Source organism: Pelophylax lessonae, assembly GCF_965119305.1.
Source record: "Pelophylax lessonae genome assembly, chromosome: 9".
Classification (NCBI taxonomy): domain Eukaryota; kingdom Metazoa; phylum Chordata; class Amphibia; order Anura; family Ranidae; genus Pelophylax; species Pelophylax lessonae.
This window is the reverse complement of record NC_138776.1, coordinates 1337840-1481630: the sequence shown is the minus strand read 5'-3', so window position 1 is coordinate 1481630 and position 143791 is coordinate 1337840. Positions and strand designations below refer to the sequence as shown.

The 143791-nt window shown below is 48.2% G+C and overlaps 2 protein-coding genes across 2 annotated transcripts; one reads left to right on the top strand and one right to left on the bottom strand.

Moving 5' to 3' along the window:
- Positions 1-39115: 39115 nt before the first annotated feature.
- Positions 39116-120442, top strand: GPR162 (G protein-coupled receptor 162). Its single transcript, XM_082267378.1, has 4 exons — positions 39116-40099; positions 87878-88067; positions 99440-99624; positions 119440-120442. The coding sequence occupies exons 1-4, from the start codon at positions 39260-39262 to the stop codon at positions 119962-119964; spliced, it is 1740 nt and encodes a 579-aa protein (XP_082123504.1). The 5' UTR covers positions 39116-39259; the 3' UTR covers positions 119965-120442.
- Positions 90196-95448, bottom strand: LOC309564846 (uncharacterized protein; the record flags this gene model as incomplete). Its single annotated transcript, XM_082269531.1, has 2 exons — positions 90196-90281; positions 94839-95448. 2 exons carry the CDS (start codon positions 95446-95448, stop codon positions 90196-90198), a joined length of 696 nt encoding a protein of 231 aa, XP_082125657.1.
- Positions 120443-143791: the final 23349 nt, after the last annotated feature.

Here is a 143791-nt window from a genome sequence, read left to right as displayed (position 1 = left end):
CCTGTCACCCTACTATAACCCTACATTACCCCTCTGTCACCCTACTATAACCCTACATTACCCCTCTGTCACCCTACTATAACCCTACATTACCCCTCTGTCACCCTACTATAACCCTACATTACCCCCCTGTCACCCTACTATAACCCTACATTACCCCTCTGTCACCCTACTATAACCCTATATTACCCCTCTGACACCCTACAATAACCCTACATTACCCCTCTGACACCCTACAATAACCCTACATTACCCCTCTGACACCCTACTATAACCCTACATTACCCCTCTGACACCCTACTATAACTCTACATTACCCCTCTGACACCCTACTATAACCCTACATTACCCCTCTGACACCCTACTATAACCCTACATTACCCCTCTGACACGCTACTATAACCCTACATTACCCCTCTGGCACCCTACTATAACCCTACATTACCCCTCTGACACCCTACTATAACCCTAAATTACCCCTCTGACACCCTACTATAACCCGACATGACCCCTCTGTCACCCTCCTATAACCCTACATTACCCCTCTGTCACCCTACTATAACCCTACATTACCCCTCTGACACCCTACTATAACCCTACATTAACCCTCTGTCACCCTACTATAACCCTACATTACCCCTCTGTCACCCTACAATAACCCTACATTACTCCTCTGACACCCTACAATAACCCTACATTACCCCTCTGACACCCTACTATAACCCTACATTACCCCTCTGACACCCTACTATAACTCTACATTACCCCTCTGACACCCTACTATAACCCTACATTACCCCTCTGACACCCTACTATAACCCTACATTACCCCTCTGACACGCTACTATAACCCTACATTACCCTTCTGTCACCCTACTATAGCCTTACATTACCCCTCTGTCACCCTACTATAACCCTACATTACCCCTCTGTCACCCAACTATAACCCTACATTACCCCTCTGTCACCCTACTATAACCCTACATTACCCCTCTGTCACCCTACTATAACCCTACATTACCCCTCTGACACCCTACTATAACCTTACATGACCCCTCTGTCACCCTACTATAACCCTACATTACCCCTCTGTCACCCTACTATAACCCTACATTACCCCTCTGACACCCTACTATAACCCTACATTACCCCTCTGTCACCCTAATATAACCCTACATTACCCCTCTGTTACCCTAATATAACCCTACATTACCTTTCTGACACCCTAATCTAACCCTACATTACCCCTCTGTCATCCTACTATAACCCTACATTACCCCCTCTGTCACCCTACTATAACCCTACATTACCCCTCTGTCACCCTAATATAACCCTACATTACCCCTCTGACACCCTACTATAACCCTACATTACCCCTCTGTCACCCCACTATAACCCTACATTACCCCTCTGTCACCCTAATATAACCCTACATTACCCCTCTGTCACCCTACTATAACCCTACATTACCCCTCTGTCACCCTAATATAACCCTACATTACCCCTCTGTCACCCTACTATAACCCTACATTACCCCTCTGTCACCCTAATATAACCCTACATTACCCCTCTGTCACCCTAATATAACCCTACATTACCCCTCTGTCACCCTACTATAACCCTACATTACCCCTCTGTCACCCTACTATATCCTGACATTACCCCTCTGTCACCCTACTATAACCCTACATTACCCCTCTGTCACCTTACTATAACCCTGCATTACCCCTCTGACACCCTACTATAACCCTACATTACCCCTCTGTCACCCTGCTATAACCCTACATTACCCCTCTGTCACCCTACTATAACCCTACATTACCCCTCTGTCACCCTACTATAACCCTACATTACCCCTCCGTCACCCTACTATAACCCTAAATCACCCTTCTGTCACCCTACTATAACCCTACATTACCCCTCTGTCACCCTACTATATCCTGACATTACCCCTCTGTCACCCTACTATAACCCTACAGTACACCTCTGTCACCTTACTATAACCCTGCATTACCCCTCTGACACCCTACTATAACCCTACATTATCCCTCTGTCACCCTGCTATAACCCTACATTACCCCTCTGACACTCTACTATAACCCTAAATTACCATTCTGTCACCCTACTATAACCCTACATTACCCCTCCGTCACCCTACTATAACCCTACATTACCCCTCTGTCACCCTACTATAACCCAACATTACCCCTCTGTCACCCTACTATAACCCTACATTACCCCCTCGGTCACCCTACTATAACCCTACATTACCCCTCTGTCACCCTACTATAACCCTACATTACCCCTCTGTCACCCTACTATAACCCTACATTACCCCTCTGTCACCCTACTATAACCCTACATTACCCCTCTGTCACCCTACTATAACCCTACATTACCCCTCTGTCACCCTACTATAACCCAACATTACCCCTCTGTCACCCTATTATAACCCTACATTACCCCTCTGTCACCCTACTATAACCCTACATTACCCCTCTGTCACCCTACTATAACCCTACATTACCCCCTCGGTCACCCTACTATAACCCTACATTACCCCTCTGTCACCCTACTATAACCCTACATTACCCCTCTGTCACCCTACTATAACTAGGGATGATCGAACTTTTCAAAAGTTCGGTTTGGCCAGAACATCCGAACTTCCCGAAAGTTCGGCCCGGATTTCAGAACCCCATTGAAATCAATGGGACCCAAACTTCGGTAATCAAAAAACACAATTTTGAAGCCCTAAAACCCAATAAATGCCCCTAAAAAGTGCCTAGGGTTCTGGGTCATGCCCCAGGGACTATTAATCACACAAAAAAAAGTTCTTAAAAACTGTCATTTTTGATAGAGAGCCAATTATTGAAAAAATGATTGAAAAAAAAAATGAGATTTCTTTGGATTTAGTGTCTGCGGTGTCTAAAAAGTGTCCCTGTGAAGTTTCAGCTCTGTAGCATGTCCAGAACCAGAAAAAAAAGATTGTTTGTCTTAGAATTGCAGTAGAGCAGGGATAGTGGCTCCGCTATTTTCACACCCGGCCGTTTTTGTTGCAGGCGTTTTTTTGGGCATTTTTTGGGCGTCTTTGGAGTCAGGCATGACATCTGAACTTCTGTATAGGGGTATATATACACACACACATATATGTATTTATACACATACACATATATAGGTGTTATAGGAGCGAAGCCATATGCGCGCAAATAATTTCATTAGCGCAGGCATAGGGTTCTGCTACTTTCACACCTATATATGTGTATATATACATATGTGTGTGTGTATATATACCCCTACACAGAAGTTCAGATGTCATGCCTGCCTCCAAACACATCCACAAAAAAGCCCAATAAACGCCTGCAACAAAAACGGCCGGGTGTGAAAGTAGCGAAGCCACTACCCTGCTCTACTGCAATTCTAATACAAACAATCTTTTCTCTATAGCGGTCACCCTGACATGGAAGGGTTTTGTCACCCTGCCATAACAGTCAGAGTCAGTTAACCCTACACTACACTACGGTCACCCTGACACTTAACACTTTCCCTACAGAAACTAGATTATTAAATCTAACTATAGTGTAAAATAGTACCCTAACTACACTAGATATCCCTTTCCTCACACTAATAATTGATCAATGACACTTTTGAAGCAGAAGTAACAGAACTGCTTCCACTCTCTTCCATGTCCCTGTATTACAATGGTAGAGATTTGGCGGGGCTATCTTATATATTGGGGGGCGTATTAACTACTGATTGGCCTCTGGACCCCCTAGTCACTCCATTCACATTCCTAGCATCCTCCTGCCCCCTCAATTGGCTTTTACTGATGGTTCTGGTCCAATCACTGGCTTTTAAAGCCCATTTCCTGTCCCATTGCATTTTGGTCGGTTCTGGTTGCCGAATTCCGAACTTTTTCAGCAAAAAGTTCGGAATTCGGCCGAATATCGAACAGTCAATGTTCGGGTTGAACCGATGGTTGACCCGAACCGTTCGATCATCCCTAACTATAACCCTACATTACCCCTCTGACACCCTACTATAACCCTACATTACCCCTCTGTCACCCTACTATAACCCTACATTACCCCTCTGACACCCTACTATAACCCTACATTACCCCTCTGACACCCTACTATAACCCTACATTACCCCTCTGACACCCTACTATAACCCTACATTACCCCTCTGACACCCTACTATAACCCTACATTACCCCCCTGACACCCTACTATAACCCTACATTACCCCTCTGTCACCCTACCAGGGCTGGCCTTAGGTGTTCAGGTGCCCTGTGCGAGGTAATCCTGTGGTGCCCCCCCCCAGCACTTTTTTTGCACTTCATTTGACTTTTTCTTTTTTATGATCACTAATATCTTAGACCCCTTACATTAGAGACCCCTCCTTACATCAGAGACCCCCCCACGGAGCCCCCCTTACATCAGAACGCCCCACAGAGGCCCCCTTACATCAGAGACCCTCACAGAGGCCCCCCTTACATCAGAGACCCCCCCCATGGAGCCCCCCTTACATCAGAGACCCTCTTACATCAGAGACCCCCCTCACGGAGCCACCCCTTACATTAGAGACCCCCCCCACAGAGCCCCCCTTACATCAGAGACCCTCACAGAGGCCCCTTACATCAGAGACCCCCAAACAGAGCCCCCTTACATCAGAGACCCCCCACACAGAGCTCCCCTTACAGAGACCCCCCAAACAGAGCTCCCCTTACATCAGAGACCCCCCACACAGAGCTCCCCTTACATCAGAGACCCCACACAGAGCCCCCCCCATAGAGCCCCTCTTACATCAGAGACCCCCACACAAAGCTCCCCTTACATCAGAGCCCCCCCCCCCCACAGTGCCCCCTTACATCAGAGCCCCCATTACATCAGAGACCCCCCTTACATCAGAGCCCCCCAACACAGAGCTCCCCTTACATCAGAGACCCCCACAGAGCCCCCTTATATAAGAGACCCCCCACACAGAGCCCCCTTTAAATCAGAGACCCCCCCTTACATCAGAGACCCCCACACAGAGCTCCCCTTACATCAGAGACCCCCCCACAGAGCCCCCTTACATCAGAGCCCCCCCTTACATCAGAGACCCCACACACACAGCCCCCCTTACATCAGAGACCCCCACACAGAGCCCCCCTTACATCAGAGACCCCCCACACAGAGCCCCCCTTACATCAGAGACCCCACACACAAAGCGCCCCTTACATCAGAGACCCCCCAAACAGAGCCCCCTTACATCAGAGACCCCCCCACACAGAGCTCCCCTTACAGAGACCCCCCAAACAGAGCTCCCCTTACATCAGAGACCCCCCAAACAGAGCTCCCCTTACATCAGAGACCCCCCACACAGAGCTCCCCTTACATCAGAGACCCCACACAGAGCCCCCCCAATAGAGCCCCTCTTACATCGGAGACCCCCACACAAAGCTCCCCTTACATCAGAGCCCCCCCCACAGTGCCCCCTTACATAAGAGCCCCCATTACATCAGAGACCCCCCTTACATCAGAGCCCCCCAACACAGAGCTCCCCTTACATCAGAGACCCCCACAGAGCCCCCTTATATAAGAGACCCCCCCCACAGAGCCCCCTTACATCAGAGCCCCCCCTTACATCAGAGACCCCACACACACAGCCCCCCTTACATCAGAGACCCCCACACAGAGCCCCCCTTACATCAGAGACCCCCCACACAGAGCCCCCCTTACATCAGAGACCCCACACACAAAGCGCCCCTTACAACAGAGACCCCCCAAACAGAGCCCCCTTACATCAGAGACCCCCCCACACAGAGCTCCCCTTACAGAGACCCCCCAAACAGAGCTCCCCTTACATCAGAGACCCCCCAAACAGAGCTCCCCTTACATCAGAGACCCCCCACACAGAGCTCCCCTTACATCAGAGACCCCACACAGAGCCCCCCCAATAGAGCCCCTCTTACATCGGAGACCCCCACACAAAGCTCCCCTTACATCAGAGCCCCCCCCACAGTGCCCCCTTACATAAGAGCCCCCATTACATCAGAGACCCCCCTTACATCAGAGCCCCCCAACACAGAGCTCCCCTTACATCAGAGACCCCCACAGAGCCCCCTTATATAAGAGACCCCCCACACAGAGCCCCCTTTAAATCAGAGACCCCCCTTACATCAGAGACCCCCACACAGAGCTCCCCTTACATCAGAGACCCCCCACAGAGCCCCCTTACATCAGAGCCCCCCCTTACATCAGAGACCCCCCACACACAGCCCCCCTTACATCAGAGACCCCCACACAGAGCCCCCCTTACATCAGAGACCCCCCACACAGAGCCCCCTTTACATCAGAGACTCCCACACAGAGCCCCCCTTACATCAGAGACCCCACACAAAAAGCCCCCCTTACATCAGAGACCTCACACACAAAGCCCCCCTTACATCAGAGACCCCCCACACAGAGCCCCCTTACATCAGAGACCCCCCACACAGAGCCCCCCTTACATCAGAGACCCCCACACAGAGCCCCCTTTACATCAGAGACCCCCCACACAGAGCTCCCCTTACATCAGAGACCCCCCACAGAGCCCCCTTACATCAGAGCCCCACACAGAGCCCCCCTTACATCAGGGACCCAACACACAAAGCCCCCCTTACATCAGAGACCCCCACACAGAGCCCCCTTACATCAGAGACCCCCACACAAAGCCCCCCTTACATAAGAGATCCCCACAAAGCCCCCCTTACATCAGAGACTTCCCCCCCACACAGAGCCCCCTTACATCAGAGACCCCCCACACAAAGCCCCCCTTACATTAGAGACCCCCCCACACAAAGCCCCCCTTACATTAGAGACCCCCACACAGAGCCCCCCTTAGATCAGAGACCCCCCCACACAGAGCCCCCCTTACATCAGAGACCCCCCACACAGAGCACCCTTACATCAGAGCCCCCCCCCACACAGAGCCCCCTTAAATCAGAGCCCCCCCACACAGAGCCCCCCATAGAGCCCCCCCAAACAGAGCCCCCCTTACATCAGAGACCCCCCATACAAAGCCCCCCTTACATCAGAGACCCCCCCACACAGAGCCCCCCCTTACATAAGAGACCCCCCCCACACAGAGCCCCCCCTTACATTTGATGCAGGAGAGAGCTTACTTACCTCAGTATGGAGGCTCACCACGAGGAGAAGGGGCGGGAGAAGGAGATGAAGGGGTGGGAGGAGGATCTGACGATCTCTCCTCTGGCATCCCTGCAGAGAGGAGGGGATCTGTCAGTGGCGGCGGATCGGAGGCTGAGCTGTGTGAGACATACACAGCTCAGCCCTGCAGCTATAGAAGACACAGGCACAGCCGCACAGCGGGAGGTAAGCGGCGGCCATGGCCTGCGTTAACCCTCTCCAGGCCACGGTCGCAGCTTACCTCCCGCTGTGCGCCTAAGATTGTGCGAGCTGCGATGGCCGCACTGCGCCCCTGTTGCCCATGGCACCCTGTGCGGCCGCACAGCTTGCACACCCCAAAGGCCGGCCCTGCACCCTACTATAACCCTACATTACCCCTCTGTCACCCTACTATAACCCTACATTACCCCCTCGGTCACCCTACTATAACCCTACATTACCACTCTGGCACCCTACTATAGCCCTACATTACCCCTCTGACACCCTACTATAACCTTACATGACCCCTCTGTCACCCTACTATAACCCTACATTACCCCTCTGTCACCCTACTATAACCCTACATTACCCCTCTGTCACCCTACTATAACCCTACATTACCCCTCTGTCACCCTACCATAACCCTACATTACCCCTCTGACACCCTACTATAACCCTACATTACCCCTCTGACACCCTACTATAACCCTACATTACCCCTCTGACACCCTACTATAACCCTACATTACCCCTCTGTCACCCTACTATAACCCTACATTACCCCTCTGACACCCTACTATAACCCTACATTACCCCTCTGACACCCTACTATAACCCTACATTACCCCTCTGACACCCTACTATAACCCTAAATTACCCCTCTGTCACCCTACTATAACCCTACATTACCCCTCTGTCACCCTACTATAACCCTATATTACCCCTCTGTCACCCTACTATAACCCTACATTACCCCTCTGACACCCTACTATAACCCTACATTACCCCTCTGTCACCCTACTATAACCCTACATTACCCCTCTGACACCCTACTATAACCCTACATTACCCCTCTGTCACCCTACTATAACCCTACATTACCCCTCTGACACCCTACTATAACCTTACATGACCCCTCTGTCACCCTACTATAACCCTACATTACCCCCTCGGTCACCCTACTATAACCCTACATTACCACTCTGGCACCCTACTATAACCCTACTTTACCCCTCTGACACCCTACTATAGCCCTAAATTACCCCTCTGTCACCCTACTATAACCCTACTTTACCCCTCTGACACCCTACTATAACCCTACATTACCCCTCTGTCACCCTACTATAACCCTACATTACCCCTCTGTCACCCTACTATAACCCTACATTACCCCTCTGACACCCTACTATAACCCTACATTACCCCTCTGACACCCTACTATAACCCTACATTACCCCTCTGTCACCCTACTATAACCCTACATTACCCCTCTGCCACCCTACTATAACCCTACATTACCCCTCTGACACCCTACTATAACCCTACATTACCCCTCTGACACCCTACTATAACCCTACATTACCCCTCTGCCACCCTACTATAACCCTAAATTACCCCTCTGTCACCCTACTATAACCCTACATTACCCCTCTGTCACCCTACTATAACCCTACATTACCCCTCTGCCACCCTACTATATCCCTATATTACCCCTCTGCCACCCTACTATAACCCTACATTACCCCTCTGACACCCTACTATAACCTTACATGACCCCTCTGTCACCCTACTATAACCCTACATTACCCCCTCGGTCACCCTACTATAACCCTACATTACCACTCTGGCACCCTACTATAACCCTACTTTACCCCTCTAACACCCTACTATAACCCTACATTACCACTCTGGCACCCTACTATAACCCTACTTTACCCCTCTGACACCCTACTATAACCCTACATTACCCCTCTGTCACCCTACTATAACCTTACATTACCCCTCTGTCACCCTACTATAACCCTACATTACCCCTCTGTCACCCTACTATAACCCTACATTACCCCTCTGTCACCCTACTATAACCCTACATTACCCCTCTGTCACCCTACTATAACCCTACATTACCCCTCTGACACCCTACTATAACCCTACATTACCCCTCTGACACCCTACTATAACCCTACATTACCCCTCTGTCACCCTACTATAACCCTACATTACCCCTCTGACACCCTACTATAACCCTACATTACCCCTCTGCCACCCTACTATAACCCTAAATTACCCCTCTGTCACCCTACTATAACCCTACATTACCCCTCTGTCACCCTACTATAACCCTATATTACCCCTCTGTCACCCTACTATAACCCTACATTACCCCTCTGACACCCTACTATAACCCTACATTACCCCTCTGTCACCCTACTATAACCCTACATTACCCCTCTGACACCCTACTATAACCCTACATTACCCCTCTGTCACCCTACTATAACCCTATATTACCCCTCTGTCACCCTACTATAACCCTACATTACCCCTCTGACACCCTACTATAACCTTACATGACCCCTCTGTCACCCTACTATAACCCTACATTACCCCTCTGACACCCTACTATAACCTTACATGACCCCTCTGTCACCCTACTATAACCCTACATTACCCCCTCGGTCACCCTACTATAACCCTACATTATCACTCTGGCACCCTACTATAACCCTACTTTACCCCTCTGACACCCTACTATAGCCCTAAATTACCCCTCTGTCACCCTACTATAACCCTACTTTACCCCTCTGACACCCTACTATAACCCTACATTACCCCTCTGTCACCTTACTATAACCCTACATTACCCCTCTGTCACCCTACTATAACCCTACATTACCCCTCTGTCACCCTACTATAACCCTACATTACCCCTCTGACACCCTACTATAACCCTACATTACCCCTCTGACACCCTACTATAACCCTATATTACCCCTCTGACACCCTACTATAACCCTACATTACCCCTCTGTCACCCTACTATAACCCTACATTACCCCTCTGACACCCTACTATAACCCTACATTACCCCTCTGACACCCTACTATAACCCTACATTACCCCTCTGTCACCCTACTATAACCCTACATTACCCCTCTGACACCCTACTATAACCCTACATTACCCCTCTGTCACCCTACTATAACCCTACATTACCCCTCTGTCACCCTACTATAACCCTACATGACCCCTCTGTCACCCTACTATAACCCTACATTACCCCTCTGTCACCCTATTATAACCCTACATTACCCCTCTGCCACCCTACTATAACCCTACATTACCCCTCTGTCACCCTATTATAACCCTACATTACCCCTCTGACACCCTACTATAACCCTACATTACCCCTCTGCCACCCTACTATAACCCTACATTACCCCTCTGTCACCCTACTATAACCCTACATTACACCTCTGTCACCCTACTATAACCCTACATTACCCCTCTGTCACCCTTCTATAACCCTACATTACCCCTCTGTCACCCTACTATAACCCTACATTACCCCCTCGGTCACCCTACTATAACCCTACATTACCCCTCTGACACCCTATTATATCCCTACATTACCCCTCTGCCACCCTACTATAACCCTACATTACCCCTCTGTCACCCTACTATAACCCTACATTACCCCTCTGTCACCCTATTATAACCCTACATTACCCCATCCGTCACCCTACTATAACCTTACATTACCCCTCTGTCACCCTACTATAACCCTACATTACCCCTCTGCCACCCTACTATAACCCTACATTACCCCTCTGACACCCTATTATAACCCTACATTACCCCTCTGCCACCCTACTATAACCCTACATTACCCCTCTGACACCCTACTATAACCCTACATTACCCCTCTGCCACCCTACTATAACCCTACATTACCCCTCTGACACCCTATTATAACCCTACATTACCCCTCTGCCACCCTACTATAACCCTACATTACCCCTCTGCCACCCTACTATAACCCTACATTACCCCTCTGTCACCCTACTATAACCCTACATTACCCCTCTGTCACCCTACTATAACCCTACATTACCCCTCTGTCACCCTACTATAACCCTACATTACCCCCTCTGTCACCCTATTATAACCCTACATTACCCCTCTGTCACCCTACTATAACCCTACATTACCCCTCTGTCACCCTATTATAACCCTACATTACCCCTCTGCCACCCTACTATAACCCTACATTACCCCTCTGTCACCCTATTATAACCCTACATTACCCCTCTGCCACCCTACTATAACCCTACATTACCCCTCTGACACCCTATTATAACCCTACATTACCCCTCTGCCACCCTACTATAACCCTACATTACCCCTCTGTCACCCTACTATAACCCTACATTACCCCATCCGTCACCCTACTATAACTCTACATTACCCCCTCTGTCACCCTATTATAACCCTACATTACCCCTCTGTCACCCTACTATAACCCTACATTACCCCTCTGTCACCCTATTATAACCCTACATTACCCCTCTGCCACCCTATTATAACCCTACATTACCCCTCTGTCACCCTACTATAACCCTACATTACCCCTCTGTCACCCTACTATAACCCAACATTACCCCTCTGACACCCTATTATAACCCTACATTACCCCTCTGCCACCCTACTATAACCCTACATTACCCCTCTGACACCCTATTATAACCCTACATTACCCCTCTGCCACCCTACTATAACCCTACATTACCCCTCTGTCACCCTACTATAACCCTACATTACCCCTCCGTCACCCTACTATAACCCTACATTACCCCTCTGTCACCCTACTATAACCCTACATTACCCCTCTGTCATCCTACTATAACCCTACATTACCCCTCTGTCACCCTACTATAACCCTACATTACCCCATCCGTCACCCTACTATAACTCTACATTACCCCCTCTGTCACCCTATTATAACCCTACATTACCCCTCTGTCACCCTACTATAACCCTACATTACCCCTCTGTCACCCTATTATAACCCTACATTACCCCTCTGCCACCCTATTATAACCCTACATTACCCCTCTGTCACCCTACTATAACCCTACATTACCCCTCTGTCACCCTACTATAACCCTACATTACCCCTCTGACACCCTATTATAACCCTACATTACCCCTCTGCCACCCTACTATAACCCTACATTACCCCTCTGTCACCCTACTATAACCCTACATTACCCCTCTGTCACCCTACTATAACCCTACATTACCCCTCTGTCACCCTATTATAACCCTACATTACCCCATCCGTCACCCTACTATAACCTTACATTACCCCTCTGTCACCCTACTATAACCCTACATTACCCCTCTGCCACCCTACTATAACCCTACATTACCCCTCTGACACCCTATTATAACCCTACATTACCCCTCTGCCACCCTACTATAACCCTACATTACCCCTCTGACACCCTATTATAACCCTACATTACCCCTCTGCCACCCTACTATAACCCTACATTACCCCTCTGCCACCCTACTATAACCCTACATTACCCCTCTGTCACCCTACTATAACCCTACATTACCCCTCTGTCACCCTACTATAACCCTACATTACCCCTCTGTCACCCTACTATAACCCTACATTACCCCCTCTGTCACCCTATTATAACCCTACATTACCCCTCTGTCACCCTACTATAACCCTACATTACCCCTCTGTCACCCTATTATAACCCTACATTACCCCTCTGCCACCCTACTATAACCCTACATTACCCCTCTGTCACCCTATTATAACCCTACATTACCCCTCTGCCACCCTACTATAACCCTACATTACCCCTCTGACACCCTATTATAACCCTACATTACCCCTCTGCCACCCTACTATAACCCTACATTACCCCTCTGTCACCCTACTATAACCCTACATTACCCCATCCGTCACCCTACTATAACTCTACATTACTCCCTCTGTCACCCTATTATAACCCTACATTACCCCTCTGTCACCCTACTATAACCCTACATTACCCCTCTGTCACCCTATTATAACCCTACATTACCCCTCTGCCACCCTATTATAACCCTACATTACCCCTCTGTCACCCTACTATAACCCTACATTACCCCTCTGTCACCCTACTATAACCCAACATTACCCCTCTGACACCCTATTATAACCCTACATTACCCCTCTGCCACCCTACTATAACCCTACATTACCCCTCTGACACCCTATTATAACCCTACATTACCCCTCTGCCACCCTACTATAACCCTACATTACCCCTCTGTCACCCTACTATAACCCTACATTACCCCTCCGTCACCCTACTATAACCCTACATTACCCCTCTGTCACCCTACTATAACCCTACATTACCCCTCTGTCACCCTACTATAACCCTACATTACCCCTCTGTCACCCTACTATAACTCTACATTACTCCCTCTGTCACCCTATTATAACCCTACATTACCCCTCTGTCACCCTACTATAACCCTACATTACCCCTCTGTCACCCTATTATAACCCTACATTACCCCTCTGCCACCCTATTATAACCCTACATTACCCCTCTGTCATCCTACTATAACCCTACATTACCCCTCTGTCACCCTACTATAACCCTACATTACCCCATCCGTCACCCTACTATAACTCTACATTACCCCCTCTGTCACCCTATTATAACCCTACATTACCCCTCTGTCACCCTACTATAACCCTACATTACCCCTCTGTCACCCTATTATAACCCTACATTACCCCTCTGTCACCCTACTATAACCCTACATTACCCCTCTGTCACCCTACTATAACCCAACATTACCCCTCTGACACCCTATTATAACCCTACATTACCCCTCTGCCACCCTACTATAACCCTACATTACCCCTCTGACACCCTATTATAACCCTACATTACCCCTCTGCCACCCTACTATAACCCTACATTACCCCTCTGTCACCCTACTATAACCCTACATTACCCCTCCGTCACCCTACTATAACCCTACATTACCCCTCTGTCACCCTACTATAACCCTACATTACCCCTCTGTCATCCTACTATAACCCTACATTACCCCCTCTGTCACCCTATTATAACCCTACATTACCCCTCTGTCACCCTACTATAACCCTACATTACCCCTCTGTCACCCTATTATAACCCTACATTACCCCTCTGCCACCCTATTATAACCCTACATTACCCCTCTGTCACCCTACTATAACCCTACATTACCCCTCTGTCACCCTACTATAACCCAACATTACCCCTCTGACACCCTATTATAACCCTACATTACCCCTCTGCCACCCTACTATAACCCTACATTACCCCTCTGACACCCTATTATAACCCTACATTACCCCTCTGCCACCCTACTATAACCCTACATTACCCCTCTGTCACCCTACTATAACCCTACATTACCCCTCTGTCACCCTACTATAACCCTACATTACCCCTCCGTCACCCTACTATAACCCTACATTACCCCTCTGTCACCCTACTATAACCCTACATTACCCCTCTGTCACCCTACTATAACCCTACATTACCCCTCTGACACCCTACTATAACCCTACATTACCCCTCTGTCATCCTACTATAACCCTACATTACCCCTCTGTCATCCTACTATAACCCTACATTACCCCTCTGTCATCCTACTATAACCCTACATTACCCCTCTGCCACCCTACTATAACCCTACATTACCCCTCTGTCACCCTACTATAACCCTACATTACCCCTCCGTCACCCTACTATAACCCTACATTACCCCTCTGTCACCCTACTATAACCCTACATTACCCCTCTGTCATCCTACTATAACCCTACATTACCCCCTCTGTCACCCTATTATAACCCTACATTACCCCTCTGTCACCCTACTATAACCCTACATTACCCCTCTGTCACCCTATTATAACCCTACATTACCCCTCTGCCACCCTATTATAACCCTACATTACCCCTCTGTCACCCTACTATAACCCTACATTACCCCTCTGTCACCCTACTATAACCCAACATTACCCCTCTGACACCCTATTATAACCCTACATTACCCCTCTGCCACCCTACTATAACCCTACATTACCCCTCTGACACCCTATTATAACCCTACATTACCCCTCTGCCACCCTACTATAACCCTACATTACCCCTCTGTCACCCTACTATAACCCTACATTACCCCTCTGTCACCCTACTATAACCCTACATTACCCCTCCGTCACCCTACTATAACCCTACATTACCCCTCTGTCATCCTACTATAACCCTTCATAAATAGTGGATAATTGATGAAATTTCGCCCCAAGGTCGGCTGTTTTTCGTGTATTTGAGATCTTGGAGGAATAAATTTGCTGTCACACAGAAATGTCCTGGAAATAACGGCCCCTTCCATAACCTCATTATTTCTAATTTAAGTCATTGAGTCCCAAAGCGCGTGGCTTGGTGTTTTTAGACAAGTGACATATGGCTTTACATTCCTGCATGGAACCGGCTTGTTGGAGAATCGTCTCACTCCGGTATGGAAACATCTGCTTCTGAGGGCCACAGCGGCCAATCTGGCGGGGAAAGGATCACGAGCAGACATTGATTCTCTCATAGAATAGATTGTGTTCTATCGGTGACATCAATGTTTGTCATTATTCTGCTTCTGAGGCTTCAGTATCTCCGTGTCTCTACAGGATTCCAAAGGGGGAACTTGAAAGGTATACTGGACCCAACCGAACCACTGGGGTCCAATGGTAACCTCAGTGGCAGATTGCTTAGCCAACCAACCCCAACCACTGGGGTCCACTCAATGCGCCTCCACCCTTGCACACTTGTATGTTACAACCCAAAGAAAGATGATGGCAGAAGAACTGTTTTATTCTGAGTATTTGGTTTGTTTTTTCAAAAAGGGGTAAAATAAGATGCTGCAATAATTAATTAATTGGAGGTATGGGGGTCACAAAACATGGGGTGCAACAGCCTGGACTGAACCATGTGGCCTAGTACATACTTGCATGGGCATCAAGCCTTTCTTCAGAGCTGAACATTGCATGCAAAAATTGAGAGCCTGGCCTGTGAATCGCATTTCTTCTGGGGCAAAGCATTGTGAGTGCTGCTGGTGTGATTGGAATACAGCCAAAAAGCAGGCACTGAATGTCCTTTTCCATGGTGGTCAGAAATCCGCCTAAAGATAAACCCCCAACCTTTCAAGGTGGGAAAAAACGGCTCCTAAACCGATCGACCAGCCATAAGGTTCAGGCACGCAGGGTGTCTTTCACCTTAGCTGTAACCGAACTGGTGGACCGGCACCTTCCCCTTGGAACCCCCCCTCCTTTTGCAGCACAGGCTTTGGACTGACCATGGCAGAGTTGAGGGACATCTTCTTGTGCATTGGCATACCTCAAAATTACAACCATCACAGGGGGGATTGACATCTTCCCCATGAAACGCTCCTTGTTTTGCAGCATGGACTTGGGGCTGGCCATGGCAGAGTTGAGGGACATCTTCTTGTGCATTGGCATGCATCAAAACCTACAATCATCACATGGTGGACCGGCACCTTCCCCTTGGAACCCTCCTCCTTTTGCAGCACAGGCTTGTGAATGGCCATGGCAGAGTTGAGGGACATCTTCTTGCACATTGGTATACCTCAAATTTACAACCATCACAGGGGGGATTGACATCTTCCCCATGAAATGCTCCTTGTTTTGCAGCATGGACTTGGGACTGGTCATGGCAGAGTAAAAAACCATGGCAATGGCTCTCAAATCCACATCAGGCCACAGAGAGGAGCGCGGCTCCTAAACCAATCGACCAACCCTAAGGTTCAGGCACACAGAGTGTCTTTCACCATCCCCTATTAGCTGTAGCCGAACATTGGTGTGCCTCAAACCTACAACCATCACAGGGTGGACCGGCGCCTTCCCCTTGGAACTCTCCTCTTTTTGCAGCACAGGCTTGGGACTGGCCATGGCAGAGTAAAAAACCATGGCAATGGCTCTCAAATCCACATCAGGCCACAGAGAAGCACGTGGCTCATAAATCAATCGACCAGCCCCAAGGTTCAGGCACACAGAGTGTCTTTCTCCTTCCCCTATTAGCTGTAACCGAACATTGGTGTGCCTCAAACCTACAACCATCACAGGGTGGACCAGCGCCTTCCCCTTGGAACCCCCCTCTTTTTGCAGAACAGGCTTGGGTCTGGCCATGGCAGAGTTGAGGGACATCTTCTTGTACATTGGCATACCCCAAATTTACAACCATCACAGGGGGGACTGACATCTTCCCCATGAAACGCTCCTCGTTTCACAGCACAGACTTAGGACTGGCCATGGCAGAAGTTAAAAACCATGGCAATGGCTCTCAAATCCACATCAGGACACAGAGACGAGCGCGGCTCATAAATCAATCGACCAGCCCTAAGGTTCAGGCACACAGAGTGTCTTTCACCATCCCCTATTAGCTGTAACCGAACATTGGTGTGCCTCAAACCTACAACCATCACAGGGTGGACCGGCGCCTTCCCCTTGGAACCCTCCTCCTTTTGCAGCACAGGCTTGGGACTGGCCATGGCAGAGTTGAGGGACATCTTCTTGTACATTGGCGGGCCTCAAACTTACAACCATCACAGGAGGGACTGACATCTTCCTCATGAAACGCTCCTCGTTTCACATCAGGGGTTTGTGACTGGCCATGGTGAAGTTGAGGGACATCTCCTTGTACATTGGATACCATATATAGTCAGCACACCGACAAGCTTGTTGCAAAGTGTAAAGCTCTTCTTTTTTGCATGATCACATGGAAAGATAATGTTTTAGGACCCTGCAGGGAACCTTCATTACATGCCTGATGAAGAGTCCCTTCATGGTCCCGAAATGTTGTCTTTCTAGGTCAGGGGTCTCCAAACTTTCTAAAAAAAGAGTCAGTTTACTGTCCTTCAGACTTCAAAGGGGCCGGACTGTGGCCACTGACGGAAGAAAATGCCCCAGTATCAGTGGGAATAGACAACGGGGTGGATTTACTAAAGGCAATTAAACTATCCTTTAGTAAAAAGGAGTACAACCCCCCCCCCCCCCATATATTAATTACTCCAAACTGTTTTACGGTATCAGTTACTGTACGTGCGGCATCAGGGCGGCCTATTTACCCAAGATAGTGCAAAACCCACACTCTTAGAGTAAATTACAACCAAACTATCCACTTTACAAGTGCAGCTGCCCCAAAGCTTAGAAAATGAGGGGGAGCCCTGCTGACTTCCCTCATCCAATCATGTGCAAGCAGAAATGCTGTTTTTTACATTTTCCCTGCCTGTGATTGGGTGATCTTTGCAAAGTGAAGATTCATGATATTTGTTAAGCTCTGGAATAAATGCATTTGCAAAGTGCGCATTCTATAGGCTTGGGGGTCAGTGTGAGTAAAAAAGTCACATATCACCTCTGGTAAACAGGAGGAAGAATGGTGCCCCATCATTGGTGTCAGTGGGTGGAATAGTGTCCCATCATTGGTGTCAGTAGGAGGAATAGTGCCCCATCATTGGTGTCAGTGGGGGGGAATAGTGCCCCATCATTGGTGTCAGTGGGGGGGAATAGTGCCCCATCATTGGTGTCATTTGGAGGAATAGTGACCCATCATTGGTGTCAGTGGGAGGAATAGTGTCCCATCATTGGTGTCAGTGGGAGGAATAGTGCCCCATCATTGGTGTCAGTGGGGGGGGGATAGTGCCCCATCATTGGTGTCAGTGGGAGGAATAGTGTTCCATCATTGGTATCAGTGGGAGGAATAGTGCCCCATCATTGGTGTCAGTGGGAGGAGTAGTGCCCCATCATTGGTATCAGTGGGAGGAATAGTGCCCCATCATTGGTGTCAGTGGGAGGAATAGTCCCCCATCATTGGTATCAGTGGGAGGAATAGTGCCCCATCATTGGTGTCAGTGGGAGGAATAGTCCCCCATCATTGGTATCAGTGGGAGGAATAGTCCCCCATCACTGGTGTCAGTAGGAGGAATAGTGCCCCATCATTGGTGTCAGTGGGAGGAATAGTGCCCCATTATTGGTGTCAGTGGGAGGAATAGTGTCCCATCATTGGTGTCAGTGGGAGGAATAGTGCCCCATCATTGGTATCAGTGGGAAAGATAGTGCCCCATCATTGGTGTCAGTGGGAGGAATAGTGCCCCATCACTGGTGTCAGTGAGAGGAATAGTGCCCCATCATTGGTGTCAGTGAGAGGAATAGTGTCCCATCATTGGTGTCAGTGGGGAGAATAGTGCCCCATCACTGGTGTCAGTGAGAGGAATAGTGTCTCATCATTGGTGTCAGTGGAAATAGTGTCCCATCATTGGTGTCAGTGGAAGGAATAGTGCCCCATCACTGGTGTCAGTGGGAGGAATAGTACCCCATCATTGGTATCAGTGGGAGGAATAGTACCCCATCATTGGTATCAGTAGGAGGAATAGTGTCCCATCATTGGTGTCAGTGGGAGGAATAGTGTCCTATCATTGGTGTCAGTGGAAGGAATAGTGTCCCATCATTGGTGTCAGTGGGAGGAATAGTGCCCCATCATTGGTGTCAGTGGAAGAATAGTGTTATCTAAGTGTAGCAGAAATACGCATTTCTGCCTATGTTTCTGCAAATGCATGAAAAACGCACTAAATAGTGCAGCCAGCTTGCGGTGGAATTATTACTTAATGGCACCTCCAATGCGGGTATTAGTAATGCATTTTCTGTGCACCATAATGTGCGGATCGCACGCAAAAATGTACAATGCAAAACGCACTTGCCTGATGTTGAAAATCAGATACGTGAGCTTCTTTAGCGTATCTTTGAAACGGAGGAAGGTCCATTCAAAGGAATGGTGCTGCTGCAGAAACGCCCTAAAAAAACACCCCAACAAATGCAAAGCAATGGCATTCCAGGGGAAAGCTGGGCCGGGGAGGGGGGGAGGGGCGATTGCCCTCCAGGCTGCTCTGATGCCCTGTAAAAAGGCTGCTTGCTCCGCACCGCTCCCACCACTGCAGACAGGCATGACTCCCGCCGGCTGCCGCTACACTGAGTTATACTTGCAGAGCTGCACCAGAGCGGTGTGGGTGAGCTGTGTGCCCTCCTGCACCCAGTACAGTCACTTCCCTGTAAGGCGCAGATATCCCCGCCCAAAAAGGAGCTTCCTAGTCCCGGCCTCTGGATGACATCATTCCTAGTCCCGGCCTCTGGATGACATCATTCTTAGTCCCGGCCTCTGGATGACATCATTCCTAGTCCTGGCCTCTGGATGACATCATTCCTAGTCCCAGCCTCTGGATGACATCATTCTTAGTCCCGGCCTCTGGATGACATCATTCCTAGTCCCAGCCTCTGGATGACATCATTCTTAGTCCCGGCCTCTGGATGACATCATTCCTAGTCCCGGCCTCTGGATGACATCATTCCTAGTCCCGGCCTCTGGATGACATCATTCCTAGTCCCGGCCTCTGGATGACATCATTCCTAGTCCCGGCCTCTGGATGACATCATTCCTAGTCCCAGCCTCTGGATGACATCATTCCTAGTCCCGGCCTCTGGATGACACCATTCCTAGTCCCGGCTTCTGGATGACATCATTCCTAGTCCCGGCCTCTGGATGACATCATTCTTAGTCCCGGCCTCTGGATGACACCATTCCTAGTCCCGGCCTCTGGATGACATCATTCCTAGTCCCAGCCTCTGGATGACATAATTCCTAGTCTCAGCCTCTGGATGACATCATTCCTAGTCCCGGCCTCTGGATGACATCATTCCTAGTCCCGGCCTCTGGATGACATCATTCCTAGTCCCGGCCTCTGGATGACATCATTCCTAGTCCCAGCCTCTGGATGACATCATTCCTAGTCCCAGCCTCTGGATGACATCATTCCTAGTCCCGGCCTCTGGATGACATCATTCTTAGTCCCGGCCTCTGGATGACATCATTCCTAGTCCCGGCCTCTGGATGACATCATTCTTAGTCCCGGCCTCTGGATGACATCATTCCTAGTCCCAGCCTCTGGATGACATCATTCTTAGTCCCGGCCTCTGGATGACATCATTCCTAGTCCCGGCCTCTGGATGACATCATTCCTAGTCCCGGCCTCTGGATGACATCATTCCTAGTCCCGGCCTCTGGATGACATCATTCCTAGTCCTGGCCTCTGGATGACATCATTCCTAGTCCCGGCCTCTGGATGACATCATTCCTAGTCCCGGCCTCTGGATGACATCATTCCTAGTCCCGGCCTCTGGATGACATCATTCCTAGTCCCAGCCTCTGGATGACATCATTCCTAGTCCCAGCCTCTGGATGACATCATTCCTAGTCCCGGCCTCTGGATGACATCATTCCTAGTCCCGGCCTCTGGATGACATCATTCCTAGTCCCGGCCTCTGGATGACATCATTCCTAGTCCCAGCCTCTGGATGACATCATTCCTAGTCCCAGCCTCTGGATGACATCATTCCTAGTCCCGACTTCTGGATGACATCATTCCTAGCCCCAGCCTCTGGATGACATCATTCCTAGTCCCGGCCTCTGGATGACATCATTCTTAGTCCCGGCCTCTGGATGACATCATTCCTAGTCCCAGCCTCTGGATGACATCATTCCTAGTCCCGGCTTCTGGATGACATCATTCCTAGTCCCGGCCTCTGGATGACATCATTCCTAGTCCCGGCCTCTGGATGACATCATTCCTAGTCCCGGCCTGGCGTGATGTCATCCAAGGAGGGAGGCGGGAAGAAAGTACAGAGGAGAGTGCTGCTGCTCAGTCCTGTGAGGAGTCAGTGAAGTTCTGTGCTGTAGTAGAAGGGAGTTTGCAGAGGCTGATAAGCTGTCCTTACCCAAGGCATTGCTGTGTCCGTGTCTTAGCTGTGTGAACTGACTGAAGGGATTAACTCTTTGGGGGGGGGGGGTTCATTTACAATACTATTTGTAATATGCAGCATGGAGGGGGTTAATGTACTGCCATTAGTGACCAGTGGCAGTTAAGTAACCCCTTTGTGCTGCATTAGTGGCAGTGGCACCAGTGTCAGGGGTAATTAACCCCTGTATGGTGCAGAATGAAATGGTTTATAAACGCTGACACTGGTGCCACTAATGCAGCACAAAGGGGTTAATCACTGCCACTGGTCACTAATGTATCATTGGTGTATTTAATTTTTGTGCTGCCCTGCAAGACTAAAATGAGGAATTCCCCCCCCCCCCCATCTAAATTTGTCCCACCCCAGCGGCAGTATACTGTTCTTGTCTCAGGGTCTGATGAGGATGTTCACTGTGAATGGCTGGGGCTTCCCCATCAGACCCTGAGACATGAGGGCAGAGGATGGGGTCAGTGGGACATGGGAACGGGGTCAGCAGGGCAGAGGATGTGGCGGCACTGATAGGCACTAATAGGCAGCACTGATAAGGCTAAGCTGATGGGCACTGGTGAGGCTGCATTGATTGGCACTGGTGAGGCTGCATTGATGGGCACTGATGAGGACTGCATTGATGGGCATGGGTGAGGTTGTGCTGATGGGCACTGATGAGGCTGCATTGATGGGCACTGGTGAGGCTCTATTGATGGGCACTGATGAGGCTGCATTGATGGGCACTGGTGAGGCTCTATTGATGGGCACTGATGAGGCTGCATTGATGGTTACTGTGAGGATGTATTGATGGGCACTCATGAGGCTGCATTGATGGGCACTGTTCAGGCTGCATTGATGGACACTGGTGAGGCTGCATTGATGGGCACTGGTGAGGCTGCATTGATGGGCACTGGTGAGGCTGTATTGATGGGCACTGATGAGGCTGCATTGATGGGCACTGATCAGGCTGTATTGATTGGCACTGATCAGGCTGCATTGATTTGCACTTGTGATGCTGCATTGATGGGCACTGGTGAGGCTGCATTGATGGGCACTGATTAGGCTGTATTGATTGGCACTGATCAGGCTGCACTGAAGGACATTGGCGAGGCTGCATTGATGGGCACTGATGAGGCTGCATTGATATGCACTGATCAGGGTGTATTGATCAGCACTGATCAGACTGCATTGGTGGGCACTGATCAGGCTGCACTGATGGGCACTGGTGAGGCTGAATTAATGGGCACTGGTGAGGCTGCATTGATGGACACTGGTGAGGCTGCATTGATGGGCACTGGAGAGGCTGTATTGATGGGCACTGGTGAGGCTGTATTGATGGGCACTGGTGAGGCTGCATTGATGGGCACTGGTGAGGCTGCACTGATGGGCACTGATGAGGCTGCACTGATGGGCACTGATCAGGCTGCACTGATGGGCACTGGTGAGGCTGCATTGATGGGCATTGGTGAGGCTGCATTGATGGGCTTTGATGAGGCTGCATTGATTGGCACTGATCAGGCTGCACTGAAGGGCACTGGTGAGGCTACATTGATTGGCACTGGTGAGGCTGCATTGATGGGCACTGGTGAGGCTGTATTGATGGGCACTGATGAGGCTGCATTGATGGGCACTGGCAATGCTGCATTGATGGACACTGGTGAGGCTGCATTGATGGGCACTGGTGAGGCTGTATTGATGGGCACTGGTTAGGCTGTATTGATGGGCACTGATGAGGCTGCATTGATGGGCACTGGCAATGCTGCATTGATGGACACTGGTGAGGCTGCATTGATGGGCACTGGTGAGGCTGCATTGATGGACACTGGTGAGGCTGCATTGATGGGCACTGGTGAGGCTGCATTGATGGACACTGGTGAGGCTGCATTGATGGGCACTGGTGAGGCTGCATTGATGGACACTGATGAGGCTGCATTCATGGGCACTGGTGAGGCTGCATTGATGGGCACTGATGAGGCTGCATTGATGGGCACTGATCAGGCTGCATTGATGGGCACTGGCGATGCTGCATTGATGGACACTGGTGAGGCCGCATTGATGGGCACTGGTGAGGCAGCATTGATGGGCACTGATGAGGCTGCATTGATGGACACTGATGAGGCTGGATTGATGGGCACTGATCAGGCTGCATTGATTTGCACTTGTGATGCTGCATTGATGGGCACTGGTGAGGCTGCATTGATGGGCACTGATTAGGCTGTATTGATTGGCACTGATCAGGCTGCACTGAAGGACATTGGCGAGGCTGCATTGATGGGCACTGATGAGGCTGCATTGATATGCACTGATCAGGGTGTATTGATCAGCACTGATCAGACTGCATTGGTGGGCACTGATCAGGCTGCACTGATGGGCACTGGTGAGGCTGAATTAATGGGCACTGGTGAGGCTGCATTGATGGACACTGGTGAGGCTGCATTGATGGGCACTGGAGAGGCTGTATTGATGGGCACTGGTGAGGCTGTATTGATGGGCACTGGTGAGGCTGCATTGATGGGCACTGGTGAGGCTGCACTGATGGGCACTGATGAGGCTGCACTGATGGGCACTGATCAGGCTGCACTGATGGGCACTGGTGAGGCTGCATTGATGGGCATTGGTGAGGCTGCATTGATGGGCTTTGATGAGGCTGCATTGATTGGCACTGATCAGGCTGCACTGAAGGGCACTGGTGAGGCTACATTGATTGGCACTGGTGAGGCTGCATTGATGGGCACTGGTGAGGCTGTATTGATGGGCACTGATGAGGCTGCATTGATGGGCACTGGCAATGCTGCATTGATGGACACTGGTGAGGCTGCATTGATGGGCACTGGTGAGGCTGTATTGATGGGCACTGGTTAGGCTGTATTGATGGGCACTGATGAGGCTGCATTGATGGGCACTGGCAATGCTGCATTGATGGACACTGGTGAGGCTGCATTGATGGGCACTGGTGAGGCTGCATTGATGGACACTGGTGAGGCTGCATTGATGGGCACTGGTGAGGCTGCATTGATGGACACTGGTGAGGCTGCATTGATGGGCACTGGTGAGGCTGCATTGATGGACACTGATGAGGCTGCATTCATGGGCACTGGTGAGGCTGCATTGATGGGCACTGATGAGGCTGCATTGATGGGCACTGATCAGGCTGCATTGATGGGCACTGGCGATGCTGCATTGATGGACACTGGTGAGGCCGCATTGATGGGCACTGGTGAGGCAGCATTGATGGGCACTGATGAGGCTGCATTGATGGACACTGATGAGGCTGGATTGATGGGCACTGGTGAGGCTGCATTGATGGGCACTGGTGAGGCTGCATTGATGGGCACTGGTGAGGCTGCATTGATTGGCACTGATGAGGCTGCATTGATGGGCACTGGTGAGGCTGCATTAATGGACACTGATCAGGCTGCATTGATGGGCACTGGCGATGCTGCATTGATGGGCACTGGTGAGGCTGCATTGATGGGCACTGGTGAGGCTGCATTGATGGGCTTTGTTGAGGCTGCATTGATTGGCACTGATGTGGCTGCATTGATAGGCACTGGTGAGGCTACACTGATGGGCATTGGTGAGGCTGCATTGATGGGCACTGATGAGGCTGTATTGATGGGCACTGGTGAGGCTGCATTGATGAATTATTTTTGTTAAACCTCCTTTGTTGCTATTATCATTAAATGATGTCACCACATTGTATCATATTTGTCTCACATTATAACATCAATATCAGTTATAGAAGCAGGTGGGGGTGGACGGTGAGCTGATTCGGGGGTTCAATGGGCCACTTACCAGGACCTCCCCCCCCCCCCCCGGCCTAAGGCTGCCAGCCCTCCCCTGATGGCGTCACTCCAGTGTGATCCAAGCCCCGACTCTCATGCAGACAAATCGGCGGTAATTATTTCATAGAGCCGCACACTTCATTATTCTATAGCTGAGTCTCTGGCAGAAGTCCGGTTCTTTCCGGTTCTCGTCTTTCACATAAACCGGCTTCTAATTGATGCATTTTTGGCGCGCTGACAGAACCGCTCTCTCAGAATTCAAAGGAATCGGATCCCCGGAATTGTGCGGATGCCTGAGAATCAGCAACATTGATTGAAAAATCAGCGAGTTTCTTTTTTCTCAGCACACCTTCGACGCGTTTTGCAGTTGTGCACAAAATGTACAAAGCTGGGTGCCAGCAGCCTTTAAACAAATGTAATGGGAGAGGCAAAGCGCAGCAGTTTCTCGGTAAAGATGTCAACAGAACGGCGCCAAATGGAGCTGTAACAGGTTTACTGATCCAAAAGCCACTAATTATTCTTATCAGAACGCATTATGGAAAACAGGTGTTCCAACGCACTCCGAGAATCGCTCTCTCCTGTGATTGAGCCAGATTGATTTGTTTCTACAGTTTACAAATTACTGTGGGAGGAAACTTCCTCCATCCAACTCATTTAAAGCCAAACTCCAACCATGTATACTGCATACAGTGCCTTGAAAAAGTATTCACACCCCTTGGAATTTCCCACATTTTCTCATGTTACAACCAAAAATGTAAATGTATTTTATTGGGATTTTATGTGATAGACGACACAAAGTGGCCATAATTGTGAAGTGGAAGGAAAATGATAAATGATACAAATAAATCTGTGAAAAGTGTGGCTGCATTTGTATTCACCCCCCTTTACTCTGATACCCCTAACTAAAATCTAATGGAACCAATTGCCTTCAGAAGTCACCTAATTAGTAAATAGAGTCCACCTGTGTGTAATGTAATCTCAGTATAAATACAGCTGTTCTGTGAAGTCCTCAGAGGTTTGTTAGAGAACCTTAGTGAACAAACAGCATCATGAAGGCCAAGGAACACAGCAGACAGGTCAGGGATAAAGTTGTGGAGAAGTGTAAAGCAGGGTTAGGTTATAAAAAATCTCCCAAGCTTTAAAACATCTCACGGAGCGCTGATCAATCCATCATGGGAAAATGGAAAGAGTAACCTAACCACTGCCTTGCTAAAGAAGCTGAGGGTAAAGGTGATGGACTGGCCAAGCATGTCTCCAGACCTAAACCCTATTGAGCGTCTGTGGGGGATCCTCAAACAGAAGGTGGAGGAGGGGAAGAGGATTCCAGTGACAACCTGTGAAGCTCTGGTGACCTCCATGCCCAAGAGGGTTAAGGCAGTGCTGGAAAATAATGGCGGCCACACAAAATATTGACACTTTGGGTCCAATTTGGAGATTGTCACTTAGGGGTGTACTGACTTTTGTTGCCAGTGGTTTAGACATTAATGGCTGTGTGTTGAGTTATTTTGAGGGGACAGTAAATTTACACTGTTATACAAGCTGTACACTCACTACTTTACATTGTAGCAAAGTCTCATTTCTTCACCAGAGCTTCACGGGTTTAGGTCTGGAGACGCTTGGCCAGTCCATCACCTTTACCCTCAGCTTCTTTAGTAAGGCAGTGGTCGTCTTGGAGGTGTTTGGGGTCGTTATGTTGGAATACTGCCCTGCCCCCCAGTCTCTGAAGGGAGGGGATCATGCTCTGCTTCAGTATGTCACAGTACATGTTGGCATTCATGGTTCCCTCAATGAACTGTAGCTCCCCAGTGCCGGCAGCACTCATGCAGCCCCAGACCATGACACTCCCACCACCATGCCTGACTGTAGGCAAGACACACTTGTCTTTGTACTCAGGGCTGGCCCTACCATGGGTCCTGGTGGGACCATGGGACCCAGGCGGCACTTAGAGAGGGGCGGCCCCCGGCCGCCTCGTGTCTCTTCTTCGGCTATTGCTAAAAAAAAAAAAAAAAGTCAGCGGCCGGCCTGACATGCACACTGCGCATGCGCCGCCGCTGCTCGGGAAAGCCCGTAAATGTTCGGCTATTTCCGGGTATAGCCAAACATGTATGGGCTTTCCCGAGCGGCGCATGCGCAGTGACGTGTTGGCGCCGGGCGGCACCATTTTTAAATCCTAAGGCGCCTTTAGAAACAGGTAAGTGAGACTGCTCCATAGCCACACTACCTGCCATTATGCGGGGCTGCAGGCATACTACAGAAGATGCAGTGCTGCGGGCATGGCATCTCCTGTAGTATGCCCGCAGCCCCGCATTCTCTTGTACCATGCCCACAGCCCCGCATTCTCATGCACCATGCCCGCAGCCCTGCATTCTCCTGTACCAGGCCGCAGCCCCGCATTCTCCTGTACCATGTCCGCAGCCCCGCATTCTCCTGTACCATGCCCGCAGCCCTGCATTCTCCTGTACCATGCCCGCAGCCCCGCATTCTCCTGTACCATGCCCGCAGCCCCGCATTCTCCTGTACCATGCCTGCAGCCCCGCATTCTCCTGTACCATGCCCGCAGCCCCACATTCTCCTGTACCATGGCATGTCACTGGTACCCCCAAAAGTGTCAACAATGTTAGTCAGGGGTCCGATCGCAATGACGCAGTCCCGCAAAAAAAAACGCAGATCGCCGCCATTACTAGTAAAACAAAAACAATAAAAATGACATAAATCTTTCCCGTAGTTAGTAAATGCATTAACTTTTGAGCAAACCAATCCAAATACGCTTATTGCGATTTTTTTTACCAAAAATATGTAGCAGAAAACAAATTGGCCTAAAATGTTAAAAAATTTAAAAATATTGATATTTTTTCAAAATTGACGCTCTTCAAATATCGTGCCTGGGGGGTCCCCTGAATGTGCCTGTAAAGTAGTGCATCTCTACGATGTATGTAGCCTGCTGCAGCAATACTGACATTTCTAAAGCAAAAACTGTCATATACAAATATACATACAAATTTCAAATCGCATGTACTTGTCATACGGGTGCAGAAAAATTGGGCCTTGTTTGTTCATGGTGCCTGAACGCCGTAATCCCTCGCAGTTACTCTTGCTGGGTGCAGGAATGGGACCTGCTGGTAAGAATTCCATGCAAATTTGAAATCGCATGAGCTATACAGGTGCCAAAAATTGGCCATTTGGTGTTGTGGTGCCTTAACACCGTAACCCCTCACAGTTAGCAGGACACAGGGACAGGGCTTGCTGTTAAAAATGAGATACGACATTTCAATTGTATGCACCTGTCATACAAGTGCAGAAAAATTAGGCCTTGGGGGTTGCTAGTGACCTAAACCAAAAACATCGTTGGAAGCTAGCAAAATCAAGGTAGAGGAATAGGATAGGCAGCATATGCAGTCTTAAAGGGATGGCAGACCGCTAGCAAATTCAATCTGTTACATCAGCATCAGGGGCCTGATAGCTCTTGTTGATCCAGGACTGGTTAATTTTGATAAAAGTCAGCTGGTCTACAGAGTCTGTGGACAGACGCAATCTTTTGTCCGTCACAAAACCTTCAGCAGCACTGGACGTCCGTTTGGAAAGCACGCTGGAAGCAGGACACGCCAGTAGCTCCATTCCATATTGAGCAAGTTCTGGCCAGTGGTCCATCCTCAAGACCCAGTAAGCCAGTGGATGCGCAGCTGGAAAGGTCTCCAAGTCTGCTCTTGCGCCTAGATAATCATGCACCATATGATGGAGACGCTCCTGATGGTTGCTTAAACCTAACAGTCCTGAGTGCTGCTGAGGACAAAAGAACTGTTTAAAGGCATCGGTCAGCCGGCCGCCTTCTCCACCGCTCCTCCTTTGGCTGAACGATGCCTCAGAAACACATCCAGAGAATGTTGTCCTCCCAGTGTCTGGAAAGTACACAATTTTAAATTTTTTTTCAAGGCCTCCTCAAGATGTTTCATCCTCTGCTCCCTCTGCAAAGGCAGGATGAGCTCTGCAACTTTACCCTTGTAACGTGGATCAAGAAGGGTTGACAACCAGTAATTATCCCTCTCCTTGATAGCACGAATCCTCTGGTCCTTTCGCAGGCTTTGTAGAATCAGGGAGCCCATGCAACGTAAGTTGTAGGAGGCATGAGCTTCTGAGTCCTCTGGGTCACTAAGGATGACATTGTCAGCAGGTGCAACCTCTCCCCAACCACATACAACTCCTGGGGTTTCTGGGGAATCAAAACCATGCCTTGTAGACTGATGTATGCTATCCTCTTCCTCTACATCCATGCTGCCGAAATCCTCCTCCTCCTCCTCCTCTTCCTCCTCAGTGTTTTGTGGGCCTGCAGGAATGATATCTGCATAAAGGGGGCCATGTGAAGAAAGTAAGTCCTTTCCTTTCCTGCCGCTGTTCTGCCTCAAGTGCCCTCTCCATGATTCCACACAGTGTGTGCTCCAGCAGGTAGACTAGCTGGGTAGTGTCCCGGCTCACCATCCGAGTGGCCTCTTCAAATGGTGACAGGACGATGCATGCATCCTTAATCAAAAACGGAAAAAAAAGACAAGCTCCCCTGCTCTCTGCTGCGTGTGCAGCCACTGCAGCATTGTCAACGTTGAGTTCAACCTGGTGGGCATGTCACAAATGAGGCGGTTGGTGGGCAGGTTGAATTCTCCTTGAATGACAGATAAGCAAGCACTGGCATTGAACGAACGGCGGAAATGCCACAGACTTTTCTGGCCTGCCTCAGGAGATCTTGGAAGCCTGGGAACATGTGTCAAGTATCCCTGTCGGAGGGCAGAGAGAAGGTTGGTGCCACTGTCGCATACAACCATTCCTGGCTCAAGCTGTCGTGGCGTCAACCATCTCTGAGCCTGCCCCTACAGAGCTGACAGAATCTCTGCACCGGTGTGACTCCTATCCCCTAGACAGACCAACTGAAGCACAGCATGGCATCTTTTAGCCTGACTGCTTGCGTAGCCCCTTAAATGCTTAGGGAGCACTGCTGCTGCAGAGGAGAATTGCGCAGAAGAGGACATGGAGGAAGAGGAGGAGGAGGAGGTGGAGTAGCCAGATGTGGCAGAACCAGCACCAGCTTTTTGGAGGGATGGTGGCAAACAAGCTCCAGCACCTAACCCTGTCCTGCATCCTTCCCAGCTGCCAGTAGAGTTACCCAGTGCGCCGTGAAAGAAATGTAACGTCCCTGTCCATGCCTGCTGGACCAAGAGTCAGCAGTAATGTGCACCTTCCTGCTGACCGCTTTGTCCAACAAGGCCAAAACACTACCTTCCACATGACGGTAGAGAGCCAGAATGGCCTTACGCAAAAAGTAATGCCTTTTTGGGACCTGCCACTGTGGTGCAGTACATTCCCCAAATTCGCGAAAGGGAGCCGAATCTACCAGCTAAAAAGGCAGCAACTGTAATGCTAGCAATTTGGCCAAGCTAGCATTAAGACGCTGAGCATGTGGATGGCTGGAAAAGTATTTCTTTCTACGGTTCAGCAACTGGGGTAGTGAAATTTGCCTGCTGCTCAAATAAAGCGGTGGTGTACTGCAAGCAGATTGGGTGTAAGTCTCTGTGCCACTCATTGCTATACCATCATCCCTCTCAATGCTGGTATTTGAGAAGGCATGAAGTATAGTAGAGTTAGAGATTGCAGATGAGGAGGAGCAAGGTGATGTATGCTTGTTTTGATCTGGTGCCTCTTTCAGGTGCTGTTGCCAACGGACTGCATGGCAGGTCGTCATATGCCTTGTCAAGCATGTGGTGCCCAAGCAGCTGGTGTTCTGGCCGTGCTTGATCCGCTTTAGACAGATGCTGCAAACAGCAACGCTGCGGTCTACTGCACAGGTGCTGAAAGAAGCCCACACGAATTAACTTTTTGGAGTCCGCTGGGATTTTGCAGCACCCTGAACCTATGGATCTCTGTGCTGTGATGCAATAGGTTGGCTACTGCTATGGTGGCCCCTGGAGCACATCCTGCCTCGTTGCAGTTGTGCGTCCTCCTCATCCTCCCCCTCCTCCTCCTCTATCCTGTCAGGCACCCAAGTACAATCAGTGACCTCATCATCCCCTCCCTCCTCGTCACTGGAGCAAACTAGGCAATATGCTTCAGCTGTGGCAACAGGACTGCTGGTCTGTTTTCCGTCATTGTCACCCCCTCTCTCTAGGCTCACGTTATTCCCTTCATCAACCTGGGAAACAACATCACAGCTTTCAAATTGCTGTGCATCCTCCAGGAGCATGTCACTGACACTATGATCGAATAGTTCAGGTGACTCCTCCATGCATGATGGTGGGGCAACTGAAGGAGTAGCTGTGGAGAAGGAGCCTGTGGAACGGGCCGCTTTGGCAGCTGCGGTGGAAGGCAAACTACTGGGAGCGTGGGTGTCAGAGGAAGAGGAGGATGAGGATGGCTTACTGATCCACTCCACCAACTCTTCCACATCTTGTGGATGAATAGCACGGGCAGCACCGGAAATAAAGGACGGGAGTGCCCCGCCTGCAGAGGATGCACTGTGACCACCACTTTTCACAATCGACACAGAGGCTGCTTGCCCTCTTTTCATGGCCTGTGAGCGTCGGCCTCTCCTTGATGGCCTTTCGGACATGATGTGGATACAGATCAATATAGGGTATACGCAACTGACCAATAGATACTCAATGACCTGATATGATGTAATTGATAGCCCTATAGATGAGGTGTGGTGGTTATAGATGTACGCAAATGACCGATTATCAATACTCTCGCTGATATCTGATGTAATCTATAATCCTATAGATGGATGATCTGTGATCCCTATAGAAAGATCCAACACTGAGCAAAGGTTACTGTGGCTGATATCTGCAGTGATCTCTATTCCTACAGGTCTATGAATATTATAGAATGTTGCAGAAACTGACTGATGAACAATACTGTGACTGGTATCTGATGTAAAGAAAGAAAGCTCTCCCTACCTCACACAGTAACCTGTCCCTCCCTACACTGCTAGGAATGTCTCCCTGCACTGTCTGACTCCAAAAATAAACTACTAAGCTGCTTTCTCAGTGATGTCACCGCTCTCTAGTGATTGGATAGGCTGCATTCTCAGTGATGTCACCGCTCTCTAGTGATTGGACAGGCTGCATTCTCAGTGATGTCACCGCTCTCTAGTGATTGGACAGGCTGCATTCTCAGTGATGTCATCGCTCTCTAGTGATTGGACGGGCTGCATTCTCAGTGATGTCATCGCTCTCTAGTGATTGGACAGGCTGCATTCTCAGTGATGTCATCGCTCTCTAGTGATTAGACGGGCTGCATTCTCAGTGATGTCACCGCTCTCTAGTGATTGGATAGGCTGCATTCTCAGTGATGTCACCGCTCTCTAGTGATTGGATAGGCTGCATTCTCAGTGATGTCACCGCTCTCTTGTGATTGGATAGGCTGCATTCTCAGTAATGTCACCGCTCTCTAGTGATTGGACAGGCTGCATTCTCAGTGATGTCACCGCTCTCTAGTGATTGGACAGGCTGCATTCTCAGTGATGTCATTGCTCTCTAGTGATTAGACGGGCTGCATTCTCAGTGATGTCATCGCTCTCTAGTGATTGGATAGGCTGCATTCTCAGTGATGTCATCGCTCTCTAGTGATTGGATAGGCTGCATTCTCAGTAATGTCACCGCTCTCTAGTGAATGGATAGGCTGCATACTCAGTGATGTCATCGGCCTCTAGTGAATGGATAGGTTGCATTCTCAGTGATGTCACCGCTCTGTAGTGAATGGATAGGCTGCATTCTCAGTGATGTCACCGCTCTCTTGTGATTTGATAGGCTGCATTCTCAGTGATGTCATCGCTCTCTAGTGATTGGATAGGCTGCATTCTCAGTGATGTCACTGCTCTGTAGTGAATGGATAGGCTGCATTCTCAGTGATGTCACCGCTCTCTTGTGATTGGATAGGCTGCATTCTCAGTGATGTCATCGCTCTCTAGTGATTGGATAGGCTGCATTCTCAGTGATGTCATCGCTCTCTAGTGATTGGATAGGCTGCAATCTCAGTGATGTCACCGCTCTCTAGTGATTGGATAGGCTGTATTTCCAGTGATGTCACTGCTCTCTAGTGAATAGATAGGCTGCATTCTCAGTGATGTCACCGCTCTCTTGTGATTGGATAGGCTGCATTCTCAGTGATGTCACCGCTCTCTTGTGATTGGATAGGCTGCATTCTCAGTGATGTCATCGCTTTCTAGTGAATGGATAGGCTGCATTCTCAGTGATGTCACCGCTCTCTTGTGATTGGATAGGCTGCATTCTCAGTGATGTCATCGCTTTCTAGTGAATGGATAGGCTCCATTCTCAGTGATGTCACCGCTCTCTAGTGATTGGATAGGCTGCATTCTCAATGATGTCACTGCTCTCTAGTGAATGGATAGGCTGCATTCTCAGTGATGTCACCGCTCTCTTGTGATTGGATAGGCTGCATTCTCAGTGATGTCACCGCTCTCTTGTGATTGGATAGGCTGCATTCTCAGTGATGTCATCGCTTTCTAGTGAATGGATAGGCTGCATTCTCAGTGATGTCACCGCTCTCTTGTGATTGGATAGGCTGCATTCTCAGTGATGTCATCGCTTTCTAGTGAATGGATAGGCTCCATTCTCAGTGATGTCACCGCTCTCTAGTGATTGGATAGGCTGCATTCTCAGTGATGTCACCGCTCTCTTGTGATTGGATAGGCTGCATTCTCAGTGATGTCACCGCCCTCTAGTGATTGGATAGGCTGCATTCTCAGTGATGTCACCGCCCTCTAGTGAATGGATAGGCTGAATTCTCAGTGATGTCACTGCTCTCCAGTGATTGGATAGGCTGCATTCTAAGTGATGTCATCCCTCTCTAGTGAATTGATAGGCTACATTCTCTGTGATGTCACTGCTCTCTCGTGAATAGATAGGCTGCATTCTCAGTGATGTCACCGCTCTCTAGTGAATAGATAGGCTGCATTCTCAGTGATGTCATCGCTCTCTAGTGAATGGATAGGCTGAATTCTCAGTGATGTCACTGCTCTCCAGTGATTGGATAGGCTGCATTCTAAGTGATTTCACTGCTCTCTAGTGAATGGATAGGCTCCATTCTCAGTGATGTCATCGCTCTCCCGTGAATAGATAGGCTGCATTCTCAATGATGTCACCGCTCTCTAGTGAATGGATAGGCTGCATTCTCAGTGATGTCACCGCTCTCTTGTGATTGGATAGGCTGCATTCTCAGTGATGTCACCACCCTCTAGTGATTGGATAGGCTGCATTCTCAGTGATGTCACCGCCCTCTAGTGAATGGATAGGCTGAATTCTCAGTGATGTCACTGCTCTCCAGTGATTGGATAGGCTGCATTCTAAGGGATTTCACTGCTCTCTAGTGAATGGATAGGCTCCATTCTCAGTGATGTCATCCCTCTCTAGTGAATTGATAGGCTCCATTCTCTGTGATGTCACTGCTCTCTCGTGAATAGATAGGCTGCATTCTCAGTGATGTCATCGCTCTCTAGTGAATGGATAGGCTGTATTCTCAGTGATGTCACCACTCTCTAGTGATTGGAGAGCCTGTATTCTCAGTGATGTCACCACTCTCTAGTGATTGGATAGGCTGCATTCTCAGTGTTGTCGCTGGTCTCTACATAGAATGCAGCCTATCCAATCACTAGAGAGCGGTGACATCACTGAGAATACAGCCTATCCATTCACTAGAGAGCGATGACATCACTGAGAATGCAGCCTATCTATTCACGAGAGAGCAGTGACATCACAGAGAATGGAGCCTGTCACCGCTCTCTAGTGATTGGATAGGCTGCATTCTCAGTGATGTCACCGCTCTCTAGTGAATGGATAGTCTGTATTCTCAGTGATGTCACTGCTCTCTAGTGATTGGATAGGCTGCATTCTCAGTGATGTCACTGCTCTCTAGTGATTGGATAGGCTGCATTCCTAGTGATGTCACTGCTCTCTAGTGAATGGATAGGCTGCATTCCTAGTGATGTCACCGCTCTCTAGTGAATGGATAGGCTGCATTCTCAGTGTTGTCGCTGGTCTCTACATAGTTGACAGTATGCCAACTTTAATGTAGGCTGTTGGCTGGCACAGGTGATGCTCCCATCCTGGGTGGAGGCATGCTGGATTCTGAGAGAACAATACTCTGTAAGGTGAGGGTGAGATGTGTTTGGCTATATAACTTCTGTTTCCAAGGATTCAAATAAATAAAAAAGTCTGGAGGTTTCTGGTTTATCGACCCATAGAATAAAGAATTAAGATAGAAAACAACGATAAATCAACTCTGTTACGATATTAAAACAAAGAAATTGCTAGCAGGAACACTTTATTGGCGGCCTGTACAACACCTGTAGGTTTTTATTTTGTAAGAATTGTAGATCAAAGAATATGGAGGGAAAGGTAATGTAAGGCTTTAATAAAACAATAAGCCAAGTTTTGGTAATAAGGGACACTTGACAGCTCCAAATATGCCCATAAGGATAAAACCGGTAAGGAATTGTGGCTGCGTCCTCTGAATTTTGTCCCATAATCCTCTGTTGTTATGAAGAAGGAACCATTGTTGTTCTGCCATTGGCCTATCCCCTCCATTTTTTCTTTGGGCCTGCTATTCTAACAGTGCTGAGTAATGCTTGAGGGACTAACTGGCAACATTTGATATATTTTTCTTTCTCTTTCCCCATAGGAGTTGATCACCTGGGATATCACGTCAGCCCTCAGAAGTGGTATGAGCTCTCTAACTGAGAGTGACTGCAATTATCACAAGACTTTACGCAACTCCCTCGACGGGGCCAAGAATCAGGAGAGAAAAAGCAGACACACAGCGACTACAACAAACCTCACAGACCTCATAGGAGACTGCATGCACAAGGAGACCTCCAGCAGAAGAAAACAAACTACTGATATACCCTTCCCAAAGAGAGACGGCGATGAGACAGCATGGAGGACTGAGGCCCTGAGACATGGCGAGTGTAGAGCCGGAAGAAAAGACATCCAACAGTTAAACAAACCAAAACCTTGAAAATTGTAGAGCGAAGAGTTTTGCACTAAAAGAGGTCCTAAGCACCTGCAACCTAATGATGGATTCTGAACTTAACTTTGGATTAACATTCAACCGTCAGAGACAGTGAGAGGGGAAAGATTGGGAGATACCAGACTGGATGGTGGATAACAGTAGAACCACGGGAAGGCATGTAATATAAATCAGTGGATGGATATAGAAGTCCATGAGTGCAGATAGCAGTGTTAGTAGCTGTGTCCTGCAATACGGAGGAATGGTCCTTTGAGGAGGTATATAAGAGGTTTGAAAAGTGTAAGGAGAAGCCTCTTATAAAAATCTGAAAGGAGTATTACTCTCATTCAACTTATAAGGAATGTGGGGAATGTTCCTCATCAAGAAGTGCAGTGTAATAGTTTCATGACAACAGACCCCCCAGACAAGGTGTAGGGAGATTGTAGATATTAATATCCTCAGTCAAGGCGTAGGAAGATTGTAGGTTGGAATATCCTCAGTCAAGGTGTAGGGAGATTGTAGGTTGTGGTATCCTCAGTCAAGGTGTAAGGAGATTGTAGGTATTGGTATCCTCATTCAAGGTGTAAGGAGATTGTAGGTATTGGCATCTTCAGTCAAGGTATAGAGAGATTGTAGGTTTTGGTATTCTCAGTCAAGGTGTAAGGAGATTGTAGGTTGTGGTATCCTTGGTCAAGGTGTAGGGAGATTGTAGGTATTGGCATCCTCAGTCAAGGTGTAGGAAGATTGTAGGTATTGGCATCCTCAGTCAAGGTGTAGGAAGATTGTAGCTCGTGGTATCCTTGGTCAAGGTGTAGGAAGATTGTAGGTATTGGCATCCTTAGTCAAGGTGTAGGGAGATTGAAGGTTGTAATATCCTCAGTCAAGGTGTAGGGAGATTGTAGGTATTGGCATCCTCAGTCAAGGTGTAGGAAGATTGTAGCTTGTGGTATCCTCAGTCAAGGTGTAAGGAGATTGTAGGTATTGGCATCCTCAGTCAAGGTGTAAGGAGATTGTAGGTATTGGCATCCTCAGTCAAGGTGTAGGAAGATTGTAGGTATTGGCATCCTCAGTCAAGGTGTAAGGAGATTGTAGGTATTGGCATCCTCAGTCAAGGTGTAGGAAGATTGTAGCTCGTGGTATCCTCGGTCAAGGTGTAGGAAGATTGTAGGTATTGGCTTCCTCAGTCAAGGTGTAGGGAGATTGTAGGTTGTAATATCCTCAGTCAAGGTGTAGGGAGATTGTAGGTTGTAATATCCTCAGTCAAGGTGTAGGGAGATTGAAGGTTGTAATATCCTCAGTCAAGGTGTAGGGAGATTGTAGGTTGTAATATCCTCAGTCAAGGTGTAGGGAGATTGAAGGTTGTAATATCCTCAGTCAAGGTGTAGGAAGATTGTAGGTATTGGCATCCTCAGTCAAGGTGTAGGAAGATTGTAGGTATTGGCATCCTCAGTCAAGGTGTAGGGAGATTGTAGGTATTGGCATCCTCAGTCAAGGTGTAGGAAGATTGTAGGTATTGGCATCCTCAGTCAAGGTGTAGGGAGATTGTAGGTATTGGCATCCTCAGTCAAGGTGTAGGAAGATTGTAGGTTGTGGTAACCTAGACAAGACAAGAAAGAAAAACCCTTGGTCAAGGGAGGGAGATTGTAGGAAGCAGTATCCTCAGTCAAGCTGTAGTTAGTAGTAACTGTGGATAAGGTGGAGGGAGTTATATCCCTAACTATCTAAAGATAGTAAAGACTGTAGTAATCCTAATATAGTATCCATAGACAGTATCATCAATCAGGGTATAGGAAGAGTGTAGGAAGTAGCGTTTAGTCAAGGCGTAGGAAGATTGTAGGTTGTAATATCCTCAGTCAAGGCGTAGGAAGTAATACCCTCAAACAAAGCATCAGGAGCACTCTAATGCAAGCTATGGTACTTTAGCCATAGTGTAGAGAGAAGTACCTTCAGATAGCAAGCCTCGTGTGCCGTAGGTTGAGCTTCACTTCAAGTACACACTACATGGAATAAGAGGCAGCCAAAGAAGAATGACGCGGGGCTGAGAGAGGGCTGAGCAAAGTGAAGAGGTTTACAAGAGCTTCTAAAGCAGTAGAAAGGAAGAGTATGGGTATCCATGGGAACGTAGGATGTGGGTGCTAATAAGCAGAGAAAAGCTAAAGTCAGGGACAATTTGGGTGGTGGACCATATGAAAATTTTTGGTGTTGGCATCTAAAAGCAGTACTTTTTGCAAAAACTGTCTCTCAGGAGGTCTAAGAGAAGGAGAGAGCTTTAACATCAGCCAGACGCAAACTCATGCACCTGAAGGTCTGAAAGTAGACCAGAAGACCCAACATTAGGAATAAAGGAACAAAAGTCAAGTAGTAAAACGAATGAAAGAAAATCAACATTACGGAGTCACATCCAGAAGATGCCACGGGCCCCTGATCAGGATGAGGCCGACGAGCTATATCAGAACAACTCTGTGTCCTGGCTGGCATGTGGCGCCCTCTCGCTACTTGCCAATGCCTGGAGTATCCTGAGCCTGGCCAGTCGAGGAGGAAGTGGCCAGCGCCCCCGCCCTCTTGAATTGCTCCTTTGCTTGCTGGCAGGAACTCATTTACTCATGGCAGCTGTACCTCTCTCTCTGTTTTCGGTGGTGCAGCTGAGACGAAGACATTCACCAGGCTATGAGTGGAATGAGGGTCTGTGCAAAGTGTTTGTGTCCACGTATTACACGCTAGCCCTGTCCACGTGTCTAACTGTGGCTTGCCTATCTTACCACCGGATGTGGATGGTGCGGTGGCCCGTCAGCTACAGGCTGGGGGGTGCACGAAGACAAGCCCTTCAAGGGGCACTAGGGATTTGGGCGGCTTCCTTTGTAATTTCCACCTTGCCATCCATTGGGTGGCATGACAATGCCCGCAGATTCTACACCCGTGGTTGCCACTTCTTGGCCAGTCGGATCGGCCTGGGATTCGGGCTGTGCTTCCAGCTGCTGTTGCTGGGAGGGGTGGGCACTGGCTTGGGCTGTTTAGGGGTGACTTTATACCATGCTTGCTGCTGCCCTGCCTCGGGGCAGAGAGGAGGGACAAGCGAAGGTGGGGCAGAGGGAATGCTGGAAGTCCCAGCCATCGTGGTGCAAGATGCTCAGGGAAAAAGACGCTCATCTTTGGATGGGTCGGAATCGCCAAGGACCGCAGCGCAGGTCACTGGTCTGGTCGGGGGGATTGTGCTGCTGTACGATGCTCTGACTGGTCTACCCATACTGGTGAGAAAGAGGGGATGGGGGTGGGGATGCTTCATGATGTTATATCTGTGTGTGCTTTTTATATTTCAGATTCTACTCTTCAACTCTTTTTCTATTCTGTCTATCAGGATTATTTAAATTCAGCTCAACATGAGAGAAATACATGGTCACCATCGCTAACCTCTTCTAAAAGGGAGGTGGGAGGAATAGTGTCCAATCATTGGTGTCAGTGGGGGGGAATAGTATTCCATTATTGGTGTCAGTGGGAGGAATAGTGTCCCATCATTGGTGTCAGTGGGAGGAATAGTGCCCCATCATTGGTGTCAGTGGGAGGAATAGTGTCCCATCATTGGTATCAGTGGGAGGAATAGTGTCCCATCATTGGTGTCAGTGGGAGGAATAGTGTCCCATCATTGGTGTCAGTGGGAGGAATAGTGTCCCATCATTGGTGTCAGTGGGAGGAATAGTGTCCCATCATTGGTGTCAGTGGGAGGAATAGTGCCCCATCATTGGTATCAGTGGGAGGAATAGTGTCCCATCATTGGTGTCAGTGGGAGGAATAGTGTCCCATCATTGGTGTCAGTGGGAGGAATAGTGTCCCATCATTGGTGTCAGTGGGAGGAATAGTGTCCCATCATTGGTGTCAGTGGGAGGAATAGTGTCCCATCATTGGTATCAGTGGGAGGAATAGTGTCCCATCATTGGTGTCAGTGGGAGGAATAGTGTCTCATCATTGGTATCAGTGGGAGGAATAGTGCCCCATCATTGGTGTCAGTGGGAGGAATAGTGCCCCATCATTGGTGTCAGTGGGAGGAATAGTGTCCCATCATTGGTGTCAGTGGGAGGAATAGTACCCCATCATTGGTGTCAGTGGGAGGAATAGTGTCCCCCGATTGGTGTCAGTGGGAGGAATAGTGTCCCATCATTGGTGTCAGTGGGAGGAATAGTGTCCCATCATTGGTGTCAGTGGGAAGAATAGTACCCCATTATTGGCGTCAGTGGGAGGAATAGTGCCCCGTCATTGTTGTCAGTGGGAGGAATAGTGCCCCATCATTGGTGTCAGTGGGAGGAATAGTGTCCTATCATTGGTGTCAGTGGAAGGAATAGTGCCCCATCATTGGTATCAGGGGGAGGAATAGTGTCCCATCATTGGTGTCAGTGGGAGGAATAATTCCCCATCATTGGTGTCAGTGGGAGGAAATATATCCCATCATGAAGTCAGTGGAAGGAATAGTGCCCCATCATTGATGTGAATGAGAGGAATTGTGACCCAAGGGCCATAGAAAGGCAAGCAAAGAATAGCATTGCATCCAGCCCGTAGGACGCAGTGTGGAGACCATTGCTACAGAGCCAGAATTAGTCTTTCCCCAAACTGTGTCAAGTAAATCGGATATAACCGAGGGTTAGGGTTAGGGTTTAGGGTTAGGGTTAACCCTAACCCAAAAAATAATGTTGCTCTTCTTAAAGGCACTTGAGTTCCGTTCTGTATTTAAGAACATTGTTCAGGTGTGGTTGGCCGGTTTGATAACTGCCCATGACGATTTCTTCACACGGCCTTATTAAAGTATCTGTGTTGCTCCAGTAGAAACCAATCAGGAATTCTCTGCCTGCACATTCACATGGCTCACCAATTGGTGTTCCCAGTACCCAATTACAAAAAAAACTCTCTGGGCAGCCTACGCTGTAAACATTTCATAGTTTTGTCATTTCGATCGATGTGCCCATTTACTGAGTGTACTTTGATGCTTTTGAATTACTGCTAAGAGTTTGAAAGAAGATGAAATCTTCACTTGGGGCTTTAATTGTTTAGCATCACATGTTCTCCGTGTGGCTTCATCTAAAACTTTTATTTATGTTTTCTCAGTTTGTAAGATAATGGATCACTGATTGTTACTTTAGGCTATTTGTACACCGGCCCATGTGTGTCCAATCACAGGCGTCCAGCTAAAGTCTATGGCAGTCTATGGCAGTCTATGGCAGGATGAGATGCTCTGCGGATGGATGGACCTGAATGTTGTACTGAGAAGTAAAATAGAATATCTGCATTCTAAGCATCTAAGGCGTGCGCACAGGGTGTGCCAGGTGTGACTGGGTACACCCTAATCCCCCATAGTTGCCAATTGTCTGTAATGACATGCACATCATCGGGACAAATCTCCTCCCCCTACCTCCTCCATCAACATTTTCAGGTGCTCCTGGCCCTCAGGAGGACCTGCAGGAACATCCCCAAGATGGACCCTGCCTCCTTCTTGCTTTTTTCTAGTACTGCCATTAAGTTTGAGTGGGTCCAACTAGCGCTGTCCACGTGTCTAACTGTGGCTTGCCTATCTTACCACCGGATGTGGATGGTGCGGTGGCCCGTCAGCTACAGGCTGGGGGGTGCACAAAGACAAGCCCTTCAAGGCTTGCACTGTCCACCTTGCCATCCATTGGGTGGCATGACAATGCCCGCAGATTCTACACCCGTGGTTGCCACTTCTTGGCCAGTCGGATCGGCCTGGGATTCAGGCTGTGCTTCCAGCTGCTGTTGCTGGGAGGGGTGGGCACTGGCCTGGGCTGTTTAGGGGTGACTTTGTTTTGTTTTCAGTGGGTGGGATGGGAATGCACCTGACCTCGGAGATCACAGCTGGCCCGCCTTCTTCTTGTGTGGTGTCACGTGTGCAGAGGGGAAGTCAGAGGGAGTGTGTGCTAAAATTATATGCAGTATATATATATATATATATATACACATATGTGTTTAAGCTTTGGGGTGCACACCCTAGTGCAATAATCTGTGCTCACCTATGCCGGGCATACAGTACGTCCCTGAACATATATGGTGGTAAACGTGAGTACCACTTGGTACAGCATTCAGCCCCATCTGGCCACATCGTATTTCAGCCTTCCATAGACTTTGACAAGGGTGGACACGGCTTCTGTTCCTCCCAGGTGCACCGAAACACCTGATTTGGAAGCATGTGGGCTGAACGCCTAGTGTGCAGGTAGCCTTATATCTCTTGGTGACACCAGTATATAAACCCCACAGTCATTAGAAGGCCACACACCTCCCATGGATTGTTTTTTGTGTTTTGAGGGCTCCAGAGCTTGCTAAAACTCACCAGTGTCCAGCCAGTGCCGAACCAGTGCCCAGCCAGTGTCCAGCCAGTGCCCAACCAGTGCACAACCAGTGCCCAACCAGTGCACAACCAGTGCCCAGCCAGTGTCCAGCCAGTGTCCAGCCAGTGCCCAACCAGTGTACAACCAGTGCCCAGCCAGTGCCCAACCACTGCCCAACCAGTGCTCAACCACTGCCAGCCAGTGCCCAACCAGTGTACAACCAGTGCCCAGCCAGTGCCCAACCAGTGCACAACCAGTGCCCAGCCAGTGCCCAACCAGTGCACAACCAGTGCCCAGCCAGTGCCCAACCAGTGCCCAGCCAGTATCCAGCCAGTGCCCAACCAGTGTACAACCAGTGCCCAACCACTGCCCAACCAGTGCTCAACCAGTGCCCAACCAGTGTACAACCAGTGCCCAACCACTGCCCAACCACTGCCCAACCACTGCCCAGCCAGTGCACAACCAGTGCACAACCATTGCCCAGCCAGTGCTCAGCCAAAACTGAAATACTTAAAACTTTTTTCTTAATCCACATAATTTACTGTACAGTTATCACCATTTGGAAAAGCCCTTAAAAGACCCGTTCATACCGATGTGTTGCGATAATTTTCAATAAATATATATTTTTACCGCAATGAACGGGTGTCAGCCATTTTCAGTAGCACCCTAACACACCTAGCCAGCAACTAGGGGGGTAGGATGGGGTGGTAGCCATGTCCTCCATGTTTCACTACTTGTTGGACGCCATGTAAGGGTCACATAGGAGGCCTACCCTTGGATGGGTTGTTCTGGGCTATGCTAGGCACTTTGGATAGGGTCACTGACTTACACATGGGGTACCTTTACTTAAACAGACAACTGAACTCTAGTCAACTCCCTTGATGTTAATATACACCACCACGGTCACTGTTGCATTAGAAGAGAAATGCACTGACAATGCCCTCTCCACCTGTCCGGCGTATCTCTGCTACCCCACTCCCAGTAATGGTATGGGGTCCTAGAGCAGACTCCATGCATGTACTACATTAACTCTTCCTCTCTGGAAATGTGTACAGGCTGGGGACCTCTGTGGTGCTGATCTGCTCCCGTTGCTATGGGAGATGGACCTGCCCACTGAGAGAGTGCCGGCAACAACTCCTCCTGCTAGAAGCCATCCCATTAATCACATTTACACGCTTACAACAGGCTGCTCGAGAAACCTTTGTTACCCTTGGTAACCATTTGTATCTTCACACTGTATTAACTCTTGCACTGTTGTCCTTATACTCCACTGTGCTTAGCTGACCCGCGCTGTAAACTATATGTGTCAGTTACTTGCCAACCTACCAACCTACCACCCCTTGTTCTGCATTGTGTCCCTATTGGAGGAGGTCATCTTGGTAGAGGAAGAAAACTTTGCTTTGTAAGAGCTGCCCCCTGTTGACTGGTGGGGGTAATGATCATGTAGTTTGAGCAATTAGGGCAGCTCCTTCTAGTGGCTGAGATATGACTATGCCAAAATGCAGGTTCCTGTTGAAGGGCTATTTTGCTTATCAGGAAGTTAAAGGAGTTCAGAAGTCAAGTAACTAACTTCCACACAGCTTCAGTGCTGTCAGGGATATATTTACTTAGCAAGGATTCACACTGGCAGCTCCAGACCTCTGCCTCCAGGGCAGTGCTGTATTTTGGCCTAGGCCAACAAGGCCCAGGCCTAGGGCGGCACTTTGCAGGGGGGCAGCAAAAAAGTCGCCCCCCTCCACCTGAGACTTTATTGGCCACTGGTTGTTAGAGCTGCCTCTCTCACCCCCCCTCTCTCTCACCCCCCTCTCTCTCTCTCTCACTCACCCCCTCTCTCTCTCACACCCCTCCTGTCTCTCTCCCTCTCTCTCACCTCCCTCTCTCATCCCCCCCTCTCTCTCTCTCACCCCCCCTCTCTCTCTCTCACCCCCTCTCTCTTTCTCTCTAATCCCCCCTCTCTCTCTCATCCCCCCTCCTGTCTCTCTCCCTCTCTCTTGCCTCCCTCTCTCACCCCCCCCCTCTCTCTCTCTCACCCCCCCTCTCTCTCTCTCACCCCCTCTCTCTTTCTCTCTAATCCCCCCTCTCTCTCTCATCCCCCCTCTCTCTCTCTCTCTTATCCCCCTCTCTCATCCCCCCCTCTATCATCCCCTCTCTCTCTCTCATCCCCCCTCTTTCTCTCATCCCTCCTCTCTCACCCCCTCTCTCGCTCTCTCTCCCATCCCTCCCTCTCTCTATCATCCCCCTCTCTCTCTCATTCCCCCTCTCTCTCTCATCCTCTCTCTCTCATCCCCTCTCTCACTCTTTGACCCCCTCCCTCTCTTTCAACCCCCCTCTCTCTCCCCCTCACCCCTATCACCCCTCCCTCTCTCTCCCTCCCTCACCCACCCCCTCTCACCCACCCCCTCTCAACCCCCCTCTTGTGAGATCTCAGGGGTTCATGCTGGGACTTGTAGTCCTTCAATTTTGGAAGGAGTCACATACGTTAAAAAATGAGTGGGGCAAATTTACAAAGGAGGGGGGTGCCCAATTTTAGTTTTGCCTAGGGCAGCACAAAACCAAAATACACCACTGCTCCAGGGTCCAGCTGCAATACCTGAACCCTTGAGATGGCAAGGCACAATGTGTATGGTCCATTTCAGAAGAAGGGGAATCCACGCATCCTATGCCACAGCCTGTGAAAGATCCACTCCTTTCCTTGTCGGGGAGCATCCCCATTCTCTAGAAGGGCAGCCACTAGGACATCTCAGTGCCCACATGATGGTGGCTGCCCTCTCCACTTGTCTGTAACACAGTACGTAGTGTTGATATATTATGTCCACACCAAAAATGGCCTCCACAATCTATTTGGCACTCGGAGACCACAGCAGAAGACACATTAGTTACATAGTTCTATGCTGGGCTTCCCTAGAACAGTTCCTATGCAAATTGTGGAGACGTGGGGACATTTAGTGGCACCAGGGAGCATTGCATTCTCTCGAGGAAATACAATTATTATTATGCAGGATTTATATGGCGCCAACTGTTTGAACAACGCTTTACAAAATTAAGGCAGACAGTGCAGTTACAATGCAATCCAGTGTAAGAGGAATTGGAGGGCCCTGCTCAGTAGAGCTCACAATCTAACAGGGAGGGACAAGCGATAGAAAAAGTCATAACTGTGGAAGATAAGCTGATGGAGAAAGTAAAAGTTCTTTTGTTAGGTGGGTTTTTATGGACCACCTAAAGGTGGATAGAGTAGGAGATTGTCAGACAGATTGTGGTAAGGAGTTCCTGAGGATGGGAGAGGCTCTGGAGTAGTCCTGGAGGCAAACACAGGGGTAGGTAATGAGAGAGGTAGGGAGCAGGAGGTATTGGGAGGAGCGAATAGAACGGTGTGGATGGTATTTTGAGACAAAGTGATGTAGTTAGAAGCAGGGTTGGGGATGGCTTTGTAGGTTGCTGTCACTTTTTTAAATTCTACTCGGTGGGTGAGCGGAAGCCAGTGCAGGGGTTGGCAGAGAGGGGGTAGGACACTGAATGGAGGCCAGAGGAGTGATTGGCAGAGAGGGGTGGAGGACACTGAATGGAGGCCAGAGGAGTGATTGGCAAAGAGGGGTGGAGGGCACTGAATGGAGGCCAGTGGAGGGATTGGCAGAGAGGTGTGGAGGACAATGAATGGAGCCCAGTGGAGGGATTGGCAGAGAGGGGTGGAGGACACAGAATGGAGGACAGTGGAGGGATTGGCAGGGAGGGGTGGAGGACACAGAATGGAGGACAGTGGAGGGATTGGTAGAGAGGGTTGGAGGACACTGAATGGAGACCAGTGGAGGGATTGGCGGGGAGGGGTGGAGGACACAGAATGGAGGACAGTGGAGGGATTGGCAGGGAGGGGTGGAGGACACAGAATGGAGGACAGTGGAGGGATTGGTAGAGAGGGTTGGAGGACACTGAATGGAGACCAGTGGAGGGATTGGCGGGGAGGGGTGGAGGACACAGAATGGAGGCCAATGGAGGGATGGGCAAAGAGGGGTGGAGGACACTGAATGGAGACCAGTGGAGGGATGGGCAAAGAGGGGTGGAGTACACTGAATGGAGACCAGTGGAGGGATGGGCAAAGAGGGGTGGAGGACACTGAATGGAGACCACTGCAGGGGTTGGCAGAGAGGGGTGGAGGAAACTGAATGGAGGACAATGGATGGATTGGCAGAGAGGGGTAAAAGACACTGAATGGAAGCCAGTGGAGGGATTGGCAGAGATGAGTGGAGGACAGTTAATGGACGCCAGTGGAGGGATTGGCAGAGATGAGTGGAGGACAGTTAATGGACGCCAGTGGAGGGATTGGCAAAAATAGGTAGAGGACACTGAATAGAAGCCAGTGCAGGGGTTGGCAGAGAGGGGTGGAGGACACTTAAAGGATGCCAGTGGAGGGATTGGCAAAAAGGGGTGGAGGACACTGAATGGAAGCCTGTGTAGGGGTTGGCAGAGAGGAGTGGGTGACAATGAATGGAAACCAGTGGAGGGATTGGCAGAGAGGGTGGAGGACACTGAATAGAGCCCAGTGCAGGAGTTGACAGAAAGGGGTGGGGGACACTGAATGGAGGGATTGGCAGTGAGGGATGGAGGACACTGAATGGAGATCAGTGGAGGGATTGGCAGAGAGGGGTGGAGGACACTGAATGGAGACCAGTGGAAGGATTGCCAGGGAGGGGTGGAGAACGACACTTAATGGACACCAGTGGAGGGATTGGCAAAAAGGAGTACAGGACACTGTATGGAAGCCAGTGCAGGGGTTGGGGAACACTGAATGGAGACCAGTGGAAGGATTGGCTTAGAGGGGTGGAGGACACTTAAAGAGGTCAGTGCAGGAGTTGACAGAGAGGGGTGGGGGACACTGAATGGAGGTCAGTGGAGGGATTGGCAGAGAGGAGTGGAGGACACTGAATGGAGACCAGTGGAGGGTTCGGCAGAGAGGGGTGGAGGACACTGAATGGAGACCAGTGGAGAGATAGGTAGAGAGGGGTGGAGGACACTGAATGGAGACCAGTGAAGGGATTGGCAGAGAGGGGTGGAGGACACAGAATAGAGGCCAGTGGAGGGATTGACAGAGAGGGGTGGCAGACACTGAATGGTTTGTAAGGTGGATGAGTCTGGCAGCAGCATTTATGATGGACTTAAGGGAGGATAACGTATGTAAAGATAGGCCAATGAGGAGGGAGTTGCAAAAAAGTGAGTGATAACAAGGGAGTAAATTTTGTGGCATCATTGGTTAAGCAGGAGTGCATTTGGATATTTACAATGGGGTCCAAACACCTTGTTACAATCATTAAGTGTTAGGAGAGGTGGAGGAATCACAATATCCTTCCATTAATGAAGCAAAAGCAGGCAGATCCTTGCACTGCAGCTAAACAGGTACAACTTCCCCTCCAGTAAGGAGAACAGCGAGTAGCATCTCACTCTGGATCTCCTAAGGCTGTCAGTCAGGGGTAGCAATGACTTAGACCTCACCCGGCAGATATAAGCTATAAGACTCAAGGCACCAGAAGCCCTGCGCTTTTTCTAAGATAGATTTTTCGGGATACTTGGCACAATTAACATTTCTAGATGTTCCCTATAACACAGCAAATCTATACTTATTGAGTTCCTGTTGTCCATTTTAATTGTCTCAGCACAGGTTTTGTAGTGGAATTGTCTCCCCATGTGAACATTCTGTTACATTGTATTCCGCAGTCTACCTTCTCCTCGTGTTTATCCCCCGTAACTCCCACTCATCTTTTACACCGGCTGCCTTTTTGTGCTTTATCTCTCGTCTTCCCACTCTTTTCTTCTCCGCTGACTTCCCACCTTCACTCTTCTAATGTGCCTCCAACCTGACTGTGCTCCTGAATACACCGAAACATGCCACCCCCGGGGATCAAAACTATTAGGAAGAAATGTGGCAATCGGGCAGTATTAACGCCAGAGTTAGAGGTTTTACCCTTCCCCACTCCAGCCAAACTTAAATTAAAATAAAAAAAAAATGTTTGGCTATGGCAGGGAGCGTGAAGCCTAAAACATGTAGCACAACCCCTAAGGAGCCGCAAGTAGATTGGGTTCCCCCACCCTGCACTGCCAGGCAAACAGAATTTTCACAGTCACTCCAGAGTCATAGAACAGCCCCTGACTTTGTTTTTGTTTTATTGAGGGTAATAAACATACGGGATGTCCACTTGACTTTGAACAAACTTCAGGGACAACTTCTTCTATATACACTCCTATATTCACTCAACTTCTTCCCCCAGCAAACTCTCCCTTGCAGAACCCAGCTCCCTGTTGTGGTTTTGTAGCAAAGACCCATTACAGGCAGGAACCCCCGAGCCCCTATACTATGTCACCAGCCCAACCGGTTGACCCTCAGGAGATCTCCCAGACATGCTGACCTGCTCCTGCTGTCCCCTCACTTGCTCCTATGCCTCCAGAACAGGATTCCTCTGTGTGTTGCAGAGTGTTCCTCCAGTACCCAAGCCCCAGGCCCCCAGTCACCCCTCCCCCCAGACTAGGGAGCGCCCTCAAGGGCCACAGACAGCCTCCTTAGCACTCCATCTTTCACCCAACTGCCCCTGTTGGCATGACTCATGGCTTTTTATAAAGTGGCCTGCCCCCTTCCAGCTGGGGATTGGCTGGGGCCTCCATTAATATTCCAAACAGCCCCTTATAGACTCCATCCACAGCATCTGGAAGCTTCTCCAAGGTTCCAGAAAACAAGAAGAGGCACCATAGATGCTGCTTGCTGAGTCATTCAGCTTTCCTGAGTCACTCAACCCTGACCCAGATTCAGCCTAGGCCTGGCTCTCAGCCAAGCCAATTTTCCTACACTAAAAGCTAAGTATACCTAAGTGCACCTAGACACTAACTAGAGGATGCTCCACATACCTCCCAACTGCCCTTCAATTGACATGACTGTGCCTCTCAGACCAAATCTCTCTGTCCTTTATTCCTTCTCAGATTTCCCTCTTTTTGGTCGGATCATGGATGTGTAGACCTGTAAGGGGGCTTGCCAATGACTGTGTATTGGCGCCAAGAGCACAAATCCCTTCTCCACTTCTTCCTATCAGAACAACCCTCCTGCTTGAGGCTTTAACCCTCCGCCATCTTGTGGCCTTCTCCATGCCAGTGGCCTTCTCGCTACATTCCCGGCCAATAGCCACACAAAAAGATAGAATTGTTCCTCTTTACTGATGTTACTGTAAGATGGTGTTAACCAGTGCGGGACAAGGTCATCTGGAGCCCAGGGCAAACATGCCAAACTGCTCCCCCCCCCCCCACCTTAAAGATGTATGATCCTAGGTATTAATTCCCCCTCCTTCAACTACAACTCCACCCCCCTTCTGAAATCCCCCCTCTCCTCTCAGCACAAATCTTTGCCCCCTCATCCCCCAAATCCCCCCAGCTCAACTGCCCCCCCCCCCCCCACCCAAAGATACATGAGCATTATGTGTCTGCAAATATCTCCCCACAAAATCATTGAGCACTAATCTGCATGTTTATTCCCTAGGTATAATTCCCCCTCCTTCCAGTACAAATCCACCCCTGCTGAATTCCCCCCTCTCAGCACAAATCTTTGCCCCACCCCCCAAATCCCCCCCTGCTCTCAACTCCCCCCCCCCCCCCCCCAAAAAAAAATTCACCCCTCTTAGCACAAATCCTCAATCAGTAAAATTTCCCCTCCACAATATTCCCCCTTTCAACACAAATCCCCTCCCCCAATCTCCTTGTAGCACCCCCACCTCAAATGATACCATAGTGCCCTTGACAAGCTCTACTTGTCCCAGCCCTGGTGTTAACTATTACATTACATAGGCATACTATCCAGAGTCTCCTAACAGCATTTAGTCAATCTCATATAGTGGACGATCCGCAGCAGTCACATGTGAAAGCAGTACACAGTACAGGTTTAGTAGGCCATCTTCCCCGACTCTCTCCTTTCCAAGGTCATTAGAGGGCTTTGACTTGCCTTAGGCTGTCTGTATCCAGCTCACTGCTCCTCACAGGTAGTCTCCCGAGATGGGATCACCATACCCCCCTCTGGCTGGGGTATAAACTCCTCCCAGATCCTTCAGGGGAGGGCCTCACTCCTGGGAACATGTGGCCTGGCCTAAAAGGCTCTAGCCTCCTCCACCATAAAAGACAGCATGCTACTTGCCGACCGCCCTTTAGCAGTTTTACTGTTACAGGGCGGCCGCGCTGAGCAGGATCACATATATGTATGTGATCCTGCACTTCCGGGTAGCGGGCACGAGTGCACGCCGCCGGCGGTTCGCTCACACCATGAGCCGATCAACGGGTCCCACGGACTTGGCGATCATTCGGTACACAGACAGAATGCCAAACAAGGCAGATCACCATTCGGTCAGTAGGTAAGGCATTGAGCCTGTGTTCGCTTCTCGGCCTTTTGGCTAAGATCAAGTGTAGTATCTGTTCTTATCAGTTGGTATGGGCCTTAGCTAGTACCAGTATGACCGAAACCCGGAGCGCTCTGAGTATTGAGGTATGGGGAGTAGGTCATCTGGGAAAGCATGTGGGGCCCGCCGCCTTCTGATTTGAATGGGTTGAACTGTCCTAACCAGTTTGAAGGGGGCGGGAAGCCGGTTCGGGGGGGCCGGTGGAACTGCTCCTGGATGTAATGGACTGAGGAACAGGATGGCGAGGGGGGGGCTTTCTCTCCTGGGTTGATCTGGCTTGTAGAGGGCCTGTCCCCAGTTGTAGGTAAGCTCTCCCCAAGCTGTCCAGGTTCTGATGTCTGCTGGTGGGGGATAGGCTACATTTGGTCTGGCCGGGGGCTGAGATTGAAAAAGCCCGTAGTGTAAGTGCCCCTGGGGTGGCAGCCCAGGGGTGCCTTAATTTCTCACTGGTGAGGGGCAGCTCGCTGTGAGTTCTTTTGGCACCTTGGTCACTGCACTATGCACACCTTTTTCACACCGGCCTCTTGGGACAGGCCTTTTGGCTTGCACCAGAGGAATTTTTTATTCCGGCTGGAAGGCCTGCCTTGGTTCCTCACATGGCACCATAGCACTTTCCCCACTTCCCTTTCCCCACTTTTATGTTTTGTCTGTCCTTTTATTTGGAGTTTGTCACCTGCACTTTCACCTTTTTTCTTTATTTGCACAGACTGGAGTGTGTGGGTCCTCGGGCCCAGCCTTAAGTCTTGGGAGGGGGTGGATATGGCCTTTTGGCTTAGTTCGCCCTCTCCCATGGGGTCTCCCTTCGGGGGAGCCCTACTTAGTACTCGGTGGGGGCTGTTCGGCAGTCCCCCTGAAGAACGGGGTCGGTCTGGTTTCGGCCAGACAGACCATGAGTACCTTATGTCCCTGTCAGGAGCCTTGCGCCCCGGGGGATTGAGGTTTCGGGTCCTACCTCTTCGGAGGGAAGACCATTCGATTTCGCACACCCTGTGCTTTTTTGTGTTCTCACCTTGTGTGTGTGCACTTTTTTATGCACCGGGTGGAGTCTTTTGAGTGTGTTGCACACGCTACGGGCTTTAAAAAAAAAAAAAAAAAAAAAAATTGATCCTGTGTTCGCTTCTCGGCCTTTTGGCTAAGATCAAGTGTAGTATCTGTTCTTATCAGTGTTGGAATGGAACCGGAAGGTTAGTATCGGTGGTGGCCGAAGTTAACCGGGGCGCTCTGGGCGTAACTGGAGGACCGGAGTAGGCCAAACCAGAGAAAGCCGGATGGTTCCAATGCCTTCCTGATTTGAATGGGTCCGCCCCTACCAGTTTGAAGGGAGCGAGAAAACCAGCTTGTCCGACTGGTTAGTACTGCTCCTGGATGTGATTGGTAAGGAATGGCGGATGGTGGTGGAGGGACCTTTCCTCCTGGGTTGAATCTGGCCTTGCAAAAGGCTTGTCCCCAGTTGAAGGTAGGTTCTCCCTAAGCTGTCTAAAGTTCTGATGCCTCCTGGTAGGTAAGGGCTACACTTGGTCTGGCCTTTGGGCCGGGGTAGAGAAAGCCCGTAGTGTATGTGCCCCTGGGGTGGCAGCCCAGGGGTGCCTTAATTCTCACTGGTGAGGGGCAGCTCGCCTTGAGTTTTTCGGCACCATGGTCACTGCACCTACGCACACTTTTTTAAGCACCTGCCTCTTGGGCAAGGCCTTTTGGCTTCGACCAGAGGAATTTTTATTCCGGCCGGAAGGCCTGCCTTTGTTTTTCACTTAGGCACTAATTCACCTCTCCACTTCCCCTCCCCCACCTTTTTGTTTGTGTGTGCTTTTTCTTTGTAGTTTGTCACTTTCTATCACCTTCTTTTCACCTGCACGACTTGTAGGGTGTGGGTCCTCGGGAACCTGCCTTGAGTCTTGGGAGGGGGTGGATATGGCCTTTTGGCTTGGTCCGTCCTCTCCCATGGGGTCTCCCTTCAGGGGAGCCCCACTTAGTACTCGGTGTGGGCTGTTTCGGCAGTCCCCCTGAAGAATGGGGTCAGTCTGGTTTCGGCCAGACAGACCATGAGTACCTTAAATCCCTGTCAGGAGTCTTGCGCCCCAGGGGATCGAGGTTCGGGTCCTACCTCTTCGGAGGGAAGACCATTTGTTCGCACACCCTGTGCACTTTTTGTGTTCCTCACGTTTGCGTGTGTGCACTTTTTTATGCACCAGGTGAAGTCTTTTGAGTGTGTTTCACACGCTATGGGCTTTAAAAGAACAATTGATCCTGTGTTCCTGCAAAGCCACCGATCCATGCCTTCCCCTAGTAAAAGCACCTCCCTCACAGTAAGAAAACACCATCTAGGCACACGGTCAACCCGTTTGAGTGCCCCTTCCCAGCCAGTGTTATTAGTAAATTGACAGTGGATATTTTTAGCACTGATCACCGTATTTGTGTCACTGGTCCCCAAAAAAGTGTCAGTTAGTGCCAGATTGTCCACTATAAGTTGCTTATCAACGCCATTACTAGGGGAAAAAAAATATAATAAAAAATTCCATACATCTATCCCATAGTTTGTAGACGCGATAACTTTTGCGCAAAACCAATGAACATTCGACTATTGAGATTATTTTTAACCAAAAATATGTAACAGAATACAGATTGGAATAAATTGATGAAAAAATTTGATTTTTTACATTTTTTTTATTTGATGTTTTATAGCAGAAAGTAAAAAAGTGTTTTTCTTTTTCAAAATATTTTTGTTTTTAGCGCAAAAAGTAAAAATCGCACAGGTGATCAAATACCACCAAAAGAAATCTCTGTTTGTGGGGGAAAAAAAGGACGTCAATTGAATTTGGGTACAGCGTCACACAACCGTGCAATTGTCAGTTAAAATAACGCAGTGCCGTGCCGCAAAAAATGACCTGGTCATTAAGGGGGGTAAATTTTCCAGTCCAGAACTGGTTATTAGGCACTTGGTGTCAGTGGGTGACTTTAAAAACCTAAGGGCATCTTAAAGTGATTGTAAAGGTTCATTTTTTATTTTATTTTAAATAACAAACATGTTATACTTACCGGGTCTGTGTGAGGGTTGTGCACAGAGCAGCCCGGATCCTCCTTTTCTGGGGTTCCCCCGGTGTCCCTCCTGGCTCCTCCTCTTCTTTGGGAGCCCCCACGGAGAGCAACTTTCCATGGGGGCACCTGTGCGTGCTCGCTCCCGAGTTCTGCTGCTGCGTCCATTGACACAGACAGCAGGACTCAGCCCCACCCCCAGCTCCCGTGTCACTGGATATGATTGACAGCAGGAGGAGCCAATGGCTCTTGCTTCTATCAATCTATCCAATGAGGACCCGAGACAGCGGCTGGAGCTGCTGGGCTCATGCTCGTCGCTGGAACGATCGGGTTCAGGTAAGCAAAAGGGGGGAAGGGCAGGTGAAGCAGAAAAGGTTCGGCCGTCTTTTGTCTGAGGGCTGTCTTGTCCGCTGAAAAGTGCAAAAGACTGCACACGAATTTTGTCGGCCAACAACAGCCGACTGCAGAAGTGATGTCATGTGATGGATAACTTTCCCTGTGTTTTTTCTTCTCTGAGCATGCCCAGTCTTGCAAATCTGCTGATTGTCGGCTGAATTCTGTACTGACTGGTGAACAATCGGCCATTCTGGTGTCGGCCAACAAAAATTTTAATGCCTGCACGACAGATTCTGTTCGGCCGAAAATGCGCTGTCGGCTGTCAGAAGCATCATAATAACAAGCATACAATCGGCCGATCGGTCGTCGGCCGAATATTTACGGCCGACAATCGGTACGTGTGTACGAGGCATAAGGCTACATTCACATGTGGGCGTAGCGGATCGGGGGCAGAATCACCGCGAATCTCCGGAATTCATTGCAAATTGCGGGGCGCCTGTGCGTTGCCCGTGATTTGCAATGGCACCCCAGACGCTGTGCGATGTTGCCGTGATTTCCGCCTGCCGAATCGCGGTAACATTGCGCAAACAAAATCGCGGGACGCATGACGCCCCAAAGGAGCTCTTGTACTTTTTTTGGGCGTCATGCGCCCCGCGATTTTGTTTGCGTGATGTTACCGCGATTCGGCAGGCGGAAATCGCGGCAACATCGCACAGCGTCTGGGGTGCCATTGCAAATCACGGGCAACGCACAGGCGCCCCGTAATTTGCAATGATTTCCGGATCGCGGGCAGAATCGCAGTGATTCTGCCCCCGATCCACTACGCCCACATGTGAATGTAGCCTAATGCACAGAATGCAAACCATAACTTTACAACTCCTTTCATTTGCTTTTTGCAATATCTCAACATCAGCATTGCTTTAGCGCTGGTTCACATTACCGCGACGCTACTTGCAGGGGCGACCTCCGAGATCGCGGTGCGAGCAGCGCGCCGCGACCTCGGAGCGGCCGCCACGGACTTCATATCATTGAAGTCTATGGCGGTCGCCTCCTGGTCGCCCCAAAGAAGCTCCGGACCCTTTTTCTAGGTCGGAGCGACTTGTGTCGCTCCTATTAGAACGGGTCCGCAGCTTCCCTATGGGAGGCGACCTGCGGCGACCTGTGAGGGGACCAGGTCGCCTCACAGGTCGCCCCAGTGTGAACCGGGGCTTACCTGTCCAAAAAATTGATGTAAAAATAAGATCAAAACAAACAAATAAGTGAAAATAAATATTTATAGAACAAAAAAATAAAAATAAATAAATATGTTGATTGGGAGAGTGAAGTTCCACTTTAACCCCATTAATACCAGAGCGCCATCCGGAGCTGGGGGGGTTTAAACCTCCCCGGAATAAAACAATCACAGAGTTCAATGAATTGATACATTTATTATTCACTTCAAGACCGCGCCTATTTCTTAGAAACCCCAAGCATTAGATAGATAGATAGATAGATAGATAGATAGATAGATAGATAGATAGATAGATAGATAGATAGATAGATAGATAGATAGATAGATAGATAGATAGATAGATAGATAGATAGATAGATAGATAGATAGATAGATAGATAGATAGATAGATAGATAGATAGATAGATAGATAGATAGATAGATAGATAGATAGATAGATAGATAGATAGATAGATAGATAGATAGATAGATAGATAGATAGATAGATAGATTATTTTTTTTTTTTAGCAGAGATCCTAGAGAATAAAATGGAACTCGTTGCAAAACTTTATGTCACACCATATTTGCGCAGCGGTCTTACAAACACATTTTTATTTAAAAAAAAATATATATATATATATACCTTTTTTTAATTAAAAAATAAAAAAACAGTAAAGTTAGCCAAATTTTTTTCTATAATGTGAAAGATAATGTTACATAAATAGATAGATAGCCAGACTTGTATAAAGTACTCAAAATTTCTACTTGAGTAAAAGTACAAATGCTCGATCAAAAAGTGACTTGAGTAGAAGTGGAAGTGCTCGCAGAAAAAGTTACTTAAGTAGAAGTACTAAAGTATTCAACATTTTTTTTACTTAAGTATTGCAAGTAGTTTTTTCAAAAAATTTGCTACTTAAGTACTAAAAGTAAAAAGTACCAGTAGTTTTGAAAAAAAATTTCTACTCAAGTACTGAAAGTAGAAGTACAAGTACTGTGTTATGCAGTTATTAAAGAAAGAAGTCAAAAGTTTGAACATCATATTGTTTTTTATTATTTCAAATGATTTATTCAAATGATTAACCTGTGTTTGTTAGTAGTTTCTTGATGCACTTTAAGCGCTGTAGCACCATTTATTTGTTTGTTTCATATTTTCTTTTTATTGGAAAGATTTGGTATAGCAGCTTTTATTATACACAGCCTTTATTTTCCTATGCGCTGATTTACAAATGACATTATACACATCTTTTTGAACTTCATGAAACCTGCCATCTACTGTTCTGGCAGTGGTAATTTTTTTTAAAAGTAACGAGTAACTATGCAGCACAAAAAAAAAATACTTGAGTAGAAGTATCGAAATCATTGAAAAAATGTAGTGAAGTAAAAGTAGGAGAAAAAAATTCTACTCTAGGAAAGTACAGATACCGCATTTCGGTACTTAAGTACAGTACTTAAGTAGTTGTACTTCGTTACTATACATCTCTGTAGATAGCCAACATGTAAATGGATACCTAACATGTCACGCTTCAAAATTGCGCACGCTTGTGGAATGGCGACAAACATTGGTACTTAAAAAAACTCCATAGGTGTCACTTTAAAATTTCTACAGGTTACCAGTTTAGAGTTAGAGAGGAGGTCGGGGGATGGAATTATTGCTCTCACTCTAACGATGGCGGCGATACCTCACATGTGTGGTTTGAACACCGTTTACATATGTGGGCGTGACTTGTGTATGCGTTCGCTTCTGGGCGCTTTAAATTTATTTTTTTATTTTTTTTTACTTTTTTTTATATTTTTATTTTGTCCCTTTAAAAAAAAAAAAATGTGATCACTTTTATTCCTATTGCGAGGAATGTAAACATCCCTTGTAAAATAAATAAGCATGACAGGTCCTCTTTAATGTGAGATCTGGGGGTCAAAAAGACCTCACACCTCACATCTACACTAAAAAGCAAAAAAATAAAAAAAAATGTATTTTTTTTCATCATGGAAAAAAAAATAGGCCCTTTAAGGCCGTTGGGAGGAAGTGGTGTCGCTCCGGTCCTCCAAGGACATAGAGTGGAGTGGGGGACAGCTTGCCCTCACTCGACTTCCTGCCTAGGAAAGGACCGGATTATTTTCCCCACCACCGACGGCTCTGGGAAGCGGAGAAATTATCTGGAAAGCGGCGGGAGGGGGGGGGGGGGGGTTCACCTCTCTCGTCACCCATAAAAGTGATCCCACTGCAAATCCGCCACTGGGGCTGCTTTTATGTGAAAGAGGACCGCCCACCCTGTAAGAAAATACCGGGGTTATGGCTGCTATCTGCTATCTGCAGTCATAACACCGGTATGTAACGTCAAAGTACCGATGTAAAACTGCAGCGGGCAGTCAGGAAGTGGTTAAATCCTCTGCCATCTGGACATTTAGTAACAACGGACAAATTTCGGGTGGCTAAAGTTTATCTAAAACCATTTTGGATGCGGTAGAAAATGGTTAAAACTCCTAATGTTTCTTTTTTATTTTTGCTGTGTGCGTCCCTGCGGGGGAGGATTTTCTGCCCTTCCTCAGAGACACAACAGGAAGTGAGAAGAAATCTCTCTATAGCAGGGATATGCAAACTGTGGCCCTCCAGATGTTGCAAAACTACAAGTCCCATCATGCCTCTGGGTGTCATGCTTGTGGCTGTCAGAGTCTTGCTATGCCTCATGGGACTTGTAGTTCTGCAACATCTGGAGGGCCACAGTTTGCATATCCCTGGTATATAGTAAGGAGAAATCCTCTCCGACATTCACAGAGCGACCACACCCTCATCTTCTATATTCTACCAAAAATGGGGATTATATTGTGGTTGTAATCTATTATCAAATCAAATCTATTTTTGTGGTTATTATTATTCAGGATTTATATACAGCAGCAAAAATATGGATTTGATTAACAGTATACAGGAATGATATATAATGTTAGATACAATCAGGAATGCTCTACAAGTTGTGGTCCCGGCTCTAATCTATGGAAGTTCCATCACCGGGACATTTACAGAGAATCCGGAAATATTCACAGAGCCTCACTTCTTCCACATTTTATATTACAGCCGCATTCCAACATGGATTCCATTCATTATTTTCCTCAAAATTCTACAAACCCCTCCCCCATAATGACAACGTGAGAGAAGTTTGTTTGAAATCTTTGCAAATTTATTAAAAATAAACAAGGAAATAAATCCCATGTACATAAGTATTCACCCCCTTTTCCATGTACATAAGTATTCACCCCCTTTTCCATGTACATAAGTATTCACCCCCTTTGCTCAATACTTTGGTGAAGCTCCTTTGGCACCAATTCCAGCCTCCAGTATTTCTGAGTATGATGCTACAAGCTTGGCACTCCTATTTTTGGGCAGTTTCTCCCATTCTTCTTTGCAGGACCTCTCAAGCTCCATCAGGTTGGATGGGGGAGGGTCGGTGCTCAGCCATTTTCAGATCTCTCCAGAGATGTTCAATCGGGTTCAAGTCTGGGCTCTGGCTGGGCCACTCAAGGACATTCACAGAGTTGTCCCATAGCCACTCCTTTGTTATCTTGGCTGTGTGTTTAGGGTCGTTGAACCTTCGCCCCAGTCTGAGGTCCAGAGCGCTCTGGAGAAGGTTTTCATCAAGGATGTCTCTGTACATTGCTGCATTCATCTTTCCCTCCATCCTGACTAGTCTCCCAGTTCCTGCCACTGAAAAACATTCCCATAGCATGATGCTGCCACCACCATGCTTCACATTAGGGATGGTATTGGCCAGGTGATGGGCGGTGCCTGGTTTCCTCCAGACATGACGCTTCAATCTTTGTTTCATCAGAGCAGAGAATTTTGTTTCTCATGGTCTGAGAGTCCTTCAGGTGCCTTTTGGTAAACTCCAGGCGGGCTGTCATGTGACTTTTACTGAGGCGTGGCTTCCATCTGGCCACACCCATACAGGCCTGATTGGTGGAGGGCTGCAGAGATGGTTGTTCTTCTGGAAGGTTCTCCTCTCTCCACAGAGAAACGCAGGAGCTCTGTCAGAGTGACCATCAGGTTCTTTGTCCCCTCCCTTACTAAGGCCCCCCTCCCCCGATCGCTCAGTTTGGCCGGGCGGCCCGCTCAAGGTAGAGTCCTGTTGGTTCCAAACTTCTTCCATTTACAGATGATGGAGGCCACTGTGCTCATTGGGGCCTTCAATGCTGCAGAAATGTTTCTGTACCCTTCCCCCGATCTGTGCCTCAATACAATCCTGTCTCTGAGGTCTACAGACAATTCCTTGGACTTCATGGCTTGGTTTGTGCTCTGACATGCACCGTTACCTGTGGGACCTTATATAGACAGGTGTGTGCCTCTCCAAATCATGTCCAATCAACTGCATTTTCCACAAGGGGACTCCAATCAAGTTGTAGAAACATCTAAAGAATGATCAGTGGAAACAGGAGGCACCTGAGCTCAATTCTGAGTGTCATGGCAAAGGGGGTGAATACTTATGTACATGGGATTTTTTTCCTTTTTTATTTTTTAATAAATTTGCAAAGATTTTAAACAAATTTCTCTCACATTGTCATTATGGGGGAGGGGTTTGTAGAATTTTGAGGAAAATAAGAAATTTAATCCATTTAGGAATAAGGCTGTAATATAAAATGTGGAAGAAGTGAAGCGCTGTGAATACTTTTCGGGAAGGAACTGTATCATGTTGCATAAACAATTGCAGCTAACCCCCCCCTCCCCCGCTTTCAGAAAATATAGAATGTTTTGGGGTGTAAAGTGCATATTTATGTACAAAATTAGCATTTTCATATTTGTGCGCAAAATGGAAAAAAAAACGTTCCAGACAGCGAAGGGTTTATAGAGGATTCCAGCCATGGCGGCACATTTCACATCGCGGCGCAGCGAGCCTCCCGGGAACCTCATTTCTCACTAACAAATGATTGATGCGTTATCTCGCTGTGAGATCCAATAGGAAGCCTTCGCTACGGCTGGAGGCCATACAGTAATAGGGAATGGAATTAGGTCTGGCCACCAATCCTGTGCTTATATCTGGAAGGGGCACCGAAAAATATCTTCCAATAACAATTTTATATTTAATGAAAGAGTACGAATGTCTTAAAGAGTCACTCTACCCCAAGCTAGGCAATTGTGTAAAAATAAAAAATAAAAATGTAATCAATGAATATTAAAAAATAAATACAATTAGGTTCCCCCCCAAACTGCTAGTGCACCACTCATTTCTATACTTATTTCTTTATTTTTGATTATTTTTTTAATATTCATGTATTATTTATTATTTTTAATAAAGGCATCATGCATTAATTGATAAGGGTGATTATTTTGGTATCAATTACACTGCAAGGAATCGCATGTGATTTGAACAGGAATGATCTTGGTGCGATCAACTGCAGAGGAGGGATTTTGGGGTCTTATTGACCCCAGATCACTCCATAAAGAGGACCTGTCACTGCCTATTGCTGTCACAAGGATGTTTACATTCCTTGTGACAGAAATAAAAAAAAATAAAAAAATTAAGCAACACTATAAAAAATAAATAAATAAATAATGACAATAAATAAATAAATAAATATATAAATAAATAATGGAAATAAATAAATAAATATATATATAAAGTAGGTCCCCCCATGCTAGTGCACCACTCAGAAATGTCAGAGACTTAAAGAGTCACTCTACCCCAAGCTGACTTTTCCCAGAGATTCCAAATCTTTGCACCTGCCATGATCACAACAAAAATGTACTTATTGTTATATCTTTATTTTTAAATATTTTTTAATATTAACGTATTATTTATTATTTTTAATGAATGTATTATTTATTAATTATCCCTTCCTCCCCTGTGGAAAAATCCTCCCTCACCCTTCCTCACCTGTGGAATAATCCTCCCTTACCCTTCCTCACCTGTGGAATAATCCTCCCTCACCCTTCCTCACCTGTGGAATAATCCTCCCTTACTCTTCCTCACCTGTGGAATAATCCTCCCTTACCCTTCCTCACCCGTGGAATAATCCTCCCTTACTCTTCCTCACCTGTGGAATAATCCTCCCTTACCCTTCCTCACCTGTGGAATAATCCTCCCTTACCCGTCCTCACCTGTGGAATAATCCTCCCTTACCCTTCCTCACCTGTGGAATAATCCTCCCTTACCCTTCCTCACCTGTGGAATAATCCTCCCTTACCCTTCCTCACCTGTGGAATAATCCTCCCTTACCCGTCCTCACCTGTGGAATAATCCTCCCTTACCCTTCCTCACCTGTGGAATGATCCTCCCTTACCCGTCCTCACCTGTGGAATAATCCTCCCTTACTCTTCCTTACCTGTGGAATAATCCTCCCTTACCCGTCCTCACCGGTGGAATAATCCTCCCTTACTCTTCCTCACCTGTGGAATAATCCTCCCTTACCCGTCCTCACCTGTGGAATAATCCTCCCTTACTCTTCCTCACCTGTGGAATAATCCTCCCTTACCCGTCCTCACCTGTGGAATAATCCTCCCTTACCCTTCCTCACCTGTGGAATGATCCTCCCTTACCCGTCCTCACCTGTGGAAAAATCCTCCCTTACTCTTCCTTACCTGTGGAATAATCCTCCCTTACCCGTCCTCACCGGTGGAATAATCCTCCCTTACTCTTCCTCACCTGTGGAATAATCCTCCCTTACCCGTCCTCACCTGTGGAATAATCCTCCCTTACTCTTCCTCACCTGTGGAATAATCCTCCCTTACCCGTCCTCACCTGTGGAATAATCCTCCCTCACCCTTCCTCACCTGTGGAATAATCATCCCTCACCCTTCCTCACCTGTGGAATAACCCTCCCTTACCCTTCCTCACCTGTGGAATAACCCTCCCTTACCCTTCCTCACCTGTGGAATAACCGTCCCTTACCCTTCCTCACCTGTGGAATAATCCTCTCTTACCCTTCCTCACCTGTGGAATAATTCTCCCTTACCCTTCCTCACCTGTGGAATAATCCTCCCTTACCCTTCCTCACCTGTGGAATAATCATCCCTCACCCTTCCTCACCTGTGGAATAACCCTCCCTTACCCTTCCTCACCTGTGGAATAACCGTCCCTTACCCTTCCTCACCTGTGGAATAATCCTCCCTCACCCTTCCTCACCTGTGGAATAATCATCCCTCACCCTTCCTCACCTGTGGAATAACCCTCCCTTACCCTTCCTCACCTGTGGAATAACCGTCCCTTACCCTTCCTCACCTGTGGAATAATCCTCTCTTACCCTTCCTCACCTGTGGAATAATCCTCCCTTACTCTTCCTCACCTGTGGAATAATCCTCCCTTACCCGTCCTCACCTGTGGAATAATCCTCCCTTACCCTTCCTCACCTGTGGAATAATCCTCCCTTACCCTTCCTCACCTGTGGAATAACCCTTCCTCACCCTTCCTCACCTGTGGAATAACCCTCCCTTACCCGTCCTCACCTGTGGAATAACCCTCCCTTACCCTTCCTCACCTGTGGAATAACCCTCCTTTACCCTTCCTCACCTGTGGAATAACCGTCCCTTACCCTTCCTCACCTGTGGAATAATCCTCTCTTACCCTTCCTCACCTGTGGAATAATCCTCCCTTACCCTTCCTCACCTGTGGAATAACCGTCCCTTACCCTTCCTCACCTGTGGAATAATCCTCTCTTACCCTTCCTCACCTGTGGAATAATTCTCCCTTACCCTTCCTCACCTGTGGAATAATCCTCCCTTACTCTTCCTCACCTGTGGAATAATCCTCCCTTACCCGTCCTCACCTGTGGAATAATCCTCCCTTACCCTTCCTCACCTGTGGAATAATCCTCCCTTACCCTTCCTCACCTGTGGAATAACCCTTCCTCACCCTTCCTCACCTGTGGAATAACCCTCCCTTACCCGTCCTCACCTGTGGAATAACCCTCCCTTACCCTTCCTCACCTGTGGAATAACCCTCCTTTACCCTTCCTCACCTGTGGAATAACCGTCCCTTACCCTTCCTCACCTGTGGAATAATCCTCTCTTACCCTTCCTCACCTGTGGAATAATCCTCCCTTACCCTTCCTCACCTGTGGAATAATCCTCCCTTACCCTTCCTCACCTGTGGAATAATCCTCCCTTACCATTCCTCAAATGTGGAATAATCCTCCCTCACCCTTCCTCACCTGTGGAATAATCCTCCCTTACTCTTCCTCACCTGTGGAATAATCCTCTCTTACCCTTCCTCACCTGTGGAATAATCCTCCCTTACTCTTTCTCACCTGTGGAATAATCCTCCCTTACCCTTCCTCACCTGTGGAATAATCCTCCCTTACTCTTCCTCACCTGTGGAATAATCCTCCCTTACTCTTCCTCACCTGTGGAATAATCCTCTCTTACCCTTCCTCACCTGTGGAATAATCCTCCCTTACCCTTCCTCGCCTGTGGAATAATCCTCCCTCACCCTTCCTCACCTGTGGAATAATCCTCCCTTACCCTTCCTCACCTGTGGAATAATCCTCCCTTACCCTTCCTCACCTGTGGAATAACCCTTCCTCACCCTTCCTCACCTGTGGAATAACCCTCCCTTACCCGTCCTCACCTGTGGAATAACCCTCCCTTACCCTTCCTCACCTGTGGAATAACCCTCCTTTACCCTTCCTCACCTGTGGAATAACCGTCCCTTACCCTTCCTCACCTGTGGAATAATCCTCTCTTACCCTTCCTCACCTGTGGAATAATCCTCCCTTACCCTTCCTCACCTGTGGAATAATCCTCCCTTACCCTTCCTCACCTGTGGAATAATCCTCCCTTACCATTCCTCAAATGTGGAATAATCCTCCCTCACCCTTCCTCACCTGTGGAATAATCCTCCCTTACTCTTCCTCACCTGTGGAATAATCCTCTCTTACCCTTCCTCACCTGTGGAATAATCCTCCCTTACTCTTTCTCACCTGTGGAATAATCCTCCCTTACCCTTCCTCACCTGTGGAATAATCCTCCCTTACTCTTCCTCACCTGTGGAATAATCCTCCCTTACTCTTCCTCACCTGTGGAATAATCCTCTCTTACCCTTCCTCACCTGTGGAATAATCCTCCCTTACCCTTCCTCGCCTGTGGAATAATCCTCCCTCACCCTTCCTCACCTGTGGAATAATCCTCCCTTACCCTTCCTCACCTGTGGAATAATCCTCCCTTACCCTTCCTCACCTGTGGAATAATCCTCTCTTACTCTTCCTCACCTGGAAAAATCCTCCCTTAGCCTTCCTCACCTGTGGAATAATCCTCTCTCACCCTTCCTCACCTGTGGAATAATCCTCCCTTACTCTTCCTCACCTGTGGAATAATCCTCTCTTACCCTTCCTCACCTGTGGAATAATCCTCCCTTACCCTTCCTCACCTGTGGAATAATCCTCCCTTACTCTTTCTCACCTGTGGAATAATCCTCCCTTACCCTTCCTCACCTGTGGAATAATCCTCCCTTACTCTTCCTCACCTGTGGAATAATCCTCCCTTACTCTTCCTCACCTGTGGAATAATCCTCTCTTACCCTTCCTCACCTGTGGAATAATCCTCTCTTACCTTTCCTCACCTGTGGAATAATCCTCCCTCACCCTTCCTCACCTGTGGAATAATCCTCTCTTACTCTTCCTCACCTGGAAAAATCCTCCCTTAGCCTTCCTCACCTGTGGAATAATCCTCCCTTACCCTTCCTCACCTGTGGAATAACCCTCCCTTACCCTTCCTCACCTGTGGAATAACCTTCCCTTACCCTTCCTCACCTGTGGAATAATCCTCTCTTACCCTTCCTCACCTGTGGAATAATCCTCCTTTACCCTTCCTCACCTGTGGAATAATCCTCCCTTACCCTTCCTCACCTGTGGAATAATCCTCCCTTACCATTCCTCAAATGTGGAATAATCCTCCCTCACCCTTCCTCACCTGTGGAATAATCCTCCCTTACTCTTCCTCACCTGTGGAATAATCCTCTCTTACCCTTCCTCACCTGTGGAATAATCCTCCCTTACCCTTCCTCACCTGTGGAATAATCCTCCCTTACTCTTTCTCACCTGTGGAATAATCCTCCCTTACCCTTCCTCGCCTGTGGAATAATCCTCCCTTACTCTTCCTCACCTGTGGAATAATCCTCCCTTACCCTTCCTCACCTGTGGAATAATCCTCCCTTACCCTTCCTCACCTGTGGAATAATCCTCCCTTACCCTTCCTCACCTGTGGAATAATCCTCTCTTACCCTTCCTCACCTGTGGAATAATCCATTTTAGCCTTCCCTCCCCCCTCTCCTCTTCTTCCTCACCACTACTTTAATTATCTGAACAATTATGGTAATAATCTGTTTCACGTAATTATCAGTTTGCTAGCAGCTGTGTATCGGTGAACCTGCTGCGCTCGGCGCCCTTCACCCGCCCCGGCTGCTGCCAATGCAGATCTTTGACCTCAGTGACCCTCCTGGGAGATGCAGTTTAATTACAGTGGCGCAGCGGTAGCATCGCTGTAAGCCATGCGACACGAAGCCTGACATGTGACAGCGAGGATCATCCAACACATGATGATGAGGAGCAATGTCTGCATAGAAATAACGAATGAGCCCCGGGCCCTGCGCTACGCAGAGCCATATTCTCCGCTGAATATATATCCCCCCCCCCCCCGGCCCTGTGCTAGGCAGAGCCATATTCTCAGCTGATGCTGCCCCGGGCCTGGGGAATAAATAGGCTTTATCTCGGTAAGCAGATACCCCCCCCCCCCCCCAGACGTCTGCTATTTATAACAGTGGGTGAGAGTAGAACTAGATTGTCATAGTCAGGGCTTGAGGAATCTGCTGCATCAAATAATGGGGTCCCCCATAGACAAGGGGTGGGTGTTGCTCCAGCAATTGGTCAGGTTGGAAAACCTCTCCCAATAGCTGCAGTGGCTTTGATAGGTTGACACAAGCAGCATCTACCTTAGGCCTGTGCTAAGGGGTTTCCATCATCATACAGGTCTATGGGAATACAAAATCTGGGTAAGAGAAGTCAAATGCAGGTCAGAAGGAGGTCAGCTGCAGGTCCAATACATCTATCAATGAATTCTATGGTTGTAGCCAGGGCTTCATAAAGCTGCTGCATTACGTAATAGACAGGTAGAGCCCCATAGATACAGTAGGTGTTGCTCGATCAGGTGATGATATCCTGTCTGTGGATGACATTAATGGCTGTGTGCTGAGTTATTTTGAGGGGACAGCAAACTTACACTGTTAGGCTCGGTTCACACTACGTCACTCCGACTTAGGGGGCGACCTGTGAAGTCGCGTGCAGCGCAACTTCAGGCGCGACTTGCATGGACTTCATACAATGAATGTCTATGCAAGTCGCCTCCAGGTCGCCCCAAAGTAGTACAGGACCCTTTTTCTAAGTCGGAGCGACTTGTGTCGCTCCTATTAGAACGGCTCCCTTACTACACTATGGGAGCGTGACGGACCGCGACTTGTCAGGCTGACAAGTCGCGGTCCAAGTCGGACCAGTGTGAATGCGGTCTTATACAAGCTGTACACTCACTACTTTACATTGTAGCAAAGTCTCATTTCTTCAGTGTTGTCACATGAAAAGATAGAATGTGAGGGGTGTACTTACTTCTGTCAGATATTATATATATATAATACATCTTAGATTGTAAGCTCCCAGGCGCAGGGCCCTTCTTGTATTGAATTGTACTGTTGGTGTATTGTCTCCCTTCATATTGTAAAGCGCTGCACAGACTGTTGGCGCTGTATACATACTGTGTTATAATAATAATACATATTGGTTGAATTTTTTTAGGAAGATTCGGATATTACGCAGGTCATGTGAGTAAATCTCCGTTGCTCCCGTGCTTCTTGTTCTGAATTCCCGCCATTCGCAGGTCCTCTCCGGGCCGTCTCGCCGCTGAGCAGTGCAATGAATTGTTTCAAATGCGACAACGTCTAGACAGACCTCCGGCGGCCGGCTCCCCGCCATCATGTGTGCACCGGCCATAATAGATTTCTAGTATTACATTTAGATTTCCTTTACGGGGTGCGGGAAGGTCGGGGTTAGTGAGGTGTAAAGTATATTACAGATAATGGAAATTATTCTAAAAGAAAAAAAAAACCTAATTTATGACATAATAGGATGGATAGAGAGCGAGGAGAGGATGGCGCTTATCTGTACGTTTCTTATCTCCTTTATTAGATACAATGTATCGTGTCACCTCTTCCCGCACTACAATCCATCTCTGCCCATGTACAGCGCAGATCCCTCTTATTACAAAGATTGTATCCATCTAGGTGATCAGTGAAGAGTGAAGAGATCCGTCTCATCCACGGAACTGCTTAGGAGGAATTTAGATTAAAAAAAAAAAATAAGAAATCTACTTTTTGCTTTATTTAGAGAGTGGGGTAGTTGTTTTGTTTATTTTATTTAACCATTTCCAGCCCAATGTCGTCATATAACGTCCTGGACTTTGAGTGGAGATATTGGGGTGACGGGTGCAGCTACAGCCATCATTCAGATATTTTTTTGCAGCCAGTGATTCCCTGCACCATAGGAACAATCATAGTGCAGTTCAGCCGCTTGATCGTTCTTACAGGTGGCAGGTGGGGTCCCCCCTCCCCCCTCCCGCTGCCCTCCGATGCTTCTACTAGCTCACCCATGCAATCAGCGAGCCGGAGAAGAATTCCACCGGCAGCAGAAGTTCACCATAGAGAATGAATACCAAAGGACCAGATGGTCCCCTACAGTCTCTACCCCTTCAGAGGCCCGGGCGCAACGTTATGACGTCACATCCGGCCCCAGCAGATGTAAACACCGCTGTGATCTCAGCTGGAAATGTAGCGATCATTTCGTTTTTTATTTTATCTCAGGCTTTCCAGCCTAAAAGGAGAGACTTATAGACCCCCAATCTCTCCAGAAAGAGGACCTGTCATCCCTACTCCTATTACAGGGGATCCCTCCATAAAAAGGACCTGTCATCCCTATTCCTATTACAGGGGATCCCTCCATAAAGAGGACCTGTCATCCCTATTCCTATTACAGGGGATCCCTCCATAAAGAGGACCTGTCATCCCTATTCCTATTATAGGGGATCCCTCCATAAAGAGGACCTGTCATCCCTATTCCTATTACAGGGGATCCCTCCATAAAGAGGACCTGTCATCCCTATTCCTATTACAGGGGATCCCTCCATAAAGAGGACCTGTCATCCCTATTCCTATTACAAGGGATTCCTCCATAAAGAGGACCTGTCATCCCTATTCCTATTATAGGGGATCCCTCCATAAAGAGGACCTGTCATCCCTATTCCTATTACAGGGGATCCCTCCATAAAGAGGACCTGTCATCCCTATTCCTATTATAGGGGATCCCTCCATAAAGAGGACCTGTCATCCCTATTCCTATTACAGGGGATCCCTCCATAAAGAGGACCTGTCATCCCTATTCCTATTACAGGGGATCCCTCCATAAAAAGGACCTGTCATCCCTATTCCTATTACAGGGGATCCCTCCATAAAGAGGACCTGTCATCCCTATTCCTATTACAGGGGATCTCTCCATAAAGAGGACCTGTCATCCCTATTCCTATTACAGGGGATCCCTCCATAAAAAGGACCTGTCATCCCTATTCCTATTACAGGGGATCCCTCCATAAAGAGGATCCGTCATCCCTATTCCTATTACAGGGGATCTCTCCATAAAGAGGACCTGTCATCCCTATTCCTATTACAGGGGATCCCTCCATAAAGAGGACCCGTCATCCCTATTCCTATTACAGGGGATCCCTCCATAAAGAGGACCTGTCATCCCTATTCCTATTACAGGGGATCCCTCCATAAAGAGGACCCGTCATCACTATTCCTATTACAGGGATCCCTCCATAAAGAGGACCTGTCATCCCTATTCCTATTACAGGGGATCTCTCCATAAAGAGGACCTGTCATCCCTATTCCTATTACAGGGGATCCCTCCATAAAGAGGACCTGTCATCCCTTTTGCTATCACAGGGGATCCCTCCATAAAGAGGATCTGTCATCCCTATTCCTATTTCAGGGGATCCCTCCATAAAGAGGACCTGTCATCCCTATTCCTATTACAGGGGATCCCTCCATAAAGAGGACCTGTCATCCCTATTCCTATTACAGGGGATCCCTCCATAAAGAGGACCTGTCATCCCTATTCCTATTACAGGGGATCCCTCCATAAAGAGGACCTGTCATCCCTATTCCTATTACAGGGGATCCCTCCATAAAGAGGACCCGTCATCCCTATTCCTATTACAGGGGATCTCTTCATAAAGAGGACCTGTCATCCCTATTCCTATTATAGGGGATCTCTCCATAAAGAGGACCTGTCATCCCTATTCCTATTACAGGGGATCTCTTCATAAAGAGGACCTGTCATCCCTATTCCTATTACAGGGGATCCCTCCATAAAGAGGACCTGTCATCCATATTCCTATTACAGGGGATCCCTCCATAAAGAGGACCTGTCATCCCTTTTGCTATTACAGGGAATCCCTCCATAAAGAGGACCTCTCATCCCTATTCCTATTACAGGGGATCTCTTCATAAAGAGGACCTGTCATCCCTATTCCTATTACAGGGGATCCCTCCATAAAGAGGACCTGTCATCCATATTCCTATTACAGGGGATCCCTCCATAAAGAGGACCTGTCATCCCTTTTGCTATTACAGGGAATCCCTCCATAAAGAGGACCTCTCATCCCTATTCCTATTACAGGGGATCTCTTCATAAAGAGGACCTGTCATCCCTATTCCTATTACAGGGATCCCTCTATAAAGAGGACCTGTCATCCCTATTCCTATTACAGGGGATCTCTCCATAAAGAGGACCTGACATCCCTATTCCTATTACATGGGATCCCTCCATTAAGAGGACCCGTCATCCCTATTCCTATTACAGGGGATCTCTCCATAAAGAGGACCTGTCATCCCTATTCCTATTACAGGGGATCTCTCCATAAAGAGGACCTGTCATCCCTATTCCTATTACAGGGGATCTCTCCATAAAGAGGACCTGTCATCCCTATTCCTATTACAGGGGATCCCTCCATAAAGAGGACCCGTCATCCCTATTCCTATTACAGGGGATCTCTCCATAAAGAGGACCTGTCATCCCTATTCCTATTACAGGGGATCTCTCCATAAAGAGGACCCGTCATCCCTATTCCTATTACAGGGGATCCCTCCATAAAGAGGACCTGTCATCCCTATTCCTATTACAGGGGATCTCTCCATAAAGAGGACCTGTCATCCCTATTCCTATTACAGGGGATCCCTCCATAAAGAGGACCCGTCATCCCTTTTCCTATTACAGGGGATCCCTCCATAAAGAGGACCCGTCATCCCTATTCCTATTACAGGGGATCTCTCCATAAAGAGGACCTGTCATCCCTATTCCTATTACAGGGGATCCCTCCATAAAGAGGACCCGTCATCCCTATTCCTATTACAGGGGATCTCTCCATAAAGAGGACCTGTCATCCCTATTCCTATTACAGGGGATCTCTCCATAAAGAGGACCCGTCATCCCTATTCCTATTACAGGGGATCCCTCCATAAAGAGGACCTGTCATCCCTATTCCTATTACAGGGGATCCCTCCATAAAGAGGACCCGTCATCCCTATTCCTATTACAGGGGATCTCTCCATAAAGAGGACCTGTCATCCCTATTCCTATTACAGGGGATCTCTTCATAAAGAGGACCTGTCATCCCTATTCCTATTACAGGGGATCCCTCCATAAACAGGACCTGTCATTCCTATTCCTATTACAGGGGATCCCTCCATAAAGAGGACCTGTCATCCCTATTCCTATTACAGGGGATCCCTCCATAAAGAGGATCTGTCATCCCTATTCCTATTACAGGGGATCCCTCCATAAAGAGGACCTGTCATCCCTATTCCTATTACAGGGGATCTCTCCATAAAGAGGACCCGTCATCCCTATTCCTATTACAGGGGATCCCTCCATAAAGAGGAACTGTAGTATACTTGGACAGAGGGGTGGCTGTGGACGTGGTATACCAGGACAGAGGGGGGCTGTGGACATAGGATACTTGGACAGAGGGGTGGCTGTGGACGTGGTATACCTGGACAGAGGGGGGGGGGCTGTGGATGTGGTATACTTGGACAGAGGAGTGGCTGTGGACGTGGTATGCTTGGACAGAGGGGGGGGGGGGGCTGTGGACATGGTAAACTTGGAAAGAGGTGTGGCTGTGGACGTGGTAAACTTGAACAGAGGGGTAGCTGTGGACGTGGTATACCAGGACAGAGGGGGGGCTGTGGACGTGGGATACTTGGACAGAGGGGTAGCTGTGGACGTGGTATACCAGGACAGAGGGGGGCTGTGGACGTGGGATACTTGGACAGAGGGGTGGCTGTGGACGCGGTATACCTGGACAGAGGGGGGCTGTGGACGTGGTATACTTGGGCAGAGGGGGTGGCTGTGGACATGGTATACTTGGACAGAGGGGTGGCTGTGGACGTGGTATGCTTGGACATAGGGATGGCTGTGGACGTGGTATACTTGGGCAGAGGGGGTGGCTGTGGACATGGTATACTTGGACAGAGGGGGGGGCTGTGGACGTGGTATACTTGGACAGAGGGGGGGGGCTGTGGACATGGTAAACTTGAAGAGTGGGGTGGCTGTGGATGTGGTATACCAGGACAGAGGGGGGGCTGTGGACATGGGATACTTGGACAGAGGGGTGGCTGTGGACGTGGTATACCTGGAAAGAGGGATGGCTGTGGACGTGGTATACTTGGACAGAGGGGGTGGCTGTGGACGTGGGAAACTTGGACAGAGGGGTGGCTGTGGACGTGGTATACTTGGACAGAGGGGTGGCTGTGGACGTGGTATACCAGGACAGAGGGGTGGCTGTGGACGTGGTATACTTGGACAGAGGGGGTGGCTGTGGACATGGTAAACTTGGAAAGAGGGGTGGCTGTGGACGTGGTAAACTTGAACAGAGGGGTGGCTGTGGACGTGGTATACCAGGACAGAGGGGGGGCTGTGGACGTGGTATACTTGGACTGAGGAGTGACTGTGGATGTGGTATACTTGGACAGAGGGGTGGCTGTGGACGTGGTATGCTTGGACAGAGGGATGGCTGTGGACGTGGTATACTTGGACAGAGGGGGGGGCTGTGGACGTGGTATACTTGGACAGAGGGGGGGGGGGCTGTGGACATGGTAAACTTGGACAGAGGGATGGCTGTGGATGTGGTAAACTTGAACAGAGGGGTAGCTGTGGACGTGGTATACCAGGACAGAGGGGGGGCTGTGGACGTGGGATACTTGGACAGAGGGGTAGCTGTGGACGTGGTATACCAGGACAGAGGGGGGCTGTGGACGTGGGATACTTGGACAGAGGGGTGGCTGTGGACGCGGTATACCTGGACAGAGGGGGGGCTGTGGACGTGGTATACTTGGGCAGAGGGGGTGGCTGTGGACATGGTATACTTGGACAGAGGGGTGGCTGTGGACGTGGTATGCTTGGACATAGGGATGGCTGTGGACGTGGTATACTTGGGCAGAGGGGGTGGCTGTGGACATGGTATACTTGGACAGAGGGGGGGCTGTGGACGTGGTATACTTGGACAGAGGGGTGGGCTGTGGACATGGTAAACTTGAAGAGTGGGGTGGCTGTGGATGTGGTATACCAGGACAGAGGGGGGGCTGTGGACATGGGATACTTGGACAGAGGGGTGGCTGTGGACGTGGTATACCTGGAAAGAGGGATGGCTGTGGACGTGGTATACTTGGACAGAGGGGGTGGCTGTGGACGTGGGAAACTTGGACAGAGGGGTGGCTGTGGACGTGGTATACCAGGACAGAGGGGTGGCTGTGGACGTGGTATACTTGGACAGAGGGGGTGGCTGTGGACATGGTAAACTTGGAAAGAGGGGTGGCTGTGGACGTGGTAAACTTGAACAGAGGGGTGGCTGTGGACGTGGTATACCAGGACAGAGGGGGGGCTGTGGACGTGGTATACTTGGACTGAGGAGTGACTGTGGATGTGGTATACTTGGACAGAGGGGTGGCTGTGGACGTGGTATGCTTGGACAGAGGGATGGCTGTGGACGTGGTATACTTGGACAGAGGGGGGGGCTGTGGACGTGGTATACTTGGACAGAGGGGGGGGGGGCTGTGGACATGGTAAACTTGGACAGAGGGATGGCTGTGGATGTGGTAAACTTGAACAGAGGGGTGGCTGTGGATGTGGTATACCAGGACAGAGGGGGGGCTGTGGACATGGGATACTTGGACAGAGGGGTGGCTGTGGACGTGGTATACTTGGACAGAGGGGTGGCTGTGGACGTGGTATACTTGGACAGAAGGGTGGCTGTGGACGTGGTATACTTGGAGAGAGGGGTGGCTGTGGACATGGTATACTTGGACAGAGGGGTGGCTGTGGACGTGGTATACTTGGACAGAGGGGGGGCTGTGGACGTGGTATACTTGGACAGAGGGGTGGCTGTGGACGTGGTATACTTTGACAGAGAGGTGGCTGTGGACGTGGTATAGTTGGACAGAGGGGTGGCTGTGGATGTGGTATACTTGGACAGAGGGGTGGCTGTGGACTTGGTATACTTGGACAGAGAGGTGGCTGTGGACGTGGTATACTTGGACAGAGGGGTGGCTGTGGACGTGGTATACTTGGACAGAGGGGTGGCTGTGGACGTGGTATACTTTGACAGAGAGGTGGCTGTGGATGTGGTATACTTGGACAGAGGGGTGGCTGTGGACGTGGTATACTTGGACAGAGGGGTGGCTGTGGATGTGGTATACTTGGACAGAGGGGTGGCTATGGATGTGGTATACTTGGACAGAGGGGTGGCTGGGGACGTGGTATACTTGAACAGAGGGGTGGATGTAGTTAATGTTGATAAATGTAAAGTTCTTCACTTGGGGGCTAAGAATATGCATGCATCATACATACTAGGGGGAGTAGAACTGGGGGAATCCATAGCAGAGAAGGAACTGGGGGAACCCATAGCGGAGAAGGATCTGGGGGAATCTATAGCGGAGAAGGATCTGGGGGAATCTATAGCGGAGAAGGATCTGGGGGAGTCCATAGTGGAGAAGGATCTGGGGGAATCCATAGCGGAGAAGGATCTGGGGAATCCATAGCGGAGAAGGATCTGGGGGAATCCATAGCGGAGAAGGATCTGGGGGAATCCTTAGTGGAGAAGGATCTGGGGGAATCCATAGTGGAGAAGGATCTGGGGAAATCCATAGCGGAGAAGGATCTGGGGAATCCATAGCGGAGAAGGATCTGGGGGAATCCATAGCGGAGAAGGATCTGGGGGAATCCTTAGTGGAGAAGGATCTGGGGGAATCCATAGTGGAGAAGGATCTGGGTGAATCCATAGGAGAGAAGGATCTGGGGGAATCCATGGCGTAGAAGGATCTGGGGGAATCCATAGCGGAGAAGGATCTGGGGGAGTCCATAGTGGAGAAGGATCTGGGGGAATCTATAGCGGAGAAGGATCTGGGGGAGTCCATAGTGGAGAAGGATCTGGGGGAATCCATAGTGGAGAAGGATCTGGGGGAATCCATAACGGAGAAAGATCTGGGGGAATTCATAGCGGAGAAGGATCTGGGGAATCCGTAGCGGAGAAGGAACTGGGGGAACCCATCGCGGAGAAGGATCTGGGGGAATCTATAGCGGAGAAGGATCTGGGGGAGTCCATAGTGGAGAAGGATCTGGGGGAATCCATAACGGAGAAGGATCTGGGGGAATCCATAGTGGAGAAGGATCTGGGGGAATCCATAACGGAGAAAGATCTGGGGGAATCCATAGCGGAGAAGGATCTGTGGGAATCCATAGTGGAGAAGGATCTGGGGAATCCATAGCGGAGAAGGATCTGGGGGAATCCATAGCGGAGAAGGATCTGGGGGAATCCATAGTGGAGAAGGATCTGGGGGAATCCATAGCGGAGAAGGATCTGGAGGAATCCATAGTGGAGAAGGATCTGGGGGAATCCATAACGGAGAAGGATCTGGGGGAATCCATAGCGGAGAAGGATCTGTGGGAATCCATAGCGGAGAAGGATCTGTGGGAATCCATAGCGGAGAAGGATCTGGGGGAATCCATAGCGGAGAAGGATCTGGGAGAATCCATAGCGGAGAAGGATCTGAGTGAATCCATAGCGGAGAAGGATCTGGGAGAATCCATAGCGGAGAAGGATCTGGGGGAATCCATAGCGGAGAAGGATCTGGGAGAATCCATAGCGGAGCAGGATCTGGGAGAATCCATAGCGGAGAAGGATCTGGGGGAATCCATAGCGGAGAAGGATCTGGGAGAATCCATAGCGGAGAAGGATCTGGGAGAATCCATAGCGGAGAAGGATCTGGGAGAATCCATAGCGGAGAAGGATCTGGGAGAATCCATAGCGGAGAAGGATCTGGGAGAATCCATAGCGGAGAAGGATCTGGGGGAATCCATAGCGGAGAAGGATCTGGGAGAATCCATAGCGGAGAAGGATCTGAGTGAATCCATAGCGGAGAAGGATCTGGGAGAATCCATAGCGGAGAAGGATCTGGGAGAATCCATAGCGGAGAAGGATCTGGGAGAATCCATAGCGGAGAATGATCTGGGGGAATCCATAGCGGAGAAGGATCTGGGGAAATCCATAGCGGAGAAGGATCTGGGAGAATCCATAGCGGAGAAGGATCTGGGGAGGTGGGGGGTGGGGAGGAGGAGGAGACTCATGCAGTTAGCAGAGGAAGGAAGCAGTAGACAGAAATGACACTCAGTGCTCTGGACTGAGATAAGTGCACACTATAGAGGGAGGGGCTTTGTTCACGTTTCATGTCTGAGGTTTACTTGACATGTTAGGTATCATTTCCTCAGCACAACCTCATCTTTTATATTTTACCCAAACAAATTGTGTAATATTTTGCGTTTGTGTGCCCTAAAATAACTTTAGTGTATTTTTTTTACTGAAATTTGGCATTTCACAAACCATTCTGGTAATATCGCGTGACATATAAAATGGTAACTACCGCCATTTTATTCTCCAGGGTCTCCGCTTTCAGAAAATATATCATGTTTGAGGGTTTAATATTCAGGCCTAAAAGAATGTTTTAAATGTGTATAAAAAATAAAAAAGACGGCTCTGGCAGCAAAAGGGTAGAAAAAAAAAATCTAAGAATAGAACATTAAATATGATAAAAGGAGAGGAGAGCGCCTTCTGCTGGCCGCATACAGAAAAACGCAGGACAGTCATATACAAGATTTTACATTTCTCACACTTTAAAAAAAAAAATGGAATTTTTATTTTATTTTTAGTCTTGACCTTAATAAGTAAAGAAAAGCGATCCATCGGCAGTCAGAGGGGGGCGTTCGTTCGGGCGGGTAGGACGGACCCGGCATATGCGTGTAGCCGTCTGAGCAGAGCTGCCCTTTAAGGCGGCCTTGACACTTTCCTGAATGCTTGCTGGAGCGTGGCGGGAACAAGCTGCGTCCTGGGCGGCGGAGCGTGCAGAAACGTGTCAGTTGCATCAGGAAAACGCATTTGCTGTAAGGCTCAGCGAGCTTGAGGAGCGCACGGTGGTGCGCACATCGGGGGGGGGGGGGCGCAGAGGCCATCTATAACCTGAAAAGTGAGGAGGTGAGATACCGGGGGCCGCTTTACACCTCCAATAAAGAGCACCTGTCATTCAGTGCAAACAATCTCATAGCGGGTTAGGAAATGTTATTCCTGTGCTTGTCATTCTTCTGTTATGAAGCGTATACTGCAGGTAAAAGATATATATAACCCAAATATTAACCAGGTGCCGACCACACGCTGTGTATTTACTGCAGCAGTGTGGCTCTCCCAGGCAAACCGACGTAGGGCTACGTCAGTCGTGAGCAGGGAGCTAGGGGGCGAGCATGCGCCGCCAGCAGTGTGCTCCCCACTGCTGTATTTTGGCCTAGGCCGACAAGGCCTAGGCCTAGGGCGGCACTTTGCGGGGGGGCGGCAAAAAAGCTGCTGCCCCCGCATAAAAAAAAAAAACGGTACGCTCTGTGAGGCCCGTCTGCAGTGCTCCCGTCACTTTGCGTGCCGAGTCCCGCCTCATTGTCTGCTCCCCTGGTCCTTGCCTGCCTGTCACCGCCTCCTCCCACACACACAGTCTCCACTCTCCAGCTTTTAGTGAAGGGGCGTCGCCAGGGGGTAGGCGGGCGGGAGGGAGGGCGCAGCGGAGGTGAAGTGCTGATAATGTGAGCACCACCTGCAAGGCTTTTGCATGCTTAGGGCTCGGGTTTAGTGTCAGCATCTTCTCTCTGCTTCTGTCCCCGATCGTCAGCCCGCCCACCACCAGCATTGCTTAAGGCTACATTCACACCTGAGCGTAGCGTTTTTCGCGCGTTTTTTACCGCGATTTTACCGCGATTTTTGCGGCGTTTTTTACCGCGATTTTACCGCGATTTTTGCCGCGATTTTTGTGCAGGCGTTTTTAGATTGAATAGAGATCAATGGAAAACGCCTGTAATCTGCCCAAAAAGAAGCTCATGTACTTTTTTGAGCGTTGGGCGTTTTGCTTACAGCGTCAAAACGCTCAGATGTGAATAGGGGCCATTGAAATGAATAGGATTTGTCTTGTTGGGCGTTTTGAGAGCTGATCCTAGAGCAGAAAAACGCCCCAAAAACGCCCCAAAACGCCTACATGTGAACGGAGCCTTAGAATTCTTAGCTCTGTGTCCAGGTTGAGTCCCGACGTTTTCTGCATCTTCTGTCCCCGCCCACCTCCTATCAGACCTGTAGTTAATGGTCTAGGGAAGTGCTATACATGGTGGGCGGGCCAGTGGGCGGGGATAGAGGCTGGCAGAAGATGAAGAAAATGTCGGGACTCATGGCAGAGCTAAGGATACTAAAGCAATGCAGGTGGAGGGCAGGCTGACACTCAGATGGGGACAGATGCAGATAGAAGATGCCCAGATTAAACCCAAGAACTCTGAGAATTACAGGTACAATGCAGTGATGTTCTGCTCTTTTCATCTGAGCACTGTGTACAGTATATGATTGAATAGGGGAGTACTCAGCAGAGGTATTTTATAAAGTGACTTTGTGCTATTAAGTAAAATATGTTGGAGGCACCTTGCTGTATGTATTTTCCTTTATGTCAGGTTCACACTAATGTGTTTGCTGTGACTCACATTTGCGCAGGCACAGCAGCACATTCATTTAAATGGACTACTGTACCTACAGGAAACAGGTCCCTGCACCTTTAGGAAAACGCAGCCGAAGGGAAATCGCATGGTGCAAAAGCACCATGCAGTGTCCCGCACCAAAAAATGTGCTGCATTTTCAGATGTGTGGGGGTGCCAATAAGAATAAATGGCAGCCTTGGGCATCTGTAAAAGAGCAGGGAATTTTTCCTGCAGGTGGTTGTGGGAATTGGTGCCATTTACACGCTGTCCCGCACATGCAACCACCTGTAACAGTGTGAACCTAGTCATGGGCTCATTTACACTTGCGGTTGGCGGGCAATAAAACATGCTGCTGAGCCTCATAATACAGCTCCCTATCACTCCTGCCAGAGGCAGCAGCTAGAGGTTTACAGATGCCACTGCTGTAATATTTTGATTTGCAGCAGTGGCAGGAATTATACCACCCATCACTTTCAGCATTCACTACCATCTGCTGAAGACAACCTGTTCAAGTGAATGGGGCCACACTGCAAACTCCCCGGAACTGCGTGCAATGCCTCAGTCTCAGCGCAGTGCCACTATAGAGTGAGGGCAGACTGTCTTATCATGTGACATATTACATGACTGGAGACAAGAGAAGCTGCCTTCACTCCCAGCGGGTGTCACACTAACACCGAGATGTGAATTGTGAATACACATGGGGGGGGGGCGCAGTTTGCCATCTTTGCCCAGGGTGCTGGATGGCCTTGTCCCAGCCCTGAGGGGCGTACATACTTGCCAGGCAGGGAGGGACTGTTGCCCCCATAGAGCGGCAGTGAGTGGCCAGACGGGATGCACCTCAATGTGTGGGTGGGGGCGGAGCCAAATGCTCCACCTACCCACCCTCCGCGTGGCGTGTAAGAGGGACTAACTTCTCCCCGGGACGGGTCTATCTATGTCGAGGAGGAGGAGAGAGAGGAGGAAAAGGGAACCCCCAACCAGGTCAGGACATCCAACAGCAGGTAGGAATCACGATTTTAGGTTACCACCCACTGCTATTGCTACAATTATAAATTAATAATTCCATTACATTTTTGCAGTAAATATATTTTTAACAAATATGGAGCACTTTGCAGTACATGAACTTTCACTGCATGTGAAATGGTAAAAGAGTTTGCATTGGTTTCAGCGTGTACAAAGTGCTCCATGCATGCTGAAATCAATGCAAATGCATTTAACAGTTCACAGGCAGGGAAAGTTCATGTACTGCAAAGTGCTCCAACCACTTCTGGACTGGAAGATTTTCCCCCTTAATGACCAGGCCATTTTTTGCAATTCAGGACTGCATTACTTTAACGGACAATTGCGTGGTCGTGCGACACTGTACCCTAAAAAAATTGATGTACTTTTTCCCACAAATAGAGCTTTCTTTTGGTGGTATTTGATCACCTCTGCAATTTTTATTCATTTTGTTATTAAAATTAAAAAAATCTAAAATGTTTTTATCCTTTTAGGCCAATTTGGTTTCTGCTACATATTTTTGGTAAAAAAAAAAAAATCCCAATAAGTGTATTTTGATTGTTTTGCGCAAAAGTTATCACGTCTACAAACTAGGAGAAATGTCATTTTCATTTAATTCATTTTTTTTTTTTACTAGTAATGGCGGCAATTGCGATTTTTAGCGGGACTGCAGCGGACAGATGAGACCTCTAACTGACATTTTTGACACTTTTGGGGGGACCAGTGACATTACTACAGTAATCAGTGCTAAAAATATGCACTGTTCCTGTACTAATGACACTGGCAGGGAAGGGGTTAACCCAGGGGTGATCAAGGTGCTAAATGTGAGTCTAGGGGGTGTTTTCTAACTATATGGGGTGGGGACTTGTGAAATGACCACAGAGACATGCGATCCTAAATAGGAGGATCACAGGCGCTCTGTGATCATTTCAGAGAGAACAACAGTCTGCCGCGTGTACAACAGCTGACCGCTCTTCTCTCTCTCAGTGTGGAGCGATCGCGGGGGCCCGGCGGCAATTGCAGCCACCGGCCCTGTGGATTGGCATCCCCGCTGCCTAGCGGGGGCCCCCAGGAGCACAAGCTTGCCCCCAGGAGCGCTCCCGCGAAATGACGTACCCATACAAAACCACAAAATATACAAGTAGGCACTTTGTACCCACTTTTAAGGTACAGAGAGGAAGAGATGGAGCTCAAAAAAGGAAAAGGTGGAGCCTAATGAGGAAGGGGTGTGGTTTACAGATGACAGGGCGGGTCTGAAACATAATGGGGTGTGGCCTTCACAGGAAGGGGTGGGTCGTAGTTAAATTAGGGGGTGCACGGGTTTAGTCCGGCCTAGGGCAGCACAAAACCTAAATACACCACTGGTGCTCCCGCCCCCAGTCAGCAGCGGGGACTCCGCTTGCCGCCTGACACCTGCGATCGCTCCCTGCTGAGAGAGAAGGACGGTCGGATGTCATAAACACATCTGACCGTTCTTCTCCCTGGAATGATCACAGAGCTCCTTCTATATAGGAACACAGGTCTCTATGGTCATTTCACAAGCTCAGCCCCATACAGTTAGAAACACGCCCCCTAGGTACACATTTAACCCCTTGATCACCCACAATGTTAACCCCTTCCCTGCCAGTGTCATTAGTACAGTGACAGTGCATATGTATAGCACTGATTACTGTAGTGATGTCACTGGTTCCCCCAAAAGTGTCAAAAATGTCAGTCAGGGGTCCGATCTGTCCACCGAAATGTCACAGTCCCGAAAAAAAAAATCGCAGTTCGCCGCCATTACCAGTAAAAAATAAATAAATAAATAAAAATGACAGAAATCTTTCCAGTAGTTAGTAAACGCGATAACTTTTGAGCAAACCAATCAAAATACGCTTATTGCAATTTTTTTCACCAAAAATATGTAGCAGAAAACAAATTTTGGCAAATTGGCCTAAAACGTTAAAAAATTTTGATTTTTACATTTTTTTTTGGGGGGGGGGGAATTTCATATAAAAAAAAATTGAAAAATATTGTTTTTTTTTTAAGAATTTACGCTCTTTTTTTGTTTATAGCGCAAAAAATAAAAATCGCACAGGTGATCAAATACCACCAAAAGAAATCTCTGTTTGTGGGAAAAAAAGGACATTGATTTTATTTGGGTACAGCGTCGCACGACCGCGCAATTAACGTAAAGTAACGCAGCACTGAATCGCAAAATAAGGCCTGGTCATTAAGGGGGAAAATCTTCCGGTCCTGAACTGGTTAAAGGGAACAAGTTAGATAAGTACCACAATTACCATTTATGTAGTCCTTTGTAGTCCAATGCTAGTTGTCTGGCTGTCATCCTGACAATTTGGCAACTAGGGTCACCCCTGCCCGTGGTCGCACCCGTATGTATATTGTTTCTTTTTATACTTATCTTCTCCAGGCTGGGTCCTCTTTGCCTCTTCTCCTGGCAGCACACCAGCGCCATTCTCTGCATTATTGTAAACGCTGGGTTCCTCAGGGGCGGGTCCACCATGCCCAATACTCACAGGATGTCCTAAGTTTTCTAGGCAGAACAATGCTGGGTGTCATTTAATCTGGAGGACATCTAGTGGCAGAATTGAATTACTGCACTGCAGAGTATTGCTGCCAGGGGATCCTTCTTTGTTATTTCACACCTTTTGGAGATTTTTTTGCCTAGAATTCGGTTTCAGTCCTTTCTGAGTCACTGACCTAGAATAGTACGCAGATCAGTGAAATTAGGGAAAAGTCAAGGAATGCACCGATACCATTTTTTTTACGTACCAATACTTTTTTTTATTACTCGTCGATACCGATTACCAAACCTCATGGCAACTGTTTTCTGTACACTTCAACTGTCAGCAACAATGGTACAAAGCATTGAAAAGTTATTTACAGATTAATACATTTTTTTTTAAATTTGAGTTTTATTAAATGCGAAACCTGTAAATATATATTAACCACTTGCCGACCACCGCAAGTACATATACTGCGTCGGTCAGCCCCTCCTGGGCAAAGTGACGTATCAGTAAGTCACTCGCCCGCGAGCCAATAGGGGGTGAGCGTGCACCACCAGAGGCGCTGGAGGCTGGAGAGGGAGAAAGGCAGGCGGATGATGTAAACAAAGCCGCCGGTCATTCTCCCTGATGTAACTGCAGAGATCATACTATCCTGCTACAGTATGTAGGATCGTATGTCTCTGTGGTTACATCACAAGCCACACCCCTTTACAGTAAGAATCACGCCCCTAGGGACACACTTAACCCCTTGATCACCAATAAAGTTAACCCCTTCCCTGCCAGTGTCATTAGTACAGTGACAGTGCATATTTTTAGCACTGATTACTGTACCCGCAAAAGTCACTGGTACCCCCAAAAGTGTCAAAAATGCCAGTTAGGGGTCCGATCTGTCCGCCACAATTTCACAGTCCTGCAAAAAAAAAAAAAAAATCGCAGATCGCTGCCATTACTAGTAAAAAAAAAAATAAACAATAAAAATGACAGAAATCTTTCCCCTAGTTTGTAGACGCGATAACTTTTGCGCAAACCAATCAAAATACGCTTATTGCGATTTTCTTTTTTACCAAAAATATGTAGCAGAAAACAAATTGGCCTAAAATGTTAAAACATTTTGAATTTTACATTTTTTCTTTTGAGAATTTCATATAAAAAAAATGTGAAAAATATTGTTATTTTTTCAGAATTGTCGCTCTTTTTTTGTTTATAGCGCAAAACATAAAAATCGCACAGGTGATCAAATACCACCAAAAGAAAGCTCTGTTTGTGGGAAAGAAAGGATATCAATTTCATTTGGGTACAGTGTCGCACGACTGCGCAATTGTCTGGTAAAGTCACGCAGGGCCGAATCGCAAAATAGGCCCTGGTCTTTGAGCAGCCAAATCCTCCGGGGCTTAAAGCGGAGTTCCACCCTGGATTTGTTTTTTTTTTTTTTAATACCCCCGGGACAGTCAGGGCTAGTGCATTCCACAATGGCTAGCCTCTGATCTGTCCCGGGTTGCACTTACCTGCAAGACGAAATACTTACCTTGCAAATGTCTTGTCCAGCGCTGCCATCTCAGATGTGGGCAGCTTGAAGCCAGCGCGTCCTCTTCGGCGTCTTCTTCCGCCTTCTGTGGTCCCACGATGCCCTGCGCCGGCCCCGACGTCACTTCCGGGTCGCGCGCGTCATCCCTCTACAGCTTCTGGGCATGCCCAGAAGCTGTTTAGAAGGGGATGACGCGCGCGACCCGGAACTGACGTCGGGGCCGGTGCAGGCGCAATGATTCATGGGAGCGATGACGTTCAGCTCCCAGGAATCATTGCAGAGCCAGGAAGTGACGACGGGCCGCGGCCGAGGAAGGAGGAAGAAGGAAGTAAGGTAAGTATATTTTCTTCGCTACGAGGTAAGTAAAAAAAAAAAAAATATGCGATTATCCATTTCTTTTTCAGGTGACCCGGAGCGAGAAGATGGAGGTAAGTATAAAAATAGGGTGGAACTCCACTTTAAGTGGTTGAAGGAAAACTGGCTAAAGGTTAAAAGTGGTTAAAGGTGTAAAAATGTTAATGAACAAAGCAAACAAAAACAACAAAAAAATGAATTATTAATAGTTTCGTTTATAAAAAGAAGTAACAAAAAAAATAAAATAATCAACAGTAAAATAATATTTAAATGGAGAAGGAGAATAAGGAGGTAATTTGGGCTGATTCGCGTAAATGAAGGTTTATTGGGGGGTTAAACAGAAGAACATTTCATTTAAAAAACAACTTTTTTTTACTTGACAGGTTGCTTTAACCTCTTGCTGACCGTCCGCCGTAGATATACTGCGGCAGGCTGGCTCGGCTGCGCGAATCGCCATACCTGTACGATGGTCCGTGGGAGCCCCCATTTGTGCCCCCATTTGCCAGCAGGGCAGCTGATTTAGGGGGCCGGCGGCCGCGATTTCTCCTCATGGAGAGAGAACAGCGGTCCTATTTAGGAATACAGGTCTCTGTGTTGATTCCATAAGCCCATCCCCCTCACAGTTAGAAAACACCCCCTAGGCTCACATTTAACCATTTGATTGCCCCTGGGTTAACCCCTTCCCTGCCAGTGTCATTAATACAGTAACAGTGCATATTTGTCGCACTGTTGACTGTAGGTATGTCACTGGTCCCCCCAAAAGTGTCAGTTAGGGGTCCGTTCTGTCCGCCGCAATGTCGCAGTCCTGCTAAAAATCGCTGATCGGCGCCAAAAAATGTAGAAATAAATAAAAATGACATAAATCTTTCCCCCAGTTTGTAGACGGGATAACTTTTGCGCAAACCAATCAATATACGCTTATTGGGATTTTTTTTACCAAAAATATGTAGCAGAATACAAATTGGCCGAAAATGATGAAAAAAATTTGATTTTTAAACTTTTTTTTCCTGGGAATGTTATATAGCAGAAAGTAAAAAATATTTTTTTTTTTTTTTTTCAGAATTGTCGCTCTTTTTTTGTTTATAGTGCAAAAAATAAATATCTAAGAGGTGATCAAATACCACCAAAATAAATTTCTATTTATGGGAAAAAAAGGACATCAATTTTTTTTAGGTACATCGTTGCATGACCGCGCCGTTATCCATTAAAATAACGCAGTGCCGAATCGCAAAAACTGGCCTGGTCATTAAGGGGGAAAATCTTCCCGTCTCACAGTGATTAAACTGACTTGATCTGTAGATGGAAATTCCTCCCTTTGATCTGTAGATGAATAAACAGAAAGATATAAAAAGTAACATTGTTTCATTTTGTCTTTGTGTTTCAGTGGCTGAGCAATGTTGTTGATAAACATTGCCCAGCTGCTTTTTGTTTTTTTTACAGCTCCAATTGCTGGGACTTTGTTTACACTTCAGCTGTCAACAGGGGAACCCCGCTGACAGCTGAATGAGTCATCGGTTGTTAAGGATGCAGCGGCCCCACTGGTCCCCTCAAAAGTGTCAGTTAGGGGTCCGATCTAACTTCTAACAACTGATAATTGCTGGCTTTTTTTCTTTTGTTTACATTTCTGCTGTCAGTGGGGGAATCCCGCTGACAGCTGAAAGAACCGAGCCTGAAAGTATCGATTTCAGGTATCGAAGAATTTCCACCAGTACTGATACTCGTGCCAATGCTTAGTATTGACACCGATGCCAATACCGGTGTCGGTGCAACCCATGTAAAATCAGAAGTTCTTATCTGTGTATTTGTTTTGGGTCATTGGCATTTTCAGAAGGAAGGTCTGTATTGGTTCCCCATTGTTCTTTGATAAAAGGTTTTAAATTTAAACTATTTTTTTTTTCCTAGTTATATTACATGTGTAGAAGAGATGCACTTGTTATAATGTAATCAAGGTGCATTAATGTGTTTGTGGTTTTATATCCATATGTACTATTTGTGGCAGCAAACACAAGTCCAAATATCCTAAAATAAAGGAGTAATCTTACTAATACAGTGACATGAGGCTGCACTGATGGGCACTGATGAGGCTGCACTGATGGGCACTGATGAGGCTGCACTGATGGGCACGAGGCGGCACTGATAAGTTTCACTGATGGGGCTGCACTGATAAGGCAGCACTGATGGGCACTGATATGATGCACTAATAGTCTGCACTAATGGGCACTGATAAGGCTGCACTGGTGGCCACTGATGGGGCTGTACTGATGGCCACTGAGGAGGCCGCACTGATATGCTGCACTGATGAGGCTGCACTAATGGGCAGTATAGAGGCTGCACTGATAAGCACTGATAAGGCTGCACTGGTGGACACTGATGAAGCTGAATTTATGGGAACTGATGAGGCTGCACTAATAGGCACTGATATACTGTGGTTGTGGTCTGTGTTTTAGATTTGAAAGGGCGGGTCATAAACAGGAAAGGGTGTGGCCATTACAGGAAGGGGGGTGGGTCATATTTAAATTAAGGGGTGCACAAGTTTAGTCAGGCCTAGGGCCGCACAAAACCTAAATACACCGCTGCCCACCAGTGCCACCTATCAGTGCCCATCAGTACCACCTATCACTGCAGCATATTAGTGCCTCCTTATCAGTGCCACCTCATCAGTGCCACCTCATCAGTGCTGCATATTAATGCCACCTATCAGTGCCCATCAGTGCAGCATATTGGTGCCTCCTTATCAGTGCCCTTCAGTGCCACCTCATCAGCGCACATCAGTGGAGGAGAAAGATTACCTATTTCCAAAATTTACTGACAGAAACTAAGAAAAACTTTTTACTTTCAAAATTTTTGGTCTTTTTTTTCTTTTTCTAAAAAAGAAATCTCTATCCGAAAAAAAAATGTCATATGGGTACAGTGTTGTATGACCGCGCAATTGTCATTCAAAGTGTGACAGCGCTGAAAGCTGAGAATTGGCCTGGGCAGGAAGGAGGGGGAGGGGGAAGGGGGGGGTAAAAAGCGCGGTAGGCAAGTAGTTAGGTAACTCTTTGAAGGAAGATATATTTTTTAGCCCACTGAAACCATCAGAATTCTCCCTTTTGTGTGTTTCGATTGCTGCAATAAAATTAGGAAATTTGATTGGCTGCTACTGGCAACACGCACGGTCCTTCCTCCGGAGGCTCTCTGGACATAATCGTTGTTTTTCTTGTTCCGCAGGTGGTGAGCTTTATAAGTCTCCGCTATGACAGCGCCCCCCCATGGATGGTCCTGTGCGTCATATGGTGCTCCATGGCCCAGACTCTTCTACTTCCATCCTTCATCTGGTCCTGCGCACGGTACCGGGCTGACTTGCGCACCGTGTGGGAGCACTGCGCCTCCATGTTGTCCGACAGTGGGGGAGATGAAGGTAAGGGGAAGTCCATCGTGGGTGGGTGACAGCGCTGGGTTATCAATAGCAGTTGGGGGTATCGTCTGTTGGTAGGTGTCCACTTCACTCATAATGGAGCCCCCCCATGGCAAGCGATGGAGACTTGAGACAAATACGGGTTCCTATGTGGAGCAAAGGAAGAAATTTCAGCAAACAATTCATACAGAAAAATTCACTTTATTGTCTACAAAAACCCAACGCGTTTCAAGAATTAAAAACCCTTCATCAGGGCTGATTTACTATTGTAGCTGTTGGGAATAGAGCACTTTGTACACACAGACCAATCAGCTAAGCTGGAGCAGGAAACTGGCATGAGCCGCATACCCAACATTAGGGAGGAAACGGGAAACACTGAGCCACCCATGGGAGTCTCTATCTCATAGGGTAGGGATTGCACCAAATTAACAAAGGGAATGCGGCAGTTTTCCATATAGAAAACTGCCGCAGATCCCAGCCAGGTTTGACCTAGGGCAGGGGTCCCCAACCCCCGGAGCCATGGACCGGTGCAAGTCCGGGGCCATTGATGACTGGGCAGCACAGCAAGAGATAAGCGGTGACTGCGGTCCTCACAGACCACGCTCATTGCTCACTTCTTGCTGTGCTCCCGTGGGTCCTCTCCCGGCTCCCCCGCCCACCTGCCTGGCGATGTCATCCAATTAGCAGGGCAGTGGGAGCAGCTGCAGAGCGAAATAGAGAACTCCTCCCGCCCCTTGCGCTGTTGATAAGATGACATCATTGGGTGGGCAGGGAGCCGGGAGAGGACACACAGACTAATAACAGCCTCTGCCCTGCTAAAGGGGTAGCAGTCCTGTGCGGGGGAGGCAGAGATTAACCATGTGGGATGTTAGAGAGGAAAGGGGGGGGCAGACTGCAGGGGTAATGTCATATAAAGGGGCCTGCCCTGTAAAGGGGCACTGTAACCATTACTGTGCCTCTTTACAGTGCAGTCCCCCTTGTATTACAGCCCTCCTTTACATTACAGTGCCCTTCACAGCCCCCCCCCCCCTTTTACAGTGTAGTCCACTTTATATCACAGCCCCCTTCACATTACAGTGCCCCCTTACAGTGCAGTCCCCTTTATATCACAGCCCCCTTACAGTACAGTGCCCCTTTACAGTGCAGTCCCCCTTGTATCACAACCTCCCTTCATATTACAGTGCCCCCTTACAGTGCAGTCCCTTTTATATCACAGCCCCCCTTACAGTACAGTGCCCCTTTACAGTGCAGTCCTCTTTATATCACAACCCCCCTTTACATTACAGTGCCCCCTTACAGTGAAGTCCCCTTTATATCATAGTGCCCCCTTTACATTACAGTGCCCCTTTTGAGTGCAGTCTCCTTTATATCACAGTGCCCCTTTACATTACAGTGCCCTTCACTGCCCCCCTTTATATCACAGCCCGCTCTACATTACAGTGCCCTTTACATCACAGTGCCCCCTTTACATTGCAGTGCCCCTTTGGAGTGCAGTCCTCTTTATATGACAGTGCCTCCTTTACAGGGCAGTGCCCAATTTACATTACAGTGCCCCTTTACATTGCAGTCCCCTTTATATCACAGTCCCCCCTTTACATTACAGTGCCCCTTTGGAGTGCAGTCTCCTTTATATCACAGTGTCCCCTTTATATTGCAGTCCCCTTTACAGTGCAGTCCCCATTTACATCCCAGGACCCCCTTTACAGAGCGATCCCCATGACATTAATGTTAAGGGGCACTGTAAAGTAAAGGTGTTTGTGATGGGAAGGGGGAACTGAGGACACCTTTACATTGCAGTCCCCTTTACAGTGCAGTCCTCTTTACATTACAGTGCCCCCTTTACATTACAGTGCTCCTTTGGAGTGCAGTCCTCTTTATATCATAGTGCCTCCCTTACAGGGCAGTTCCCTGTATTTCACAGTGCCCCCTTTACATTGCATTCCCCTTTATATCAAAGCCCCCTTTACATTACAGTGCCCCTTTGGAGTGCAGTCCTCTTTATATCACAGTGCCCCCTTTACATTACAGTGTCCCGTTAGAGTGCAGAATGGCTCCCTGTGCTGTGTTTGTCACAGACACCGCATAGAACAGAGAATCAATCACTTCTACATAACAATGAGACCTGTGATAATTATGAGCAGCATCTGCCCCCGGCTTTATGCCTGCACCTCTCTTCCTTCATTCCTCCCATTGCTCTAGGTGAGAACTGGAAGCCACCTAAAATGTAGAAACACAGATCCAGGGGCGGCTAGTGCTGGAGGATTTTGGAGGGGGGTCGGGGGCGCCCCCTCGAGGTCCGCACTCATCTATGGTGGAGCTCCCCTGGACTGTCCGGTGCCGCAGCTTCTGTCTTCTTTCTGGGTTCTGAATGGCCTGGAATCGCAGGGTGGGAGGGCTTGGGACGCCCCAAGGACAATATAAAACTGGCCAATCGGGGGGCTCGGGATGGGGTCACGTGCATGTGAGGGGGTGACGGACCTGGTCGAAACCTATTGGTCCGGCCACGGCCACACAGATTGTGCGAGCTGGGGGACGGCGCCGCGGGCTGGGGGGAGCGGCACAACTGTGCCCCCTTGTGGACCGGCCGCCACTACACAGATCCATATCTCCACTCAGGACTGGTCTCTCTTATACATAGACAGTGTGGGTGCCGGCCACCATAGTTCGCCTCCGCTCTCCAATGAAAATATGTCGCACTCAGCTAAGCTCCTCCTACCATATTATTTCATAGTCAATGAGATGATTGCATACAGCAAAGTCACTAAAGAACCAACCTTCCTTCACGCGTTTCACCACTCCTGGGTTGCTCACAAAGAGGAAGGTTGGTTCTCCAGTGGAGATATTGATTATTAAATAATATGATAAGACAACCTATGCGGAGTGCTGCTGATATTCTTTAATATTTCCAATGGAGAATAGAGACAGACCCAAGCACAAAAAATCCCCCCCAAATTTTTTTATAGATCACCCCAACCCCACATATACACCTACAAATGCAACGCACACGTCGATTGCGATACACATGTTACATATAGCTGCGCACGCCGGAGTGAGAGCCATATTTCTAACACCAGACCTCCTCCGCAACACGAAACTGATGACCTATAGGGGGGCTGATAGAGAATATGGGGGGGGGGTGACATTTGTCACTATTTCAGGTGTGCATGCAAATTTAACATGTGACATGTTGGGTATTTATTTACTTCGTCTTTTACATTTTACCAAAATATTGTCTCATTTATTGCCTTTGCGTGCCCTTTATTAATCTTCCGTTTGGTGTATTTTTTACTGAAATTTTGTATTTCCTTTCTGGTAACATCATGTGACATAAACAACTGAAAGTACCATTATTTTATTATCTAGGGCCGGGGTCTCCAAACTATGGTTTATGGGCCCGATGTGTCCCTTTGCTTGCTTTTATCCAGCCCTTGGGGCACTATTCCCCCCCACTGACACCAATGATGGGACACTATTCCTCCCACTGACACCAATGATGGGACACTATTCCTCCCACTGACACCAATGATGGGACACTATTCCTCCTACTGACACCAATGATGGGACACTATTCCTCCACTGACACCAATGATGGGACACTATTCCTCCACTGACACCAATGATGGGACACTATTCCTCCCACTGACACCAATGATGGGGCACTATTCCTTCCACTGACACCAATGGTGGGACACTATTCCTCCCACTGACACCAATGATGGGACAGTATTCCTCCCACTGACACCAATGATGGGACACTATTGATCTTTTATTGAAAAGAATCAAGCAACATATTTTATACAAAAGTAAAAAACAGAACTATAGTACAATATTCCAACAAAAAAAAAAAAAAACAAAGGAATTCACATCCATGTGCAGAATATATACAATATATACATAATCCACTTCCAACATTCTTAGAAAACTATTTACATAAAGCAGCAGAGAGGGCCTAAGAGGCACAACCCATCACCTATGTATGCAGCCATTTATCAAAAACTGAGCATTAAGAAAAAATCTAGGGTGATAAGAGACAGAAAGTCACACCCGGGACAGAGACTCCTGGCAGTCAGGGAGGCTTGAAACCCCTCCACGCCTTCAGCCAAGCCCTCTGACCCCACTTGTCTCTCTCAAGCGCCCGAATCTTCCCCACCTCATGCAGAATGTCACACACCACCACCTGAACAGGAAGGATTTTACGCCGAAGGGTGACCTGACACCGTGCGTTCCATGTGTAATAACGGACTACTAAACTAACTAAAAAAAGTGTATCTAAACAAAAGCCCCCACCAGTATTGAATGCTCCGTACACCCACTCAGCATAACCCAGCCTGGAGAGGAAAGGAACACCGAGGGCCCGCCCAACCTGTTTGTATACCTCTATGTTAAAAGGGCAACGAAGCAGAAAATGGTCCATAGTCTCCTCCTCACCTGCACATTCCTCCCGAGGACAACCACGATCCATCCCACTGCGGAATTTCAAATTGCCCCGAACATAGAGCCTCCCGTGGAAGCACAACCAGGCCAGATCCCTGAATTTAAGGGGGACTCTAGCCAAATTAATCAATCTTAACCCTTCCCTCAAAATTGGGCCTGGGCAATCCCTTAAGGCCAGTGGGTCATGAAAGACTTCACTCAAGACTCGGCTCATAAGGACTTTCCTCGGAGCGGATCTGAGATCTTCAGCCGACAGTCGCCACTGCCGCAGCAACTTCAGACACGGAGCGACATAGGCTGGGAGCTGACCACGATGACCCCTGAGATTCTTCACTTGGCCACCTTCTTCCCAAAGTCGCAGAAAAGGCCTAAACCAAGATCTAAACATGCCTGCCCATCCAGGAGGTTCCACTGCAAGCATACTACCAATGTTAAACTTGAGAAATAGCAGTGAAAAGAAAAGAACGGGGTTGACCATACCTAAGCCACCCTCCCTCCTGGATAGATAGGTGACATTCCTCTTGATGGGGTTCAGTCTGTTCCCCCACAGCATCTGGAAGAACACACTATAGATCCTAGCATAGAGAGACACTGGCAAGATGCAGACAGGGCTGACATACAAGAAGATCGGTATCAGGTAAGTCTTAATCAGATCAACCCTTTCCCTCAGAGATAACTTCCATCTCTTCCAGCTGACCACCTTAGTATTGGCAACTTCCAGCCTGCCCTCCCAGTTTTTGAGGCCATAATCGCCAGGTCCAAATTCAATGCCTAATATCTTAATTTTTTCCTGGGGCACTGGAAAAGTGTCCGGGAGATCAAACCCCTCACCTTCCTTTCCCATCCAAAAAACTTCACTCTTTTCCTGATTGATCTTGGAGCCTGATGCTTCAGAGTACCGTGATGTCAGAGAGACCACCTCCTCCGCTTCATCTGTCCCAGTGACAATCACTGACACATCATCCGCATAGGCAACAACCCTCAAAGGCGGCTCACCCGGGATTCCCACTGGTACCCCACACAACATGCTGCTCTCTAGCCTCCTGATGAAGGGGTCGATTGCAAACACATAGAGCAGGGGACTCAGCGGACAACCCTGGCGCACCCCAGAACCAACCTCAAAGGACTGTCCAACCCAACCATTAACAAGAGGGAAGCTTTCTGCCCCCTTATACAAAACTTTTAACCAATCGACAAAACCACCCGGCAGACCGTACTTACTAAAGAGCAACCACAGGTACTCATGGTTGACACGATCGAAAGCCTTTGCCTGATCCAATGCCAGTAGATACTTTCCCCAGCCTGCAGCCCTGCACTGCTCCAAGGCCTCCCGGACAGCTAAAACCGCTGTGAAGGTGCTCCTACCCTGGATCGAACAGTGCTGATGGCGAGAAAGCAAAGACTCTGCTACTGCCGATAGGCGCCAGAAAAGTATCTTCGCCAGCACCTTTCTATCGACATTGAGAAGGCTGATGGGGCGCCAATTCTCAATCATCGAAGGATCTTTACCTTTTGAAAGAAGAATCACAGCTGAGTGTCTCATGGAAGGGGGAAGCACCCCCTCAGCAAGACAACTGTTAAAAATCTCTACCAAATGTGGGGCCAGAATAGACTTAAAGGCTTTGTAAAACTCAGCCGTCAGACCATCCGGTCCAGGTGACTTCTTGATGGCAAGCTGTTCAATTGCCCTCGTCACCTCTTCAACTGTGATCTCTTCTGTCAAATTCATCAAAGGGACATCTCCACCATTTAGACCTGGAATAGAGTCCAAAAAGCTTTCCATCTTGTCTCGGTCAAGCTCCTTCCTCCCAAGAAGTTCAGCATAAAAAGACCTCACGACCTCCAGGATCCCTGACCTGGACTTTGTCAAGGAACCTGTACTATCCTTAAGGCCAACGACCATCTTAACAGCTACACCCTGTTTGCAGTTCTGGTAAGGGTCAGGCGAGTGGTATTTCCCATAATCCCGCTCCAGAACCAAAGAGGTATGCCGGTCATATTGACACTTCCTGAGGAGGATTTTCACCTCAGAGATTGCCCCAGGATCTCCTCCTCTCGAGACAAGAATATCCAGCTTCCTCCGCAAACGTTGGTAGGTCATGTATCTATTAAACTGTTTTTTATTGGCTAGGCCCCTGAAGAATCCAGCAATCCTCTTTTTGGTCAGCTCCCACCACTCAGCCTTGCTGCTACAAAAGTCCAGGATGGTCACCTGTGCCTGAAAGAATTCCTCAAAGGATTGTCTAACATGTTCTTCCTCAAGGAGAGTCGAATTTAATCTCCAGATGCCTTTGCCCCTCTGAGGGAAATCTGAAGCATTCAAGACCACAGATAGCATACAGTGATCAGAGAACTCCACCGCCTGCACCACTGGGGGTGAGAAAGCAGAGGCCTCCTTCAAAAAAAACCTATCTATCCTACTCTGACTATTACCTCGATGAAAGGTGAACCCTGTGTCATCCGGGAGGTGCTTAATGTGCACATCCACAAGACCAGCATCCCTAACCATACTATTTAAAAAAACGCTATCATATCCCAGCCGGTCATTGAAGTCCTTCCTGTCCTTGGGCCTAGTCACAGTATTAAAGTCACCTCCAAAAACCACTTGCCGGGATGTAAAAAGAAATGGCTTGATCCTTGTAAAAAGGCATTTCCTGTCCCACTTTGTGTGCGGCCCATAGATATTAATTAGGCGCAGGTCCTGCCCTCCCACAAGAACGTCTAAGACCATACATCTCCCAATCTCCACCTCAATAACCCGCCGGACAGTTACCATGCCGGTTTTAAACAACACCGCCACCCCGCCGTAAGGCTCGGCCGCAAGAGACCAGTAAGATGGACCATACCTCCACTCTCTCTTGGCCATATGAATATCTGCCAAGGAGGTGAGCCTAGTCTCCTGCAAAAATAAAATTTCAGCATCTAATTGGCTGAACAAAAATAAGGCCATAGAACGAGCTCTTACCGACTTAATGCTGGCGACATTTATTGTCACCACTTTTAACGGAGGGGGAACCGCCATTTGGGTTATTGGGTGGATTGCTTCTTAGCTCCCCTCTGCTGCTCATCACCAGAAGCCTCTCTCTTTCTTGAAGCCTCCTCCAACTCCATTTCAATTTCTGAATTCTGCTCAGAAGAATCCCCAGATGAGGAGATATCCCAAGCAGAAGCCCTAGAACGGTTGGAGACAGTCACTGAGGCATCCTGTCCCTGTTCCGTCCTCACCGTCTGTCTCTTCCGCCTCACAACCTTCCTTCTCTCCTCCAGGTACTGAAGGTCAGATTCAGAGATGCTTTCATCTCTTGTTTTCTTCTTCTTCTTTGAAGTCTTCACAGAAGACTTCTTTACAGAGGAAGCCGCAGCAGCACCCTTTTTGGTACCCTCTACCACTCCTGGTGGGTGGGGGGCTTCTTTAAGGTCACACTTAGGAAGGGAAGACTGATCGGGAATAACTGACTCAGGGGGCACAGACTTGGCAGATTCTGACACAAGAGGAGCCGGTACAGTAGGCTGGGGGGACACAGGGACAGACACAGAAGGAAAACTTACAGATACAGGAGGGGTGGGCACAGGGACTAGGGAGGGATCCTGCACAAGACCAGGGGGGTCAGTCACCGCAGAGGAGGGTGGTACAACAGGGGCCTCATCCTCCATCCTGTCCAGCCTTAACAGATCATCTATCACCTCTCTATCCATATTATGCCAGGCTTCAGGACATCGGCTGTAGGGGTGGCCAAGGCGCAGGCACAGGTTGCACCTTATCGCCTGGGTGCAGTCCCTGGCCACATGACCCTGCCCCCGACACACTGAACAGATCAGAGCTGAACAAGAGGAGCTAAAATGCCCCTTTTCTCCACAGCGGTGACACAGTTTTGGCTGACCGGGATAAAAAATGGTCATCCTATCCCTCCCTATAAAGGCAGAGGAGGGCAGGTGACGGACAACATTCCCATCCCTAGCCAACCTGACCGTTACCGACCAACCCCCGGTCCAGATGCCACGCTCATCATGAATTTTATCCGGCCTGGTCAAAACATCCCCATAATTTCTCAACCAGACCTCTAAGTCCCGAGCAGGAACACTCTCATTTGTAAGGACAATAGTAATTTTCTTCACTGTTGACCTTTGGGAAACTGCCACTGGCACCAGACCTTCCCATTCGGGTCTTGACCTGCACCGAGCCATATATCGTTCCCAGAACAAGTCAAGACCCTCTGGTCTGGTGAAACTAACTGTGTATTCCCGGCTTCCAGCCACATGTATCAGGGCATATAGGTCATTAGCCCCAAAACCCATATCTAAGATCAGGTCCACCACCATACGCCTTGCTAGAGGGACTGCACCACCTTCCCATTTAAGGAGGACTACGTTCCGCCTTGGACCCCCAGCAGAAGCCATAGATCCAATACCAGATCCAATGGTGCTCATAGTGGCAGCCCGCGAGGGAAAACCCTGATTAGAAGCAGAGCTCCTCCTTGATTGTAACCCTGTCTTGGTGATATTGCCAGGAGCACAGCTTACCACCTGTGCAAATGTAGGTTTTTTAGGGCCAAGACCCCACACTGATGTCACATTATCAGGTACACTACTATTATTATTTTTACCAGCTTGGCCTAAACAAGCAGCATTATCAGTTCCACATATAATGGTGGGATCCACCATGCCTGCAATGTTATTAGGGATAACTGTTTCTGATGCAGTACCAGATGTTTCCTGCTGCTGCGCTGTAGAGTCCTGTTCAACAGTGACTGAAATAGTTTTAAGCTCAGCAGAAGGGGGGTTAATCGGCTCTTCTGGGTTTTGTGGTTCTTCAGCAGAAATGTCATTTTTTAAACACAACTTTTCCTGTTTAGAGACATCAGCAGCAGGCACAACATTGCTGAGCATAGGGGAATCACCCGGAGTGTCATTAGGAAACCCATCATTAGGCAAGGTGCTAAAAGGCACAAAAACTGTTTTATCTGTAAGCTGGGGCTTTATATACTTTACTTTATCAGGCACACTCTCAGGTAAGTCCTCCACATCACCAAACACCAGCTGATCTTCCTGCATTGGAGACTCCATTACCTGTATAACTTTCAACATGCCTCCTGAGCCCTGAGATGGCAATGGGCTGCTTACCTCACCTTGAGGGGGAAGGGGGTCAGAACCGGGGGTCTCCTCCTCCACCTCCATCTTTGCAAACCTTCGTTCATTGCAAAACTTCTCCCTGAAGGGACCATCCCTGCCTTCCATCATGGCCACGATAGTTTCTTGATGATCCACACGGACTTTCGCTAATTGGACCTCTGAATCCATTGATCCGCGGTTCTTGCTGAACAAGCCTTCACGCTGCTTTCTCAGGCGCTTTAAATCCGCTCTAAGCTTGTAGAGCTTGTCTCTTTCCTTATTGAGGACTTTGATCCCGGCCACCACTCGCTCCCGAATGGATCCAGCATCTTCATCCTCACCAGGTGCAGAGAGATCACCAACCACGGGCTGCACAGGAGCAGGGGTGCCATCCATCCGCCCAGGGGATGTCTGAGAGCCTCCAGCAGGAGAGGCCCTGCTGGCCTCCATGGCTTCCCCAGAAGGGGGCCAGGAGAGCTGGGAGGGATTTCACCTCACACCCTCTTACACAGATCACCTGCAGCAGCAACAGACACACAGCCAGAGAACCTTCCAGCAGCCACACCCGAAGCTGAATGATGGGAAACTACTCCTCCCACTGACACCAATGATGGGGCACTATTCCTCTCACTGACACCAATGATGGGACACTATTCCTCCCACTGACACCAATGATGGGGCACTATTCCTCCCACTGACACCAATGATGGGGCACTATTCCTCCCACTGACACCAATGATGGGACACTATTCCTCCCACTGACATCAATGATGGGGCACTATTCATCCCACTGACATCAATGATGGGGCACTATTCCTCCCACTGACACCAATGATGGGGCACTATTCCTCCCACTGACATCAATGATGGGGCACTATTCCTCCCACTGACATCAATGATGGGGCACTATTCCTCCCACTGACACCAATGATGGGACAGTATTCCTCCCACTGACACCAATGATGGGACACTATTCCTCCCACTGACACCAATGATCGGGCACTATTCCTTCCACTGACACCAATGGTGGGACACTATTCCTCCCACTGACACCAGTGATGGGACACTATTCCTCCCACTGACACCAATGATGGGACAGTATTCCTCCCACTGACACCAATAATGGGACACTATTCCTCCCACTGACACCAATGATGGGACACTATTCCTCCCACTGACACCAATGATGGGACACTATTCCGCCCACTGACACCAATGATGGGACACTATTCCTCCCACTGACACCAATGATGGGACACTATTCCTCCCACTGATACCACTGATGAGGCACTATTCCTCCCACTGATACCAATGATGGGGCACTATTCCTCCCACTGACACCAATGATGGGACACTATTCCTCCCACTGACACCAATGATGGGGCACTATTCCTCCCACTGACACCAATGATGGGACACTATTCCTCCCACTGACACCAATGATGGGGCACTATTCCTCCCACTGACACCAATGATGGGACACTATTCCTCCCACTGATACCAATGATGGGACACTATTCCTCCCACTGACACCAATGATGGGACACTATTCTTGGTCACAGTTGGCTCCCCTTATGTCTGAAGGGCAGTAAACTAGGCCCTTGTTTCAAAAGTTTGGAGCCCCCTGCTGTAGGGTGTCGGCTTTCAGAAAATATATAGTGTTTGTGGGGTTTATGTAATCTTCAGGCCTAAAATGATTTTTTTAAGCATGTTTGCGATGTATAAATCATGGGATGTTGCATGCGCTGCAGAGGGGTTTTTTTGTTCCAGTAAAAATTTGTGATATTTGGATGTTGGAGCTGCAAAATGATTGGTTGTGTAATTCTCGGCAGACAGCGCCCGGGACGACTTCTCCGATGGACGGCTGTGCGAAGTCCGCTTTGATTCCAATGGTGCCGCCATCAAAAGACCTCCACACTACCTGGGGGGAGACCTGAGGGACGGGAAATACCTCCCAGTGAGACACGTTCTACTCCCCACCGACCGGAGCCATTACCTGCAGGTCCACCGACACCAGGTGAGATACGCTGCTCCGCCTACCTATGGAATATATACACTGAGGGTCCTACAGGCAAGGAAGAATTCCAGATATGGATATCTAACTATGTACATACCATACCTGAGGGATCCTTCTAGAAGCTGGAAATTACTATATATGCACCACTACTCCACCCCTACTATACCCCTACTCCACCCCCAATATACCCCTACTCCACCCCTACTACACCCCTACTACACCATTACTCCACCCCTATTATATCCCTTCTCCACCCCCAATATACCCCTACTCCACCCCTACTCCACCCCTACTATACCCCTACTATACCCCTACTCCACCCCCAATATACCCCTACTCCACCCCGACTCCACCACTACTCCACCCCTACTATACCCCTACTCCACCACTACTCCATCCCAACTATACCCCTACTCCACCCCCAATATACCCCTACTCCACCCCTACTACACCCCGACTCCACCCCTACTACACCATTACTCCACCCCTACTATATCCCTACTCCACCCCCACTATACCCCTACTCCACCCCTACTACACCCCGACTCCACCACTACTCCACCCCTACTCCACCATTACTCCACCCCCTACTCCACCCCTACTACACCCCGACTCCACCCCTACTACACTATTACTCCACCCCTACCATATCCCTACTCCACCCTAACTACACCCCGACTCCACCACTACTCCACCTCTAAATCACCACTCTTAGCACACCCCCCCTCCAAATTTCCCCAACTACAACAATACATACCCCCTGACGTCCCCCAAATTCTCCCTTTCAACACAAATCCCCCCCCCAATCTCCTTGTGGTGCCCCTCCACCTCACATGATACCACAGTGCCCCGAGCAGTCGGCCCTCCTGCCCACCCCTTGTTCTGGCCCTGCTCTTCACAGGTCAACCTCCCCCCATGGTGGCTGCTTTTTATTTTTTCAGGCTTTTTTCCCTTCACCTGATGATCCTGCCAGCAACCCACTTCCTGTTTTAGGGTGACAACACTCAATCAGTTCTTCTGTGGCAAAATCATTGTCACCAGCACAGATAGAGAAACTCTCCCTAAAGAGATCCTGGATAGCAGTGAAAACCTCTCGGGGGATCTCACATGTTCCTCTCGGGGGATCTCACATGTTCCTCTCGGGGGATCTCACATGTTCCTCTTGGGGGATCTCACATGTTCCTCTCGGGGGATCTCACATGTTCCTCTCGGGGGATCTCACATGTTCCTCTCGGGGGATCTCACATGTTCCTCTCGGGGGATCTCACATGTTCCTCTTGGGGGATCTCACATGTTCCTCTCGGGGGATCTCACATGTTCCTCTCGGGGGATCTCACATGTTCCTCTCGGGGGATCTCACATGTTCTCACTCTATCCAAAACTAAAAAAAAAAGAAGCAGATTTGGCCGGACTCACACTTTAATTACTTCACCATTTAATCCATCCGGTATTAATGTCCTCGCTTTATATATCCCATCAGTCTCCTCCTTGGACCTAATCTCCAAATAATTTCCTCCACTTCTCACAAACAACTTTAATTCCCCAGAAAACTCTTCAAATTGGAAGGCTGATAATCCTTCTAATGTTCTAGTAAAGGACGTTTATCTCTATCCAAAATGTCTCTTCCTCTTCCCTTCTATATCTTTTTGGTTCGAATCGCGGCCTTTGTGTAATATAAATTACCCCCCTTTTGTGTTGCAAATATTCTTTCTTTGATGGGAAAACCTTTTTTTAGAAATGGAAATACAGGTAATTCATGTTCTTCCCGCTATTATCTACGCATTTATTACATCTTCCCAAAACCTTTCATATTACAGTACAGCCAGGTCCAAATTTCCTTTACCGATTCTAACCGATTTCAGTTATAGACTGATTCAGATTCAGAGCTAACACAGAGCTTCACTTCTTCCACATTTTATATTACAGCCTTATTCCAAAATGGATTCCATTCATTATTTTCCTCAAAATTCTACAAACAATCCCCCATAATGACAACGTGAGAGAAGTTTGTTTGAAATCTTTGCAAATTTATTAAAAATAAAAAAGGAATAAATCCCATGTACATAAGTATTCACACCCTTTGCCATGTACATAAGTATTCACACCCTTTGCCATGACACTCAGAATTGAGCTCAGGTGCCTCCTGTTTCCACTGATCATCCTTGAGATGTTTCTACAACTTGATTGGAGTCCACCTGTGGTAAATTCAGTTGATTGGACATGATTTGGAAAGGCACACACCTGTCTCCACAGGTAACAGTGCATGTCAGAGCACAAACCAAGCCATGAAGTCCAAGGAATTGTCTGTAGACCTCGGAGACAGGATTGTATGGAGGCACAGATCGGGGGAAGGGTACAGAAACATTTCTGCAGCATTGAAGGTCCCAATGAGCACAGTGGCCTCCATCATCTGTAAATGGAAGACGTTTGGAACCACCAGGACTCTTCCTAGAGCGGCCACCCGGCCAAACTGAGCGATTGGGGGAGGGGGGGGCCTTAGTCAGGGAGGTGACCAAGAACCCGATGGTCACTCTGACAGAGCTCCAGCATTTCTCTGTGGAGAGAGGAGAACCTTCCAGAAGAACAACCATCTCTGCAGCACTCCACCAATCAGGCCTGTATGGGTGTGGCCAGACAGAAGCCACTCCTCAGTAAAAGTCACATGACAGCCCGCCTGGAGTTTACCAAAAGGCACCTGAAGGACTCTCAGACCATGAGAAACAAAATTCTCTGCTCTGATGAAACAAAGATTGAACTCTTTGGCCTGAATGGCAAGCGTCATGTCTGGAGGAAACCAGGCACCGCCCATCACCTGGCCAATACCATCCCTACAGTGAAGCATGGCGGTGGCAGCATCATGATGTGGAGATGTTTTTGAGAGGCAGGAACTGGGAGACTAGTCAGGATGGAGGGAAAGATGAATGCAGCAATGTACAGAGACATCCTTGATGAAAACCTGCTTCAGAGTGCTCTGGACCTCAGACTGGGGTGAAGGTTCATCTTCCAACAGGACAACGACCCTAAGCACACAGCCAAGATAACTAAGGAGTGACTACGGGACAACTCTGTGAATATCCTTGAGTGGCCCAGTCAGAGCCCAGACTTGAACCCGATTGAACATCTCTGGAGAGTTATGAAAATGGCTGTGCACCGCCCCTCCCCCATCCAACCTGATGGAGCTTGAGAGGTCCTGCAAAGAAGAATGGGAGAAACTGCCCAAAAATAGTGCCAAGCTTGTAGCATCATACTCAGAAATACTGGAGGCTGGAATTGGTGCCAAAGGAGCTTCACCAAAGTATTGAGCAAAGGGGGTGAATACTTATGTACAAGGCAAAGGGTGTGAACACTTATGTATATGGGAGCTTTTACTTTTTTATTTTTAATAAATTTGCAAAGATTTCAAACAAACTTCATGTTGTCATTATCTGCTTGCCGACCGCCTGCCGCAGATATAGTGCTGCAGGCTGGTTCGGCTGTGCGAATCGCCGTACCCATACAAGGCTCCGCAGGATGATTGTGGGGGGCGAGCGTGCGCTGTGATTCATGGGAGGGGATGCTGATCTGCGGGGCCGGGCACCCAGGAAGACAGTGTCTGTACCGTTATTATGTCATTTATCATCACAGAGCTCCTCTTATTTAGGAACACAGGTCTCTGTGATGATCCAATAAGCCCCTTACAGTTAGAAAACACCCCCTAGGCTCACATTTGATTGCCCCTGGGTTAACCCCTTCCCTGCCAGTGTCATTATTACAGTGACAGTGCATATTTTTAGCACTGATTACTGTAGTAATGTCACTGGTTCCCCCCCAAAGTGTCAAAAATGTCAGTTAGGGGTCTGATCTGTCTGCCGCAATGTCGCAGTCCCGCTAAAAATCGCAGATTGCCGCCATTACTAGTAAAAAAATAAAATAAAAATAACATAAGTCTTTCCCCTAGTTTGTAGATGCGATAACTTTTGCGCAAACCAATCAAAATACGCTTATTGGGATTTTTTTTTACCAAAAATACGTAGCAGAAAACAAATTGGCCTAAAATGATTAAAAATTTAGATTTTTACTTTTTTTGGGGGGGGGGGGGATGTTATATAGCAGAAAGTGAAAAATATTGGGGTTTTCTTTTTTCCGAATTGTCGCTCTTTTTTTGTTTATAGCGCAAAAATTAAAAATCACAGAGGAGATCAAATACCACCAAAAGAAATCTCTATTTGTGGGGAAAAAAGGACATCAATTTTATTTGGGTACAGCGTCGCACGACCGCGCAATTGTCCGTTAAAATAACGCAATGGGGAATCGCAAAAAAAGGCCCTGGTCATTAAAGGGGGGTAAATCCTTCCGGTCCAGAAGTGGTCAGGAGAGTTCTGCTTTATCCTTCATATCTGAGACGGATGTAAATTATTCTGTAATATAAAAGTAATGGATTCTCTCTTCAATGACTCATTTTTATAAAATGTGTGATATTGGTGGTGACAGAAGACATTTCTTCCATTGTCGGAGCGCTGTTTGTATTTCATTATATGAGGTGACATTATAGATGATAATAGTTTCCTCGCTCTCCAGCTGTCAGATTCCCACCCAACCTCAGCTCTTCCATAATATCAATCCATGATATCAATAATTTACTGAGCTGTGCTGGTAATCATACACTGCAAGTCCTACCGGGGAACACATATTACCACCCCCCCCCCCCCCTCCATGTTCCATTGTACAGGCTAAATAAATCAATAAATAAATCATAAACACAGTGTGCAACCAACAATATAACCCCCCCCCCCCCCCCATCCACAATATACTCATTTCCAATCATTTGTAATCATAAACACAATGTGCAACCAACGCCCCCCCCCCCCTGTCCCCCCCACATCCACAATATACTCATTTCCAATCATTTAATATTTACTATCTTCTTCTTGTAACATTTTTTTGCTGTCTAATATGCAAACAATGTCCCACCCTTCCAAATAATGTAAAATAATATCTGATCATCATCAATACCTGAGGATGGAGCCCCTCCCCCCTATATACATGGGAGTATAGTATAATATATAATAATATCTGATCATCATCAATACCTGAGGATGGAGCCCCTCCCCCGATATACATGGGAGTATAGTATAATATATAATAATATCTGATCATCATCAATACCTGAGGATGGAGCCCCTCCCCCGATATACATGGGAGTATAGTATAATATATAATAATATCTGATCATCATCAATACCTGAGGATGGAGCCCCTCCCCCCTATATACATGGGAGTATAGTATAATATATAATAATATCTGATCATCATCAATACCTGAGGATGTTCCTCACTCCGAGATACGTTGTATAATGTAGAAATCTCCATACATTGTGGCCACTTCCGTTTAGTAAAGGAAAAATAAAGCAAAGTTTTGTTTCTCGGCCTCGGAAAATTTCTCCAAACATTTTCATTTTTTCTATAAGAATCGTGTGAAAAGGATGGATAGACGACCCATGTGTAGCACTCTCCCCTCCCCCCATGGAGCCACATGTTGTGTCCTTATTACCCTCACTGAAAATTCCTCCTCGGGGTGCCGGTCACCAGGCATGGTGGGTGGGGTACGAGGTAGAAAGATGGGCGCCGGTCACTTTTATGGGTGAACAAAGAGAAGTTTATGTCTCACAATGGGAAAAACGTAGAATAGGTTGACAGCGGTACAAAAGAAATGGAAAAAGAGCCTTTAGGCCGGAACCCACCATCTGTACTTTGTAGCATGAGCCGTCTCCTATAGTAACAATATTCAACTCACAGAAGGTGCCGGAACTCTCTGGATGATTCCATCTTGATGCATTCCCAGGCTCTTCATGGTTTCCCGTCCATGGCAGAATCTCCTCTCGTACTTCATCTCAGGTCTCCATCCTTTCCTTCATGTCTCCAGGTACTGATTTCATCTTGACTTAACAATGTTCAACGCACAGAAGGTGCCGGAACTCTCTAGATAATTCTATCTTGATGCATTCCCAGGCTCTCCATGGTTCCCTGGTCCATGGCAGGAGAACCTCTGGTGCTTTATCTCAGGTCTCCATCCTTTCCTTCATGTCTCCAGGTACTGATTCCATCTAGACTCAACAATGTTCAACTCCCAGAAGGTGCCGGAACTCTCTGGATGATTCCATCTTGAAGCTTTCTCAGGCTCTCCATGGTTCCCGGGTCCATGGCAGAGTCACCTCTGGTACTTCATCTCAGGTCTCCATCCTTTCCTTCATGTCTCCAGGTACTGATTTCATCTTGACTTAACAATATTCAACTCACGGAAGGTGCCGGAACTCTCTGGATGATTCCATCTTGAAACTTTCCCAGGCTCTCCATGGTTTCCCGGTCCACGGCAGAGTCACCTCTGGTGCTTCATCTCAGGTCTCCATCCTTTCCTTCATGCCTCCAGGTAGTGAGCAGGCTCTCTTTTGCAGAGCCCTGAGCACATGGCTAGGCCTCCGGCTTCAGGCCTACCCAGCAGCAGCTGTTTCGAATCCTCACACCCCCCACCCAGAAAAGGACCAAGGCCACCTGACTTCTTCCAAATTAATACCTTCTCCCAGCATGCTCAGCTACCAGTATAATTGGCCAAGAGAAACATTTATATTCATAACCTGACTCGCTGTAATTCATCACACTAATGGCAAAGGTAACAGTGCCACCTACTGACCAAAGGGAGAAACCACAGCTAAACCAGGCTAAGGAGGAAAATCCAATGATCACAAAGACTACAAATTATCCAGGCTGGCTGCCACCTAGCACAGCTACATTTATCAGCAACCATGTTTAGGACAAGGATGCTTCGTTAGTACAGTGACAGTGCTTATTTTTTAATATTAGTGGCACTGGTCCTCAAAAAGTGTCACTAAGTCATTACTAGTAAAAGAAAATAAAAATAAAAATAAAAACTCCATAAATATACCCCATAGTTTGTAGAGGCGATAACGTTTTTGCAAACCAATCAATATTCGCTTAGTGAACTGACAAGTAGCAGAATATATATTGGAATAACTTGATGAAGAAATTTGATTTTTTTTTTACCTTTTTTTATTGGATGCAGAAAGTAAAAAATATTGTTTTTTTTTTCCAAAATTGTCGCTCATTTTTTTGTTAATAGAGCAAAAAAAAAAAACAGAAAAAAACAGCAGAGGTGATCAAATACCACCAAAAGAAAGGTTTATTTGTGGGGAAAAAAGGACGTCATTTGTATTTCGGTACAGCGTTGCACGACCGCGCAATTGTCAGTTAAAAATAATGCAGTGCCATATCTCAAAAAATGGCCTGGTCATGCAGGGGGGTAAAACCTTCTGGGGCTGAAGTGGTTAAGGGCTCATTCTCACAGGTATTCTGGTTGCATGAATGAGAGGTTTGTCCATGTGGCCGGAGCCCCCTTTTAGGGTTGGTTCATTGTTCCTGCCAGCTAAGCTGTATGGGGCCCCTGCTCACTCCTTCACCAAACATGCAAGCTACACGGAGGGTCTACAATCCCAGCCAGATGTGATAGTTTCCTCAGTCCATTGACCCCCACTGATATACAGTATCTGACAAAAGTAAGTACACCCCTCCCATGTGACAACACAGAAGAAATGAGACTTTGCTACAATGTAAAGTAGTGAGTGTACAGCTTGTATAACAGTGTAAATTTGCTGTCCCCCTCAAAATAACTCAACACACAGCCATTAATGTCTAAACCGCTGGCAACAAAAGTCAGTACACCCTTAGGCCCCATGCACACGGGGCGTTAGAAAAAACGTACGTCAAAGTTAGTTCTGACGCCGGAAAAAGCAGCTGTAAAAACGTGCTTTCAGTAGCTTTTTCCATTGGCGTTATTGCACGTTTTGCCACGTTGCTTTTAGCAGCGTTTTTTTTTCTTCCATTCAAAATCAATGGTTCCCTATGGGAGCCTATTGATTTGAATGGAGGTCGCACCGCAACACCGCAAGTCGGATCCGACTTGCGGGGTGACTTGCGCTGTGGGAATCTTGAGGGGGAACTCCACGCCAAAATGTGAAAAAAACGGCGTGGGGTCCCCCCCCAAGGTTCCAAACCAGGCCCTTCGGGTCTGTTATGGAATTTGAGGGTAGCCCCATGCCGAAAAAACGGCGTGGGGTCCCCCCCAAAATCCATACCAGACCCTTATCCGAGCATGCAGCCTGGCAGGCCAGGAAAGGGGAGGGGACGAGCGAGCGGCCCCACCCCCCCTGGACCACACCAGGCCACATGCCCTCAACATGGGGGGGTGTTGGTGCTTTGGGGCAGGGGGAGCTCTGCACCCCCCACCTCAAAGCACCTTGCCCCCATGTTGATGAGGACAAGGGCCTCATCCCCACAACCCTGGCCGGTGGTTGTGGGGGTCTGCGGGCAGGGGGCTCATCGGAATCTGGAAGCACCCTTTAACAAGGGGGCCCCCCAGATCCCGGACCCCCTCCCTATGTGAATGGGTATGGGGTACACTGTACCCCTACCCATTCACCCCATAAAAGGCAGTGTATGGAAATAACGACAAGAGACGTTTTGGAAAGTTTATTAAAAATCTTCATCCGACTCTTCTTGTCTTCTCCTCTCCGGGGTCTTCTCCGGGGTCTTCTCCGGGGTCTTCTGCTCTTTTGCTGTCCGCCCTTCTTGTCTTCTCCTCTCCGGGGTCTTCTGCTCTTTTGCTGTCCCCCTCTTCTTGTGTTCTTCTCTCCGGGGTCTTCTGCTGTCCCCTCTTCTGCTGTCCCCCTCTTCTTTTCTTCTCCTCTCCGGTCTTCTGCTCTTTAGCTGTCGGCTGTCGGCTGTCTTCTTCCTCCGGTCCTTCTCCTCCGACGTCTCCGCTGATTATGCCTATCTCCGGTCTCTTCAGCTTATTATATAGCCATTAGGGGCGTGGCCCCGATGACGTCATCGGGAGGCCCCGCCCCCTCATGTCACAGACATCATCTGTGACATGAGGGGGCGGGGCCTCCCGATGACGTCATCGGGGCCACGCCCCTAATGGCTATATAATAAGCTGAAGAGACCGGAGATAGGCATAATCAGCGGAGACGTCGGAGGAGAAGGACCGGAGGAAGAAGACAGCCGACAGCCGACAGCTAAAGAGCAGAAGACCGGAGAGGAGAAGAAAAGAAGAGGGGGACAGCAGAAGAGGGGACAGCAGAAGACCCCGGAGAGAAGAACACAAGAAGAGGGGGACAGCAAAAGAGCAGAAGACCCCGGAGAGGAGAAGACAAGAAGGGCGGACAGCAAAAGAGCAGAAGACCCCGGAGAGGAGAAGACAAGAAGGGCGGACAGCAAAAGAGCAGAAGACCCCGGAGAAGACCCCGGAGAGGAGAAGACAAGAAGAGTCGGATGAAGATTTTTAATAAACTTTCCAAAACGTCTCTTGTCGTTATTTCCATACACTGCCTTTTATGGGGTGAATGGGTAGGGGTACAGTGTACCCCATACCCATTCACATAGGGAGGGGGTCCGGGATCTGGGGGGCCCCCTTGTTAAAGGGTGCTTCCAGATTCCGATGAGCCCCCTGCCCGCAGACCCCCACAACCACCGGCCAGGGTTGTGGGGATGAGGCCCTTGTCCTCATCAACATGGGGGCAAGGTGCTTTGAGGTGGGGGGTGCAGAGCTCCCCCTGCCCCAAAGCACCAACACCCCCCCATGTTGAGGGCATGTGGCCTGGTGTGGTCCAGGGGGGGTGGGGCCGCTCGCTCGTCCCCTCCCCTTTCCTGGCCTGCCAGGCTGCATGCTCGGATAAGGGTCTGGTATGGATTTTGGGGGGGACCCCACGCCGTTTTTTCGGCATGGGGCTACCCTCAAATTCCATAACAGACCCGAAGGGCCTGGTTTGGAACCTTGGGGGGGGACCCCACGCCGTTTTTTTCACATTTTGGCGTGGAGTTCCCCCTCAAGATTCCCACAGCGCAAGTCACCCCACAAGTCGGATCCGACTTGCGGTGTTGCGGTGCGACCTCCATTCAAATCAATAGGCTCCCATAGGGAACCATTGATTTTGAATGGAAGAAAAAAAAACGTATAACGTGGCTTAACGCACGTTAAGCAACGTTATAGCAAAGTTATTCAGCTTTTAGCAGCGTCAGGCGTTTTTAACGCTGTAACGCTGGTCCTCAGAACGCGCAGGTGGTGGGTTCTTGTTGCAGCCTAAAAACGTCTAAGCCACTTACAGCTCAAAAACGTCTGAGTGTGCATGAGGCCATAGAATAACATGGAGGGGCGTTTTTAGGCTGCAAAAAGAAAACGCCTGACGCTGCTTACAGCGGCGTTAAAAACGTCCCGTGTGCATGGGGCCTTAATTGACAATGTCCAAATTGGGCCCAATTAGCCATTTTCCCTCCCCGGTGTCATGTGACTTGTTAGGGTTACAAGGTCTCAGGTGTGAATGAGGAGCAGGTGTGTTAAATTAGGTGTTATCGCTCTCACTCTCTCTTACTGGTCACTGGAAGTTCAACATGGCACCTCATGGCAAAGAACTCTCTGAGGATCTGAAAAAAAGAATTGTTGCTCTACATAAAGATGGCCTAGGCTATAAGAAGATTGCCAAGACCCTGAAACTGAGCTGCAGCACGGTGGCCAAGACCATACAGCGGTTTACCAGGACAGATTCCACTCAGAACAGGCCTCACCATGGTCCACCAAAGAAGTTGAGTGCCGTGCTCAGCGTCATATCCAGAGGTTGCCTTTGGGAAATAGACGTATGAGTGCTGCCAGCATTGCTGCAGAGGGTGAAGGGGTGGGGGGTCAGCCTGTCAGTGCTCAGACCATACGCCGCACACTGCATGAAACTGGTCTGCATGGCTGTCATCCCAGAAGGAAGCCTCTTCTAAAGATGATGGACAAGAAAGCCAGCAAACAGTTTGCTGAAGACAAGCAGACTAAGGACATGGATTACTGGAACCATCTCCTGTGCTCTGATGGGACCAAGATAAACTTATTTCGTGTCAGATGGTGTCAGGCGTGTGTGGGGGCAACCAGGTGAGGAGTACAAAGACAAGTGTGTCTTCCTACAGTCAGGCATGGTGGTGGGAGTGTCATGGTCTGGGGCTGCATGAGTGCTGCCGGCACTGGGGAGCTACAGATCATTGAGGGAACCATGAATGCCAACATGTACTGTGACATACTGAAGCAGAGCATGATCCCCTCCCTTCAGAGACTGGGGGGCAGGGCAATATTCCAACATAACGACCCCAAACACCTCCAAGATGACCACTGCCTTGCTAAAGAAGCTGAGGGTAAAGGTGATGGACTGGCCAAGCATGTCTCCAGACCTAAACCCTATTGAGCATCTGTGGGGGATCCTCAAACAGAAGGGGGAGGAGGGGAAGGTCTCTAACATCCACCAGCTCCAAGATGTCATCATGGAGGAGGGGAAGAGGACTCCAGTGACAACCTGTGAAGCTCTGGTGAACTCCATGCCCAAGAAGGTTAAGGCAGTGCTGGAAAATAATGGCGGCCACACAAAATATTGACACTTTGGGCCCAATTTGGACATTGTCACTTAGGGGTGTACTGACTTTTGTTGCCAGCGGTTTAGACATTAATGGCTGTGTGTTGAGTTATTTTGAGGGGACAGTAAATTTACACTGTTATACAAGCTGTACACTCACTACTTTACATTGTAGCAAAGTCTCATTTCTTCAGTGTTGTCACATGAAAAGATAGAATGGGAGGGGTGTACTTACTTTTGTGAGTTACTGTACCTCTACAGAGACCAGACCCTTATACTTTACCAGGCCTTACAAACACCATATATCCTGTGTCTCTCTTTCCTTGTGCACGCTCACATTGGTGATATTAGTCTTCTGTTGGTTATGCAAACATAGTTCCCTGGGAAACCAGCCCAAAGCAGTAATATTTGTTCTCCAGCCCAGATTTGAAGGATTAAATTCTAAGAACTGCCACTTGTTCCAGCTGTCATCAAATTGCAACATGAATCTTTCATCCTGCAGTCTCCTTTGACAACCCGGTCACGTCAGATTGTTTATTACCTCCTTGAAGGGGATTTGTTGGAGTTTTTGTGAGATTTTCTAGATTCCCTCAGATATCTTACTGAAAATCCTGAAAAGCTTATTGAATTTCGAGCCTGCTTTAAAAGTCACCTGAAAATTCCTCCTCACTTCGTCTCGGATCTCTCTGGAACTTTCCAAGCTCTAAAGCGGGGTTCTTCCTATTCGGAGACTTCACCCCAGGCTGGTACCCCTGATTCTAACGTGAGTTTACATGACCAGTGTAGAATAGATGTCGACCCTTATTACTGGCTGAAAGGCCAAACTAAACCCCCCCACCAACCATTACACCTTAACTACCCCAATAACGGAGACCACACAGCGAATGGAGTGAAAAATGGCCATAGCAGCCAACATAAAGGATAGAGAAAAGCATTCCTTAAAACAGAAACAGATCAGTAGATCAGTCCCTAAGCCTGTTGGTCTTCGAAGCACCCCAAAATATGTATTATTATACACTGCAGGACCTTTATCATTGTAGGCCTCCAGCCTCAACACATCGGCTCGCAGTGGCGGCTGGTGCTCCACGGGACAGGGGGGACAGCAGATGGACCACACCATACCCCCCCCCGGACCACACCAGCCTGCACACCCTACCCTACTGCCTTAGGTTCTTGTTATCGCCCAATTTTAAAGAGAAGTCCTAATAGTCCCCCCCCGGTCACCGGCTCACTCACCAAAGGGCAGGCAGCAGCAATGGCGTCTTCTCTTTAGTCCCCTGCAGCAGCGGCAGCTTCTCTTCAGCACTCTTCAGCGGCGGCAGCTTGTTTCCATTCTACTCGGCGACAGCTTCTCTTCAGCGGCGGTGGCATCTCTTCAATCCCCTGCATCTCCTCGAGTCCTCCCTCCTCCTCCTTGTCCTTGGCCAATGGCATGGCCAAGGCCAATTGGGAAACAAGTCTCAGGACCCACTTCCTGATTGGCCAGGAGGAGGATCCGTGTGACAATAGTGAATTTTCATTCGCTATTGTCACATAACTGGGTGGGTTCCCGGGCGCAGTGCTCGGCGCCCTGAGCCCACCCTTTTCTGAAGCCTATTAGAGCCTCTGGCTCAGAAAAAAAAAAATGACCATTGAACTCCATGCGTCTGGCGCCCCTTGTATGTAGATTAGGGAGCCGGACACATGGATGGGGGCGGCGCCCCTGCACCCCTAATGGACGGGCCGCCCCTGTCGGCTTGGAGACAACACCCTACCTGCAGTGCAACCACTTCCATATTCCAGTTAAACTGTAATTAACTGGAATGCACCAGAGGGACACATACCACCGATTTATCCCGAACCATTCACTTATCCTCAAGTTTTTCCCCCGCCAGCAAAGACCAACAAAACGCCCATCTGCCATGACATCCAGTAAGACAACACAACATAGCAATGAAGAATAACAATAACCGGGAGGGTGGGTGGGAAGCTGTCCTCCAGTCCGCCGATCTTCCATTGGACTCCAGGACCGAAGCCACCCCTCCTAAAGTTCCTCAAAACTCCACCCAGCCACCACATACCTCCAATCAGGTAAGGCCCCCTTTTTCCCTTGCCAAACTTCTCACTCCACTTAACCCTTCCCTATCCTGTCTCCCCTCTTCACCCGGTCATGTCTGCCCTGCGCTATTTTTATATTTATTTTTTTCGCTCCGGCCTTGCTGTCCCCGTCTCCCGTAGTAATAGCTCATGGCAGAATTTCTGTTACTTCTCTGCCTAAGGCTGTTCAGACCTTCTGCTTATTTTCCCAAGCTACAGGCAGAAGCTATGGACCCTGAAGACTTTTGTTAGCAGGATCGCTGGATCCTGTAAGAGAGGTTACTTACCTTGTCTCCGGGATCCAGCGATGTGTCCCGGCGGTGTCTCGCAGCGGATCTTCCTCCTGATCCTCTCCGTGCCCCGGCGTGACGTTCGCAGGGGGGTGGAACCGGCGGCAAATTGTAAAAACGCACCAAACACACTGATACTATTCAAAATAAAAAAAAATCATATTAGTGTTCCCCCAGTGCCCTTTCCTGCAGTTTTACTGTACTTTTTATGTATATATATATATACTGTATATATACGCAATTCTTGTGAATGAGCAGCCCAAACCAACTGTATACATTTATTATATATAGTTGGTTTGGGCTGCTCATTCACAAGAATTACATGCAAAATAACTGTACCGCTTTCAGCACCTAAAATCCAAAAGAATCACCGCCAGGGAGGTTAAAATAACATTTTTATCATAGAACAAAAAGCTAAAACCACATATAATTATAAAACAACCATTTCAGTCTGATACAAAATACGAGCACCACCCTGGCAGCAAGACAATCTGTCACAGGTAACCCCAATGCGTTTCAAATGATCTTCATCAGGGGGGATAAATATCGGCGGTAATCCAATCAGATACTGGAATAGTTGTGGTGGCCAATGTGGAAAGCAAACATCAAAGCTTGAGGAACACAAAGGGCACCAGGAAAATATGGATTGCTTCAGAAAGATTGGAGTCTGTTTGAACTCGTCTGTATCATAGGGCCGCTCTCCGGGCCTCTTACTGGGAGATTGAATAAATATCCAATAAATCAGCAAGCAAGATGGAGACATAAAAGGCTACCGAGCCATCCATAAAACATCTCCTCAATCATTAATTATTGTAGAGAGAAATCAAGGCCTCGCATTCAGTGGCATCACCCTCTTTACCATACTACCTATATTTATCCCCCTAATAAAGATCATTTGAATCGAATCCCATTGGGGTTAACTAGATCAAACAAAACAGCAACGCTCAGATAATAGTTCAAAATCCTCCAATGAAGTAGAACATATAATGACCCAGACAGATGTTTGGTTCATTTATGTCCACAAGCTATCAGAACTCCTGGTCTGCAGGCTTGGATTGCCACTATTATTTAGTGCAGGGGGGTCAAACTCAATTTAATTGTGGGCCGCACCAGCATTATTAATGCCCTCAAAAGGGCCGGCTGTATCTGTAAGACTAGACATTCAGAGCATCCCCTACCCTTACATAGGACGTCAAGAGCCTCCCCACCAAGGGCCAATTGTATCTGTAAGACTAGACATTCAGAGCATCCCCTACCCTTACATTGGACGTCAAGAGCCTCCCCACCAAGGACCAATTGTATCTGTAAGACTAGACATTCAGAGCATCCCCTACCCTTACATAGGAGGTCAAGAGCCTCCGAACCAAGGGCCAATTGTATCTGTAAGACTAGACATTCAGAGCATCCCCTACCCTTACATAGGACGTCAAGAGCCTCCCCACCAAAGGCCAATTGTATCTGTAAGACTAGACATTCAGAGCATCCTCTACCCTTACATAGGACGTCAAGAGCCTCCCCACCAAAGGCCAATTGTATCTGTAAGACTAGACATTCAGAGCATCCTCTACCCTTACATAGGACGTCAAGAGCCTCCCCACCAAAGGCCAATTGTATCTGTAAGACTAGACATTCAGAGCATCCTCTACCCTTACATAGGACGTCAAGAGCCTCCCCACCAAAGGCCAATTGTATCTGTAAGACTAGACATTCAGAGCATCCCCTACCCTTACATTGGACGTCAAGAGCCTCCCCACCAAGGACCAATTGTATCTGTAAGACTAGACATTCAGAGCATCCCCTACCCTTACATAGGAGGTCAAGAGCCTCCGAACCAAGGGCCAATTGTATCTGTAAGACTAGACATTCAGAGCATCCCCTACCCTTACATAGGACGTCAAGAGCCTCCCCACCAAAGGCCAATTGTATCTGTAAGACTAGACATTCAGAGCATCCTCTACCCTTACATAGGACGTCAAGAGCCTCCCCACCAAAGGCCAATTGTATCTGTAAGACTAGACATTCAGAGCATCCTCTACCCTTACATAGGACGTCAAGAGCCTCCCCACCAAAGGCCAATTGTATCTGTAAGACTAGACATTCAGAGCATCCTCTACCCTTACATAGGACGTCAAGAGCCTCCCCACCAAGGGCCAATTGTATCTGTAAGACTAGACATTCAGAGCATCCCCTACCCTTACATAGGACGTCAAGAGCCTCCCCACCAAAGGCCAATTGTATCTGTAAGACTAGACATTCAGAGCATCCTCTACCCTTACATAGGACGTCAAGAGCCTCCCCACCGAAGGCCAATTGTATCTGTAAGACTAGACATTCAGAGCATCCTCTACCCTTACATAGGACGTCAAGAGCCTCCCCACCGAAGGCCAATTGTATCTGTAAGACTAGACATTCAGAGCATCCTCTACCCTTACATAGGACGTCAAGAGCCTCCCCACCAAAGGCCAATTGTATCTGTAAGACTAGACATTCAGAGCATCCTCTACCCTTACATAGGACGTCAAGAGCCTCCCCACCAAAGGCCAATTGTATCTGTAAGACTAGACATTCAGAGCATCCCCTACCCTTACATAGGACGTCAAGAGCCTCCCCACCATCAGAAGTTGACTCCCCCACCCTCCCTTACATCACTGTGCACCCCCCTTACCTCGTGCTGCTGCTGGGAAGAAGCTGGAGGCCTTTCTGGAAAGCAGAAAGTACAGGGTCTAGAGGAGGACCAGAGTAGGGCTGGAGCTCTCCTGCAGCTGCAGGTGAGGTGCAAGGGCCACATGAAATAACCTGGAGGGCCGGATTTGGCCCGTGGGCCTTGTCTTTGACACATGTGATTTAGTGCATAGGTCATGCTGGCTTCCCTAAGGAGTATATTTGGACACTTGCCAGTAGATTGTTATCTGATCTATCCAAGAAATATAATCATACAGCCGGGCATCTCATACAGGGACCTGTGTTGGAGACACTTTTGGACCACCTCTCTACACTTACTCTAGATGTTCCATCCTGGTCTGTTTTTCCACCTATCTACCCCTTGGATCCACACTCCACCCTGACATGGTCAGCGAATCTACCCATGAAAAACAATTCATGCATATGAGTTCCCATATTCCCACCCCTGACGAAGGGCATTTCCCGTAACGTGTAGGAAACCAATGCCTCATCATCTGTGTGTGATCATGACATGATTTTAATATCTTTTTTGTCTAATATTTTTGTCTATGTATATGTATCACTGTGACTTTTAATGGGTCATATTAAAAATTATATTTTTTTATATTTGTGGTGTTTCTTTTGGCCTTTAACCACTTTAGCCCTGGAGGATTTTCCTGCTTAACGTCCAGGCCACTTTTTGCAACTTGGCACTGTGCAACTTTAACTGACAATTGCGCGGACATGCAACGCTGTACCCAAACGAAATTTACATCCTTTTTTCCCCACAAACAGAGCTTTCTTTTGGTGGTATTTGATCACCTCTGCGCTTTTCATTTTTTGCAATATTAATAAAAAAAGAGTGAAAATTTAGCAAAAAAATTGACATTTTCTACTTTGGCAGTTAAAAAATATCCAATATATTACATTTTTTGTCATATATTTAGGCCAAAATGTATTTAGCTCCATGTCTTTGCCAAAAAAATTCTCAATGAGCGTATTTTTAACCGATTTAGGACCGGAAGAGTTTACACCATTCCTGACCAGGCTATATTTTGCGTTTCAGCACTGTGTTATTTTAACGGACAATTGCGCGGTCGTGCGATGCTGTACCCAAATTAAATTTATGTCCTTTTTTTCCCCACAAACAGAGCTTTCTTTTGATGGTATTTGATCGCCTATGTGATTTTTGATTTTTGAAAAAAAGAGCAACAATTTAAAAAAAAATAAAAACAATATTTTTTACATTCTGCGATATAACATTCCCAAAAAAAATTATAAATCAAAATTTTTTAACATTTTAGGCCAATTTGTTTTCTGCTACATATTTTTGGTAAAAAAAATAATAAGCGTATTTTGATTGGTTTGCGCAAAAGTTATCGCGTTTACTAACTAAGGGAAAGATTTATGTCATTTTTATTGTTTATTTTTTTTATAGTAATGGCGGCGATCTGCGATTTTTTTTGCGGGACTGCGACATTGCGGCGGACAGATCGGACCCATAACTGACATTTTTGGGGGGACCAGTGACATTAATACAGTAATCAGTGCTATAAATATGCACTGTCACTGTACTAATGACACTGGCAGGGAAGGGGTTAACACTGTTGGTGATCAAGGGGTTAAATGTATGCCTCATGCTTACTGACGTGTGTGGGGGGAGGGGATTGTGTGACACAGGCACAGATCGCACAGTTATGCTGAATCCTGTGATCTGTCCCTGCCTGTTACAGAGAAGATCCGCCCGCTTTGTTTACACAACCGGGCGGATTTCCTCACTCGATCCCCGACGATCGGGGAAGAGCGGTGGTGATCACCGCCTCTCCTCCCCTGGCCTGACTCTCGCTGTGTCTGAATACAGCGGGAGCAAGCCTCCGGCGGCGCGCGTGCGCCGCCAAGAGAGGGGAGAATCTGGTGACGTAGGTCTACGCCGCCAGACCTTAGCGAGCCACTTTGCCGCAGTACTGTCCATGTGAGCAGTCAGCAAGAGTCCCGTTCCCTTAGGGGGGTTCTCTTTTGTTTTTCGCAGTTGGGAATGTTGGCCCATTAACACCCTGCTCTGTTTAGATGAGTGTCCTCTATATAATGTGAAGAGGGGAAGATGGATCCACCAAGAGGGAGACACACACTGACTCTTACCAGATCCAGATGACTGCTGGGGTTAGCAGCAGTCTTCCACGCTCGTATAATCACATTCCAGGATCCTTGGATTCATGGAAAGGGACTCCACCAATGTGTGTGTATGCAAACATAAAAAACGATCATTGTGCCAGCATCGCTGAGTCCAATTTATTGAATTAAAAAAAAAAGCTATGCACAAGATACTCACAATAATGTTAAAAATGCAAGCAGAGTTACAAAAAAGGAAACTATGGTAAGTTTCAAACCAATAACATGGCCGACCTCAAGCTGTCAATCTGCGTCTCTTGGCTAGGCTCCATCTCACACGTTTCGTCATATCTGACATCATCAGGGGCGTCTGGGACTAACTGTCTTACTTGCTGTCAGGGTGGTGCTTGCATTTTGCATTAGACTAAAATGGTTATTTTAAAATTGTAAGTGGTTTCAATTTTTTGTTTTAAAATAAAAATTTTAATTTGATAGATTTTGTGTCTTTTTGGTGCCTAGGAAATCCCATCTTCCTACAACGTACCTGTCCTCTATAGTGAGGGATGTAGCACCTTAGCAACTAGCATTAGCCGGGATCTAATAAATAATAGAAAACTGACACAAATCTTAACTCTTTCTCATTCACTTTATCCAAAAAAACACAAATGTGATCCAAAGGTCACATAACATGTTGGGTCCATCTTTGGTCTGCTCCCAGTGGTTGGCTGTCCTGGATGATACACAGACCTTCGCTAGCATGCCACTCTCTGTATCCGTGTATGGTGAGTGAAGGGCATTATGCTCAGGCAGTGCCGGGACAGAGTCATTCAGTGCCCAGGGAAAAGATGCCAAACTGCGCCCCTCATACTCTTAGGGTTTAGGGTCAGGGTGCCCCCATCCCAGCAATAAACCATTGCACCCAGGGCAGCCACCCCTCCTGCCAACCTCTTGTCCCGGCCCTGTGCTCAGGGCCATGATGCAATCAATTCTTTTTCTAGTCTATTGGGTTGAGTAATGATGGGCATCAACCCATCAAACTGAGGACATTCTTGTGGTGAAGAAGGCAGAGTGTTTGGGACATCTATGGATTGAGGATGAGTATTGCAGACGGAGCTGCTTTTTTTGACTACCAGGACACATTCATAACAAAGTAGAATGTAGCTCTGAGTTTGGCTCTAAATATTAAATTTAACTGAAAACGTAATACAATGTATTTTGCTAATTTTGTATCCTTCTTTGTACAGGCTGCCCTCTCACGGAGGATGTCACATGATGAAATAGAGCTGTTTCCCCCTCGCTCATCACCACACTTGCTCCGGTGGTCTTCCTCAGATGACATTCGGGGCGGGCCTGGATCGATGCGTGGAAGCGGCCCATCCACCCCCCGTCGGGGTTACGACATACCACCTTGGGGCCGCCACCTACCCCCAAGAAGAGATTCGGATGATGGTTTGAGCACTCTACACCAGTTCTTGCAAAGCGGCGTTGGAGGATCTGCAGGAATGGGCAGTGGCATGCACAATTCCTTCTTTCGAGATGAAATAACTGCCTTTATCGATGACACACCCTGCCCTTCACCCCTTGGAACACCCCACCGAGTTCGGTCAACCCCTAGGCCCTCACCTTTCCCTAGAAAGGGACATGATGGCGGCATGGCTTGGGCTGGTTTAGGGGAACGCCGACTATCTCTGTGCAGCCCACCTCTTGCCCCAGCCGAAACCCGCAGGTCCTCCTTGTCTGAACGGGGTTGTAAAGGTGAGGCAACATAATGACAAATTCTTGAAGAGCATACAGGGTCGATAACGCTTACCTCCTTTATATCAGCAGCCACTGAACTGCAGATGGTTGCACATGGACCCTCTCTTTAAATATGTTGTTCTCAGGCATATCAGATGTTTGTCGGGGTGGCAAAGGGAATCGGAGGGGGCACTTTGCTGATGCACTGCCTCTACCCGTAAAGCCTCCTTAGATACCACTTTGCCCCCTCACAGACATACTACAAATACACTGGAAATTGAGCCAAAAGACAATATAAATAAAACGTGATTTGATTACCAGTCTGTGTGTTGCAGTCATGGCGCAAAATTAGCAGAATAACGGCACGAGGAAGGACTAAGAAATAGAGAAGCAGAACAATACAACGCCAGACTTTTTTATATTTTGTATGTCATTTGTTAAAAGTATGACTGGAATTATGTTAAATATTTAAGATAGACAATGAAACAAAGTAATAAAATTGTGAAGTACCGAGGGTAAAGGATGATAATTTCATTTGATTTACTTTCAATTTTTCTTCTTGGGCACCAACATATAATGGCCACCAAATAGGCTGATTCAGAAGGCAGTTGGTTGAGGTCTTCCCGTATGGAGGTACACCTTCTGCCTAGTCTTTGGAGGCTGTGAGATGAACCAGTTTTCCTGCACAGTGCTGGGGGCTTTACCCACCACTATGTGACCAATAGACCAAGTCCCAGCACTGTCACATTCTCCTTTATACTTGAACATAAAAAGTGGCCAGGTCCATGCCACCAATGAGGCAAATGGAGGCCGTCACCTCAGACGGTACTGAGGCCAGAGTGTACATGCTCAGCCCAGCATATGTTCAGACCCTGGGTAATAAAGTGTCATTGATTGTTTTGGTGCAGGAGACCACCTGAACTAAATCAAACAATGATGCTATGCATCCCACCTGCTTTCATCCTAGTAACCAATTATAATGTGTGGCCCAGCTGCCTGCATGCTAGCAACTAATTATAATGTGTGGCCCAGCTGCCTGCATCCCAGCAACCAATTATGTTATGTGGCCCAGCTGTCTGCATAATAGCAACCTAGGAACCAGTTATGTTGCGTGGCCCTCTTTCCAGTATCCTAGCAATCAGTTATGTTGTGTGGCTTAGCTTCTTGCACCCTAGCAACCAATTATGTTGTAAGCACCAGCTGCCAGCATCCTAGCAACCAGTTATGTAGTGTGGTCCAGCTTCCTAGCAACCAATTATGTTGTGTGGCCCAGTTGTCTGCATTGTAGCAACCAATTATGTTGTGTTGCCCAACTGCTGGCATCCTAGCAACCAATGATGCAGAAAGCCCCTGCTGAACATAATTCTTAGTTGCTCAGACACAGACAGCCCCTACCGAATAGAATCCTTAAATTTTATGATATAGGCATTCAGTGAAAAAAAATCACAATAAGCGTATATTGATTGGTTTGTGCAAAGATTTTCGCGTCTAAAAACTATGAGAGGGATTTATAGAATTTTTTTTTTTTATTAGTAATGGCGGCGATTAGTGATTTTTAGCGGGACTGCGACATTGCGGCGGACAAATTGGGCACTGATTTATTATTATTATTATGCCAGGATTTATATCGTGCCAACAGTTTATGCAGCGTTTTACAGTAAAAAAGGGGGACAGCACAATGCACAATACAGTTCAATACAAAAGGAATAGGAGGGCCCGGCTCATGGAGTTTACATAAGTATCACTTTTTGGGGCCCAGTGACATTACTACAGTAATCAGTGCTAAAATAATGCACTGTCACTGTACTAATGACACTGGCAGGGAAGAGGTTAAGATCAGGAGCGATCAAAGGGTTAAATGTGTCCCTAGGGAGTGCTTTCTATCTGTGGGGGAGGGACTTTGACTGGATGAAGACAGAGATCCGTGTTCCTGCTTAGCAGAGACATAAGATCCCTATCTTCTCCTCTCACAGAAGAGCGATCTGCCTTGTTTACATAGCTGACTGGTGTTCTGTCTGCCTAAGCAACGATCGCGTCGTGCCGGTGACCATCGGGTCCGGCCGACTCGCTGATTGGCTCCCGCTGTGTCCAATCACAGTGGGAGCAGGTCGCCGGCAGCGTGCGTGGGTGCCCCAGACCTGGAACTAGAAATCTCAGGTACGTGATTTCACCCAGGAGTGCTGCTCTGCCGCAGTATATGTGCCTGGGGCGGTCCGGAAGGGGTTAAAGCATTAGTATGGAGGGTTGGGGTTTACACAAACACTGATATACACAACAAATTTTTATCAAATATTCAGGGCCGTCTTTAATATTGATTGGACCCCGGGCCCTCCAAAATCCACTTGTTACCTATTTTCAGGCATTGCGGGCTCATGGGGCAGCTGCTTTGGGCCCCACAACAATGTGTGATCAAAACCATGGAATCTGCAAACCATCGAATAAAAGGGATGGAAGAAAACCTGCGCTCGGACCAGCAGACATCGGCAGCAGGGAAGTCTGAAAGCAAAAGTGAAAAAAGAAAAGAACAGGTGCGCTTGTCCCTTTAAGATAAGTATATCATACTAATCACATAATCAGAATATAGAAACAAAATAAATAAAAATTCCCAAACTAATTCATCAATTATACAGTGAAATAGTGAGTATATACAGTATATACACTGCTCAGAAATATTAAAGGAAGACTTTGATCAGAGTATAGCATGAAAGTCAATGAAACTCCTGGGATATTGATCTGGTCAGTTAAGTAGCAGAGGGGGTTGTTAATCAGTTTCAGCTGATTTGGTGTTAATGAAAATAACAACAGGTGCACTAGATGGGCAACAATGAGACGACCTCCAAAACAGGAATGGTTTTACAGGTGGAGGCCACTGAATTTTTTCCCCTATTCATCTTTTCTGACTGTTTGTCACTAGTTTTGCATTTGGCTGGGGTCAGTGTCACTACTGGTAGTATGAGGTCATACCTGGACCCTATAGAGGGGGTCAGTGTCACTACTGGTAGTATGAGGCCATACCTGGACCCTATAGAGGGGGGTCAGTGTCACTATTGGTAGCATGAGGAGATACCTGGACCCTATAGAGGGGGTCAGTGTCACTACTGGTAGTATGAGGCCATACCTGGACCCTATAGAGGGGGTCAGTGTCACTACTGGTAGTATGAGGAGATACCTGGACCCTATAGAGGGGGGTCGGTGTCACTACTGGTAGCATGAGGCCATACCTGGACCCTATAGAGGGGTCAGTGTCACTACTGGTAGGATGAGGCCATACCTGGACCCTATAGAGGGGGTCAGTGTCACTACTGGTAGCATGAGGTCATACCTGGACCCTATAGAGGGGGTCAGTGTCACTACTGGTAGCATGAGGCCATACCTGGACCCTATAGAGGGGGTCAGTGTCACTACTGGTAGTATAAGGCCATACCTGGACCCTATAGAGGAGGTCAGTGTCACTACTGATAGTATGAGGCCATACCTGGACCCTATAGAGGGGGTCAGTGTCACTACTGGTAGTATGAGGCCATACCTGGACTCTATAGAGGGGGTCAGTGTCACTACTGGTAGTATGAGGCCATACCTGGACCCTATAGAGGGGGTCAGTGTCACTACTGGTAGGATGAGGCCATACCTGGACCCTATAGAGGGGGTCAGTGTCACTACTGGTAGCATGAGGTCATACCTGGACCCTATAGAGGGGGTCAGTGTCACTACTGGTAGCATGAGGCCATACCTGGACTCTATAGAGGGGGTCAGTGTCACTACTGGTAGTATGAGGCCATACCTGGACCCTATAGAGGGGGTCAGTGTCACTACTGGTAGGATGAGGCCATACCTGGACCCTATAGAGGGGGTCAGTGTCACTACTGGTAGCATGAGGTCATACCTGGACCCTATAGAGGGGGTCAGTGTCACTACTGGTAGCATGAGGCCATACCTGGACCCTATAGAGGGGGTCAGTGTCACTACTGGTAGTATAAGGCCATACCTGGACCCTATAGAGGAGGTCAGTGTCACTACTGATAGTATGAGGCCATACCTGGACCCTATAGAGGGGGTCATTGTCACTACTGGTAGTATGAGGCCATACCTGGACTCTATAGAGGGGGTCAGTGTCACTACTGGTAGTATGAGGCCATACCTGGATCCTATAGAGGGGGTCAGTGTCACTACTGGTAGTATGAGGAGATACCTGGACCCTATAGAGGGGGGTCAGTGTCACTACTGGTAGTATGAGGCCATACCTGGACCCTAGAGAGGGGGTCAGTGTCACTACTGGTAGAATGAGGCCATACCTGGACCCTATAGAGGGGGTCAGTGTCACTACTGGTAGTATGAGGCCATACCTGGACCCTATAGAGGGGGGTCAGTGTCACTACTGGTAGCATGAGGAGATACCTGGACCCTATAGAGGGGGGGGTCAGTGTCACTACTGGTAGTATGAGGCCATACCTGGACCCTATAGAGGGGGGTCAGTGTCACTACTGGTAGTATGAGGCCATACCTGGACCCTATAGAGGGGGGTCAGTGTCACTACTGGTAGCATGAGGCCATACCTGGACCCTATAGAGGGGGTCAGTGTCACTACTGGTAGTATGAGGCCATACCTGGACCCTATAGAGGGGGGTCAGTGTCACTACTGGTAGTATGAGGTCATACCTGGACCCTATAGAGGGGGTCAGTGTCACTACTGGTAGTATGAGGCCATACCTGGACCCTATAGAGGGGGTCAGTGTCACTACTGGTAGGATGAGGCCATACCTGGACCCTATAGAGGGGGTCAGTGTCACTACTGGTAGCATGAGGTCATACCTGGACCCTATAGAGGGGGTCAGTGTCACTACTGGTAGCATGAGGCCATACCTGGACCCTATAGAGGGGGTCAGTGTCACTACTGGTAGTATAAGGCCATACCTGGACCCTATAGAGGAGGTCAGTGTCACTACTGATAGTATGAGGCCATACCTGGACCCTATAGAGGGGGTCAGTGTCACTACTGGTAGTATGAGGCCATACCTGGACTCTATAGAGGGGGTCAGTGTCACTACTGGTAGTATGAGGCCATACCTGGACCCTATAGAGGGGGGTCAGTGTCACTACTGGTAGTATGAGGAGATACCTGGACCCTATAGAGGGGGTCAGTGTCACTACTGGTAGTATGAGGCCATACCTGGACCCTATAGAGGGGGTCAGTGTCACTACTGGTAGTATGAGGAGATACCTGGACCCTATAGAGGGGGGTCGGTGTCACTACTGGTAGCATGAGGCCATACCTGGACCCTATAGAGGGGTCAGTGTCACTACTGGTAGGATGAGGCCATACCTGGACCCTATAGAGGGGGTCAGTGTCACTACTGGTAGCATGAGGTCATACCTGGACCCTATAGAGGGGGTCAGTGTCACTACTGGTAGCATGAGGCCATACCTGGACCCTATAGAGGGGGTCAGTGTCACTACTGGTAGTATAAGGCCATACCTGGACCCTATAGAGGAGGTCAGTGTCACTACTGATAGTATGAGGCCATACCTGGACCCTATAGAGGGGGTCAGTGTCACTACTGGTAGTATGAGGCCATACCTGGACTCTATAGAGGGGGTCAGTGTCACTACTGGTAGTATGAGGCCATACCTGGACCCTATAGAGGGGGTCAGTGTCACTACTGGTAGGATGAGGCCATACCTGGACCCTATAGAGGGGGTCAGTGTCACTACTGGTAGCATGAGGTCATACCTGGACCCTATAGAGGGGGTCAGTGTCACTACTGGTAGCATGAGGCCATACCTGGACTCTATAGAGGGGGTCAGTGTCACTACTGGTAGTATGAGGCCATACCTGGACCCTATAGAGGGGGTCAGTGTCACTACTGGTAGGATGAGGCCATACCTGGACCCTATAGAGGGGGTCAGTGTCACTACTGGTAGCATGAGGTCATACCTGGACCCTATAGAGGGGGTCAGTGTCACTACTGGTAGCATGAGGCCATACCTGGACCCTATAGAGGGGGTCAGTGTCACTACTGGTAGTATAAGGCCATACCTGGACCCTATAGAGGAGGTCAGTGTCACTACTGATAGTATGAGGCCATACCTGGACCCTATAGAGGGGGTCATTGTCACTACTGGTAGTATGAGGCCATACCTGGATCCTATAGAGGGGGTCAGTGTCACTACTGGTAGTATGAGGAGATACCTGGACCCTATAGAGGGGGGTCAGTGTCACTACTGGTAGTATGAGGCCATACCTGGACCCTAGAGAGGGGGTCAGTGTCACTACTGGTAGAATGAGGCCATACCTGGACCCTATAGAGGGGGTCAGTGTCACTACTGGTAGTATGAGGCCATACCTGGACCCTATAGAGGGGGGTCAGTGTCACTACTGGTAGCATGAGGAGATACCTGGACCCTATAGAGGGGGGGGTCAGTGTCACTACTGGTAGTATGAGGCCATACCTGGACCCTATAGAGGGGGGTCAGTGTCACTACTGGTAGTATGAGGCCATACCTGGACCCTATAGAGGGGGGTCAGTGTCACTACTGGTAGCATGAGGCCATACCTGGACCCTATAGAGGGGGTCAGTGTCACTACTGGTAGTATGAGGCCATACCTGGACCCTATAGAGGGGGGTCAGTGTCACTACTGGTAGTATGAGGTCATACCTGGACCCTATAGAGGGGGTCAGTGTCACTACTGGTAGTATGAGGCCATACCTGGACCCTATAGAGGGGGTCAGTGTCACTACTGGTAGGATGAGGCCATACCTGGACCCTATAGAGGGGGTCAGTGTCACTACTGGTAGCATGAGGTCATACCTGGACCCTATAGAGGGGGTCAGTGTCACTACTGGTAGCATGAGGCCATACCTGGACCCTATAGAGGGGGTCAGTGTCACTACTGGTAGTATAAGGCCATACCTGGACCCTATAGAGGAGGTCAGTGTCACTACTGATAGTATGAGGCCATACCTGGACCCTATAGAGGGGGTCAGTGTCACTACTGGTAGTATGAGGCCATACCTGGACTCTATAGAGGGGGTCAGTGTCACTACTGGTAGTATGAGGCCATACCTGGACCCTATAGAGGGGGTCAGTGTCACTACTGGTAGGATGAGGCCATACCTGGACCCTATAGAGGGGGTCAGTGTCACTACTGGTAGCATGAGGTCATACCTGGACCCTATAGAGGGGGTCAGTGTCACTACTGGTAGCATGAGGCCATACCTGGACCCTATAGAGGGGGTCAGTGTCACTACTGGTAGTATAAGGCCATACCTGGACCCTATAGAGGAGGTCAGTGTCACTACTGATAGTATGAGGCCATACCTGGACCCTATAGAGGGGGTCAGTGTCACTACTGGTAGTATGAGGCCATACCTGGACTCTATAGAGGGGGTCAGTGTCACTACTGGTAGTATGAGGCCATACCTGGATCCTATAGAGGGGGTCAGTGTCACTACTGGTAGTATGAGGAGATACCTGGACCCTATAGAGGGGGGTCAGTGTCACTACTGGTAGTATGAGGCCATACCTGGACCCTAGAGAGGGGGTCAGTGTCACTACTGGTAGAATGAGGCCATACCTGGACCCTATAGAGGGGGTCAGTGTCACTACTGGTAGTATGAGGCCATACCTGGACCCTATAGAGGGGGGTCAGTGTCACTACTGGTAGCATGAGGAGATACCTGGACCCTATAGAGGGGGGGGGGGTCAGTGTCACTACTGGTAGTGTGAGGCCATACCTGTACCCTATAGAGGGGGGTCAGTGTCACTACTGGTAGTATGAGGCCATACCTGGACCCTATAGAGGGGGGTCAGTGTCACTACTGGTAGCATGAGGCCATACCTGGACCCTATAGAGGGGGTCAGTGTCACTACTGGTAGTATGAGGCCATACCTGGACCCTATAGAGGGGGTCAGTGTCACTACTGGTAGCATGAGGCCATACCTGGACCCTATAGAGGAGGTCAGTGTCACTACTGGTAGCATGAGGTCATACCTGGACCCTATAGAGGGGGTCAGTGTCACTACTGGTAGCATGAGGCCATACCTGGACCCTATAGAGGGGGTCAGTGTCACTACTGGTAGTATAAGGCCATACCTGGACCCTATAGAGGAGGTCAGTGTCACTACTGATAGTATGAGGCCATACCTGGACCCTATAGAGGGGGTCAGTGTCACTACTGGTAGTATGAGGCCATACCTGGACTCTATAGAGGGGGTCAGTGTCACTACTGGTAGTATGAGGCCTACCTGGATCCTATAGAGGGGGTCAGTGTCACTACTGGTAGTATGAGGAGATACCTGGACCCTATAGAGGGGGGTCAGTGTCACTACTGGTAGTATGAGGCCATACCTGGACCCTAGAGAGGGGGTCAGTGTCACTACTGGTAGAATGAGGCCATACCTGGACCCTATAGAGGGGGTCAGTGTCACTACTGGTAGTATGAGGCCATACCTGGACCCTATAGAGGGGGGTCAGTGTCACTACTGGTAGCATGAGGAGATACCTGGACCCTATAGAGGGGGGGGGGTCAGTGTCACTACTGGTAGTATGAGGCCATACCTGGACCCTATAGAGGGGGTCAGTGTCACTACTGGTAGTATGAGGCCATACCTGGACCCTATAGAGGGGGGTCAGTGTCACTACTGGTAGCATGAGGCCATACCTGGACCCTATAGAGGGGGTCAGTGTCACTACTGGTAGTATGAGGCCATACCTGGACCCTATAGAGGGGGTCAGTGTCACTACTGGTAGTATGAGGCCATACCTGGACCCTATAGAGGGGGTCAGTGTCACTACTGGTAGTATGAGGCCATACCTGGACCCTATAGAGGGGGGTCAGTGTCACTACTGGTAGCATGAGGCCATACCTGGACCCTATAGAGGGGGTCAGTGTCACTACTGGTAGTATGAGGCCATACCTGGATCCTATAGAGGGGGTCAGTGTCACTACTGGTAGTATGAGGCCATACCTGGATCCTATAGAGGGGGTCAGTGTCACTACTGGTAGTATGAGGCCATACCTGGACCCTATAGAGGGGGTCAGTGTCACTACTGGTAGTATGAGGTCATACCTGGACCCTATAGAGAGGGGTCAGTGTCACTACTGGTAGCATGAGGAGATTCCTGGACCCTATAGAGGGGGTCAGTGTCACTACTGGTAGCATGAGGCCATACCTGGACCCTATAGAGGGGGTCAGTGTCACTACTGGTAGCATGAGGCCATACCTGGACCCTATAGAGGGGGTCAGTGTCACTACTGGTAGTATGAGGCCATACCTGGATCCTATAGAGGGGGTCAGTGTCACTACTGGTAGTATGAGGTCATACCTGGACCCTATAGAGAGGGGTCAGTGTCACTACTGGTAGCATGAGGCCATACCTGGACCCTATAGAGGTTGCACAGGCAGTTCTACTCCTCCAGGATGGCACATCAATACCTCCCATTGGCAGAAGGTTTGCTGTGTCTCCCAGCACAGTCTCAGGAGCATGGAGGAGATTCCAGGAGACAGACAGTTACTCTAGGAGAGCTGGACAGGGCTGTAGAAGGTCCTTAACCCATCAGCAGGACCGGTATCTGCTCCTTTGTGTAAGGAGGAACAGGATGAGCGCTGCCAGAGCCCTACAAAATGACCTCCAGCAGCCACTGGTGTGAATGTCTCTGACCAAACAATCAGAAACAGACTTCATGAGGGTGGCCTGAGGGCCCGACCTCCTCTAGTGGGCGCTGTGCTCACTGCCCGGCACTGTGGAGCTGGATTGGCATTTGTCATTAAACCCCAGAATTGGGAGCTCCACCACTGGCACCCTGTGCTTTTCACAGATGAGAGCAGAGTCACCCTGAGCACATGTGACAGACATGAAAGAGTCTGGAGAGGCCGTGGAGAACGTTATGCTGCCTGTAACATCGTTCAGCATGACCGGTTGGGTGGCGGTCAGTGACGGTCTGGGGAGGAATATCCATGGAGGGAGGCACAGACCTCTACAGGATAGACAATGGCACCCTGACTGCCATTAGATATCGGGATGAAATCCTTGGACCCATTGTCAGACCCTACACTGGTGCAGAGGGTCCTGGGTTCCTCCTGGTGTACGACAATGCCCGGCCTCATGTGGTGAGAGTATGCATCCAGTTCCTGGAGGATGAAGGAATTGATACCATTGAATGCCCCCCCCCCCCCCACACTCACCTGACCCAAATCCAATAGAACACCTCTGGGACATTATGTTTGGCAGCCATGCAACAAGCACGTGGGGGCCATACAAACTACTGAGGACCATTCTGAGGTCCTGCAATGACATTTCAGCAAAATGGACTCACCTGCTGTATCATTTTTTCACTTTGATTTTTGGGGTGTCTTTGAAATTAGCCCTCTGTAGGGTGAGAATTTTCATTTCAATCCAACAATGTGGCATCCTTTCCTTCCGAACACATTACCCAGTCCATACCAGTATAGATCCTAACACATTACCCAGTCCATACCAGTATAGATCCTAACACATTACCCGATCCATACCAGTATAGATCCTAACACATTCCCCAGTCCATACCAGTATAGATCCTAACACATTCCCTAGTCCATACCAGTATAGATCCCAACACATTACCCAGTCCATACCAGTATAGATCCTAACACATTACCCAGTCCATACCAGTATAGATCCTAATACATTACCCAGTCCATACCAGTATAGAGCCTAACACATTACCCAGTCCATACCAGTATAGATCCTAATACATTACCCAGTCCATACCAGTATAGATCCTAACACATTACCCAGTCCATACCAGTATAGATCCTAACACATTACCCAGTCCATACCAGTATAGATCCTAACACCTTACCCAGTCCATGCCAGTATAGATCCTAACACATTACCCAGTCCATACCAGTATAGATCCTAACACATTACCCAGTCCATACCAGTATAGATCCTAACACATTACCCAGTCCATACCAGTATAGATCCTAACACATTTCCCAGTCCATACCAGTATAGATCCTAACACATTACCCAGTCCATACCAGTATAGAGCCTAACACATTACCCAGTCCATACCAGTATAGATCCTAACACATTACCCAGTCCATACCAGTATAGATCCTAACACATTACCCAGTCCATACCAGTATAGAGCCTAACACATTACCCAGTCCATACCAGTATAGATCCTAACACATTCCCCAGTCCATACCAGTATAGATCCTATCACATTCCCTAGTCCATACCAGTATAGATCCCAACACATTACCCAGTCCATACCAGTATAGAACCTAACACATTACCCAGTCCATACCAGTATAGATCCTAATACATTACCCAGTCCATACCAGTATAGAGCCTAACACATTACCCAGTCCATACCAGTATAGATCCTAATACATTACCCAGTCCATACCAGTATAGATCCTAACACATTACCCAGTCCATACCAGTATAGATTCTAACACATTACCCAGTCCATACCAGTATAGATCCTAACACATTACCCAGTCCATACCAGTATAGATCCTAACACATTACCCAGTCCATGCCAGTATAGATCCTAATACATTACCCAGTCCATACCAGTATAGATCCTAACACATTACCCAGTCCATACCAGTATAGATCCTAACACATTACCCAGTCCATGCCAGTATAGATCCTAATACATTACCCAGTCCATACCAGTATAGACCCTAACACATTCCCCAGTCCATACCAGTATAGATTCTAACACATTCCCCAGTCCATACCAGTATAGACCCTAACACATTTCCCAGTCCATACCAGTATAGATCCTAACACATTACCCAGTCCATACCAGTATCGATCCTAACACATTACCCAGTCTATACCAGTATAGATCCTAACACAATACCCAGTCCATACCAGTATAGATCCTAATTACCCAGTCCATACCAGTATAGATCCTAACACATTACCCAGTCCATACCAGTATAGATCCTAACACAATACCCAGTCCATACCAGTATAGATCCTAATTACCCAGTCCATACCAGTATAGGTCCTAACACATTACCCAGTCCATACCAGTATAGATCCTAACACATTTCCCAGTCCATACCAGTATAGATCCTAACACATTACCCAGTCTGTACCAGTATAGATCCTAACACAATACCCAGTCCATACCAGTATAGATCCTAATTACCCAGTCCATACCAGTATAGATCATAACACATTACCCAGTCCATACCAGTATAGATCCTAACACATTTCCCAGTCCATACCAGTATAGATCCTAACACATTACCCAGTACATACCAGTATAGATCCTAACACATTACCCAGTCCATACCAGTATAGATCCTAACACATTACCCAGTCCATACCAGTATAGATCCTAACACATTACCCAGTCCATACCAGTATAGATCTGAATACATTACCCAGTCCATACCAGTATAGATCCTAACACATTACCCAGTCCATACCAGTATAGATCCTAACACATTACCCAGTCCATACCAGTATAGATCCTAACACATTACCCAGTCCATACCAGTATAGATCCTAACACATTACCCAGTCCATACCAGTATAGATCTGAATACATTACCCAGTCCATACCAGTATAGATCCTAATACATTACCCAGTCCATACCAGTATAGATCCTAACACATTACCCAGTCCATACCAGTATAGATTCTAACACATTACCCAGTCCATACCAGTATAGATCCTAACACATTACCCAGTCCATACCAGTATAGATCCTAACACATTACCCAGTCTATACCAGTATAGATCCTAACACAATACCCAGTCCATACCAGTATAGATTCTAACACATTACCCAGTCCATACCAGTATAGATCCTAACACATTACCCAGTCCATACCAGTATAGATCCTAACACATTACCCAGTCCATGCCAGTATAGATCCTAATACATTACCCAGTCCATACCAGTATAGATCCTAACACATTACCCAGTCCATACCAGTATAGATCCTAACACATTACCCAGTCCATGCCAGTATAGATCCTAATACATTACCCAGTCCATACCAGTATAGACCCTAACACATTCCCCAGTCCATACCAGTATAGATTCTAACACATTCCCCAGTCCATACCAGTATAGACTCTAACACATTTCCCAGTCCATACCAGTATAGATCCTAACACATTACCCAGTCCATACCAGTATCGATCCTAACACATTACCCAGTCTATACCAGTATAGATCCTAACACAATACCCAGTCCATACCAGTATAGATCCTAATTACCCAGTCCATACCAGTATAGATCCTAACACATTACCCAGTCCATACCAGTATAGATCCTAACACAATACCAAGTCCATACCAGTATAGATCCTAATTACCCAGTCCATACCAGTATAGGTCCTAACACATTACCCAGTCCATACCAGTATAGATCCTAACACATTTCCCAGTCCATACCAGTATAGATCCTAACACATTACCCAGTCTGTACCAGTATAGATCCTAACACAATATCCAGTCCATACCAGTATAGATCCTAACACATTACCCGGTCCATACCAGTATAGATCCTAACACATTTCCCAGTCCATACCAGTATAGATCCTAACACATTACCCAGTCCATACCAGTATAGATCCTAACACATTACCCAGTCCATACCAGTATAGATCCTAACACATTACCCAGTCCATACCAGTATAGATCCTAACACATTACCCAGTCCATACCAGTATAGATCTGAATACATTACCCAGTCCATACCAGTATAGATCCTAACACATTACCCAGTCCATACCAGTATAGATCCTAACACATTACCCAGTCCATACCAGTATAGATCCTAACACATTACCCAGTCCATACCAGTATAGATCTGAATACATTACCCAGTCCATACCAGTATAGATCCTAACACATTACCCAGTCCATACCAGTATAGATCCTAACACATTACCCAGTCCATACCAGTATAGATCCTAACACATTACCCAGTCCATACCAGTATAGATCCTAACACATTACCCAGTCCATACCAGTATAGATCTGAATACATTACCCAGTCCATACCAGTATAGATCCTAACACATTACCCGGTCCATACCAGTATAGATCCTAACACATTACCCGGTCCATACCAGTATAGATCATAACACATTCCCCAGTCCATACCAGTATAGATATCCAGCATGATATTTTTCCCCATTGAGATCTAATGAGTTTTCCTTAAATTTTTTCGAGCAGTATATATATATATATTTATCTATGTGATAAATATCATACAAATGATGTGGCAAATAATAAATTGCAGTCAGGTAATGTGCATTGACAGGAAGAAAAGTCCCCCTGCGTCAGATGTGATATAAAGTTCTCTCCATGACAGAGGATGATGAATCCAGCGCTCCGGTGCTTACATAAAGCAGATTACCGGCGGCACAGATCTCACAAGAAAGAGATGAGTAAAGTGCGGGCGTTTCTGATAACTCCACCAATGGACTCAGAGCGCGGTCATCATCCTGCAGATTGTGCGCCCAGTACTTCGCTCCCGCAGCACAACGCAGAGCGTCCCTTAGAGGAATAGACAGGAGAAGACTTCATGGTGTAATAAGATTTGATACGCCTCCAATAAGATAGCCAGAAATCAGCATATGGATAATATGCAAACCTCGCCGAAGAGACCAACCACCGGCGTCATGCGTGATGACGTCACAAGATCAGCTCTGCCTGATGCATTTACCCCCAATAGGGCATCTTCAGGGTAATATATGTAGATTTCTTTTAATGGTCCCCCTATTTTGGATATCCTTTTGGCCCCTTTTACATGGGCCGGATCCGGCATCCCGCTGCTGATCCCCTTCAGAGCTGTGCGCTCCACTTATGCAGAGCGGACACAGACACAACCCGCCCTACTCTATGGGCAGCCAGGTGTAAAAGAACCGGCTGTCCATATACACTCAACTGCCCCCTGAAGGTAGCCAGGTGTAAAAGAACCGGCTGTCCATATACACCTGACTGCCCCCTGGAGGTAGCCAGGTGTAAACACAAGTCTGTTTACATCTGGTGCTCCATAGAGGAGAATGGAGGGTCCAGCCATCCGCTTTTAAGCTGGACCCGGTCAAACCTCTTGTGTGAAAGGGGCCCCTTTGGGGTGACAATAAAGTAGAGCAAAAGGCAAAACTTTTTTTTTTCATAGTGGCTAGAGTAAGGGAGGGTTATAACCCCTGTAAGTTTTTTTTTTGCCATCTGTGTTCCATTGGGGAGATTTCCCTTCACTTCCTGTCCCATAGACACAACAGGAAGTAAGAGGAAATCCTTGCAAATTAAGGAAATACCTTGGGACCCCCCCCCCCCCCAAGGTCTCTAGAACTAGTGTCCCCACTGGAAGATTTCCCCCTATTACTTTTCCGGGGAAAACCCAAAATGTGGGATTTTCTTTTACTCTTACTATCAATGATAACGGTAAACAGGACAAATAGAAAGGGGGGATCTCCCTCTAGATAGAGTAAGGGAGGGTTATAACCCCTGTCATGTTTTTTCTTTGCCATCTGTGTCCCATTAGGGAGATTTCCCTTCACTTCCTGTCCCATTGGGGAGATTTCCCTTCACTTCCTGTCCCATTGGGGAGATTTCCCTTCACTTCCTGTCCCATAGACACAACAGGAAGTGAGAAGAAATCCCTCCAAATGAAGGGATTCTCTGGGTAACACCAGACCTAGTGTCCCCCTCTGTTACTGTCCGGGGGACAAAACCAAAATTTGAGATTTTCCTTTACTTTCCCTTTTGGTGATAACGGTAAACAGGAGAAATAAAGAGGATGAATCTCCGAAACAGGGGCACAGACAACAATAAAAACCTGACAGGGGGTCTAATCCATCTCCACTCCATCCAACACTAAAACAAAATGTTGCCTTTAGTTATGCTTTAAAGCCCCACATCTACTTTTTGGGCGTGTACTTTGATACCACCTGACTTGGATAAAGTTGGACATCTTTATATTGAAACAAGTTTAGCGTTACCCCCGCAGGAGCGGCTTGAAAGATGTCCAGGGTTACTTTTCCCAACTTCTGCACCACAGCCAAGCACAGTCACAGTCACTCTGCGGCTCAATGAATAGTCTAGGGGTTTTCTTTTTCGTGTTTTTTTTTTGGGGGGGGGGTACTACGTGCCTTTAGTTATATTTTAAGATTGCGGCTTTTGACCATTCATGTAAGTAGCACTCCCCCAACCCCACAAAGCAGGGGCTCAGGGTCCAACAAATACAAAGCACCATTCCAGATTGGTCCACCTGCAATCTAGCCCCACATCCATGTGTGACGAACCGCCTGGCACCCCACCTGGGTGCCTCTAACCAGATACAGCTTCCTCCAGTCTGGAACAAGGAACCGGGTATTATAGCTGAGCATTGCACCCAAGAACTAGACAACACCAACTCAGGTGCAAACTGGAACTGACTTCATTGTAAATCACACAGAATATATACCACATCATATACCACAATCAGGTAAGAGACTGATCACATTATCCTAAACAATGCAAACTGTAAACAGTAATATCATTAGCACATCTAACAGTACATCTAATGAATAGCTGAAAGTCATCTAACTAACAACTAGTCACCTGAACAAGATTAGTCAGGGAGTCCACCCCCCAGACAGTCCAGCACCAGTATTTAAACTGGTGGGGGGGGGGTTGATCTCTAGAATAGCTAAAGCAATATTGGTTGCTTCTGTCCCTTAATATATACGGGGGGTTATTTTGGTGCCTCAAGCCGGGGGGGGGGGGGTGGGACTTTATGGGCAAGTGATCATATACAAATATCTATAAATAAAATCAAATTTATTTGAAGAATTAAAGTTTAAACATAAATTCAAAAAAACACATATATGGTTGTGTTGGGTTATAGACCCAAAAGTGAGTAGGTGAAGAGAAAGTTTTCGGAAAATTCAGTGACAGGTGTGAATATGGTGACTTTATAGGGATGTTATCTCTGTTTTTCCATGCTTGAAGGCTTGGAAAGGTGGTCACAGAGATTCCCAATGCGTTTTCGACGCGTTTCGGATACCTTATAGCCTTTTTCAAGGATTTATCACCAGGTCTGCAAGAGTAGCAAATAATCGATTAACTATTGGCTGTGGTTACCACGGTCATTTAACAATATGCCGTTGGTATTTAAGTAATCATATGTATATACATACATTTATTTGCCTGTTCATGTGGGATTCCTTTTGTCCCTTAGTCGCAGCAGGAACCTGTGGGTGTAGCCTGTAATGGTATATATGCATTATATCAATTCTTTTATAACAACTTCATCAGTTATAGATATATATGCAGAGAATGGTTATGGGGAACTCACAGGTCACGATGATGCTTCAAAAGAAAAGGAGCTTCTGGGGTTTCCTTCTTTTCCAAGGTCCAAGAAGTTATGTATGTCGTGGGAGACCGGAGTCACTCGGGCCTTGTTGGCTTTGGAGTCGGGGCCTCTCCAGGGTCGCGGGAGAGGAATGTTCAGAGTAGTGATGCAGCTGGAGGCCATGCAACCTGGCAGTGGTCCAGTATGCTCATTAAAGGAGACCACGAATGTCAGAGCAAGGATGCATGCAGGTAGTGCGAGCCGGAGAGTGGCCACCTGATGCATTGAAGGCTGTAGCAGTAGAAATAAAGTCTGCTCCCCTAAAAATTGAGGAGAAAAGATGGCCAGCGGCATCCAAGGCTGCAAAAAGGAGTGTCAGCAGTGAGGAAGAAGCCAGGGTCATCGATGTGGGGTCTCCTAGTTTCCAGAATCGGTTTGGGTCCTTGGAAGAAGGAATCGATGTCTGGAAGTCAGAGGATGAAACTGAGTGGGACTGACTGGGGATCTGAGGAACGGAACAGTCCACCTTGTCCTGATGTGTTAGAAATGCCAGATGAAGAGACTAGGGACTCTGTGGTGTGGGGAGAGCTTGCCCAGAGTCTGGGGTTCTGTGAGGCCTATGCCAGTCGGGTCCCAGATTTAACCCCACCCAAAAACTATCCTCGGGCTCCGGACCAAAATGAGGCCTACAGCTCTCTGATCAGGCGTGAAGAGACCCCATTTTCTCCAGCTGGGAGAGGGAACCGGAAAACCCTTCACAGATTCTCAAGGATGCAGCGGTGGCTGCAAAGAAAAGTTGCCATGGAATACGGGTATGATTACCCTTATGCTCCTTGGGAGGTCATGTTGGAGATTGAGGAAAAGAGAGAGTCTTTGTGATAAAACCATATGGGACTTCCTGTTTGTCTCCAAGCCTCACCGAAATTCCACCAGGATAGATCTCTGGAAGAATTTCTTATCAGTCAAGACTCTATGGGTGGCCCATTTACCTGGACCGTGTGGAGGTCCGCCCCCCAGATGGATCGGGCCAGGCCTGGTCGGTCCACAACAGAGATGAAAATGGGGAAGCTAGTGAGAATTCCCCATCCCGATGACTACATTTGAAGAGAACTTTAAGAGAAGAAATTTACAAATGGCTGCTTAGCCCATATTCAGGACTGGTCCAAGCAAGTTTCAAGTTCTGTTGCTGTTGAGGCATATGTCCCTTTTCCACTACCCCTTCCCCTTCTATCCTTACAGAGGAGGTTGGGAAACACAGAGACTCCATCAGTACTCAAATCAGAGGGTCTTCCCTCTCCAGAGTTTTTCTTTTGGAACAACTCCATATGGTTGTTCCAGAGACCCTTTGGGCCATCGGTCGTGGATTACAAATGGAAGCAAAAGTCAAGTTTCAAGATCCTACTTTGAGTTCTGGAAGAAATACTTAGGCCAATGGCCGGATCTGGGACAGTGTCAGAGGCTGCCCGTGAGGAGGCCAGCAGCCTACCAAGAGTTCGGTGTGGGGGGGGGGGTGCTCTGTTGGTGTTAGGGACCCTGAAGAGACTCTTTTTCGTCTCCATGGGGTTGTTTGGTCGCTCAGGCTCCAGTGACCGACCCCCTGTAGGAGGACTATAATGGACTAAAATAGGTAGTTAGTGGCAGGATCAGGACCACCTTGGAGGAGTGGACTGATCTCCATGTCAAGAGCTACAGAAGAAGCTGAATGCGATAGTCAGGGATGTAGGATGAGAAGTTCGGCCCCGCTGGGAGGGTCTTCTCATCATTGTAAAAGTTCAGTTAGTAAATAACCACTGAATATTTGTGAAATGTTTAACCCTTTCTCCTTTCTTTGTGTAGCACTACTCCCAAGGGAGTTGCTGAAGACGGGTTCCCCTGGGTTACCATTAGCAACAGTAGAACATTCTGGCATGTTTCCAAGTGATTTTACCGCAGACAAGGAGCAGTCCAGTTTCTTTGGTTTTTGTTTGGAACTTGGATAGGAGAAGGGATGAGTGGGATTCTCCAATAACTGAACTATGCACAGTGAGCAGGGATGACTTGAATAAATGCTGGTTGACGCTGGTTAACGCTGACTGACGCTGGTTGACGCTGCTTGAGCTAGTCACGGCTAGGCCGCTTACTGCGATTCACCCTTGACTGGAAGAAAGTCCTATTAGCTTCTTAAGGCACTTCTTTCCTGAGGTATCTGACTTTAACAATAGACTGCACTGCTGAGTAACTTCAGGGTCCTTCCTGGCACCCCCTTTAATCCCTAATCTTCAGGGCTTTACAACTTGGCACCCCCTTGTACAGTAACACTCTGGGTTAGCTGGCTCCTTGATCCCTCTGACCTCTCTGGAGGGGTCCCCTCTCTTAGGCAGACCCCTGGGCAGATCCTTGAGTACTCACGATACTGTTTTTCCAGAAGAATCCTGCCCAGCAGCTCCACTTGGTCAGCACACACTGGATCCTCCGCAGCTCAGCTCAACCCCTGGTCCCTAGGCTGACTGCCTGGACCACCTTCCTCAGCAACAGGAGGAGAGACAGCCGTCACCCTCCTCCTGGGACCTGGCTTCCCGCCCAAAGACCCCCTGTTACATGCTCCCCTCCTATCTATGTCCAATCCCAGGATGCATTGCAGGAATGCCCTCCCACTGGAACTGACATAAAACAGAGTGTGCCACTGGCTAGGTTTCCTCCACTGTCCAATCAGCTCCCTCATTGGCTGCAGCGGGGACACTCCCTCAGACCCAGTGAATCACACCTGGAAACGTGTGAGAGGCTAAACTAACAGATCAGACCCTCCTGATAAGCAGAACAAGGTCACAGATATCTTTTACCTATCACCTACCTAGGAGGGTTCTACATTTGCAGGTAACACAAAACTCAGAGATAGTCAGTCAGGTTGATTTGATTACTCACCAGAGCAGGCTTTGCTTGGTGGGGGGTGCATTGCCGTAAATGCACTCATCTTGTATTATATTGTGTATAGCGAGTTATCTATATTTTTGCACTTCATTTATTAATTGTACATTTGTTCATTTCCCTTCTCCCCCATTTCCAGGTTTGTGGGATACTCCTGAGGGGTTTGATAGGATTTTGTAGAGGGCGGCTGCCCCAGAGCCAACGGGACGTGGCTCATTTTGGTGGGGGGTGGATGTAGCACCCTCCTAGGTAGGTAGGTGCTAGGTAAATGCATCTAATGCTCCTCCTGCTTATCAGGGGAGCCTGATCTGTTAGGTTGCCTGTTGCATGTCTCCAGGTCTGAGGGAGTGTCCCCACTGTATCCAATGAGGAAGCTTGTTGGACAGTGGAGGAAACCCAGCCAGTGACACATTGGCTTTTGTGGGAGTCCCAGTGGGAGGGCATTCATGCAATGCATCCTTGGATTGCTCATAAAAGGCGGGGGGGACATGTGACAGGGGTCATTGGCTGGAAGCAGAGTCCCAGGAGGAGGCAGATGGCTGGTCTCTCCTCCTGCTGTGTATGAGGAAGGTGGTCTTAGGCGGTCGGCCTAGTGGACCAGGTGTGGAGCTGAGCTGCAGAGGATCCAGTGTAGCTGACGGTGGAGTTGCTGGCAGAGTCTCTCAGGAAAAACTGTGGGATTCGCCAAAGGGTCGGCCCAGGAAGGGGACCACTCCAGTGAAGTCAGGGGATCAAGGAGCCAGCTGACACAGAGAGAAGTACAGTAAAGGGGGTGCCGTGTAGAACCCTGAAGAATAGGAATAAAGGGGGTGCCTAGTTGGGCCCTGAATAGCTATTCACAGAGCAATACAAGTCCATTTAATTCTTCTTCACTGCTAGTGACAAGGTGAAGCAGCGGCCTTGCCGCACTCAGTTATCTTTAGACGTCCCAGAATATTGTTGGAGGATCCCACTCATCCCTTCTCCTATCCAAGTTCTCAAATAAAACTACAAAAAACCAAAACCCCTGGACTGAATCTTGACTGAGCCAAACACTTTGAAAATGCTAAACCGGAGGGGCAATTACAGAAGGAAGCCCTGTGTGGCTCTCTGCCTTTCTGCAGCAGCTGAAAGCCAGTTTCCCTGACTCCTGCCAGCTTTCAGCTACTGCAGGGAGAGACACAGACACAGCGCATCATTCCTGTAATTGCTTCTCCGACAACGATCCCCCTTCCCTGTTCTGCCTGCTCCTGATCTCCCCTCCCCATGTGCCCCCCATTCACTGTGCCCCCCCCCCCCCCCCCAGCACTGCAGGCTTCCCTTTCCTGTAAAAAAAAAAAAAGTAACAATTAATTTAAAATAAATTGTAAAACAAAATAAACGTAAATATTTTTAAAATAAATTATATATATATTTTTTTAAATGTAAAAAACTATTAAAAAGGGATAATTCACGCAAGTTCACTGTTATGTTTGTGTGCGCTAATAATGATTTTAGTGTATTTTTAGTATAATATTGTCTTGATAAATTAAGGGGGGGGCGGTGCCAGGTAGGATGTACGGGGCCCCGTGATTTCTAACAGCGGCCCTGGATAGGGGACTATACACCTCTTAAGAGCCGGTTCACACTGGGGCGACTTGTCAGGCGACCTGGTCACCTGACAAGTCGCCGTGGGTCGCCTGCCATAGATTAGCATGGGACCTGTTCTCGCTTCTCGGCCTTTTGGCTAAGATCAAGTGTAGTATCTGTTCTTATCAGTTGGTATGGACCCTGATGGTTGGTATCGGCAGGGGCTAAAATGAAGCGGGGCGCTCTGGGCGTAACTGGAGGACCGGGAAGTAAGCCATGTCAGAGAAAGCCGGATGGGTCCATTGCCTTCTGATTTGAATGGGTCCGCCCCTATCAGTTTGAAGGGAGCGAGAAAGCCGGTTCCAGTTACACACCGGTTAGTACTGCTCCTGGATGTGATTGGTAAGGAATGGCGGATGGTGGTGGAGGGACCTTTCCTCCTGGGTTGAATCTGGCCTTGCAAAAGGCTTGTCCCCAGTTGAAGGCAGGTTCTCCCTAAGCTGTCTAAAGTTCTGATGCCTCCTGATAGGATAGGGCTATACTGGGTCTGGCCAGGGGCCGAGACCAAAAAAGCCCGTGGTGTACGTGCCCCTGGGGTGGCAGCTCAGGGGTGCCTTAATTCTCACTGGTGAGGGGCAGCTCACCTGAGTTTTTCGGCACCTTGGTCACTGCACCATCACACTTTTTCACACCTGCCTCTTGGGGCGGCCTTTTGGCCAACACCAGAGGAATGTTTTATTCCTGGCCGGGGGGCCTGCCAAGGTCTTGCACTTTGGCACTACCCAGCACTTCTCCACTTCCCCCCTTCCCCACTCTGTTTTTCTTTGTTGTGTGTCACGTTTGTCCCTTTTTTGGTTGTACAGTTACTTGCACGATTAGTACGGCGTAGGTCCTCGGGCCTGCCCTGAAAGTCTTGGGAGGGGGTGGATACGGCCTTCTGGCTTAGTTTGCCCTCTCTCATGGGGTCTCCCTTTGGGGGAGCCCCACCTAGTACTTGGGGTGGGCTGTTTCGGCAGTCCCCCTGGAGAACGGGGTCTGCCTGGCTTCGGCTGGGTGGACCTAAGTGAGTACCTCAGTCCCCGTCAGGAGCTTCGTCCCCCGGGGGATCAGGGTCAGGGCCCTTCCTTTTCGGAGGAGGGCCATGTGTACGCCTTGTGCACTTTTTGTGTGTCTCACGTTTTGCATGTGTGCACATTTTTATGCACCGGGTGTAAGTCTTTTGAGTGTGTTTCACACACCACAGGCTTAAAAAAAAAAAAAACAAGTCGCTCCGACTTAGAAAAAGGGTTTCGGAGCTTCTTTGGGGCGACCTGGAGCGACCTGCATTGACTTCAATGATATGAAGTCCTTGCCGGCCGCTCCGAGGTCGCGGTGTGAGCTGCGCACCGCGACTTCACAGGTCGCCCCCGCAAGTCGAGTCGCATCTGTGTGAACCGGCTCTAATAGTTGCACATTAATAACCTATTTTTATTTATTTTTATTTTTTTAATTTGTGAATTGGGACTTATTATTTGTTTATAGGATTTAAATATCGGTTTTTCAAACACACTCATTTTTTATGTTGGCAATTTTTTTTATGTTGGTGATTTTTTTTTTTAAATGTAAATTTGCATTTATTTAACATTTTTGCACTTTGTGAATTGAGATTTTTTATCATTCATTTATATTAGCGTTTTATGCGCATTAAGTACGGTATATTTTCTATCATGTTGTAATAATTTAGCTCCTCACTATTTGATTTATTAATGCACAAATTTGGGATCACAGATTTTGGTGTGGGCTGCTTTAAGGCTCCGTTCACATATTGGCGTCCCCGATCGCGGGAAGAATTGCCGCGATTCTGCCTGTGATCCTGAATCATGGCAAATCGCGGGTTGCCCGTGCGATTTCCGTGACTTGCAATGGCACCCCAAAAATCTGTGATATTTTGCAGCGATTGTCGCCTGACGAGTCACATAAAATCGCGCAAACAGAATCATGGGACGCCTGTCACCCAAAAGAAGTACAAGAACTTGGCGCCCCACGATTCTGTTTGTGCGATTTTACCGCAAATCGTCAGGCGACAATTGCGGCAAAATGGCGCCGCGTTTGGGGGGCCA

Coding starts and splice junctions, on each gene's coding strand:
- GPR162 (XM_082267378.1), top strand. CDS start 39,260: ATGCCACGGGCCCCTGATCAGGATGAGGCCGACGAGCTATATCAGAAC. Junction 40,100..87,877: donor TGACTGGTCTACCCATACTG/GTGAGAAAGAGG, acceptor CTTGTTCCGCAG/GTGGTGAGCTTTATAAGTCT. Junction 99,625..119,439: donor TGCAGGTCCACCGACACCAG/GTGAGATACGCT, acceptor TTCTTTGTACAG/GCTGCCCTCTCACGGAGGAT.